Below are 144179 nucleotides of genomic sequence, written 5' to 3' on the forward strand. Positions count from 1 at the left end.
AAGCATATCCCTGCTGATGCCAACATAATGTGTCAAGAAGCACTTAACCTATATAAAGTGCTGAAGGCTTCAGGAAAGCAAGAGGAAGGAGTTTAAAGTTGGTAAGGGATACTAGCTAGCCATGTAAAGTTCCACAGTTTCAAGAATATTACGACCATGGAACAATTAGTATCAGCCAACACTGAAGCAGCATTCCTAAAAGAGTTCAAGAAACTTGTAGAAATGTTACCTTTCAGAGCAAGTCTTCAAGTGTAACAAAATAATCTTGTTCTGGATGCTGAATTGTACCAACATCCATAAGAGTGCCAAGCAGTCTCTGGGGTTCAAGGCTTGGAACAATTACTTTACTCAGGAGAAATGCCTCTAGAACATGGCCCTATAGCCCGAAAAAACCCACAAGAACCTAATTACTTTACTCTTTGCTACTGTGTGGCAATACAGCAGCTCACATGATTATGTTTTTCTCATACTCCCCAAACACTTAAAAACACAAACAAAAATGTCCTGCCCATCTTCTGGTAGGACAGCCAGAAGGTATGGATGATGACAATTTCCTCTTTGGAATGGTTTAACCAGAGCTTTATTCCCAAAGTAAAGAAATACCTCACACGCAAGGGACTGCCATTCGAGATCCCCCCCACATAACTAGCAATGCTCCCAGCTATCTCCAATCAATCTGCTTTTTCAATGATAATCTAGAAGTCATATTCTTGCCTCCTAAGCCTACATCACTGCAGAAGCCACTCAAGCAAGGCATCATCAAATGTCTCAACTTATGGTGGATTTGTGCTGCCCTTAACGTTATTCTGACTGCAACATCATAGCTTCATGGAGGGGCTTCATAATTGCAATGCTTCATAATGACAATGCTATTGTTATTCTTGCAGAAGCCGTAGATGTCCTAAAACCTGAAAGAATTATTGAATGTTGGAATCCATATCCAGATGAAATAATCAATGTTTTCAGGGGGTTTCCACTATTAATGTAGATGCCAGGAATCTTGAATATTGCAAGAGAACGCTGTGGAATGGCTTATTTGACATGATAAGAGAAGATATCATGGAACACATAGAAAACATGGACAAACCTTACAATTGAAGAAGTAAAAATCTACTGTAATCCTCTACAGATATTAATAGTGATGGTGAATATTTAGAAGAGGAATCGCCATCATTTTGGAAATTTTTAAAATTGGTGCAGTTTTTCAAAAGTGTAAAAGGATATGATTTTCAAGTACAATCCTTCTATGGTGGGGTATTAAAATTTCTCAGCCATGTGCTCCATTCCCTCACCAGAGTATTACATAAAATAAAGCCACAACAGTTAAATAGTGTTATAATTGTGTAGTACAAAGTGTTCCCAGATCGGTCTAAAGAAGCCAACCCCACAGACAGGAGTTTATTATGCATGGCAGGCAAATAGTAATTACATTAGGATAACAACTTCTTTATCTTGTCCCTTTCCTGCTGCCATCCTAGTGGGAAATGTATTTCTGTCTGGCCCCTTCTACATTGCCATATAAAATCCAGAGTATCTGATTTGAACTGGATTATATGGCTGTGTAGGCTCATATAAACCAGTTCAAAGCAGATAATGTGGATTATCTGTTTTAATAATTTGGATTATATGGCAGTGTAGAAGGGCCTCACAAACATAAATAATCTCTGAATTACTTTTGAATTACTTTTGTAAAAGAAATACCTTCCATTGGTCTACTTTGAAAATGAGTACAAATTTGAGATAAATACAAAGCAAAAGGATTTGTAACTGCTCCATATTCACTAGTGATACATATTAATGACAGAAGAACTATTGCTATAGTAATAAAAAACAACAACCCAGAACTTACCTTAAACTCCAGAGAGCCAGTCTGTGCAATAGAGGTTTGCGGCATTGATGAGTGTGTCACGTCAGAATGATAAGGATCGATTCCTTAGGTTATTCAGAACTATGTTTATGTAGTGGCTTATTTTATTTTATTGCTAAGAAAACAGTTTTTTATCCTGATACTCAGTTTCTCTTTCACAGATGATTTATTGGATATTACCAGTTCCTTCTTCTTTTGGTCATAATGGCATGTCAGAAGAGAGGATGCGACATATAACTGCAGAGTAGAATAGATAGTTACTTCATGGCAGTTTGAAAAGTAAGACATTCTAGGCTGGGTTGAGAGGAAGCAGTCTCATGCCTTCCAGGTGCTTTGGTCTATAAATATCATAATTCCTGATCACTACTCATGGTTTTTACTGGTTTACAAAAGCTATAGTTCAGCCCTTGCAGGAAGGAGCCCCCAGTAGTGCAATGAGTTAACCCCTTGTGCCAGCAGGACTAAAGACTAACAGGTCGGTGGTTTGAATCTGGTGAGAGCATGGATGAACTCCCTCTGTCAGCTCCAATTCCTCATGTGGGGGCATGAGAGAAGTCTCTCACAAGGATGGTAAAACATCAAAACATCCGGACATCCCCTGGGCAACGTCCTTGCAAACGGCCAATGATCACACAAGAAGCGGCTTGCAGTCTCCCAAATCACTCCTGACATGAAAAAAAAAACACTTGAAGGAAGCATGTAGTGGTCAGTCCCTGTGCAAGTGTGTGTGTAGAACTACATCATAAAGCTAAGCTTTTTGGGTCACAACCCTATCCATATTTTCCTCCGGAGTAAATAGCATTGATTTCAGTGGGATTTGATTCTGAGCAGACATGCAATGGATCATGCAGCTAATATATTTGACAGCACTGGTCAATTTAAAATCTTTGCTGAGTTAAATTCACGAGTTGTTTTCCTAAACAAAATGCAAGGTTCTTGGCTCAACTTTCAGAAAGAATCCATTTGTTTACAATTTTTGCTGAAAAATATTTTGTGTTCAGAAAGGTCAGTTGCTATGGGCAAACATGAATGAACATCTCAAAGGAATATGAATCAGTGCTAATGTTGTATGCCATGTGTTGACAAAGGTTTGTCATTGTCATTTATATCTCAAGGGTAAATTGGAAAGGGTGGAAAGAGAGGGAGAGGACATGATTTGTGTTTTAAGGAACATGGCTGAACTTATTAGCTCAACATGGCATGTAGTGAATAAAATCAATTGAAAGGTCGTAAGTGGAGAAGTGGTTGTGCTCTGACTTTGCTAAGGACTAACTACTTTGTCACACTAGAGAATGAATCCACTTTAAATCTGGTTTCTGCCTCCTGCAGAATTCTGGATTTTGTAGTTTAGTGAGGCTGTTAAAGGCTCCTCCCTAAACTACAAACCCCAGAGTTCTGCAGGAGGCAGCAACTGGATTTAAAGTGAATTCATTCTCTAGTGTGATGAGGTCCTAAGTGATGAATGCAAAGCTAATAGAGAATTTACTTTGAGATGGATATCCATCAGCCATAACATAGCTTCTGGATATTCTGACATATTTGCTACCATGTAACACAGCAAATGTCAGGTGTGGCCTTTCTGAAGTAGAGATTGGTGAGCATTTCAAGTTGCTTTTTGATAATACTTTCTCACATTGCAAATTTAGAATGGAAAATAATTGAGATGGAAAATCTAAAGCTGACAGATTTGTCCACCTGGACTCATAATATAGAATGTTTAGCTTTTTAAAAGTATCTCATTGGATCTCTCTATATATAATCAGTTTTGGATTCCAATTGGAAACTGAAATTTTGAAGAAAAAAAGCCCAGATTCCACATCTCCTATTGACATACATCAAGAAAACTAAACACTTTTTACTAAATACCTTTTGTGTGGTTTATTTTCAAATATCTTCAAGGAATTTGGAAATATTATCAGTAATAAAGATGTAATTAAACATTGCAAATTTCACCATGCTCAGTGGTTTTTGTATAACAATTTTAAAAGCATGCATACACAGGTGAATTTTTTAATATTGTTACTAAATCTCTCCTAGAATTTGAAATATAATATAGATTTGTGGATTAAGAACTGTACCAAAGAGTAACTGGTTAAAGAATAAGAGTTATGGTAAATTACAGTACTGTGTTGAAAGATAGCACAGTAAGTTATAGATAGGGAGACAGCAGTATATGGCAAAGGTGGCAGGCTGTTTAAGAGGCAGAGTAAAGTAGCAGGCATCTGGGACTGTTCCTTTACCTAAGGTCACCAGACTGGAGCTCCAAATAGCATCTGCCAGGTTAGGGGCTAAAGTACTGCTGAAATGAATAGTGCAACAAAAAAACCCCCCAAATATAATGACACAATTATTATTTCAATGAAAGGCAGCTCCATTTGGCACTGGATAGACAATGGACAGCTCTGGTTGGCAGGAATAAGAAAGCAGAAGGGAAGAGGTACAGCAGAGAGCTTCTTAAAGTAATTGAGCAGAATGTTGATACTATCATGCCCTGGCAGCTTATATCTGCTCATTTGCTACCTACAGTGACAGAAAATAGTAACCTTGGAATATGAATCCATATCTGAGTGGTCCCTGGTAATGTTCTGCTTGTTTTGTGATATCCCAGACTGCCTCCTTTTCATCTCAGGAGCTGTTTTGGGGCTCATCTATATGGGATTAATAGCCCATACTCATGTGCAGTTGATTCTGGTTATCCATACAATGTTCTACCATTTCTGGTGGTTATTGTGAAGTTAATGCAATGGCCCCATGTTATGAAAAGTTGAGGGATATTTCAAACTTTTCCTGAAACAATCCTGTGACTTCAGCAAAGTGTGGATAGCAGTGCCAGGTCCAGAAGGGATGGTAATTGTTGCTATCCCCTTTCCCTCTGCTCACGAGTTCAGGGAAAAGGAGACAGGTTGGACCTGTGTCACTGCCATTGTTGCTCTTAGATTACTGTAGAGCTCTATGTGAGGATAACCACCTCCATCATCCTGCTCTTGTAGGTTCCTCTGGTAATCTCAGCACAGTGTCCCTGTAATGGTCAGGACCTCACACTGATGTCTAGGAGGGAAGACATGGTCCAGTGGGACCAATGTGATGTCAGTTTGGCTATACTTTCTGAACTCTAACCTGCTGCCACAATTAGTTGGAAATTGTGTCTGTGGCTGCTTTTGGGGCTAGTCCAGTCTCGGGCCAGTGCAGATGAGGCCCGAGACTGGACTAGTTCAGTCTGGACTGTCATAGTTCAGTTTTTCAAATTGCCATCTTCTAACTGTCTCTGACTCAAACGGAGCCTTTCTGACAATAGATACAGGCCTGTTCCAGCTACCACTACTTTCGGTTTTTTAATGCTTTATTGAAGAAGAAATAAGTTTGCTCACACTACCACCAAAACTACTTCTCCTTACAAATTTTACTTAGGGTGAAAGAAAAGCAGCCTGGCTTCCTCTGAAAATCAAATTTAGTGGACTGCTTATCAACCAGTGTGAACAAAATGAAAATCCAATAGGCTGTTAGAAATTGTGGGAGTTGAAGTCCAAAACACCTGGAGGGTCGAAGTTTGTCTACACCTAGTATAGATGCTCCCTAGGACCCCTTCTACACAGCTGAATAAAATCCCACATTATCTACTTTGAACTGGAAAATATGGCAATGTGGAATCAAATAATCCCAGTTCAAATCAGATATTGTGTGATTTTCTGCCTTGATATTCTGGGTTATATAACTGTGTGGAAGGACCTTAAGTCACTTAAGAATAACCATGACCAGTATGGTTGAGATGGGAGTGAACAAGCAATTTAACTAAATAATAAAAAAAATACTATTCAGAAATAACAAGTTAACAAAAAAGACAACCACCAGAAACTTGGTGCTAAGCTACTCAACAAGAGAAAAGATTAGGAAAGGAGAGGGCCCTTCCACACAGCCCTATATCCCAGAATATCAAGGCAGAAAATCCCACATTATCTAAGTGTGAACTTGGCTAACCCAGTTCAAAGCAGATATTGTGGGATTTTCCGCCTTGATATTCTGGGATATAGCGCTGTGTAGAAGGACCCAGAGAGAGACTACAATGACACAATAATCAATAGTACTAATCCAATCTTTCAATTGTCTGTTGCTAACAGAAAAATAAAGAGAAACATGAAATTAACCATATTTCAAGAAGTTTTAGAATCTTGACAATTTCTCAGATCATAAACCACATAAAATCCTCACCTATTTCTGCCCAAATTCAGTAGGTTCAGATTTACCCAGTGAACAGCTACCATTATTTTGCATGCCTGCCATACAGCTTTAAAAGAAGAAAGAATTTTTCAGAAAAAAAGAGATAGTGACCTTAACTTAGCACCATTGACATGGATGATTTCAAAGGCATTCAAAGCCAATACATGAAGACAATTTTCTCCCATCTCCAACAGATAGTAGATGGAGTTCAGCTGTGTAGGTTGCAGATTCACTTTTCTATACTCTTTCAACATAATGATTTTATCCATGGCATTGACTCTGAGCAGGAACATTTCTATTATATGGAAACATAATGTGGAAATATCTTTGTTTCAAAGATAGTGTAGAATAGATCATTTTTGCCAGTGATATTTCTTTTTTCTTCAAAACAAGTTCTCACATTTTAAAATCACACTTCCTGTAAACCCACTTTCTTGGTAAATATGAGAGCACAACTTCAAACTGGAAGATTAGCAGCAGCAGAAGACTATATAGTTTAACCATTATCTTAATAGGAACAGACTTTCATGGGTAAACATTCATTTACATCGGTGATTTAAGTGTAAGAAAAATTTAAGCATAATTAAGAATATGTAATGATTCCTTCTGTAAATAGTAATTGATTACACTGAGGCTTATAAACTCTCCTGATTAGTGATGAATAATGCAAATATGCAAAATAAAAATAGGCAGCTATTAATGCTCAACCAAATGTATTTTTGAGGAAATGACATGCAAATTCCCACCAAATGATTTTTACTGGATGTGGGAGGGGTGGAGATCACAGCTGAAATTTTACATAACATTTACATGGTAGTAACTCCCATTAAAGTCAATGAAACATATTTGTGAGTGAACATGTACTAAAGTACACTGTAAGCACGGTTTCTTGTCTAAAACAGTATTCTATGGATTTTAATTGCAGCAAGCTTCCATTGAATAAATGAAAGGAAATGTGATTGTGAATTAAATCTGAGAGATGTTGAACAACCCCCTTCCCTAAATTATACTTTGCATAGAAAAATAAATACTAGGATGAAATATTAAAGTCAGCATAGCACAACTCAATTTAAACCTTGAAAGCGGTTGTGTCTGCAATGCATAAATGGATGCAATTAGAACTGCATAAATGTCAGTGCATTATATTGGTAATGGATTTCTGAAAGTGAATGAATAAAGCAATTTGATGTGTGAAGTACAAAAACGACAACTAAAATGGCCTGACCATTCCTTAATATATGCTTACCATCAAGCATTAGATTTGATTAACCCATACACTGAAGCCTTCCTTTTTATCCTCCACACCTTAGGAAATCAATTCCTAAATCAGATAATTTCTTTTCCTCTGCCAACCCTCTGTTCACAGACTGGTCCAATGTTAGAACATGAGGCATTTTCAGGTAGCTAACATGGCTCTGGAATTTCAATAGGGTTTAACCATCCTGTAACACCTAATCTAGTACCTACAAATGTGTACTTTTCAATTGTCCTGATTTTGTAGCCACTGTCTTGAATAATTCTCTATCATCCCAATTTTAGAAGATCAGCAGCAAATAGCAGATATTGTAGGCTATATTTCAGAGGAAGAGAAAACCATTTTTAAATAGTTTTTATTGACATATTTGAAAAATAACAGTGAAAGAGGGTGAATATTGAAAAGAAGATAGAACAGTAGGAAAAAGATAAAAAGACGCCATCCCTCCCTATTTTTTGTCTGGGAAAATCCTATAAAATTCCCAGAGCCACCATATGTGACAGGGGACATAAAATCACACATGTACACTAACTGGATCATTGATCATTGTTATGCATTTTTATGCTGGTAATTACTTTCCTTTAGCATACCAAAACATAGTAGTATATATGCAAATTTAGAAATGTGTAAGTTGCTATCTTAACAAAGAGTGTTACCAAGCATAATTCAAAGTGCTGGCTTTATTCTATAAACCAGTCGTTCTCAACCTGTGGGTCCTCAGAAGTTTTGGCCTTCAAGTCCTAGAAATCCTAACAGCTGGTAAACTGGCTGGGATTCCTGGGAGTTGCAGGCCAAAACACCTGGGGACCCACAGGTTGAAAACCACTGCCCTACACAATTCTGGCCCAGCTTACCTGTCTGAACGTGCACCACCTTGGAGGTTAAAATAAGAGAGGTCAGCTCTCAGTCCCAACTCCTTTGCAGGTGCAATTGGTGGGGACAAGAGACAGGGTCTCTCAGCAAGGCCCCTTGCCTTTGGAACTCTCTCCACAGTGAAATCAGATCCACTTCCTTCCTCCTGATCTTGAGAAAGAAATTAAAAACATGGTTGTGGAATCAAGCTTTTGGACAGTAATTCTTCAGTTAAATAAGTGAATACGGAATAGTGTAACTACGACTGGAACGGTTCCAGACTATGATTTTGATTGCATGGTTTTAATAACTGGTTTTAATTCCGAGATGTTTTTAACTTTTTGGTTTTTAATGTATATGCTTAGTTCATTTGTCTATCTATTCATGTGGCATTGAATTGCTGCCTACTTGTAAACCACTCTGAGTCTCCTTTGGGATGAGAAGGGCAGGGTATAAATGTAGTACATACATACATACATACATACATGCAGTTTTCAGCTCCTTTTCAGTTTCACACTCCTCTACTCACATTCTCACTTTGTCCTCAGTGTACCTTTTTGCAAATTGAGTTGAAAGTGCAAAAGTAGTTTGTACTCAGAAGGTGGGAGAAAAAAGGTGAGGATAAAAACATTTCGCCTTTCCCTGTAGATTCAGGCAAAAGCAAACTGGTAACCATCCCTTGCTGGTGTTGTGGGTTAAATCACTGAGCTGCTAACTTACAGACCAAAAGGTCAGCAGCTCAAATCCAGGGAGCGGGGTGAGCTCCTGCTGTTAGCCCCAGCTCCTGCCAACCTAGAAGTTCAAAAACATGCAAATAGAAGTAGATCAGCAGGTATAGCTACTGCATGAAGGTAATGGCACTCCATGCAGTGATGCTGGCCACATGACCTTGGAAGTGTCTATTGACAACACTGTCTCTTCATCTTAGAAATGAAGATGAGCATCACCCCCCAGAGTTAGACACGACTAAACTTAATGCCTTTACCTTTACTTAATCATCTTCAAGCATGGATATTCTTCCGCAAAAAGAAAGTTTGTCATCTAAGGCCCCTTCTACACTGCCATATAATCCAGATTATCAAATCAGATAATCCACATTATCTGCTTTGAATTGGATTATATGAGTCTACACTGCCATGTAATCCAGTTCAAAGCAAATAATCTGAATTTATATAGTAGTGTGGAAGGTTCTTAACCACTCTCTGGTGCTATGTCTCTTCATCTCTGAAGTGATGGTGGGCATGCAAACAGGTTGTTGAGCTGAAGATGGTATGTCACACTCTCATCCTACCCAATTTATAACAATCCTGAGAAGTAGGACAGCAGGTGACACGCTGTCTTTATGGCACTTCGAGTGTTTCATGGCTTAATATGAACTAAAATCTGTACCTCCCAAGTGTTAATCCAACCACTATTGCACCAGATTGGTCCTCTAAAATATACATTCTTAGATATATCCAGAATTTTGGCACAGTTGTTACTGGCATTTTCCGTTATTTAACTATGATTTTTAAGTGTGCTTTGTTCTTCTCTTTGTCCTCATAACAGAGGACAACAGTACTTCTGATGGATTTACCCTTGGAAAACAAATTAGGATTCCCAAATGTTTCTAGACTGAAAATCAATGTGCATAAAGCAAGAAAAATGCATGATGCAATCTTCAGAACATTTGCTCAACCAGTGAAGTCAGGAAACTAGGTCACTCTACAATTGGTAACTAAGCGAGCAATCTTCAGTATGATCAATTCCCAGTATATATTATAAGATGTAGCACTCAGTACACCGTCAACTATGTTTACTACCAGTGGTCTCAAAAGAAAGGTTCTGGCTTTCAAAAAAAGCCTGTCAGTTGTATAGTCTGATCTGGAAGATATTTTCCTAATTCTAGATATGTACCAGTAAGATTTGACTCAAGAGGAGTAACATTATAGATAAAATATATGCTACCATATAAGATACAAACTTCAGATGTTGTAGGACACTGTTTTCAAGGTTGATAAGGACTGAATAGGGTTTCCATATCTTATTATATATGCTGTCTAGGCATGCCACCAAGTGCTTCAAGGACCCAAAATGATGTGAGGAGACAGTTCAAGGGACAGAAGAGAATATGGTGTATTTTAGTGCATAACAATCAAAGAAGTGACCACTTTGGACCACCATTTGGACCACCATTTCTCTGTTTGAAAAGAAGTTTAAAGTATAAGTTGAAAAATAGGATAAAAGATTAAGATACTTTGCTCTCATGTTTTTCTTCAAAAAGAAATGTGGTTGTTAATTTCAAGCATAAGAGTAGAAAGAGAATGAGCCAAAGGATATTAGTGAGACAGAGAACATCACTTGCATCTATCGGTGAAAATTTGATGGCAAAAGATAATGGGGATAGAAATTTGATGTGAACATTGAGATGTCTGTAAACAAGCTCAAAAGTAACTGTACTTTCTCAGTTACTTGTACCAAATTCTTTTTAAAAATGGGTAACCAATTATGGATGTATCTTAATTAGATATTTTACCCCTATTCTGTGATATGATTACAACTGTTTCAGTTAAGTGAGTGCAGTTTCACCAGATGAAATAAGACTATCACAAAGCTTCTGGTGTATCGAATGCCTTCTAATGTTCTATGGGCGTAAAGAGAAATGTTTTGCTTAAAGAAATAACTTTCAGATATTTTTGAGACATAAAAGAAGAGACATATTTTTCTTACGCTGAATTACAACCGTTTTAGAGCCATTCAAATTGGCAGCCATTACCAGTTTTTCTGACACTGAAAAAGTTTGTCCTACATGGACAAAAAAATTGCCTTTCCTTTCTGTCCTGAATATTCCACCATTTAGTTTTTGTGGATTGTTCCAGTATGTAAGCTGGATATACACTGTAAGATAATGCAGTTTGAACTGCATTATATGACCAGTGTAGACCCATATAATGCAGTTCAAACCGACCATATAATGCAGATCAAACTTTTTTTATTTTCACCAAATCTATCTGATTGTATACACATGTATTATGAATCCCCTTGATTCATCTTCAGTTGACCATTCTTAATGTGTACTCTTATTCAAATTAAAGGTGACAAAGGGGTGATGCTGTAGCCCAAAGGTAGACACCATATTTTTTATATGTCATTTTAGGAAAGAATCCTGCCAGAAATCCGGCAGAGCCACTGCCAGTTAGTGTTGACAATAATAGGTCTGACTTTGTACAAGGGGGCTTTCAACTAGCAAAAAACTAAACTTATCTTTTTAGAAAGTTAAAGTGCATTTTCTCTTGAAAGCAAAATAATGTATAGTACAAAGACTAGAATAACTTTAATGTTTGTGTTGCTAATATAAGGTTCTCCTCATGCTGTCATCTACCCTGAGCAGTAGAAAATCTAATCATCCCCAAATCTCAATAATAAAACAATTTACATGAAACACTGCTGTTGTAAATAATTTCATTTTGTATGTGGCTTATTCTGGTTATTTTCTTTCTTTTGCTCTCTTCTGTGGGGCTAATTAAATTTCCCTACACTGAATCTTTTTTCTTCTCCGTATGGCCATATAAAAATAATATCAAACTGAAAGTTTAATTAAAAAGTCCAAAATGTAATAGACAAAAGGAGATGACCTTTCAGGGAAAAAAATATGTTTGAAACTTTGAAGCCAATTATGCCACATCTTTTTTCCCCATTCCAAACATATCCTCCCCCCCCCCCCCCAGTTTATTGTTTGTGATTCACTCTTTTATTTCAAGACTTGTCTCTTTGTTGCCAAGATCTATTAATGTGATAGGAATAATTATTTTAATTATGATTTAGCTTATAAAAATGTTTTAAAGGGCCAGAAAAAAATGGAATTATGACAAACAAGTTTACCTGGAGAGAAGGAATTCTGGAGAAATGGATTTCTCTGTGCACAGCCAAATAACAGTAATAAAGCAACATCATTGCTTTCTTAAATCTAGAGAGAACGGTTTTCCAGCATATTGAATCCTGGTGAGCTGACACAGCCATCATTTTATTATTGGAAGGAAAAATGGTACAGAGGTGGTAAAAGAAATGTTGGATTCTTCAATTGAAAAGGATTTATAAATAACTGAAAGAGGATAGGATTCTTCTTTCCCCATGACGCTTTTGCCCAAAGTCCTTGGGTGACCAATGGGTAGATAAAATAGCACTGATGCACTATCTGAGCAACTGCCAGAGTTGGGAGGCAATTGCCCACCTGCAGGAGCTCAGAAGTGTACATTCTTTGCCCATCTCCCTATTTTTTGTTTGCCAAAGCATTTCAGTGGCACAAAACATAATAAATAGAAAGATGGGCACGACAAGAAGGAGAAGATAGTTGTAGTGCTGCTGGGTCTCTCACTGCTTGCAGAAAAGACAATAACCTTCTTTTTAGGGGTCACTGTATGGCCAAGAATCTGAGAAAACTAAAATAGGTTCAATAAGCCACCTTCTTCATTTACTTTTTAGTTTTTCCTGAAACAGAAGCTTCACCCCACTGCTGGGACATTATTCTGCTTAAGCTTATTAAGTGCCCAGATAAGTCTGCCTAGAGATCAAGGGAAAGGGAAAGTAGAAACTTCAGTCAGTTCCATGACTTATATTGGGTTTCAGTGGAAGCGGAGGTCTGGTCCAGGTGCAAAGTTGGTAAATTTCTATTTCTCCAAGAACGGCAAGATGTGTGAACAATGAAATAGGCTTTTTTTGCCCTGTAGATTCAAAATACTCAGAGTTTGGCTTTCAGAATAATGGGAAACTGCAGCTTTTCCATGAACTGTATATTTTCTCAGAAGTTATGCACCTTCCCCCTGAAAAATGAACAACAATTGGCATAGAAAGGACTGTTATAAGGCAGTCCTTTAGTTTTATGCACAATTGTTTTTTAACACCTAGTAATAAGCAATTTAAACAACAGGAATATTGTTTAAAATCAGCAATATTGTACAACAAAACTATATGACTACATTCGTGCAACATTTTGCTGCAACATTGTTGCTATGTGACATTGCTGTTTACCATGTTAAAAACCAATCTTGCCAACTTTTACAATGGGTTTGTGCCAAACTGATCTTTAAACCACTTGGCTGATTGATCACACCAGGGCAACAGCTTTCCTTGTTCTGGAGGTGCATCTGAGGTTTATTTGGGTTAGCCCAAGCTCTCTTAGCACACAATATAGAAAGTGAAGTGCTGTTCTCTACCTAATATAACAAAGGATATGTAGCAACACAAATAGCTGCTTAACATACCTGCTCTGTAGTCACACCTCACCCACAGGAGGAAGCAGCAGTAAAGTAATCTTGCCTTCTACCTCTATTTTATCCTATGATATGGAATGCCATATCATAGGATAAAATAGAGGTAGAAGACAAGATTACTTTATGTTGTAAACTCAGACACAATAGGACAATGAGCCAAAGTCAAGAGTCTGCTAACAAAAAAGCCCAAATTCTTGAGTCCTTCAAAGTTCAGCTGGAATAACAGAAATACAAACAGCAAACAGTTAAAGGTAAGCCAGTACTGAGTTCCAAAGTACAATTAGCTGGAGTCAAGTTGGAGAAGCAAAAGAGTCAAGTCGGAAACAAATGAAAGCCAAGGTCACAATCCAGGGTCAGAAAAACCGGCATTTCGAAAAGCAGCAGAGTCAGGTTCCAAGCCAAGAAACAACAATGTTGTCTGCCACAGCAATATTCTACATTGAGATCCATTTTATCCTATGAACACAACAGTTGCTTGTTTAATGTTAATTTCTATGCTAATTTTATTTTTTCTTCGTGGTCTCTGCGAATGCACACTTGTGGAGAGACTGCGCCTGCGCGGGCTCCAACGGAAACTTCTACATTTTAAAACTTTCAAGTTTTGGCGGTAACCCCGCCCAGCCCCGGCAGGGGATAAAAGGGCGCCCCGCGCACACCGATCCAAATTCCTGTTTTTCCGCCACACGGCTCGCTTCGGAACTTCGTTGGATAGTGATTCTCAGATTTCTTCGAGTTGTTTGACTATATTATGTCAACAACTCGCTTTAAAAGATGTGTGAATTGCCCGAGGAAGATTCCTGATTCGGACAAGCACGCTCTTTGTCTTTTGTGTCTCGGCGAGGCACATATCACTTCTTCGTGTCGTCATTGTCAATCTTTGACGGCACAGTCCCGAAAGAATCGGGTCCATTGGCTTCGATACCTGCTTTACCAGCAGACGTTGGCTCCGGTACCTTCAACATCGACATCGGCGTCGACGTCGGCCGCGGTATCCAGGCCTTCAACTTCGACTTCGGGCTCGAAGTCGAAGGTAGCATCGACATCAAAATCTGTCGACCCCTCGGCGGACGCCGAGCCCCGCCAGACCAGGGCAAAGAAGGCTGCGCAAAAGAGGCCGAGAGCAGCTATGTCGACAACCTCCAAGACCTCGGTGTCGGCAGCTTCTAAGGCGGCAAAGCCTACAAAGCAGAAGGCTCCATGCACAGTCACAACCGAGACTGTACGCATCCGGCACTCTTCGGCCAGCTCTGTGGCGTCAGTGAGATCGATCAGGTCCACGAGGTCGACATCAGCGACTCCCCCATCTTCCATGGCGGTTCGCATTGCCTTTCGCCGGTCTCAAGAGGAGTCTCGGCGTGCTTCCTCTTCCTCCTCCGCCCCACCCACTCCGGGCAAGTCGGTGTCGAAGACGGCTCAACCACCGGCCAAGAAGAAGAAGACGATGCCGCCTCCATCCTCGTCTTCTTCTTCTTCCCGAAAACAGACCACCGCCTCCTCGGCCACCTCGTCGGCGAGGTCGTCGCCCGTGCGACCGGTTGCTTCTCAACCGGCCCCTCAGCCTACCCAGGAGCCGCAGCCGCCACCAGAACTGCCGTCAGAACAGCCTGAGTCCCCGGTGATCTCGGTGGACACGGTGATCGAGGCACCAACTCGACATGTGACAGCCAGACAGGAGCTTTTCCCGTCGGTCACGACTTTGACAACTGTGACGGCAAGACAGGAGACTTCTCCAGTGCTGGAGACTCTGGAAAGGGGCAGACAGACTATGAGACTGGCCTTGGCCCGTGCCACTCAGGCTTCAGCCTCAAAAGCCCCTCCAACGATCCTGGTCCAGCATTCGAGTCGGGATGTCTCTTCATCCCCTCCCCCTCAATCCCTGGTGGCTGATGACGAGGAAGAAGATGGCGAGTTGCCGGGATCGGTACACTCGGGGTCTGTGTTGTCTCTCGGGATCGAGAGATCACCCACTCACGACGCCTATGAGGCTGACCCTCCTTCTCCCACTGACAATGTCCGAGCCTTTGCAGATCAAATGGCTCGTATGGCTGATGCCTTAGGCCTTGAGGTCAAGCAGACTTCCAAGGCAGTGCAAGACCCAGTGTTTAAAAGGGTGCAAGCTGAAACCCCACCCGCTCCTCTTCTGCCCTTCCTTCCATATCTCTTCGAGGTGATCCAGGGCTCCTGGAAGACCCCTTCTTCCATCCCTCCAACCTCCAAGAAAATCGAATCCTGGTACAGGACGGACGATGAGGGATTGGAGTGGCTGAAACACCATCCCGACCCTAACTCGGTGGTCGTGAAAGCAGCCCAGAGATTCGGAAGGCAGTCGTCGGCGCCGTCCGACCGTGAGGGCAAAAGGTTCGATGCGGTGGGCAGAAAACTGTACTCCGGTGCCCTCCTGCTGGCCCGCATGGCAAATTATGGCGCTTGCATGGGCGCATACCAACAGATTCTTTGGGAGAAGGCAACACCACTCTTCCAAAGAATGTCTGAGGACGACCGTTCTGCCCTCTCCACTTTGGCTCAGGAGGCGAACTCTCTGGCGCATCACCAGATGCAAATGGCCAAGCACACGGGAGACACCGCGGGCAAGATGATTGCTCACGCTGTGGCAATCAGAAGGCATGCATGGCTCAGATCTTCGGGCCTCTCTACATCATCGAGGCAGGTGATCGAAGACCTCCCGTTCGACGCCCTGGGGCTCTTCAATGCGGGAACGGACGATAAACTGAAGTCAAATCACGACTTCAAGACCTTGGCCTCCAAGTGTGGGATCGAGAATCAAGGCCAGGCGCAGAGGACCAGATGGTTCCAGTACAAGCGCCGACACACGGTCCCGTACCGCACCATTCAATACCGTCAGCCAGCCCGCCCTCTGCACACCTCCCAGCAAACCCACCCTCAGCAACCCCAGCAGCAAAGGAGGCAACACCAGCAGCAGCAACGCTCGCGGTCCCGTCAGACCTCTGGGGGCAACCAAGCTAGGCGCCGCATTTGACGCCCTAATGGACGATACCTTTTGCTCTTTCATTACCGATGTTGTTCCCATGTCCCTCCCAATGGTACCCGCCCTCTTCCTTCCATCCGGCTCGACACCGTTCGGAGATCGCCTGACAAACTTTCTCCCTGCATGGGAAAATATCACCTCAGATGCATGGGTTTTAAAGATTGTCGATGAAGGCTATGCATTGGAGTTCGAAGAACTCCCACCAACAGGACAGATTGTCGATACCGAACCGTCCTCGGCTATCCTGGCGGAAGTCGAGACCTTGCACTAAAGGGGGCGATTTCCCCGCTCCCGGACTCTCAAAACCATCAAGCCTTCTTCTCCAGATACTTTACTGTCCCAAAGCCGGAGGGCTCCCTCCGCCCCATCCTCGACCTCAGAGACTTAAACACCTTCATCGAACCTCAAAAGTTTCGGATGGTGACGGTATCGTCCATCCTTCCGCTCCTCAGGCATGGGGACTTCTTCGCGTCCGTCGATCTTCGAGACGCTCATTTTCACCTCTCAATAAGAAAGCGTCACAGGCGCTTCCTGGCCTTCAGGGTAGCGGGTCAGACGTACAATTTCAACGTCCTTCCGTTCGGTCTCGTGACGGCACCGAGGACATTTACAAAATGCATGTCGGTGGTCGCAGCAGCCCTCAGGAGGGAAAAAATCCGCATTTTCCCATACCTAGACGACTGGTTGCTGGCAGCACGCTCCCCGGACCTTCTGCGACTCCAGATGGCAAAGACGCTTTCCCTCCTCGAAGACCTCGGCCTCCAGCTGAACGAGGAGAAGTCCCATCTCGAGCCTACCACCTGCATAAAGTTCATCGGCGCCATGTTCGATTCTCTCTCCCAGACGGCCTTCCTTCCGGAGGAGAGGTTCAGGGCTCTTCGAGCCGAGGCGCTCAAAGTACGTCGATCCCGAGTGGTCCCGGCGAAGCAGATACAAGTCCTCCTCGGGCACATGGCCTCCACGGTGATGGTGACACCATTGGCAAGGCTCCGCTTCCGTCCCCTCCAGAGATGGTTCTTGGACCACTTCAATCCCATGCGGGACAGTCCTACGAAACGCCTGCTGGTACCGAAGTCGGTAAAGGACTCTCTAAACTGGTGGATGAACCGCCAGCATGTCTGCAGGGGCGTTCCATTCCACCCAGAACCTCCAGCTGTCACTATAACGACAGACGCCTCGATGTTCGCATGGGGATGCCATACAGGAGAACTCTCGGTCCACGATCTCTGGTCTCCACAGGAGAAGCAGTGCCACATAAACTACTTGGAACTGCTGGCAATCTTCAAAGCCCTGAGGGCATTTGCTCTCCTGGTCGAGGGGAAGTCGGTCCAGATCCTCACAGACAACATGGTGGCAATGTTCTATGTGAACAAGCAGGGAGGAACGGGCTCGAGAAAACTTCTCAAGCTGTCGCTGGAGCTTTGGGACAGGTGTGTAGCCAGGTCGGTGTCGATAACAGCCTTACACCTCCCGGGGGAGGTCAACGTCGAGGCCGACGCACTCAGCAGAACCAAGGCAACATCTCACGAGTGGAGGCTGAACCCCGACGAGTTGGCCAAGATCTTCAGGGATTGGGGCCTCCCGACCGCAGACCTGTTCGCGTCGCCGCAAAACGCTCAGCTTCCTCTGTTCGGTGCTCGGCTTGCTCCGAACACGGTACCGGGGTGTCTCGGGGACGCGTTCCTCCTAGACTGGTCGCGGCATCTGCTCTACCTCTTCCCTCCCTTCCCGCTCATCCCGAGGGTGATCGAGAGAATCCAGTCGGCGCAAACGAACTGCATCTTGATCGCGCCGGAATGGCCACGACAACCGTGGTTCTCGGTCCTTCTCCAACTATCCGAGGGACGGATGAGACGCCTTCCACTTCGGCAGGATCTACTCTCCCGGGAAGACGGTCAACTTCTCCACCCCGACCTCGCTTCTCTGCATCTTTCGGCGTGGAGGATCCAGTTCTGAGGTCCCTGTGTCCAGGAGTCCTCCCGATCCTGGAGGCAGCTCATAAGCCAGCAACCAAAAAGTGTTACTCGGCGTGCCTTAACCGCTTCCAGGCCTTCCTCTCCGAGAAGGGCCTTGACGACCATCAGCCTTCGATACCGGCAGTCCTCTCGTTCCTGCTGCACCTTACCGAACGAGGCTTGTCGTTATCGTCGCTCAAGTCTCACCTGGCAGCCATCTCTTGGCAGCTTCAATGAACAGGAGAGGCCTCCTTGTTTAAGGAGAGCTCTGTGAAGACCTTTTTGCGGGGTTTCAACAACCTACACCCCCCAGTCCACTCCCCGACTCCGGGGTGGGACCTCGACCTTGTGCTAGCCCAACTCGCACAAGAACCTTTTGAGCCGATGGCATCGGTCGACCTGCGACTTTTGTCGTGGAAGGTAGCATTTCTTGTTGCTATCACCTCGGCCCGTAGGCCTTCGGAACTTGCAGCACTGCGTGTGGACGAACCATATTTTGTTGTCCACGAGGACAGAGCAGTCCTCCGTACCGACGTGAACTTCCTTCCCAAAGTTGTGTCTCCCTTCCACGTGAATGAAGACATTGTCCTTCCCTCGTTATGTCAGTCCCCCTCCACCCCGAGGGAGAAAAGACTTCATATGCTCGATGTGCGAAGGGCTTTGCTTTCTTATAGGGACAGAACCGCTCAGTCTCGAAGGACTAAGAGCGTACGCCCGAGAGAGATTGGGCCTGCCGGTCACGGCGCAACGCCTGTCCCATTGGATCACCTCGGCAATCGAGCTTTGTTACCAGCTTGCTCGACAGCAACCCCCATTGGTTGTCCGGGCTCGGTCAACCAGGGCTATGGCGGCATCGACAGCCTTCCTTAAGGGGATTCCCCTGGACGCTATTTGCAAAGCGGCCATTTGGAAGAATCCTCAGACATTTGTCTCACATTATAGACTGAATACCAGGTGTACACCTGACATGGCCTTTGGGAGGGCGATTTTGGGATCGTGTCCTTCATAGAACCCAAAGATTTTTTCTTCTGCTGGTCGATACCGAGACTTTCTTCGGTACCGTATATTGTTGTGAATGTTATTTACCATGTTTTTTACTTGAATTCAATTGCTTACCGGTGCCAGTGAATGTAATTGCACCTTTACACTTGATGCCTTACTGCCTGAGGCATAGGCAACCCTGCACTATAGCCTAATGGGGCTCACTACGGGTAGTGTTTGTGTCGATATCGACGCCTTTTTTGTCTCGCTAATGTGTTTTGCACTTGTTCACAAAGCTGTTTTTGTGTAACCACTTAATGTGCCCTCATCCCAATGAGTGTCTTCGGAAATCACCATGTGTTTAATTCAGGGGTCATGAAACAGTTCTTATTGTTCAAGAATGCCCTCATTTGTTGAGTGTCTTTCACTGTTGATTGGTCACCCTCACGTGACCGGGAGGATCACGTACTCCCATAAGTTTATTCACGGTACCCTTCTTCGGAAGTGATTGCAATCTCTTGTTTGGTAACTGTTTGCACTTAATAAAATTGTTTGGCCCTTGAATCGACTAGTCGGTTTGCATTTTTCCCGCCTCCGGGACCTGAGCTTGCTAGTCTCCACAAGTGTGCATTCGCAGAGACCACGAAGAAAAATGGTAGGTTACATACCTGTGACCATCTTTCTTCGAGTGGTGCTCTGCGAATTCACACTAACCCGCCCAGCCTCCCCTCTATGCAAACCTCCAATTTCTCGCTACCGTAGCGGCGTAGGAATTGGATCGGTGTGCGCGGGGCGCCCTTTTATCCCCTGCCGGGGCTGGGCGGGGTTACCGCCAAAACTTGAAAGTTTTAAAATGTAGAAGTTTCCGTTGGAGCTCGCGCAGGCGCAGTCTCTCCACAAGTGTGGATTCGCAGAGCACCACTCGAAGAAAGATGGTCACAGGTATGTAACCTACCAATATCTCTGCACGCTCTATCCTGAGCTCGAAAGGTAGGGATATGTTCCGATGTACTTGCTTCAGCTTGCTCAGGAGCTTTCTACACTGCAATATAATTCAGATCAAAGCAGATAATCTGGATTTTATACAGCAATGTAGAAGAGGCCTTAGATTGCTGGGGAGTAATATCTACTGCTGAAGGCTTATCTTCAGCAGTGGTTGAGCTAAGCTGGGGAGACTGCTGGGAGCTTCCAACTTCCATCTCCTCCACTGGCCCTGCCAGAAATTCCTCATCCAGAAAGAGATGGCTACGTGAAAACTGGCCACTTTTAGAAAGTAGATGTACATAGAATTAGCTGTTTGTATAATGCTTAATCTTGAGAGACCCATAGAGCCAAGGCATTGTATGAGGGATGGCTAGCAAATTACCTGTGCCTAATAATGGAGGACATTTTCCAGGTGGCCCCCAATCGCGCAGCGGGTTAAACCAGTGAGCTACAGAACCCAAAATATTGGTGGTCCGAATCCAGGGGGTGGGTTGAGCCCCTGCTGTTAATTCTAGCTTCTGCCAACCTAGCAGTTCGAAAACATGCAAATATGAGTAGATCAATAGGTACCACCTTGGTGGGAAGGTAACAGCACTCCATGCAGTCATGCTGGCCAAATGACCTTGGGGACAACATTTAGGGACAGCATCGGCTCTTTGGCTTCGAAATGGAGATGAGCACTACCCCCCCCCCGCCCCGCCGAGTTGGACACGACTACACTTAATGTCATGGAGAAATCTTTACATTTACTAATAGTGCAGGTAATTTTCCAGTTCACCATTCCACAATGTCTTGGTTTTAAGGATACCCTGAGTCATTCATTGTTGAAATGAACAATTGGGAGGGGTGATTCTCAGGGCAACACAGTATCTCCTATGATACCTGCAGGGCATGGGACATTGTCCACATTGTCTTACTCTTGGACACAGTCATCTCACCTGGCCTCATGTGGCAGGGTTGGATTTCAATGTTGATCATTGAGCATGGCTTCTTACTGTAAAATTAAAAATCAGTGCAGACTGAGTTTTGCAATTTTTAAAAGGCTCTAAGTATGATATGCTTCTACAAATAAGGAGACTACAGCATTTTGTAGGTGTCAGTTTATTCCTTCCCAAACAAAGCAGAACCTTGGAAACTTTCCATTCTTAGCCTCTGACATGAAATTACTTTCATTTCATACTCCTTTTATAGCAAGGGCATTGCATAAAGGAAGGAGATGAGGGAATTACATATTTAATATCTGTAGCTTTGAATTCCAGTTTAATAAGATCATTTCAGTTCTATTTTAATTTCCATTGTGCCAGACCTCCTGTCTCTTTGCTGCTTGAAAAAGCCTGTATGTAAAACAACCTAAGTCAAGCTCAGTCCTGTTAAGCCCTTTAGTTAAGAACTTTATAAATTATCTGACTCTCATTATGGCATTGAAAATTGTGGCTTTTTTTCCTTTTTGAAAACACATGAGTTATTATGCCAGACTGTATTATTGGCCCCAGTGGAAGGGGGGGGGGGGGGAAGGAATTAGCATGAGTTTAATTGAATGCTGGAGAAATCTAATGACACTGCGTTCTTTGATAATAGAACAATTACACTAAGGGATCAATATTTTCTTCTTCCGAAAAAGATTGATGGAATCTTTTATTACAGCATAATGTTGTCTTGGGGTTCAGTGGTTACTCAGGTGTTTTTCAAATGATAAAGAAAGCCTGATACACACACACACACACACACACACACACACCATAGAGTCTCGCTTATCCAACTTTCACTCATCCAACATTCTGTATTATCCAATGCAGTCTGCCTCCCACCCAGATCCACAACTGTTTCAATACACTGCGATGTTTTGGTGCTAAATTCATGTGTTGTTCGTTCGTTCAGTCATTTCCGACTCTTCGTGACCTCATGGACCAGCCCATGACAAAGCTCCCTGTCGGCCGACGCCACCACCAGCTCCATCGAGGTCAAGCCAATCACTTCAAGGATACCATCCATCCATCTTGGTTGGCCTCTCTTCCTTTTTCCTTCAATTTTCCCCAGCATAATTGTCTTCTCTAAGCTTTCCTGCCTTCTCATTCTGTGGCCAAAATGCTTCATCTAAATTCATAAATACAGTAACTAATTACTGCATAAAGTATTGAACTGCTTTTTCTATTGATTTGCTGTAAAACATTGTGTTTAGGTGCTTAATTTGTAAAACCATAATGTAATTTGATGTTTAATAGACTTTTCCTTAATCCCTCCTTATTAGCCAACAATTTTGCTTATCCAATGTTTTGCCAGCCCAATTATGTTGGATAAGTGAGACTCTACTGCAATGGCCCTCAAACTTTTTAAACAGAGGACCAGGTCACAGTCCCTCAAACTGTTGGAGGGCCGGATTATAATTTGAAGAAAAAAAACATGAATGAATTCCTTTGCACACTGCACATATCTTATTTGTATTGCAAAAGCAGTTAAAAACAATACAATTAAAATGAAGAACAATATTAACAAATGTAAACTTATTAGTTTTTCAATGGTTTTGGCTGATGAGGTAAGATTGTTGTTGTTGTGTGCTTTCAAGTCATTTTAGACTTTGGTTGACCCTGAGTGAGGGCTTGGTAAATGATCTTGGAGGGCTGTATATGGCCCCTGGGCCTTAGTTTGAGGACCCCTGCTCTACTGTGTATGAATCTGTGTGTGTGTGAAAGAGAGACTCTTTCTTTTGAGTTTTGTTATCTTTCAAGAAAAACATAAATTGCTTGCCAAACCAAGATATCAAAATATATTTGATTTTAGACATACTTTTTAACTGTGTGATTGTGACCTAGTTCAGCTTTTTGTTTTTTAAAAATACACATTCAGAAAACATGAGAGAGTTCATAGAAATGGATAGGCATCTCTCACCTTGTTTTCCTATTAAATCACTTTGTTTTGCCTCTGTGAATATCATAGAAATAGGAGGATGAATAATGGCAAAAAGAGCAGAAATATTTTCTGCTCATCAAATTGGATGCTCATCAAATACTAAGATGCCTGAAATTTTGTGTGTGTGTGTGATGTGTGAACACCCAAGCAATTGATTTGAAATGGGCATAATAGCATGATCCTATGCATGTGAGAATTAGTAAAAGTCTTAAGTTCAAGCTGCACCCTGAACTCATGTCTAATTTAATCTTTACATAATACAGTACAGTAGTGAGATCATAATTAATTTCTTTTTTAATGGAAAGGATACAAATTTTTCAACTCTTTTTCATAGGAAGTGAAAGATCTTACTGAAGTTAGAAAACCCTTAGCAGGTAAGATAGTGTACCTTTGTCAGGCTGGATCTATTTATTTCCCAGGATCTTATCCGAGATTATCTGTTTATTCCAGATCACCTGGCAGTGTAGATTCATATAATCCAATTCAAAGTATATTATCAGAAATCAGATCCTAGGGTATATAGGGCAGTGTAGATCCAGCCTCAGACTTCTTTCTATCCCTAGATTTTAATTCAACTGTTTTGGGCTAAATCAATTATCTGCCCCAATTAAAGGAAAGCCATTGAGTTGATGGGGCTTACATAATGTGACAGTTTCATTCAATAGCTTAATAATAGTTGAGGTTTATGCAGAGCGGGGGGCTGCATATTTCATTCATTTGTAGGTTTCCTTGCAGGCTTTAAAAGTTGGATAGAAATATTTATCAATGCAAACACATACATGTCTACTCAATAGTAAATCTATTTAGTATGGGACTGCTATCGACCCACTAACTATGTAAATTAATAGTTGGAAACATGAGTAAGATAGGATGTCAAGGGGAGAATATTTTTTCAATATCAAATATGGTAAAACACTTCAGACCTGGAGAGTTTGTTATAAATTTCACCAAGCAAGTATTTTCAAATGGAAAATATATCAAGACATAAACTTGCTTAACAACTCCACCCCCTCTCACTGTAGCGATCCCTAACACTGTTTCCCTTGGCATACTTCCTTTGCTGGAAACTACTTTGTGAACTCAGTGGAAGAATTTGCTTGAATGAGCCTTAAATCGTAATTGATTTCAATGGGAGCTAAGGTTACTTAGTACTTTCTAGGAGCCACCCCTTGGGCCTTTCATGTTATTGTTTCTCCCAGTAGAATTAAATAGCTTCATGAAAAAAGTTTTTCTGCTGTTATTATTGATGATTAAATGTTAGATATGTATGAAAAGCCAAATGTTAGATTAACACATTAGCGAGCTCTGATTTTGTGGAGATCCCCTTTCTTTTAATTTTAAAAATGTTGAATCAGCTTTTTTGCAGTAGTTACTAGCACTGCAGAATAAGGCATAAGAGCTAATAAATTTTCTGTTCAGCTTTTCCCCCTCTAGGTGAAATTTACTATAATAATCTTAGTCAAGGGAAAGTGAGTTCTGAAAAGTAAAAAAAAAAACAAAAACAACAAAACCCTCACTCTATTGCACACTGTTTGATTTTTTGGCAGGAGAAAATAATGATACAAACAAGATGTTGATGTTTAAAGGGCATTTAATGTGCTCTTTCACGGATGTCACAGCAAGATATTTTGCCTGCTTTCATCCACAAGCTTAGATGTCTCTCAATTAATTCTGATGAGCTCCGTGAGGATTTTAAAACACAACTGGGGGCATTAAATGTATCTAGGGGGAAGGCAGCTACTTTATTTGTGAAACACTCCCTGAAGGAGGGGAATCTTTTGTCTTGTCAGTCAATATAGTCGAGAAACAGAGATGGTTCATGTGTGCTGTGAAGTACAAACAAGAAGTACCAAAGCAGCACATCCAGTACCCAATATTAAAACTATTGTAGATACACACTTCACTCCACAATGATTTTGAATGCAGGGTAATTATAGTAAAATGGAAAAAATATAAGAGGGGATACATTTCAGGGCCCCAATGGATACAACAAAAAACCTTGCATGGTCAATTCTCTATTAAAATTGAGATAGGACAGCAGAAGAAGCACCACTGCTGGGGTCCCACACCATTTTTAAGTGGACACATTCAGTCCTTTTGCAAGACTTGTGGATTGAATGTCTACATTCACAGGACTTTAAAAGAGATGTGAATGCATTCACATTCTCTTTACAAGACTCACAGAGTGAATAAGTGCACTTGCAAGAATTGCAGAGAGAGGGCAAATGTCAACACACTCACACTTTCTATGTAAGCCTCACAAGTGAATGCATTTGCATACTCCCCACACTAGTACCCCCATTCACACCCCTAAGACAGCTGTGCACACCCTGAAGGAACACATATGAACCCCATCCTTTCCACACTGGCACTAATTTCCCTCTTTTCTTCCCTACCCTGCATGCACATTAAAAGCAGAAACTTCTGTTTCACCATCCCACCCTACCTTGATACCCATTTCTTTCTCTCTTCTCTCTGTCCCATGGTAGAAATGGATGCCTTTGGGGTGCACAAAAAACAAAGATCAAGAGAGGAAAATATAAAAGTGAACCAGGGGCCTTCCAGACAGGGCAGAAATCCATGAGGAAGTGAGTTGTTTTAACCCACTTCCTCCAAGTTTTGTGTTCCCACCCCATACCCAAACCCTAGGGTGGCTAGATGCCATGATAGCATCCAACCCCTGTGCAGCCTCTCATTTCCCCAAAAAACTTACCCAAGGGGCCTGCAGTGCAGGCCTATCTGCAGAGTACTCCTGGTGTGCAAAAATTACTCATCAAGAGGTAGGAGGAGGACCTTCCTCCCCCCCCCCCCCCCGCACCTCCTGATCCATCCTTTTCATGTGTCAGGAGTACTCTGCAGAAGGCCCCTTGGGTAAGTTTTTTCAAGAGAAAAGAGGGCTGGAGGTAAGTTGATGGGCAGCCTCACACGTTTTCTGGCTTTAGGTGCCCAAACAACTGGAATGACAGTGGGGATTAACCTCCCATGGGAGTCAATCTCCACAGTGCCCTCACCAGGAAGGACCCAGACCTTAAGGTCCAAATCTTTGAAAGTGTTTTATTAATGTGGAGACAATTGTCTCAGTTTTCTCTGGATTAATTTGCTTTTATCTGAGGTGTCATTTGAACACCTCAAGTACAAATGAGACAGGCCGTCCATTTTGGGCCTGTCTGGAAGGGCCCTTACATGCACAATGGGCTGCCCATTGTCTCAGCATCTTTTTTGAATTCAGCTAGAGAGCACTACAGGACAGTGTCTGCTATGGTTCTCTTGTAGAGCCATGTATGTGTGTGTGTGTGTGTGCGTGTGTGTATACACACACACTTATGTTTTTTTAATGAATCCATAGCTGATTGAATCTATGGATCCAGAGTTTGTGAGTTGGCATTGCCACCTATATCTGGTTAACAAAGTATACATTATATTTTGTCATATCAGTACAATGTCTGAGGGCACATATGATGTATCTCATGGCTTAATTTTTGGGAATTCACCATCAGCTCATGCACACCTTCCTTGCTTATACTCTTATCTCTTGTTATTCCACATTTTCATTTATTGGCATAATCAGAGAATATCAATTCTATATGTGTTATTGTACTACAAGTCCTATCAGATCCAGCCTATGATAGAAAATTCAGAGACAAGTAGTCCAACAACTTCAGAAGGTATCCACTCTTACTTTAAAGAATAGGCAGAAGTAATTATTTTGAAATATCGGAGGTGTGCTCATTTGAAAATATGTTCTTTACAATAGCACACTACGGATGAACAAACCTGCCAGCTTAATTTTATTAAGTACTTACTACAAAAGAGACAAAACTTCCAATTCCTGAGTATACTTAAGCTAACAAATATTAGAAGGTAATATTTGAAGTATGTGGTTTATCTTATAATTAAAGGGTACTACCAGATTGACCTTGACATTAGACAAGAAGGCCATCTGACATCCTTTTCTTCTGATGTCCCTAGACATTTCTCTTTGTCAGTGAACAGAAAGGTGTGCATGCGTTTACAGTATACTATGCATCCTATAATTTAGCTTGCTGTTCTGAGATATGGGAGAGAATGCTATTCTGTAGCCAGTATTGAAATAGTAGTCTGTTAGAAATACATTCAGCTTTTGCATGTGGAATGGAAATAGTACATTATTGTCCTTTGTCTCCAGCAGACAAAAAAAAATAGGTCAGTTTTTTTGGTGTTTTTGTCTTTTTTTTTATTTTATGTCACCACTGCACTTGGTCATTTACAAGTAAAAGAAAAAAAACAAAGTACTTCCCTGCACTCTGGTTTACAATGTAATTAAGACATGATACAAAAGGAGATGGAAATGTGGGATGGGTCTTCTCTTCCCTTCCTCTGGGGACAGGATCGAGGAATTTTAGGCCAGTTTGACATGAAAGAAATCTGATCATAATACATTATTTCAGTGAATATCTAGTTCCTCGTAACTGTGAGATGATGAAAGTTACATATAAACTACTTGTGTCTTCCCCAGGCCCAATTTGATTATTTTATTTTATCAAATAGATTCAATGTAACTATCTTCCACACTCCATCCAATTTTTAAACTAAGATTCTTCATCATTTTAGGAATACCTACCTTTTTCGTGGCAACTATATTTATTATTCTAGAGTCCTGTGGAAATTGTTAAATACGTCTTTCAAACTGAACCAATCTTTCTGGGAAAGCTTTATTGATTATACTGAGGAAAAGACCATTCTAAACACTCCTCATAGCTGCATTGCCTGGGGAAGCAAAATCTATTAAACTCAGATTATGAAGTTTTTGTTTTTGTTTATAGACTTTCTTAGAAAAAAAATGTCTAAGAAAGGAATGGGAATTATCCTCTTTTAAAGCAGACTCTCTCTCTTTTTTAAAAAATATGTAAGTATATCTATCTTACATATTTTTCTGTACATGTGCCTCTTTTTTTTAATACTAGTCTGAATGCATAGGACCTGTGCATCTAGGGCAAAATTAGTATTTATTTTAAAAAGAGCCACAACACCAACTTTTTTTGTGTGTCAGGAGCGACTTGAGAAACTGCAAGTCGCTTCTGGTGTGAGGAAATTGGCAGTCTGCAAGGACGTTGCCATGGGGATGCCTGGATGTTTTTGATGCTTTACCATCCTTTGTGGGAGGCTTCTCACATGTCCCCACATGGGGAGCTGGAGCTGACAGAAGGATCTCATCTGCGCTCTCCCCGGATTTGAACTTCTGACTTGTCTGTCTTTAGTCCTACCGGCACAAGGGCTTAACCCATCGCACCACTGGGGGCTTCTACAATGCCCACTAATATAAGCTCAGTCTACAGTTTGTGTGCACAACATAGAAACAAACAACCACAATCCTTTCCTCCAAGCAAGTTGTACTGGCCATCACCCTTGAGTTATCTTGCATAAATTAGAGGCTTTCCAGACTTTTGTCAGAATACTTTATGAGGTGGCAAGTAATGACTAAATCATTCCTGAATCTTCCTTGGCATTACTTATTAAAAGTGCTCAAAATTTTCCAGGAAGACAGATTACCACCTGCATAGTCAAATTTGTTGGCACCAGAACTGCCAATATTTAAACTAATTTTCATCCACATGGATGAGAAAAAAAATCCATTAGCATAAAATTTATTGAGTGTCCCCCTTAGAATCCTGCCTCATAACGTATTTGTTGGTTACACCACCAGTGTAGTAGACAGCAACTGCTCAGTCCTGTTTTAAAGAGGAGAAACTTTTGTCCCCTGTAGTGATCAATCCCCACCTTCCAGATATGACTGGAAATTCTGGAGACATTCCTGATCCCAGAGGCCAAACTGATGCCACTTGTTCATATTATTACAACATCCTAAACTTACTTTAAAACTTGCATACTCTTGAGTAATGTTGCATAGGATTCCATTGCACACTACTGAAATAATACAATTAACAATGTAGTCCAATGACTTTAAAGGGCCTCATTTCTGAGTAAGGGTTATAGAAATGATTGTCTTTTGAAAGGCCATATTATGTACTTTCCCGATTTAAATCTATATAAATAAAAATGTAATGTCCATTTGTGGGATTAACATAACTCAAAAACCACTGGGTGAATTGGTGTCAAATTTGATGTCAATTCACCCATCACTCATAAAAACACTAAAAAAAACCCATAACTCATAAAAACACTAAAAAAAAACCACAGCGGAAGAGACTTAAAAAGACAAAAAATAAAAATACATTACAATGCATGCACAAAATCAAATGTATACACTTATTCACAAATATATACACACACATATACACACAAAAAACACATATACACAGACTGGGCCACAGCAACACATGGCAGGGAACAGGTAGTATTATATAAATATTGTTGTATGAATACCTGAACCCACTGCAGTCTTCAAAACCCTTGAAGGAATTAGGCTGTTGAAGACAAACAAGGTTTCTATTTGACAGCATAGATGATAGTGGATGGAGCAAATAATATTATTTCAGGCTCCATCACTCTCCTATGAACACTCACTTCAGACTGGGCCAGAATAGCCATTTTAAGACTCATGCAATGCAAAAATATTTTTTAAAAGATTTGCAAGCCATAATAGAAGTAGGTTCCAAAGTGATTCTGAGGGGAAAGCTATTTAGACAGTAAAATGGTATTTGCTTCCTGGCTGGCTTATTTTTAGCCATTGCTTAAATGGGTTAGGATGTATCCAGAAGAGCGACATTGGTTGGTGCCAGGCAGGATGTGTTTTAGCATTTTCAAAATGAGTCTCAAATGAAATGTATGCCTCAGTAATTTGATTTGGAGGAAGTGGGGGGAATTAAGCATTGTAAATAGAGTGCTTTTAAGTATAGCATAATTAATTACATGTGCAAAAGCAATACTAAATGTGCTTGTTTAGTTATAGAAATAATCACTGCTTTAGAGTGACTGAATTTTCACATTTAAATACACCTTTTTTATTTTAATTCCAGCTTATTTGCAGTGTCATCTAGTTATCTACTTCTCTTGATTTCCTGCCAGGTGACTAGAGAATTTCAGGGCTGTGACAAGTCAGCACTACTAATGGAAAGCAGAGATCATGTACAAATGGTAATTGCATAGTTGATTAAATGTGATTTCAGTTAGGCTTGATTTATGCCCTCTGTTTTACAGGCTGTCTACATGTTGTCAAACATAGTGTCTTACAGTTCTCAAACTACCGTGTTTGCTCTTCTTTCTCTCTCTAGTTTCTCTTTAAAATGTTTAAAGGGCATAGTTAGTGATGTATGAATGAAACATAATACACCCTCCATATGCATCAACAGGGCAGATGTTCTTGCCTGCTCTGTCACCTGGAGCTGTTTCGATGTTTTCACTCTAGTGGGTTTGGGGCAGAAAGTAATGCACAAAAATAATACATACTTCTATCAAGTGCACTAAAACTGGCCATTTGGTGCATTGGTGTATGTAAAAACATGCTGCTTATATTTTCCTTGCCTCTCTTTCACTGTCATCTCTTACTTCAAAAGTTAATAGTTGCTGTGTGCCTTCAAGTATTTTCCAATTTACAGTGATCCTATGACAAGTCTTCTTGGCTAGATTTCTTCAGAGGAAGTTTGCCTTTGCTTTCTTCTGAGGCTGAGAGTGGGTTTCCATGGGTGTTCGAATCCTGAACTTTTAGTTTAATATTCACACACACCACACATGCTCTCCTCAAAATAGTACATAATATGTATAATGAATAAAGATTTATAAATACAAACATAAATGTAAATATTTTGGTAAATTTGAAGGTGTAAAACAGATCCTATCCACTTGGCTATATATTTTGATGAGACAAAGCACTTTAGCAAGGATATTGCACCTTTGCCAAAGAGGGGGAAACCTAATAGCAGTAAACTCTGTGGCAGATGTAATTTGGATCGCTAAATACATGTGATAACAAGAATACAACATAGAATTTGAATACACCACAAGAGCCATTCAATATGACCCCCTGCTATGCAAGAATACATAATGAAATTGCCTGACCAATGGCAATTCAACTTCCCTTTATAAACCTCTGGAGAAGGAAACTCCACCACATGCCGGATAATTTAAAAAATATTTTAATTAGCAACTACTGAAAAAACCCAATTGGAACCTTCTCAGTTCAGGACTTAATCTTGAGCCGCAGTGGCGCAATGGGTTAAATCCTTGTGCTGGCTGAACTGCTGAACTGAAAGTCAGTGGTTTGAATTCATGAGATGGGGTGAGCTCCTGTCTGTCAGCTCCTGCTTCCCATGTTGGGACAAGAGAGAAGCCTCCCACAAGATGGTAAAAATATCTGGCCATCCCCTGGGCAACATCCTTGCAGACAGCCAATTCTCTCACACCAGAAGTGACTTAGTTTCTCAACTCACTTCAGACATAATAAAGGACTTAATCTGCACAAGAATATTATTCACTGCACAGAAGGGACTCTCCACACCAGTGAAGTTGGTGGGGGGAGCAATTTGCCTCTCCCCCCAAATGAAGAGAATGGATGGTTCCAGTGGAACCATCTGGAAAAGGGGGCCGGGGTTGGCTGACTGTTGCAGGCAGTCTCTTCATAAGAATATTATTCACTGCACAGAAAATGCTACAGGTCAGGATTTATTCCATGCCAAATTTGTACATGACATTTTGCATTTTTGTACTTGTGCAGTACATTTTCTCCACAGGAAACATCAATTTCTGTACACAAGGGGGGGGGGATAAAATGGGGTCTCAGTGCAAGTACATAAAAATGGGCTCATGTACTGGGACATTCATCTCTTTTTCAATAACTGGCAGGTCCACTCTCATCTAAAAATATATTAATCCTTACTTTCAAAAAGATCATCTCAGGTGAGACTGTTGTTCTAGTGCTCTCAGCATTTTAATAATTTTCTGTGAAATTATTGCTACTTTTATATGTATGTATTTCTGTTTTGTAGAAATTTTCAATATGGTGTTTTTGTTGTCATTTTGTGATTATATACATACAAAGGTTCAATGCTGTTGTAATATATGTTATTATGCTTGGAATATTCTTATTATCCTAATTTATATAGATCATGAAACAAATGTTCTCTGAAAGGGGCAGCTATGTCTGAGTAATTTCTTATGAATATCTTATGAATTCATTCCTATCTAATACTGAGTCACATAGATGACAAAATTCCCTGAAATTAAAGAATTGTATTTGACAAGTTTGTCTGGAATGGACAAATCACAGCCTTGTTCTTCTTTGTTATTACAAGCATTTTCTTTCTCCCACGTTTACTATACACACTGTCACCCAGATGAAATTATTGCAAATAATGGTCTGAATTAATATGTAATATGTTACATAGTAGGAAGAGTTGTTTAGTAGCTGTGGAATGCAAGTAAGCTTATGGGGTGACAAGGAGAGATGCGGCGGAATGAAAGAAAATAAAGAATATTTGGGTAAAACATAATTAGCTTCTTAAATGTTAGAAGAAACAAACTTAATGCTTAAGGCACTGCGAATGGCCATTATTTTGACATTATTTATAATTATGAATAATATTAAGATTGTGTATACTGGTTAATTGACCTTCACAATAATGGCAAGCCATATTTTGGAATATCAGCATGGTCATTAAATGTTTCCACCTTCATCTGTGACAGTAAAATGTCACCAGCTGACATTCTGTTGATGTTAGCGAGTGCACCAGATGCATCTAGCAAGAGCCGCAGATATTTTTCCCAAGACCAGATTCCTGTTTCACATGGCAAAGAGCTACGCTCTTGTATAAAGTTGACATTTTTTGCCTTAATGTGCATTATTTACTTAAACTTGCTTATGGTGTTGCATTTGCCATTTTGATGTGTACTCATCCAATCTGAAGAGATTCTTCTGGAGCTCTTTAATCATAACCATTAATTTTAATATGCAAAATATTTTGGCATCATCAGCAATTGCTGTTCACCCCAATTCCATATCATTCATGAGCTAAATAAAAGGAACTGGTCATGACATAGCTCCATGGAGAAAATCATATCTACTGAGAGAACTGATAATTTATTTCCCATTCTCCGCTTCCTATCCTTTATCCAGTTATAGACATGATTTTCAGTCACATTGAGAGCAATGGTGCAGCCAAAAAGAGATAAAGAGTAGTCCTCATGCTCCAGAAGTTTCCCATTCCTGAAGTACATTGTATCTTGCAGGTCATTATTCATTTTAAAGCAGATAATATGGGATCAGATCCTGGGATATAAGGCCGTATGGAGGGGACCTAAGAGAGTATTCTTGTTGTTACAGGAACATTGTTATTGTTGTTCCTGCTGCTGATGCCATAAATGTAGCTTGTATTTCAATGTCATCAAGATAATGGTCATTTAATATTAGTTTAATGACTAAGCAATATTAGACAATAAGAAACTGTGTGATAGTGTGTGATAGTTCCTTCATTCTATTGACAATCAATTGGAATTCCAATTTAATAACACACAGTATATGACCCTGAGAGTTATAAAAGTTCATTTTTAATGGGAAGGATTCACTGTGCTCTTTTCATTGTTATTTTTCAAAAATGATTTTATGTTGCATTACATTAATGTTTATTCTAATATTATTTGAGTTTTTTTAAAATTATGGTATCAGAGTTTTTTAAAATAATAAACAAATCACCAACACCATTATTTATTTTAACCTTGTTTTAAGTCACCTTGGGGCCTGTGTCCAGAGAATGATAAAATATAAATTTAACGAATCCATTAAATATACCCATCTTCCTCTGTTCCTATGGAATTAGCAAGCCAACTTCAACAACAAATTACAGTTGTTATAACACTGGGTCTAGATAATTTCAGGCTGTGGTATTCCTTCTCTATCCCTGTTTCAGCTAACTTGTCAAGGCTCAATACCACACAAGACAGAAGGTGTAGCTTCTTTGGATGGAGAAACTAGGTGAAGGAAGTAGCCAATTTCAGAAATCTGCATTCTTTCATCCTACACAATTATAGTGCATTACTCTATTTTAAACTCCACCATTCCATCCTATAGCATTCTGGGTTTCACAAGTTGAGGGTGTGGGAGATTGAAAAATCTCAGTGTAAGAGCTTGAGAACCTAAAAAAACTCCAGAGTGTATCCATAAATGTTGAAGTGGAATGTAGTCCTCTATTGTATAGTGTCACAGGAGACCTGGAGGCTTAAACAGAAATTATTTGACAGCTCATTAAATGTTCCTGAATTTGCTTTTTGAAGATCCCCACAGAAACAGCTGTGTTCCATTTCTATCATGTCTTTTTGCAGCTGTTCATTTTATTTTGTTATTGTATGTATTTATTTTGATGGTATTTTTGCTTCTTTGTATTTTATTTTGCTGTACCTGTATTTTATTTTGCTATAACTTTGGATTTGGCCTCATGTTAGCCGCCCCAAGTCCCCTTTGGGGAGATGGTGGAGGGGCATGAGTCGCCTGCGGGCTGATATGGGCAGGATATAAGTGATGTAAATAAATAATTTATTATTATTAATAATTTCCTGAATCAAGAAGTTGAACCTTCCCTGAATTGTGCCAAGGTAGTATAAGGCTGGATCTACACTGCCATATAATGCAATTTGAAAGTGAAGAAGTTTGGCTTGCATTATACAGTCAGTGTAGATCCATATAATGCAGTTTAATTGCATTGAACTGTATTATATGAGTCTACTGACTATTTAATGTAGATTCAAACTGCAATATATAGCAGTGTAGATACAGCCTAATTCTCAGCTATCTGAGCTCTTTAAAAAATCAACAATTTGAGACTTGGCAGTACTTCCTCCATGTCTAAAATTATGATGAAAACCAGAGATACTTGTTCTTTTTATTTTTTACTTTAATTTCCATACCTGTTCCATAATAGCTTTTCTTTTGTCAAAAACACACATTTTCTAGTGAAAATTGAAACTCCAATTCTGAAATGCGTTGGGTCTGATTAAATAGATGTTATTCTTCTGTGCTGAAAGATATATATTCACAATAAATTAAACAATAGCTTTCTCTTTTAAAATAAATGGCTTTACATTCCCAAACACAACATTTTCAAGAGGACTGGATTAATGCAGACAATGAAATCTGCAGTTTAAACTGCTTTTTTCAGTTGAAGCTGCGGTGTCTATTAGACAAAAGGAGAATGGAGCTTGTTATGTTAATGAAAATAGTGTTGAGTTTGAAATTCATCTCCAAGTGCCTAATGATATGCTCTATTGTTGCACATCTTGTAGCTTATAAACACATTCTTTTCAAAATACATTTTCCGTGCCATAAATCTATATACAGGCAATTTGAGAGTGAGATAAGTGAACTTCAGGTCCAAAACTGATAATAGTGGGCATATTTAGGATTATTTCTGACACAAGCTCAAAATGAATAGGATGCTGCTAGGAGAAGCATATTATTTATGCATGGTTGTATACAAAAGAGTTCACTCTTTTTTCTGCAATGGGTAGATTTTTTTTGTTTGAACTGTAAAGATTGTTGGAGATAAAAAGAAAAGAATGATAACCTTTAAAAGATAGGAATCACTATTTTAGCCGCCCCAGTATGGGGTAGGATAGAATAAAATCTCATAAACTGAAGAAAGCTCATATTTCTTTTTCTGAGATAAAGTTCTATGATATTAACTTGTCTGAATCAGAACACATCTTTTTCTTCCCTTGTTCTTTTTAGTTCCATGAAAAATAAATATATATTTTTGTACAAAGACCATGTCCTTATGTTATGAAATAAATCCCATTTTGGGAGAAAGTTGGGGTATAAATTCAATAAATAAATACATTACTTATAAATAGAGAGGAGAAGAAGGCACACATTTTCTTGGTTCTTTCTTTCTTTCTTTTTTGATGGCTGCTTTTCTAAAGTAATAGTATATCACACTGAAACATTCTACAGTGCTGGCTTTGTTGAAATGAAGACTATTGTAAAAGCTGAATAGGTCATGCCTGCAAATGACAACATATCCAGAACCATTTATATCCATGGACTTCTCCAGTTTTTTTTATGAAGCATATTGTCTCAAATCAAGTTTGGTGATCTCTCCCCCATAGTTTGATTGTTGTTCTTATATAAATAGCAATAAGTCTGAATATGAGAGCTTCTACTATACTTCTACTATACACCGGAGCCCCCGGTGGCGCAGTGGGTTAAAGCACTGAGCTGCTGAGCTTGTTGATTGAAAGGTCGCAGGTTTGATTCCGGGGAGCGGCATGAGCTTCTGTTGTCAGCCCTAGCTTCTGCCAACCTAGCAGTTCAAAAACATGCAAATGTGAGTAGATCAATAGGTACGCTCCGGCGGGAAGGTAACAACATGCAGTCATGCTGGCCACATGACCTTGGACAATGCTGGCTCTTCGGCTTAGAAATGGAGATGAGCACCACACCCCAGAGTCAGACATGACTGGACTTAATGTCAGGGGACTACCTTTACCTTTACCTTACTATACTTCTTAAACAAATGGACAGGAATAATTTAAACCTCTATCTTTCTGGATTTAATTAACATGTAAGTACAAATATATGGATGATTACAATATTTCTTCTCTATGGTAATTTCCCCTGCTCTCTGAGCGAGAGCTGTTCTTCTCCTGCAATGCATTATAATTAAAGCCACATACAAATTTCGTTTCATTATCTAAAAACTAATACAAGAAAAGGGAACTGATTACTAGAAAGGGAACACTAAAATGAATATCTATTCTTCCTAGGAGTTTGATGGTGTTCACCCAGATAAGAGAGAAGAAAGGATGCCACCACTGAGGAGTCGTGCTTTTGTGTTTTTATGTAACGAGAATGGTTATAGACCAATCAATAAGGTCAATGTTGAAAGTCTCAGTGGCTGACTAAGCATAGAGCAAGTTGTTATAACATGTACACAGCCTGATCCCTGAGGTGTAAGTCCTACATAGAGCACAGTGTAATATAAGGTTAAGGCATAGCTATCCATATTCAAAAAGGAAAGTAGCTGGAATGTTCTGTGTCTTTTTAGTACATTGTAAGTTTACTTCATTTCACTCCTAAATTATAGGATGCTTTCTGCTGACTAGTCTAGTTTGCCTTTCTTATTCGCAGTTTATGGTCCTTATATTTCACCATATCTTTTTTTGCTTGCTTTGTTTACTGAAAATCCAATATACCATTGAGAATTTTTTTTAAAAAAAAATCAAAACAGTGTCTGTGATTAAAGTGATCATTTTGATGTGCTGGTTTAAGATTTTTTTGATGATAGGATAAAAGTTTGTTGGTACAAAACTCTATTCTCCATGGACATTCTCTTCTAAGAGTTGAACTCCACAAACATAATAATAAACAAGTGGAAAAATAACGGCAGTAATAACTTCTGACATTTTATCCTGTAGGTCTCATACTCAAGGGTTCTAAAGTGATTTACAAACGAGAGGACTGATTCTGCAATAACCAGTGTTCTATGCATGGACTTTTTATAGCTAAGTGCATTGGGAGCTCAACAACTTCCTCTTATTAATTATATTTATGATGCCAAAAGTCTAAAAAGTTTCTCTTCTGAATTAAGATCTAGTTATTTTTTATTGTGCTTGTTTGAATTACAGAATGAAATATTATAATGAGACTTGAAAATCTTCACTTTAATTAGGGGATTTGCAGCGACAACATGTGAGTTCCAAAATGCCTAAGAGCTGTATTAATTGTTAGCCATGTAGAATAAGGAACAATATTTCCTTAAATATTCCAAGAGTTCAATTTTACACTGGGATGACATTTTCCTGAGTTCTCATCTCAGGCCAGATCCAGACAGGCTCTTGTTCCAGAAGCATCCACGTTAAAAAAGTTGATGTTTCTGGGGGCCTATCCATACCCACCCCAGAAAGCACATGCTTTCTGGGGTGGGTGTCCAGACGTTGTCTCAAGATCTGCCCGAGAGAATGTCCGGAGGCCCTACCCCCCCTCCAAACAAGCCCCCAGACCCTTTTGAAAAGTAAAAAAAGAAGTTACCAGACCTGCAGTATACCCTCAGAGCAGCTATCCTGGCACGTACAAATGAGGAGGAAAATTGCTCCCCCTCCACGCTCTCCTGGTGCCTCATTTGTAGGCACCTAGAGAACGGCTCTGAGGGTATACTGCAAGCCTGCAAAAGGGTCTGGGGGCTTGCGGGGAAAGAGGGTGGGTATTCCCACAGTTTATCGGGCTTATTTATCCTGGTAAACTGTGGGAATGGTGTCTGGACTGTAGTCCAGATACCAGAAATAGTGGGTTTATCCCGCATTATCCAAGAAGGTGCGGAATAAATCCACTATCAAATTAATTCACTTCCTACCAGGGTTTTCCTGGTTTGTAACTTGGGACTGTCCAGAATGTTGTCTGGACAGCCCCTCCTTTATTAGATGAGTTCCCACAATAAAGGTGATGTCTGGACAAACCCTCAGTGACATAAACAAATGATCATTTTCTCATTGATGGCCAACCATGGAGTAAAAAGACCAAACACAACAATTGGATTTGAATGAGGCCCACTTTACTTAGCCTATGTCCTAGTTATTTTATTCTAAGCTGAAAGGATCAAGGGGAACAGCCAGAAATGCATCTAGTTGAGGCCAGGTTCTACCTCAAGGCAACCCACACAGCCCTTCCTGAACAAAGCACTCTGAAGGCAGTTCAAATATTTTGGCTGCTCTTCAGTCAGCCACATACTGGAAAAAAACATGGGACAAAATTCCTACTCTGTCCCGAAACGATCAGATGAACTTACTCTGCATTGGTGGCAGAAGGGTGGACCATATTCAGAAACTGGAGAGGCATGTGAGGGGGTGGTCACTTTAAATACCCTGCAGACTTGGCACCTAAATGTGTGACTTCATGGTCCTTATCATTGGAGATCATCATATTGGTTTCCTCCTATGCAGTGTCTTTGCCTTCCTGTTTGGCCATTTTCCTAAGAGACAATCTTTGAGGTATCCTTCTAATGCTGTTTGCATGTGTTATATATATCTTGTAACTTTCTCTTACTTATCAGATTGATGTGAGCATTCATGCCTTTCTGTTCCTCATCCACATTTTTGATTGCATATAGTGAACCTGAAAAGGAATTAAGTTTAATAATATAATGATTGGATCTGTGACCAAAAACAGTAATGAAATGGACAAAACTATGACTGATGGAGCATTTATGTGGAGGAACTGACTAGTCCATCAAATCCATTTCCACGAGTGTCCTCTCTTTATCACTTTGAAATGAATTATGCACTGTTTGTATGAAGTCTTTTAAAAATGAAATGTAAATCCCCCAGTTGTTTTATTTTTGTGCTATTTTCGCTTTTAAATTTCTTTAAAACTATGTTCATGTTTTTATGCATTTTATCTATATCTATACATGTAGTTTTATTATTCTATCTATTTATATCTCACCTCTTCCTCTGTTCAAGAGTCAGGGCATCTAACAACACAAAAAATAGTTAAAAATTCATTTCTTGCCCTTCTCTATTTTTTTAAATGTAGAAATGTTTTTAAAGTAACTTATTCCTAAGTAACAATGCATGTTAATGAAATCAATAGACTTGTGCATTTTGGCTCAAATTCGATCTGTTTCTGCTGACTGAATTTTGGGAGCCCCCCGGATCTGTTTTTGCATGCCTTCTGAAAACAGGCAGATAGCCGAATAGCTGTTTTGGTCCGCAGCTGAAAAATGCAGCTGAATGTGGCCCATTGGTGGCAATGGGGGGGAGGGGCATTCTGGGCTTCCATTTCCTGTCATTGTAAGGCTATTGGGATGAAAATGACCACACTTGGAGTACATATGTACCACTGTTAGCTCACCAGGTTTCATAACATTTGGGTAATCCAGTGATTTTTTTTAGGAATTTCTTTTCTTTAGAAATAAAATCTCTAAAAATTCCCCAAAAGTTATCCCCCCACCACTGGTCCCACCCTGTAACTTCTCCAGGAGCAGCAGCAGAGCACAATTTCTTCCTGCTAAATGTGAAAGATGCACTTCTACATCACACAGCCCAATGCCCAACTATTATACTTCCTTCTTTACTAATTAAAAACAACAGCAAGCAACTTTTGCCAAAGCCTTTGCATTCCTTGTTTGCACTTTCCCAATTCCCAGTCCCACTAAATAAAAAGGAAAAGGAAAATAAATAAAAATTAAAAAATCAATGTTAGAGAGAGGCCAGGCCAAGCCAAGCCAAAAAATAAAGCTAAGAGCGAGCAGCAAGGCAATTGGATTGACACATCTCTCTAGAGCCAGGATGCAACTGAGAGCAATGGAGACGCTTACCCCATTAAATAGACACAGCTTGCATAAGCCACGTCATGGTGTTCTTCCATTCTGCCACATGATGCTGAATAGGAGAGGAGGAGCCATGATCGGTTACCATGTTTTATTCTGTCCTGTTTGGACAGAAGAAAACATGGCAACTGAGTCTTTACTGTTAAGGCCATCTGAACAAATGGATTGGACAAAGGGAATTGACCAAACCAAATCTGTGCAGAAGCCTAGTAATCACAACATGATTTATCAAAGGTAGGCCTTGGTTACTATGCTTGTGTTTCAAAATAAGAAAGTGTGCTCACTGAATTTTTTTTTAATTTTGTTAATAATTTGTATCCATTGACTTCATTAAGCTATAAGGGGCTGTACCGAGAGAGAAGCAGAAAGAAGAAATTGACTTAAAAGACAGTACAGAATATGTACAATGACTAAATGTACACATTCTCTAATTAGAATCTTGACTATGTGACCAGAACTGAAAATCAGAGGAAGAATTTAATTCATTTACTGCTGAAATCATTGTTATAAAAATTCAGTTGCTTTTATCAGATCTGTAATGAACCTTGAATAAATTATTTTCAATTATTCTTATAGGATGAGTGCTGACGAAATGATCTGAATATTTCATTATTCTGGAAATAAAGCTAACTTTCCCACTTGCTTCCAGATTACTAATAAGTGATTTTGTACTTTATACTGAACATTCTACATTACAAGGTTGAATTCTGTTGTTTTTAATTGTAAATTCTATTTTACTAGGGTCGTGATCCCCCCCCCCCTTTGTGGTCTGTGCCACACATTTGGCCTCTGCTGGGAAATGAGACTGAATGTGCATTATTATTTATTCCCTGTTTCATCCATGAGAATCAAAATATAAGTGCATGAGACAATGCTGTTGTTGAAAGTCATCTTCGTGTCACAAATCATTTTTAAAAATGAGGGAAATAGTTGTGACTCACATTTTCTGTGGTTCTGTTTATTATATATTACATCAACTTTCTGTTTAGCTGTGCATGACACTTAATGGATTTATCCACTTGAGTGCAGAATAATATAGTATATTGTATAAGAAAATACAATAAATGATGGAGATAGCTAAGGCAGGGGCTCTAGTCTGTGCAGACCCTTAATACCTTTTGGACAGATAGGTTGACTGATGCATATAATGTCATGTATGAATAATGTTTGCCCAAAAGTACTGCCACAGTGGCTTCCAATTAAAACTTTAAAATAATGTAAAAAGTTTTTTTAAAAAATAATAATACCATGAATAGTAAAAGTTGAAACAGTAGAGAATCTTCCAAGCAGTATATGGAGCTAATAGATTTTTAAATACCAAAAAGACATTTCAAACAAAAATTGTGTAATCATAAAACTAGGGACCCTTCTACACTTCCAAATAAAATCCAGATTATTTGCTTTGAATTGGATTATATGGCAGTGTAGACTCATGCTTATGCTTATGTAAGGCTGCCCTGAGTCCCTTGTGGGGAGAAGGGCGGGATAGAAATGTATGTAATAATTAAATAAATAATATAATATAATCCTGTTCAATGTGGATTATCTGCTTTGATAATCTGGATTGTACGGCACTGTAGAAGGGGCCTAGGTAAAAAGGGGATCGTATAACTGCCTTAGTTCATGAGTTGATATACTACCATAACCAAACCTTAGAAAAGGTACCTTTTTTAAACTACAGTTTCCCAAATTCCCTTACCAGGTATCCCATTTTCCAAGATCTAGTCTATCCCATGTTTCCACCAGTAAGACCACATTACTGGTTTAAAAAATATGGAAAGCTTTCCAAAGGAATCTTACTATGGCCCAGGTTCGAACCCGGGGAGAGGCGGATGAGCTCCCTCTATTACCTCCAGCTCCTCATGTGGGGACATGAGAGAAGCCTCCCACAAGGATGATAAAACATCAAAAATCATCCAGGCGTCTCCTGGGCAACGTCCTTGCAGACAGCCAATTCTCTCACAACAGGAGTGGTTGCTCCTGACACGACAAAAAAAAAAACAACTTATGCAGAGCTTTATAATTAAGCAAAAAACCTTCAATTATGCCTAAATTGACATTTTACATAGTTGATATCAGAACAGTATCCTATGATTAAGAAAGTGAAGGGCAAAAAGCAGTATGGGCATCACTTTTCACTAGCTACAGTTTCTGAACACTCTTCCAGAGCAGCCTCATTTACATCATAGAATAATACAGTTGGAAGAGATCACAAGAGCCACCCAGTCAAATCAACATTTCAGTAATCAGAGAAAAAATAAGGTCCAGCTCATATTGATGAGGTCTCCCTTTTTTAGAAAGAATAACAACTGGCACATCCGTTGAGGCTCCAGTTGGATGTACACTATCCTATATCCCAGGATCTGAGCCCAGATTATCTGCTTTCAACTGGATTATATGAATCTACACTGTCAAATGATCTCAAATAAGCACATAATCTGGGATCAGATTCTGGGATGTAGGGCAGTGTAAATCCAGCCACAGTAATGACATTTCACAATTGCTACTTGACCCCGTAGGAACAAAGAAGGTCTACAGACACATCCAACTTGCAAATGTTACCTTACACCCTGTTAGATTTTTTTTCCTCATAAACTGATGTACAACTTTGCACAACATGACACTGTACAAGATGCCTTTATATGTATTGTTGCAGTTCATCCAAGCAGTTATTTTCAGGAATGTAGCTAGCTATGTAATTTTAAATTTATATGTTATAGCCACTGATGTAAGATCTTAGTCTATATTTTTCAGACTGAATTCTAGGCATGGATAGAGTCATGTCGGATTACTCATTACTCATAATAACTTTGTTAAAGTTACCTTTTTGAAGTAATTTCGAAGAATTTAAAAACCCAGAAGTCCCTTTGCCCTTCCGAAGCTTTTTCTGCCATTTTTCTTCCGACTCAGGAAATGAGTCAGAAATTATTCAGCATATTTTCAGCCCTCTAGCCTGCTGGGAAGCTCCTTGCCTCCCCTCACAGCCAATCAGAGGAGAAGTTTTGGGAAGGGGAGGCCGCCATTGCTGTATTTAAAGGGGAGCACATGGCTCAGAGGCTCATTCGGAGCTTGGAGGGGAGAAAGGAGAAGGGGGAAAGGGCAAAGGGAAAGAGAAAATAAACAAAGACCAAGGGAAGGGAGGTTGGAAGAAGAGTATGGTGGGCAAGCAAGCAAGCAGAAAGGAAGAAGGGCTGGCAGAAGGGCTGCTTGGCTGCCTGCTTGTTTCTTTTTTTCTCTTTGTTTGTTTGCTGTGAGTTGTCTAAGAAGACACTAGAAATCCCATAGTTTACTTGTTGCCTAGTGCCTAAACTTCCCTAATGGGAAATCTGCTCAAAAGCCCCATAAACCTCTCAGGGCTGGTTCTTTTTTTTTTTTTTTTGTTTCTTTGCCGTGAGTTGCCTAAGAAGACACTGGAAATCCTATAGTTTCTTTCCTGTCTAGTGCCTATACTTCCCTAACTGAGGAAATCTGCTCAAAAGCCCCATAAACCTCTCAGGGCTGGTTCGTTTTTTCTTTGTTTCTTTGAGTTGCCTAAGGAATTTTTTTTTTTTAAAAAAAACCCATAGATCCTCTGAACATTTTGAAATTTGGTATGCTGACAGAGGAGGATGTTTTCTACCACAGTGGCAAGTTTTCTCAGGATTGGTCTAAAAATGAGGGAGAGAGAATCCCCTCAAGTTTGCCCAGTGCCATTTGCTGTTTTTCGCGTATTGCGCAATTGCGTCCGCCATTCACGAAGTTATTTGGAAATTTCAGAAATTTCGGAAAATTCTGAATTTTTTTTGGGGGGGGGGAATTTGGAATTCAATTTCCAATCGAACCACCAGCACCCCCTACATCCGAAATGAGTTTTGAACCATATTTTTTTGTATCAACCATTCCATCCAGAGCAGACTGTGCCCTCAGTCTGAGATTAGAGGTATTGCAAATCACCTTTTCCCAATGAGCACTTTTAAATGTCATCATATTTTGTTGCCAACCTTTCTTCATTAGTAGGAATAACATCCTTCAAAAATCTGAGACAACTTTGCTGACTTGATAGCAAATTGTTTCTATTATCACCACCACAGAATATGCGAACATTCCCTGAGATAAATTGACAGCTTTAATATGGCCTTCTAAAACTTAGTGAGAAAACATACTGTAAATTTTTGTTCAAAAAAGTTCCCAAATGTAAAAAGATTTAACCAAAACATTTTAATGAAATTTGTCATTAAAATGCACACAATTATCTTTTGAATCAGAGAAACTGAATATATGAAGATTAGGGGCACAAAGTTTTCATTTCTTTGTAATTCTTCCTGATGGGCTTTCACAGGTAACTGGAAACCCATTTTTCAGCTAGGAAATCAATAGTGGAAATCAATTGTGTTATTTCCCCCAGTCTAAATCAGTTCAAGTGCAGTTGGCTCACTGACTGAGTCAGTTGACCAAATTATTCAATGGAAAGAATAGAACCTTTTTTTTATTCATGCTGTTCTGTTCCTGAACATCCAAATGTATGCATTAACACCATAATAACAGGACAATGAAAAACTATAGAGAGATATTCCACTTTAAAAAAAAGTTCAAAATTACAGTTTTCAAATATTAAATATACAACAAAATTAGAGGAACAAGGGAATTATGGGAGTTTTGAACTATAACTAAAAATCCTGGCATAGTTAGACAGAACAGAAATTGGTCATATAAAGAGTTATCAGATGGGAAAAAACTCTTTTTTTTTTACTAGCTAAAGGAAGAACTCAATTAAAAGGACATTATGTTTCCAACACTGTGTTTCCAACAGGGCTGGGCTTTAGTACAGCTGGTAAATCACCAGCAATGATAAGATCTACCAACCAAAAGGTTGCCATTTCAAAGTCCTGGGTTGGCATGAGCACCTTGTTGTCAGCCTAGCTTGCTGTTTACCTAAGCAGTTCTAAAACCTCTTGAGCTGTAAGTAGAGAAATTAGGTACCACTAAAACAAGTGGGGGAGGTATTTTATGACACCATAAAGAAAAATATCAGAAAATGCCCGGCAACAAAAAGGAAGGAGGAAGTATGGATAGCTCTTCGTCATAGAGGATGGAGTGACACCACCCCCTGTGGCTGGATTCGAGCACAACTTCCAAAGCACCAAAAAAGGTGGATGTCAATACAATATACCACCTTTCTCTTCTGTCTGTCTGTCTGTCTTTATTTATTTATTTATTTATTTGCTACATTTGTATACCGCTCCTCTCAGCCCATAGGTGACTCAAGGCGGTTTTTGCCCTCTCTATCCAAAAATGGCATTGAATGTTTGCCATTTATGTGTATTGTGATCTGCCCTGAGTCTGGGGAGATAGGGCACGATATAAATAAAGTGTTGTTGTTGTTGTTGTTGTTATTATTATTATTATATAGATAATTTTTTGAACCTGGAATTGGTGGTGGTGGAGGAGGAATAGGAGGAAGACAAGGACAACAATCACAGGCAAAGGAATCAGGGGTAACATTCTATTACACTGCAACTTTAAATCAGCTTTAAATGTCTTTCAGTGTATTAGTTGCATTCTCTGCATTCCAGTGATGAATTCTTGGAACTGTCATTTGGAGAGTTGCTGAGAATTTCCTGTAAGTTGGATTCCTAATGATTGCTAGAGAACTGCTATGCTCAGCATTTACAGGGTGGAGGGAATTATTGCTAAGCTTCTTTAAATCTCTTTGGCAAATATACAGCAATATTTTGAAAACAAACTTATGTATTTATTTCAGCACACCTTTCAGTAAAATGATCACTGGCACCCTGTTCTGTATTGATATTGTCATAAACTGGACTTGTGACATCGTAAATATTGGAATTCTCATTTACAGCTACTATACTAGTGCAACAATAAAAATACTCCTCAAAACTTTCTTTGATGCCAGACACCACCAAATGAAGTACTTCTGAGGTGCTGGGGGAGTGGGGTAGTCAGTCATCTCTGAGCAATGAGCTGCTTTGCAAGAAGTAGGTGCAAATTGTTGTTGTTGTTGTTGTTGTTGTTACCCCACATTTCTCTCCATATGAAGACTCAAAGTGGCTCACAACTGAAAGCATTGTAATATAACTTAAAATATATAATATATAAGTATTAAGACACTATTACTCATCATTAAAAGCACATAAAACCATAGCAGCTCTTGACTATTTTTTAAAAAAATTCTTAAAAGGTTTTAAACTGCCATCTGAAGGACAGCAGGAAGAGGTCCATTCTGGCTTTCCTGGGCAGAGAGTTCTAGAGATGAGGGGCAGCCACCAAAAAGGCCTGCTCTCCCATTCCCACCAACTGAGCTTGAGGTGGAGGTGAAACCAAGAGAAGAGGTTCTTCTGAAGATTTCAGGACCCGGGCAAGTTCATACAAGGGTATATGATCAGCCAAATAGCCTGGACCTAAACCATCTAGGGCTTTAAAGGTCATAACCAGCACTTTAATTGTGCCCAGAAACAAACTGGCAACCAGCGGAGCTGCTGCAATGGGGGGGGGGGGGGGGGTTGTCCACGCGCTGTAGCCAGCCCCAGTGAGCAATCTGGCTGCAGCTCTTTGGACCAGTTGAAATTTCTGAGCACTGTTCAGAGGCAGTCCCACATAGAGCATGTTACAGTAATCCAGACGGGATGTAACTAAGGTATGTACCACCATGACCAGATCTGGCTTTCCAAGAAATGGGTGCAGTTGGTGCACAAGTTTTAAATGTGCAGGGGCCCTCCTGGCTACCACCAATACCTGGGCCTCCAGGTTCAATGCTGAGTCCAGGAGGACCCCCAAATTGTGAACTTGTGTCTTCAAGGGGAGTGTAACCTCATCCAGCACACACTGAATCCCTGATCTGCCTTCTGACTGACCAGGAGTACCTCTGTCATGTCTGGATTAAGTTTCAATTTGTTTGCCCTCATCTAATCCATTATTGACAATAGGCATTAGTTTAGGATTAGGACAGCTTCCTTGGCATTCTGTGGAAATACCTTGCAAAAGGCAATGTGGATCTTGTTGTAAAGTGCATTATTGCCCAGAGAAGGCCGAGTGTTTCTTCACTTACTGTCCAATTTCCCAGCACTCGGAAATCTTACCATTGGTGAGGCTGTTTGGCATCAAATGTAAGGTTTTAGGGGTCACTACTGGAATGCAATCAATACATTGAAAGACATTTAAAGCTGGGTTGCTGTGAGTTTTTTGGGCTGTATGGCCATGTTCCAGAAGCATTCTCTCCTGATGTTTCACCTGCATCCATGGCAGGCATCCTCAGAGGTTTGTCTGATGCCATAGATGCAGGAAAAACATTTATTTATTTATTTATTTGAACTTATATGCCACCACTCCCCTGGGGCTCAGAGCGGCTTACAAGAACAGGCTAAAATCGAACACAATTTAAAACAATTTAAAAACAGCAATATCAGAGATCAAAGACCCGTCGAAACAGATATGTCTTACACGCCCTGTGGAAAGCTGATAAGTCCCGCAAGGCACGGACTTCAGGTGGCAGAGTATTCCAGAGTGATGGTGCCACTGCTGTAAAGGCTCTGTGTCTGGTTGCTGTTAGACGCAAGGTCTTGACACTGGGAATTTCCAATAGATCTTGGTCCTCAGTATTAGGAGAGAATGCTACTGGAACATGGCCACACTGCCTGAAAAACGCACAGCAACCCAGTGATTATGGCTATGAAAGCCTTTGGCAACACATTTAATGTTGGTTTAAATCTGCAGTATTAAATTAAATTTACTTCAAAGCATGTTTAATGTTGAATTTGCAGTTCTGATGTGAAAACTGGCAGCAATATATGATGTGCTATATAGAATCATAGAATTACTGAGTTGGAAGAGACCTTATGGGCCATCCAATGCAAACCCCTGGACAATCGCATTCAAAGCACCCTCAACAGATGGCCATCTAGCCTCTGCTTAAAAGCCTCCAAAAAAGGGAGCTTCCACCACACTCCGGGGCAGAGAGTTCCACAGCTAAACAGCTCTCACAATCAGGAAGTTCTTTCTAATGTTCAGATGGAATCTCCTTTCCTGTAGTTTGAAGCCATTATTCCACATCCTAGTTTCCAGGGCAGCAGAAAACAAGCTTGCTCCCTCCTCCCTATGACTTCCCCTCATATATTTGTATATTGCCATCATATCGCCTATAATATAATAAATGATTGAAAAGAGATGCAGTCATAAAACTCCTGTTGTTGCAGAAGTGACTCTAATAGTTCTGGGTAATGAACCATTTATCTAAAAACGCAGTTGTAGTGTCAATAATAATAGCAACAACAACAACTTTATTCTAATATCTTGCCACCATCTCCCCAAAGGGACTTAGGATGGCTTACATGGAAAACAAGTTCTACAAAAGAGGGGAGGGGGGTTGTGAGGGGGTTTCAGAGGGGTCACCAAAGACCATAAGAAAACACAGTACTCTCCATCAGTCATGGGGGTTCTGTGTGGGAAGTTTGGCTCAATTCTATTGTTGGTGGGGTTCGGAATGCTCTGTAATTGTAGTTGAGCTATAAATCCCAGCAACTACAACTCCCATATGTCAAGGTCTATTTCCTCCAAACTCCACCAGTATTCAAATTTGGTTATATTGAGTATTCATGCCAAGTTTGGTCCAGATCCATCATTGAGTCCATAGTTTTCTCGGGATGTAGGTGAACTACAACTCCAAAACTCAAGGTCAAGGTCCACCAAATCCTTCCAGTATTTTCTGTTGGTCATGGGAGTTCTGTGTGCCAAGATTGGCCCAATTCCATCATTGGTGGAGTTCAGAATGTTCTCTGATTATAGGTTAACTACAGGCCCGTAGCCAGGATTTTGTTTCGGGGGGGGGGGGGGCTGAGTTTGGTTTGGGGGGCTGAGTCTGAGTGAAAGAGGGTCTACCCTAACAAACCTTTTGTATCATTACCCCAATACCCCCATGCATATGAGATATATTGAGCATGGTGATCAGATCATGATATGAATAAACATAACAGTTTAAATAATGTACCAGTAAGGCCTTCTCGTGGACCACCATGAAAATTGGGGGGGGGGCTGAAGCCCCCCAAGGCCCCCCCCCCCCGGCTACATGCCTGGTTAATAGGCTTGGGTGGTTTCGTTCGTTAATTTCATAATTCGTTATTAATTCGTATTTAAATTAGCTTACGATCCAATATTGAGCCATGCAGGAATAGTGTGAGGAGTAAATTAGATTCGAAACAATTTTTTCAATTTATTTCGTAATTATTTCATAATTATTTCGTAATTATTTCGTAATTATTTTCGCATGCCTGGTGCAAGTTTTATAGTTGTTGTTTGTTTTATCACACCAACAGTCAACAACAGAGGGAGAGGGAAGCTTCAGAAGTTCCCCCTATCCCATTTGGAGGTTTTTTTAGCATATTGCGCAATCGCGTCCGCCATTAACAAATCGATTCGTAATTATACGAAATTTCGTAAATTTTGAAATTTTTAAAAGGAAAATTTCGGAATTCTTTAAAAAAAAAAGAAACGCAATGGACCCCTAAAAACGAAACGAGTTTAGAAACAAATTTTTCCGTTGTTACCCAAGCCTACTGGTTAACTATAAACCTCAGCAAACTACAACTCCCAAATGACAAAATCAACCCCCCCCCCCCCCACACACACACACACCTCAACCCCATCAGTATTCAAATTTGGGAATATTGGGTATTTGTGCCAAATTTGGTCCGGCGAATGAAAATGCAACCTGCGTACCCAATTCTTACATTACAATTCATAACAGTAACAAAATTACAGTTATGACGTAGGAACAAAATAATTTTATGGTTGAGGGTCACCACAACATGAGGATCTGTATTAAGAGGTTACGGCATTAGGAAGGTTGAAAAACACTGCTCTAAATCATAGCTCATTTATTAAAGGTTTGGATGGTGGCTATGAATGCACAAATCAACAGATATAAACCTAAAAATTCAATGTTTTTGCTTGCTATTCTCTCCCTACTCAACCTGCTAAATAAGAAGAGAGCTAAAGAATCAATTAATTAAGAAAGCATCTTGTTGAATAAGCATTATTTACGCAGAATCTCCACTTCACTTTTTTCAGATAATAGATGACTCTCAGTTATACGAAAGGCATTTTTAGCTGTCCGCTGGTAGAAGCAAATGACATTTATAGGTCTCCACTAAGAAGCTGTCTAAGGCAGAAAGCAAATGACAAGGCAGTAATATGACAGATCCAAAAGCTCCTCCAAGACTATATTATCAATCATCGAGGTGTGAGAAGGAGGCAAAATTCCATCCTTGCAATCATAAAGGTCTAAAATCTGATGGCACTGGTCTCTGTCTAAATCTGATTATTAATCCATTCTAATCAAATGATTTAACACAAAATTACACTGCTCTTGCAGAGAATAAAATCTACTCCATTGTCTCTCTATATTATAGTAAATACATACTGTAACATGTAGGGAGGTGGTATGTTGAAGTTTAGAGAAGAGAAGACTGAGGGTGAATCTACACTTCAGAATTAATAGAATTTGACCTGACTTTAAATGCCATGGTTCAGTGCCATGGGATCCTGGTTTTTGTAGTTTGGTGAGGTATTCTCCATGCCAGATCAGCCCTGGGATAAGTGGTCAGTGCAGAGCCACCCATAGATTCACAGTAAAATACACATCACTTTTGAAAATTTTATTTCCTCATATTAAAATGAGAATTAATTGGTAACTGAAGTTACCAATGATGTTACCTCTATCTGCCTTATAATAGGAATTTTCCTGCCTGTAATATTCAATGTATATTCCAAGGAATTGATCCTGGATGTTGGGTGTCAGGCATGTAGCCGGGGGGAGGGGGGCTTGAGGGGCTTCAGCCCCCCCCCCCCCCGAAATTCTTATGTTGGTCCGCGAGAAGGCCTTACTGGTGCATTATTTAAACTGTTATGTTTATTCATATCATGATCTGATCACCATACTCAATATATCCCATATGCATGGGGGTATTGGGGCAACGATACAAAAGCTTTGCTAAGGTAGACCCTCTTTCACTCAGACTCAGCCCCCCCCCGAAACAAACTCAGCCCCCCCCCCCGAATCGAAATCCTGGCTACGGACCAAACTTAGCACACAGATTCTACATAGCCAACTTTAAAATACTGGTATGTTTTGGGAAAAATCCCAAATCATCATGGGAGTTGGAAGTTTATCCACTACCTTATGCATTTTATAATGGGACTATTCATGACATCCAAAAACAAACAATGATTACTTCTAATAAATAGTGTTAGAAAATCCCAGTCATAGCTGGGTACCTAAGGTAGTATATATATAGAAGGGGCATGATATGGAAACTGAAGTATGTTTAGAAGATGTGACAAATAGTTAAATTGTCAAATAATTATTGGTATGATATAGAATTTTGTAATAGCTGTTTTCAGCTATGGAAGGAAGACAATTACATTTCAAGGACATTGCCATTTCCTTCAAGCAGAGCTATTTTCCATTAACAAATACTTGCAATAGTTCCTCAGTATGGAGCTACCATGGGAGAACATCTTACCAATTGAATGTTTGCCTTGTGGGCAGCTCTTATAGGCAGGATGCCAAAGGTGTCAACCTCAAAAGTGCCTTCTCAAATGTCATCTTCAATAAATGATTGTGTTAGTAAACACAGTTTTTAAAAAATAATAATAGAAACTCGCTTACACAAAATTGTTTTTGTCATCTTAATTAATTTCTTCCCATGTTCTTGTAAATCAATCCATATCACAAATAATTGATTGGGGACTGAAGCAGAAATGAACACTCCAGGCACTTGCTAAAAGGGAATTAATTCTTAATTAAGTTGGCTTTCTTTGGATTTTCATCTTTAGGGAAAATCTAGTTGCTGCTAAGCATTTGAGATATCTTCAGCTGCTTTAATATAGAAAAAGCTTTTATAAAAGAGTTGAGGCACTTTGCATGCTAAGTAGGTCAGGAAGGGGTATCTCAAAGTGATGACTGAAACAAAAAATCAAGTTGACTTTAAAAGGTTATGTTACATTACATACATTATGTTTCCTGCTAATATAAAGATACATTTTAAAGATAGTTTTTCTTTAGATTTTACTGAACTATAATAATGACTTTCTCTCATCACAGTCTTTTTCTTATTATGGAAACTGAACTGGGCTCTTGCATAATTTAAATCAGTGGTCATATGCCTATTCCTTTGACTGTTATATGATAAAACTAAGATGTACCTGGATTACTACAGTTTTGGTGTATATATACTCTCTAACCATGTGCCAGCTCATTTAGCTCAACTATTTCTGTATAGGAATGGTTTGAACAGAGTAAAAAATTGACTATACAATATTAAAAAGTTAATCTGTCAAAATCAATTTGTCATTATATATTGCTTATGGATGTCTTTCCCTGTTAATACACTAAACATTCAGATAAATGTGTTATGTGCTTGACTACAGTTTGCCAATTAATGTTTTCAGAGTTTATTGTAATAGCTGATTCGACTACATTGAATGTGAAGGAGAATTTAGAGATGATTTTTTGTTGTACAAGAACCTATTCTTGTTCCTTTCATATTATTTCTGCATTTGGCCCTGAATTTTCTGTTATATCCAGAAACATTTATTACTTTATTAACTGTCTGAGGTATACCTGTTACACATGTAGTGTGCCAAAAATCTCTTTGCTGGTGGTGGACTGAAATCTCCCGAAGAATTTTAGATCAGTATCTCTGAATGCTTGTTTACCCTACCAAAATAATTCAATTCAGATCAGTCACAGTGCCTGGCAGGCATGTAGCCGGGGGGGGGGGGGGGGGGGGGGGGCTTGGGGGCTTCAGCTCCCCCCCCCCCCCCAAATTCTCATGGTGGTCCACGAAAAGGCCTTACTGGTACATTATTTAAACTGTTATGTTTATTCATATCATGATCTGATCACCATGCTCAATATATCTCATATGCATGGGGGTATTAGGGTAATGATACAAAAGGTTTGCTAGGGAAGACCCTCTTTCACTCAGACTCAGCCCCCCCCCCCCAATCAAACTCACCCCCTCCCCCCCGAATCAAAATCCTGGCTACAGGCCTGATGCCTGTACAGGCCTGGTGCCTGGTACACTGAGCACTTAATGTGGATCGGAGCCAGCTCAAAAATGCATTAAGTGATGTAGGGCTTGAATTTGTTCAGGACTATGAATTAGGCCCCTTCCACACAGCTTTATAAAATCCACATTGAACTGGATTATATGGCAGTGTGGACTGAGGTCCCTTCCACACAGCTGTATAAAATCCCACATTATCTGCTTTGAACTAGGTTATATGGCAGTGTGGACTCAGATAACCCAGTTCAAAACAGCTATTGTGGATTATCTGTCTTGATATTCTGGGCTATATGACTGTGTGGAAAAGGCCCTTGGAAGCCTTAATCCAGGATAAGATAAATTCGGGGACATACCCAAATAGTCTGTAATGTGCATTAACACATCTATATATAAACCACATCACATGGCAAAACCAATTTAAAGGATGGGAATTTCAGCAATTTGCACATGAGCATACCATCAGGGAAATTTTGAGCAAGCAAATCCCCCACAGCTGTGAATTTGTGGATCCTGTGGATCCTGGAACAGAGTAAGAACAAAAATGCACTACCCAAGCCTTGATCTGGTTTCTGAGCTTGACATGTGATCAGGATCATGTTTGAATCACTTCCTCCTCTGACACTTTTGTCCCACATTAAGTGGTCATTGTAGATGTGCCCCAGTTTCATCTTGCTAACACCACACCCTGTAATATGCCATACTGAATTTGTATAGCCCTACACACCCATCCAAGTTCAAACCAGCACCATTTGTATTTGTCCTCTAAAGTTCTACCTTCCAAGCAATCAGTTTCCCAGCAGAGCTTGCTTGGATGTAAGAATGATCAGAGCCTCATAATTAATCTCATGGCTGGCCACTAGGACTGTGCAAAATCCGGATGCGGTTCATAAGTTGTAATTGACTTGATAAATCCGAATTTATGACCCCTCGTTTTGAAGCCAGTGCCTCACACCCCCCCCCCCCCCCACACACACACACACAAACAAATTAAAACAGCCATCTACAAAAATGTTGTAAGAAGTTTGTAACTTTTTGTAAGTCGCTGTGATTCAGCTTATTCTTTAGTGCATGCAAACTCTACTAGGTGGTACAGGCAAACTTGATATGTCACATGCTCTCCTCAGCCTATCAGGGATGAGGGAGAGAGGAAGGGAGGAGGCTCTCCTGACATTTCCTTTAAATCCAGGAGCCACATCGCCTTGATTGTCATTGTGAGTGAGCTGGAAGAGAGCTGGAGACCTAGGGTAGTAAGCGAGAGACTCAGTCACGAGCGACTAACTAGAAGCTGAATTTGTCCACCATGTTTTGTGCAAGTGACTTCCACATTGGGGCTTTGCTAAGAAGTTATTTGTCCAGGAATGCAATGGTAGTGGTGGACCTGAGCAGAAAGAATCTCAGAGTTCTCACCAGGTCCCCCCCCCCCCCCCCGCTTCTCATTGCAAAAGTAAAGGAGAAAGGAAGGTAATGGTAAATTCCATCATTCAAGGCTTAGAGAGCTAGGTATATTTCAACTGCAGCAGAGACAATTAAGAGAGGATATGACAGCCATGTTTATGAAAGAATATCATATTGAAGGTGAAGCCAGCATATTTTCTCCTTTTCTAGAGACCAGGACACAAAGCAATGGATTCAAATCACAGGAAAAGAGATTCCACCTAAGTATTAGGAAGCATTTCCTGATAGTAAGAGCTATTGGACAGCTGAAAATGCTGCCATAAAGTTTGAAAGGGTCTCCTTCTCTTGAGGTTTTTAAAATAGAGACTGGATGGCTGTCTGTCAAGGTTGCTTTGATTGTATATTCTCGCGTAGCAGGAGGTTGGACTGAATGGCTCTTATTGTCTCTTCCAACTCTATGTTCTGTGATTCTAGGAACTGCTTATGGTTGAGGAGATTTTTGTATGCAGGCACAGGTTTGCCACCCAAGGCCTCTGAGAAGGAAGTGCCATTATCCAGGATGGACTGTCAATCACTGATAATACATTTGAGTTCTTTCAGCTGAGAGCTGTATGTGACAATATGTAATGATCTGTCATTTTCTCTCCTAGGTTTGCTCTATGGTAAATTATTCCTGGTACCTGTCTGGATCTATCAATTCATCTCCCCCCCTCCCCCCCCGCCATTTCATACCACGGGTATTGTAGTTTGAAAAATGTCTACTGCAAATCCTTAAGTTGTGAGTTTCTGTCCAAATGCCTAATGTTTTTCAGTCATAGATCCTTGTCACTATGTGAGGTAAGGGATCTTAATTTTACAGACAGCATGCTGGACTGTAGCCCATGAGCTTACTTACAATTTCTTTGTGTGTTTACTGGATTCTTAAAACATTTATTTCTGCATAAATAAATTTAGTGGGGCTCATATGTTCAAGGTAAGCATATGAAGGATTGCCATGAGAAATTCTTACTTATTCTTCATCAAACATGTGCTATTTTTGGCCTCACTAAAAATCCATGACTTCCATTAGTTGAATCTCACAGGTTGTAGCATCCCTCCCCCTTAAAATGGTCCAAAACATCTAGAGGGCTGAAGTTTGCCCACGGCTGGTGTACATGTACTCAAAGATAGACATATTCAAGAGAAGTCCTATACATATTCAATGGAATTTCATCAACATGGTTCATGCTATCACATGGTATCAGAAAACAGAATTCAGTTCCAGAAACCATTTCCACAAATTCACATAGAAAGAGTGAAAGTCTACCATAACTTTTTCCAGATGTTTAATGCACAGGTGGACATCATATAATTACTCATAGAAGTGTTCATTTTTTTCACAATTTATTTATTTATTTGGGGTTCTTGTACCCCGCCCTTCTCACCCCGAAGGGGACCCAGGGCGGCTTACAGCTGCAAGGCGCACTTAGACGCCTGCTACACAAACAATCATCACAAAAAAAAAATATAACAGTACAAATTCCCACAATTCAACATTATCCACTAAAATCAGTAAAATGATAAAATCAGTAAAAACAATACAAACCTGGAACTTCCTCCTACCCATCAGTGTACAATTAACTCAAAGATCTGTTTTGGTTCCATTTCGACAATCCTGCCGATCTCACACATCTGATTGTCTTATTTGGTTGTCATTGTCTAATTGCCTGGTTGCCCAAAGGCCTGGTTCCACAGCCATGTCTTCACCCTCCTCCTGAAGGAGAGGAGGGTTGGTGCTGTTCTGATTTCCCCCGGGAGTGAATTCCACAGGTGGGGGGCCACCACTGAGAAGGCTCTGCTTCTCGTCCCCACCAGCCTCACTTGTGAGAGTGGTGGGGTCGAGAGCAGGGCCTCCCCAGATGATCTCAAACTCCGAGGTGGGACGTAGAGGGAGATACGTTCGGACAGATACACTGGACCAGAACCGTATAGGGTTTTGTAGGTTAAGACCAGCACCTTGAATTGTGCTCGGAATTGAACCGGCAGCCAGTGGAGCTGGCACAACAGGGGGGTGGTATGCTCCCTGTATGTCGCTCCGGTGAGCAATCTGGCTGCCGCACGCTGGACTAGTTGGAGTTTCCGAACAGTCTTCAAGGGCAACCCCACGTAGAGCGCGTTGCAGTAGTCTATCCGGGATGTAACAAGAGCGTGGACCACCGTGGCCAGATCAGACTTCCCAAGGTACGGGCGCAACTGGTGCACAAGTTTTAATTGCGCAAAAGCTCTCCCGGCCACCGCCGAGACCTGGGGTTCCAGGCTCAGCGGCGAGTCCAGGATCACTCCCAAGCTGCGAACCTGCGTCTTCAGGGGGAGTGTAACCCCATCCAGCACAGGCTGTAACCCTATACCCTGTTCGGCCTTCCGACTGACCAGTAGGACCTCTGTCTTGTCTGGATTCAATTTCAATTTGTTAGCTCTCATCCAGTCCGACACAGCAGCTAGACACCGATTCAAGGTCTGGACAGCCTCCTTGGTGACAGGCGGAAAGGAGTGACAGATCTGGACATCATCTGCATAGAGATAACACCGCAGTCCGAAACTCCGAATGATCTCCCCCAGCGGCTTCATGTAGATGTTAAACAACATTGGGGACAGAATAGATCCCTGAGGGACTCCACACGACAATGGTTGTGGAGCCGAACAGGTGTCACCCAGTAACACCTTCTGGGACCGTCCCTCAAGAAATGACCGGAGCCACTGCAAAGCAGTACCCCCAAGTCCCATTTCTGTGAGTCGTCCCAGAAGGATACCGTGATCGACGGTATCGAAGGCCGCTGAGAGGTCCAGGAGAACTAACAGGGACACACTCCCCCTGTCCAGTTCCCTGCGCAGATCATCTACCAAGGCGACCAAGGCTGTTTCCGTTCCATGTCCCGGTCTAAAGCCAGACTGTGCCGGATCAAGATAATCAGTGTCTACCAGAAATCCCTGGAGTTGAGCTGCCACCACACGTTCCAGGACTTTGCCCAAATAGGGGAGATTGGAAACTGGCCGATAGTTGTCTAATTGAGTGGGGTCCAGTGATGGTTTTTTCAACAGCGGTTTGATAATAGCCTGTTTTAGGCTCGCTGGAATCTTGCCCTCCTGTAAGGAGGCATTAACCACCACCTTCACCCACTCCGCCAAACCCCCTCTGGCTTCTTTTATAAGCCAGGATGGACAGGGGTCTAGGATGCATGTGGTAGGCCGCACCTCTCCAAGGATCCTGTCCACATCCTCAAGCTGAACTAATTGAAAAGAATCCAACAAAACTTGACAAGCAGATGCTCTCGTTACATTCTCAGAGACTGCAGGTAAAGTGGTGTCAAACCCCGACCGAATCCGCCCAATTTTATCTACGAAAAATCGAGCAAACGCTTCACAGCGAGCTCCAGAGCTGTCAGGGATCTCGCTTTTCGGCGGATTTAACAGACCCCTGACAACTCGAAAGAGCTCAGCTGGACGATTCTTCGCAGATGCAATATTAGCAGCGAAAGATGTTTTTTGTGCTGCCTCTATTGCCACACCGTAGGACCTTAAGAAGGTATTCAGATGTGTTTGGGTTGATTTAGTCGGGTTACTGCGCCACACGCGCTCTAGCCACCTCTTCTTTCGCTTCATTGCTGCCAGCTCCTCAGTAAACCAAGAAGCTGGGTTAGCTCGGTTACTCGAGAGGGGGCGTTCTGGAGCGATTGTGTCGATTGCCCTAGTCATCTCGGTGTTCCAGTGAGAGACCAAGGCATCGACAGGGTCGCCAGCCAGGGAGGTGGGAAATTCCCCAAGAGCCGTCAGGAAACCACTAGGATCCATAAGTCTCCTGGGGCGGACCATTCTAATGGGTCCACCACCCCTGCGGAGGTTGGGAGGAGCAGTCAGTCTAAACCTAATCAGGTGGTGATCGGTCCATGACAAAGGAGCGATGGTTAGCTCCTCCACCCCGATACTATCACCCCATCCCTGCGAAAAGACCAAATCCAGTGTGTGCCCAGCGATATGGGTGGGACCAGATACTAGTTGGGACAGGCCCATGGTTGTCATGGTGGCCATAAAGTCCTGAGCTGCACCTGACAGAGCAGTCTCGGCATGAACATTGAAATCCCCCAGGACTATAAGCCGCTGGGAGCTCAACGCCATGTCCGAGACCACTCCTGCTAGCTCAGGAAGGGAGACTGTCGTGCAGCGGGGTGGTCGGTACACTAACAGAATCCCTATCCTGTCCCAGTCACCTAACCTGAAGCCGGCACACTCAAATGTAGATGATTGTGGGATGGGGCACCTGATTAGGGGAATACAAACCTTATAGACCACTGCCACTCCTCCTCCCTGCCCTCCGGGCCTTGGCTGGTGCTGGACAGAGTAACCTGGCGGGCAAAGCTGGGAGAGGTTCACACCTCCCCCCTCATCCAGCCAGGTCTCCGTTATACATGCCAGGTCGGCCTGTTCCTCCTGAATTAGATCTCGAATAATGGAGGACTTCCCATTTACCGACCTGGCATTGAACAGCACCACCCTTAGCCCAGAAGGACCACCATCCTGACATCTCAGTTGTATCTTGTCGGGAGGATTTTTTTTTGGAATCGCCAATATATTCCTATTATTTTCAGGCCGAATTGATTGTGAAGTTGTAATATGGGTAATCTTTGGGATTGCCAATGTTCTATTGTAAATTTTGGGCCGGATTTGTTTTTGTCTTACATTCTTAGAGCATTTTAGGTTTGCCAAATTATTGCTGAAAATTTTGGATCGGATTGAGTAGTTTGTTCTCCCTTTCCCGTATCTTCCTCTACCTGTCACCACCTCTATAGCAGCCCCCACACCCATAGAACCATCCGTCCCAGGGGAGTTCCCTCTCACTTCCTCACTTGCGGTATCAGATGTTAATGCATAATAATCATAACAGATATTGTTGTGGTTATAAAACTCTACACCCCTAGGGTCCGCCCCATCCTTGCTTCCAGTAAAGTGCATTTGAGTAGTATTAACAGAGAAGACTATCAGCGTTACCAAAAATGACAACTGCGATGACATCAGGCGATTTTGAAATTCACAGTGCTGTAGTAAAGCGCTACAGTGCTATAATACCACACCTCACAGCAGCAGCTGTCATCATATATCATATCAATGGGGAAAAAAGCACAGAATTCTGGGAAATGCAGTTTGGGAAGGCAAGGAACCCTATGCCAGAGAATTCAAAAGGCCCTGCCCTAAACTACATTTCCCAGAATTATTGCTTGCATCAGAAAGCCCCAGTTAGGATAGGGGAGGGCTATTTTCCCTCCATAGCAGCAGCCAGTCCCTGAAGATTCCCCAATTATAGTAATAATGCACAATTATTATAATGAAAAAGTAATTCATTTTAATTATTCTCATTATAGAAACAAAATTTCCACTAACTATATTTTAGAAACACTTTAGAAATGAAATGCCAGTGCTCCAAATTTTGTAATGATCTTTGAAATTATTTTTTGATCTTACATGCCTATAAATACACTCGCACTTTTGAAACTGAAAAGTTGCATGATTCCCACCTCTGCTTTCAAAAATTAATGGCTATTTGCCCTTATGTGATGATTCAGTTTTTGTACAAAATCCTCAGGCCTTTATTTGCCCAACTGGCAAGTGTTTGGGTTTTGTTTGCAAATTCCAATACTCTAATTTGCAACTAGAATGTGTGTTCTAGTTGATAATGAGGAATTGTTCCCAGGATAGGGTAAGCCGTTGCCATCAGTTACTGAGCAGGGAAAGTGAATCTGTCATTTTCTAGCTGGCAAGATATTAGTGGGATTATTTCAGCTAGCAAGGCTAGCATTAATGACAAGGAAAAAGAAACATGAAATTTACCTATAATCTCTCTTGTCTACCTAGCTAGCAGCGGGGATTTGAAATTTGACAGGAGATCAAAGGACTGTCAACACTGTCCTATTCCACATTTGGCAGAACTATCAATTCAGCTACCACCTTGCAAGCCAAGTGATAGATATGAGTCTTCTATTCAGGGCTTAGCAGACATGCATTAGTTTATATTTCAGGGCAAGCAATGAAGGCCAGGTGTATATTTATGCAAATGGTCTTACTGCAAGGTCCATCCTAGTTGAAGTGGGTTCCATTGTAAAATCACTGCAGCAGTGACAAGTTGAAAACTATGTCATTATTTTGTTTTTGATCCTTTTTTAAAATGAATGAACATATACGATTATCAGTTTTCTGGTCCTGAGGATAAGCTGAATGCCCAACAAAAATTAAAACAAAATACCACTCTGATTGATGCAGTCACATAGTTGCTCCTAGAAGTTAACATGTTGTGACAAAAGGGTGAAAGCATCTAGAGGCATTTTCACAAGTTTCAGAAGTGCATTTTATTTTCCCTCATTAGTAAATCAAATGAAAGTGCAACATTGACCAGCCCAAACATTTTGTTAAGAAGTAGCACTCCCCATTTCTGTAGCACATCTGAACATGTAAGTGAAAAGTCAAAGCTAGCATTGAAAAGTAAGAACTGAAAACAAGGGTTTAGCTACTTCTGAAACATATGGCCTCATTTTGTACAAGCTGGCTACTTCAAATATTGCTGCTGGTGTGATCTTCCACCACACTCCGTGGCAAAGAGTTCTACTGTTGAATAGCTCTTACAGTCAAGAAGTTATCCCTAAAGTTCAGGTGGAATCTGTTTTCCTGTAATTTGAACCCATTGCACTGAGTCGTAGTTTCTAGGGCAGCAGAAAACAAGTCTGCTCCCTCTTCCTTATGCCATCCTTTCACATTTGTTCCGAAACAAACAAAAATCAAAGAAAGGTTGGAAAGAGAAACAACTAAATTGCACCATGTTCAAACATTCCAGTCCATTCATTGACTGGTTGGATCATGGCTTGATGCCACTCTACATTTATTAATATCTGGGTCTCATCATTAGTTAAATGTGTAATGAAAGGATTCTAATTAAAAATTGCCTTTCTTCTAAGGAAATGCTTTGAGATAAACAGAATGTGTTACTATAACACCTCAACAATACCTGGCTGACAAATCTTGCTCATCTCTTTGAAAGTGCATGGCAGTGTCACAATCCACAATGATGGAACTATTAGAATAACTGTTGATATTGTATTTCATCAATTGATTTAACTCCATGGAAATTCATGCTGAAATAAATCTGGTCATCTACATGCAGGTGCTCATTCAAAATTTCTGTTCATAAGATTTTAGATAAAAAGACAATAATAATAATAATAATAATAATAATAATAATAATCCTTTATTTGTACCCCGCTACCATCTTCCGAAGGACTCGGTGCGTCTTACAAGAGGCCGAGCCCACATACAACAGTAAAAACAACACAGCAATACAGCAAAATAACTCAAAAACAAGGCAATAACATTAACAACACACAATGACGCAATTAAAATCTATGGCAGGGCCAAATGTAACAATTAAAATTAAAAAGTGCTGGGCATGACCAGGTGAGGTGTTTGGAGGGGGATGGATATGCAGATATCCTGGATCTCTGATAAAGTGCGTTGGGGACATAATGCTTGGAGTTTCCTTATTCTAGAAAGGCACACTGGAACAACCACGTTTTCAAGCTCCTCCTAAAAATTTCCAGCGATGGGGCCTGCCTGATGTCCTTATGGAGAGAGTTCCAGAGTCGAGGGGCCACCACCGAGAAAGCCCTATCCCTCGTCCCCACCAATCGGACTTGTGATGCAGGTGGGATCGTGACTAAAAGAGCTTTATGCTAGCCCATAAATATCAGAATCCAAACCACTGTAAAAGTTCTTCCAACGTCCTTTACATTATCATATGTGTGTTAGAAAGAAGGCGAGGATGGGGGAAGAGAGGGGAGAGATCCCTTTGGTACTCCACAAACCAATTATTTAGGGGGGGGGGACTAATTCAGCCCTGAAACAAGATTTAGTGGGCCCTAAGTATCTGCTGAGGTTTGATTCCAGGACCACACCCCACCACCCTGGTGGATATCTAAATCCGCGGACGTTGAAGTCTGGTTATAGACAATGGAGTAGTAATGCTGTGTCCCTTATAAAATGGCAAAATCAAGGTTTGCTTTTTGGAATATTTTCAAGTCATAGATAGTTGAATACATGGAACCATAATCTCTGGATACAGAGTGCCAACAGTATATTGAATTACTTTAATTAATCATGCAAATAAAGTTAACTATATTTACTTAGTTGATATACTGATGGAATTACAGTTGCTTATTCTCAAGTAAAGCTATGCAAAATTGAAGGTTTTGTTTTGTTTTGCTTTCACTTTGATGAAAGAAATTTCTGTGCCTTCCCTAGAAGCATATTAGACAATCCATCCCTCCTGGTAGAGGTCATTTAACCTTTCATTAAAATACATTTTTACATCTTTTAAAGTGGTAATGAGACAGCAATAATTATTTTGTTGAAAGATGAACAGATATCTCCATCTTACATTAGTGGAAGTTAGAGCCCCATTAGTAGATAATTATGTAGAACACAATATATGAATAAAGCTCTTATGGCAATGAAAAACATACACACCAACCTTGGTTTATTAGCAAATGGCATTAAATGTTTACGGTCTTTAGTAGGTGAGCTCCAATGTCTCATTGAAATTATTAATGATATGTTTAACAGCCAAACAGCATGTATCCCTATTGCTTTGTTGGTAAATACTTGTCAGTAAAATTAAAATTAGCCAGGAAAGTACACTTTTTTTTAAGATGAAGGCAGATGTTCAGAGAAAATAAATAATATTATATCTTGTTATACACAGCACAAAAACGGGTCAATTGGTTATGACAAGGTGTACTGATGTTTTTAAAGAAGGATTTTATAATCTGATAAATAACCATACCTGACCCACTCTCAGATGACCTCACCGTCATCTTTCACAGTCTTGCTGCATCACAACATGACTCCAGTGCAGTGGTTCCCATCCTTTGGTCCTCCAGTTGTTTTGGGATTCAACTCCCAGAAATTCCAGTCATCTTACTAGCTATTAGGAATTGTGGTAGATAAATTCTAAAACACCTGGAGAACTATTGCTCAAGTGAAAGGTTGGTCAAAGAAAAAAGAAGGGAGACTTTCTTGATTTTTCTCATAAGCTTCCCAAGCAACAGAAATGGAAGAAAAGGCCACTGTTGGAGATGGGAATGTCAAACATTGTTTTTATCTGAAATAACTTTTTCTGGTAAATCAGAGCTCAGAGCGATCCATTATGTATATAATATTTATTGCAGTTCTATGGAATAACATGGAACATAAATCCAAAATAACAGATATCTAAGCTTAGATATCTCAAAACAGAATGATTTCTCCTATCCATGTAAAGAACAGATCCTACTGGCAGATGAGGGATAAACACAGATTTTGTCTCTTTCTGCATTTTATAATAACCATTGGGTCTCACAACCATTTGAGGGACTGTGCAAAGAGCTGCTAAGGGAACGGGCAAAAAGTGGTAGGGGTTGTCCTTTTGGTTGAATTTCAGTTGAGGGATGACTCTATGGGTAGCAACAAAAATGAGATAATGGGATCACTGCAGTTTCGTGGTAACTGAAGAATCTTTAAAGAAGTGCAGTGTGATAAATAAAGCAATTTGCTAATATTTATGGTTTTAACTTGTTCTTAACTTTTATATTGTATGTTTGTACTTGCTATAAGCCACTTGGGGCACTTGACTGGGGAAAAGTGGGGTACAAATGTCATAAATAAGTAAATAAATAAAGAAACCTCTCTAACCCATATACACAAAATCTAGCTTCTTCTAACTATATGATTCACATTGCCAGGTATTTCTAAGATGTGTCTCTCCACACCATCTGCTCATCAGTTTCTTGCTGCCAAATGTTCAATTCCCTGCAGCTTTCCAACATGAGGAAGCAGAATCTCTTTCCTATAGAGCTTGGCATGCATATGAGAATTAATCTGTCTTTTTAAACACAAACTTCAACAGTTAGACAAGATACAAATGTGAAGGCATACATCTGCAAAATGGGCCTAGATTTTTTTATCATGGTGAATTCTCATTTGCTATTTAAACTTATAATCACTGAAAATGTTTTTTATTATTAAAATCATTTCCATACTCAGTGAATTTGTTTAACATTTACCAAGTGTAGAGCCTGTTCAGGGCAATTTGTATGATAAGATGGATAAAAACAGATGATAAATGTCTGCATGTAGATGGTACACTAGAATTCATTCCTCACTGATCTAACACAGTGTTCAGCCACAATATCTGTTAACATAAAAAGGAGTAGTGAAGAGGAAGATACAGTTGGTGTTCCACTTATGAAATAAGCTATGTCAGATGTGGTTTTCAAAGGGAACAAAAGAAACCTGTTTTAAAATAGTTGTTGAGAAAAGTCTTCCCAAGTAAATGGAAGACTAAGATTTTAAAAACATATTCAGTGTTTGAAAATGTTACTTTTATAACATGAAGTTTCCTAAATCAGCCAGCTAGCATGAGTAGTAGTTTTATTTGTCTGTCTACACTATAGATCATGCAACCTAATACATTTTTCACTTGAATTTCTCAGGACTGTAGCCCATCTCAACAATTTATTTACAAGACCAAGGCATGGTTTCCTATTAATTGAATAGAGTCATCATTTCCTTCTCATAGTAAAAGAGCTGTGTCTCTTTGATGAAGGAGCGTCCATATTTTTACCATATTTTCAATGGTCTCAGGATTAATCCCTGACATCTCCAGTTAAAAAAATTAAGCAGCAAGTGAAAAGAAAGACCTAGCTAGTAGGCTTGGTTGATTAAAAAAATGGTTCGAAACCCATTTCAGATGTAGGGGGCGCTGGTGGTTCGGATCTAAAGTCAATTCCGATTTTCAATGAAAAAAAGTTAAAAACTTTTCAAAACATCTGAGACTTCTGAATCTTTTGTTAATGGTTTAACAGTATTATTACCTTTTTCACTGGGTGGTCTTTACTTTGAAAGTAGTTGTTTTACTCCAGCAAGGGGGGGGGGGGGAGCAAAGGGAGGAAATTCATCCACTCTGGTTTAAAACAGTTTAAAATGGCTTCTCTGGCATAACTCAGCTATCCCAGGCAGAAGGAGCGGGGAGAGGGAGAGAGAGAGAGGAAATTCCCCACTCCATTTTAAAATGCTTGCCACTGATCCCAGGCAGAAGGAGGGGGAAGAGGGGGGGGGAGAGGAAATTCCCCACTTAATTTTAAAATGCTTGCCCAGACTCCAGATGGTCACCCAACCTCAATAATAATAATAATAATAATAATAACAACAACAACAGCAGCAACAACAACAACAACAACAAACCTCCTTCTGCCTTCATGCAGGGAACACACAATCAAAGCACCCCTGACAGATGGCCATCCATTCTTAATAATAATAATAATAATAATAATAATAATAATAATAATAATATAATAGTTTTAACCTCCTGGATCAGGAAGTTTAGGCAGGCAGGAAGGCAGGCAGGTCTCTGTGAGTGCTGCACCTGCTGTGTCCTCATTGCCCAGTGCAGGCCAGAGTGAGGAATGAGGCCAAAGGTGACCTTCGGGAGCAGCAAACCCCAGCTGGGCCCAGAAAGGACAGAAGAAGCATGAGGAAGGAGGCGGGAAGCAGCAGAGGGCACACTCGCCAACCGCTTCACTCAGTCAGAGGCTTCCCAATGCTGGGAGAGAGGTGCCCTGGTGTTGGCAAGCCCACAGGGGAAAGAGGGCTGAGAGCGCACACCCAGGGGCCGGTGACCGGCAGGAGGAGAGAGAGAGGAAATTCATCCGCTTGAGCTGAGGCCAGGGACCAGAAGTGGGTAAATGCCAACTCACTTACTGATTCGTAAGAGAAATGGTAGAAAAAGCTTTGGAAGGTCAAAGGGACTTCCGGTTTGCTTAAAAACGTTGAAATCGCTTCAAAAAGCAAATATTTCCGAAGATTCTGAGGATTCCGATGGAACTTAACCATGTCTACTAGATAGAAAATGTCTAGATAGCACCAGGCAATGATGTATTTATGAGCTATAAGATGGACTAATAGAGTGATTTGTTTTAAGCTTCTTGTGTTCCTTCTATGAAAGCAGTGGGAATTGGCTTCCTAAAAATATTTTTAAAAATATTTTATTTATATCAATCTTTTTTCAAATGTGCAATCTTAGGGAGCATATACCAAAGTTATGATAGTGTTAAAAAGTCAATTATTAAATAGGTAAAGCACAATCAAACAATCAAATAGGTAAAGCACAATCTTAGTAAAACTCCTTTTAGATGTACAAAACTATTTAATAACTACAGAGAGGTAAAGTTCTCATTTTCAATCCTTTGTGATGGTTCACTTAAGTACTGTTTTAGAAAGCTATAGCAGTGGGCACACCTGGACAATAGTCTTGCTCAGAGCTAGAGAAGACTCGGGGTTAAAGATTTTTTTTAAAACTCTGGAAAGGTATCCTGGACAGCTTTGACAGTAAGGACAAAAGGTTGTTAGAAGGGCCGGTGCTGGAGTTGGAGACCAGCAGCTCCCAGCAGTTCTCCCAGCCTACCTTTGTGAGTGCAGGAGAAGAACGTTAAACAGAAACTACCACTTCCCAGCAAGACAAGCAAGCAGAGGCCAGTACATCAGGGCAGGCTGATGAAAGGTTAAGTGATCCATCCTTTATGAAATTCAGATGTGAATGTGCTGCAAATCACAGGTCTGCCCGAGTACCAGAGAAACAGCCTCTTCACAAGCATCACCTGTTAACATAGAATAAAAGGTTGTCAATTTTTTTAAAAAAACAAACAGTTAGAGCAATCTGAATAATGTAACAAAAATCACTTTGTCATGGAGGTTTTAATAAAAGATTTTAATTATAAACTAGATATTAACTTGACATCAAAATCATTTCATTGTTGGAACCAGTCAGGTCTATAGAGGGAAGGAATTCACAACTAGGTTCCATCACAGAAAAGGCCCTCTCCTATATTCCCCCACAATATTTTTCCTATAGTGATGTGGCACAGAGAATGGTCCATCCAATAGATCTCGGTTCTCAGGCAAATCCACAGAGAGATACACTCTTTTAAGTATCAAGTTCATCTTGGGCTTTAAATATTTTTAACAGCAACCTGAATTCAAAATGAAAATGTATTGGCAGTCAGTGCATTTTTTTCAACACAGGTATTACATGGTTGATTAAAATTGCAGAGATAGGAAATATGGATAGACTAACTTTCCTGATCTTAAAAAATGAGGGAAATTCAATGAAAGAGACTGATTGGACCCGAATTATGGAATACCTGAACCAAAACAATAGGAAGATATGGATATGAAGAGAAGGAGGAAATAATGCATTAAAGGAAGGAGAGAGAAAAAACAAAAGAAAGAAGGAAAAGGCACAAACCTTAATGAAGATACTTGGAAGTCAAGAAAAGCTTCAACTTATTTTTAATTTTTAATTATTATTTTTTGCTTTTCTCTTTCTTTTTTCTTTCTTCCCTTTTTTCTACCACAGTTAAAACTGCACTTTTCTTCTTTTCTTCAGTTTAAAGATCATTACTATTTCCTTTTATCTTATTATTTAATAAAGATTTTTTTAAAAGAGCGGTATTACGTGATACCGTAATGGATTTCCAGTGATCAAACTAGCTGTTCCATTTTGAACAACCTGCAGTTTCCAAGTCTTCTATATAGCTGAGAAGTTTAAACACAAAAGAGTGATTAGAGATCTTCAGATAAAGGATGGGATATAGTAGAAGAGAGTCTTTGAAATTATAGGAACAAACATCACATCTGCATCTATGCTGTGCAGGTCAGATGCTTTATTTCTGGTTTTTTTTTCTTGTTTGAGAATAGATAACCTGCCTTTCTGTCTCAAGGACTTCTCATTATAGAACATTGGTGCACTCAGCTAATAATGGTTTGTCTTAAATTATGCCTTCAATACCCTAGTCTTTTGTACGATAGCAAAATAGCGTGTTCTTAAGGATCTCCACACTAGCATATTTATGTATGATATTCCAATATTTTTTCAGCAAAACTGTTTTCTTTAAATTGTTCCAAAAGGAGGGGGAAGATGATGAAATTATGTCCTTTACAACAATAGCTTTTTCATAAAATATGAGCATTTATTAAATACTACATCAAAAATAGTGAAACATGCTTGCCATGTATATGAGAATTATGTCAAATATATATGCAATATTTCTTACAGTGCCTGCTTATTAAAATCATATATTCTGAGGAGAATTGCTACACAGGCCTAAGCTATTTATATATCAATATGAAAGACTGTGCATGTTAAGTGATTTTGAAAGTTTCTTTCCCATGATGTTTACCAAATACTGTCATTCTTATTTAGAAGAGAGATGGCTGTATTAAGGGTTTGGATGGAAAAAAATATTCATGGTAATTCATATCCAGATATGTTATATTAGCTGTGTTGGCATTCCCTTGGTCACTTTGTCTGTCCTTTTCTTTTGATGCCTGTTTTTTTCTAAATGATGAATGGTAGTTTTATGTTACTACATTGCAAGAAAGTTAGGGAGTGGAGGAAATTTTCATGGGGAACAGAATACATATTTGGCAAAATGCTCCCATTCCCTTCCCATAAATATACCTTATTCTTTCAGAGGAGCCCCTGGTGATGCAGTGGGTTAAACCCCTGAGCTGCTGAGCTTGTTGACCGAAAGGTCACAGGTTCGAATCCAGGGAGAGGTGTGAGCTTCTGCTGTTAGGCCCAGCTTCTGCCAACCTAGCAGTTCAAAAACATGCAAATGTGAGTAGATCAATAGGTGCTGCCTTGGTGGGAAGGTAACAGCGCTCCATGCAGTCATGCCAGCCACATTACCTTGGAGGTGTCTATGGACAATGTCAGCTATTTGGCTTAGAAATGGAGACGAGCACCAATCCCCAGAGTCAGACACAACTGGACTTAATGTCAGAGGACAACCTTAACCTTAACCTTCAGAGGTTCAGCTCCACCATAACTGCTGTACAGTTTAGAGATAGTGCAGAAGGAGCAACAGCAAAATTGAGAAGAGATTAAGGACCTCTTCACACGGGTTTCTTTTCAACGGCAGCAATTGGGTTTTGCAAGTTCAGTCACAGAGACCTACAACTCCTATCACACCCATCACAAGTACTCCATGAACAAACTGGAAAAAAGTCCTGCCACTGCCAAAAAGAAGCTGGCGGTGCAGACAGAAGGCTAATGAGGCTTTTTTTTTTTTTTGCCTGATGGGATAGGGGGCAGCTGGGATGGTACAGGGTGCTGGGTGACAGGCAGGCTTATGGTCTTAGAGGTTGCTCTAAATGAAATAGGGCCATATCCCTGATTCTGTATCCTGTTTTACAAAAACACACCATTTTGCCAATCAAAGGCATTGGAAGCTAGGCGTGGCAGCTTAGCTTCTGATGACTATGTATATGAATATTTGCCTGCTTCTGTTTGGAGAAGTGTGGATCGGGCATGTGCTACATGTGGGCATCACCATCCATTAGTGACAGGGTTTCAGAGTGGAGCATGTGACTAGGGGGAGAACCTCAGTTGGGAGGGGAGGGAGAATGGACAAGGATGAGTGAGTGGGAACAAGCAAAGCATTGGCTGTGGGGGCATCACATACCTCTCCTCCTCCTCCTCCTCTTCCTCCATCACAGTTGCCTTGCCCTGCAGGTTTGCCTTGGCTTTATCTGTGAATTGGTGTATGTGTGTGTGTGGTGGGGGGCTCTCACTCACTGGAGGCAAGCAGCCAAAGTCCCCCTGGGGCTCCAGGACCAGGCCAGCCATCCATGCAGTGGGGAATGAGGCAGGAAGCAAGGCACTTTCTTGGTTCTCCTTTTCCCCATGTGATAAGGGGAAGCCATGATGGAGAGGGGCATGGGATGACAGGTCCCCACACCCCCTGCATGGGTGCCACCAGGACACAACGAGACAACTCAATTCTGGCAGCAAGTGTGACGAGGTCCTTAGAATTCATAACCATTTTAATCTAGATCAGTATCCATCAGTTGCAGTAGACTTAAGTCTACAAAAGCTTATGCTGCCAACTTCTTTCTCTTACTTCATTGCAAAGGTGCTACAAGAAGTCTTTGCATACTGACAATGGATTTATCATTCTTGCAACAGCTGCTCTCATGATGAAACAAATTTGTCTCCCATTCCTAAAAGTTCTATCTCCACCATGAAAACCTTGAAACAGATGAATGCAATGGGTAAAAGAAATTGTGATTTTAGGAACTCATTTACACACTCCTACAAAGCCTGCAAATTTCAGCCAGTCTATGTATTGATTTATGCATTTACAATGTTTTAGACTGTCCAAAAGAATAAAAATCCTCTCTGAGTGGCATCAGAAATAAAATAAAAATAAAACAGCAAATCCTTAATGAAAGCCCATAATAATAATAAAATATCTCTTTCAATAAATGCCAAAATCTAATAAACAGCTGCAGACAAGCAACCCACGGTCCAATAAAATGGAACTCAAGGGAGGAAAGTTTTCTAAAGAACAATTCAGCTTAACCTTCATTCTGACTCATGGATCTTCATATGCAAGAACAGCTTTATTGTATTCTTTTTGTTGTTGACATATAGATATAGTTTATAAGAGGCAGAACATGCAGGATAAAACAGTTACAATATTCACCATTATTATAATGGTGATAGAGAAGATGGAGATTATGGTGACTGTGATGGTGGTGGTCACTACTTTTGCTCAGAATTTACACTAACAGACTCTATATTTACTACAGAATTCCCATGTATGCCAAAGAATGCATGGAACATTAGAACTGAGTCTTTCATGAACCATTGAAAGGGTGGTAACAAGTAACTTCTGAGCAGACCTCAGGATTGCTAGACTGAGAACTGGGGTGAACTTCTGAACCTATAACGATTATGTATTTTGTGGTTAATATGTTAAAATAGGTAAAAAAGTTGAAGCTCAACTCAACACTGTGAAAACATAACAGATGTTCTGTTATTGCCATTTTAATCTCTCTCTCTCTCTCTCTCTCACACACACACACACACACACACATATGAATAAATAAAAAGATTGTTCTGCCAAACTAGCAGTTCTAAAACATGTAAATGTGAGTAGATCAATAAGTACTGCTCCGGCGGGAAGGTAACGGCACTCCATGCAGTCATGCCACCCACATGACCTAAAAGTGTCTATGGACAACACTGGCTCTTCGGTTTAGAAATGGAGATGGGCACTAACTCCCGATGTCAGACATGACTGGACTTAATGTCAGGGAAAATCTTTATCTTTTACTGGAAGTGAATCTGTATCTTGCATAGATTAAAGTAGAGAGAAGAGGTCTAACTGTTGAATTATTTTTGTGTAGGTTGATGGTTCAATAAATGCTAGAATCCAATAAGTTTTAAATAATTTGCAATCAGATTTTTTTAAAAAAACTAAGTAAGTTTTCAAGCATTCTGAGGTGTGGGGAGGACCTCTGGGAGTTAGACTATATGTGAGAGGTGTGTTCGCCTCTTGCATGCTGAATAACAATAAAAAGTGCCCACTCTAGTGATCTTAAAATATTAGGATAGGTCAGCTTAATATATACAGCAAAACACAGAGTTTTGAAATGGCAGAAATAGACAAAATATTTCAGCCAAAATGTCACAATCTTAGTAAAACTTTGATAATCACTCTGAATTACTGCAACTATGGTGATTCCTCAGATATCCACCTATTTAAGAAGAGGCACAATACCCACATTTAATATATCTGTGGCAAGATGAATAAGCATTCTGTAACTTTTATCCTACTTCAAAACCAAGTTCAGAGTTGCCCTGCAGTAATGATAAGACAGTAGACAGCTTACCTGTAGTTTGCACTTTTTGATCTTTTTGTCTTTCCCTATCAAAGTTGCCATATGAGTTTTATTGCAAAAAAGAAAGAAAACTTTGCTCGATTTGTTTAGCTTCCCTTCCAAAGGATATGAGCCATTTTCTTACAAAACACCAGCTTTTATAGATGTATGTTTAAAAGTAAAAAATGTATGAAATATTTTGACAAAGAGATGAGTGAAATGTTTTGACAGGAGATTAAACTTTGTGCAGATTCAGAAGTCAAAGTATATGCAGCCAGCTTCACCCTATCAGCTATGATTATAGCAGAGCCAACATGAGTTGAACATGCACAAAAGTACAGATTTAAGGCAATGAGGCAATTTCTGGTGGCACATTGACATAGGGTTTGCAACCACAGCCAAATATTCATTTGATATTTATAGCCAAACATCCATGCATTCACTTCAAATGTAAGAGCATACTGGAAATGGGGATAGAAAAATGGTGAAGTCATATATGGTCTATGGAATACATGACCCCACCACAGGCAGAGGGATTTTTCCTGATTTTTTGCCAGCTTTCTCTACAATAATTAAAATGGATTTACCAGATTATATTTGTGGAATAAACTGGTGGTGCAGTGGGTTAAACATCTGAGCTGCTGAAATTGCTGACCAAAAGATAGCGGTTTGAATCCTTGGAGCAGGGCGAGCTCCTGCTGTTAGCCCCAGCTTCTGCCAAACTAGCAGTTCAAAAACATGCATAAGTGAGGAGATCAATAGATACTGCTTCTGTGAGAAGGTAATGGCTCTCCATGCAGTTATGCTGGCCACATGATTTTGAAGGTGTCTATGGACAACACCTGCTCCATGGCTTAGAAATGGAGATGAGCACTACACCCAGATTCGGAGCTGACTAGACTTAATGTCAGGGGAAACCTTTACCTTTTTATAGTTATAGGGCTCTTCTACACTGACACAAAATGTGGAGTGCCATTCGAGGTCAGAGTAGAAGTGCCCTATAACTCCCATTGTTGCTTCTCTCAAGCCTCCTTCATTTATTTATTTACTTATTTCAGATACATTTATTGAACTTTTGTCAAGTTACCCAGGTCAATTTACAGACTTTAAAAATGTAAAGAAACAGAACAGGGCATTAAAAATCTCTACAGACCGACCTATGGTCAGGATTTCATGAACAGAATTGTAAAGTATTGCCTGTGTCCTTACAAAATTCATAAAGTCACATTTTTTGTTAATGGAATTAATGCTACCCTATGCTTTACATGTTATGTCTAATTATACTTCTAGTCAGCTTCATTTTCCATTTCTGTTTTTTTTTCTCTTTCCACCTCTCCATTATATCTCCTTGTTTTCAGGTTTATACTATAATGCAATGTACTCTGAATAAATCAAGCCCCCAAGTGTTTGTCCTTCAGTTTACCTAAAATGCATTGCTATCTGTTTGCTTCCAGAGAGATAATCTTTTTAATCTGTTGTAACAATAACAGCAAAGAGACTTTTGAGAACTTAGAAACTCAACTTTTTAATTCTCTAGGCTTTCATGGACCACAGCATGAAGGATAAAGGTGGGCTATCCATTTTGAACAAAAGCACACTTTTTACTAAACTTCTGATACACTGATCCAAATTACATCAAATCCGGCAGCAGAAAGTGGCATGATAGAGTGCTCTTACAAGTGATTGTCTGCTAAACATATCTTAAAACTAACTGCAATCACTATTTATTTTAATTTCTTTTTTTACTGCAGGGATTTGAGTTTCTTTCTTTATGGGACAATGGCATGGTAATATCAGAAGGAATATGTGTGAGTTTATAGGGAGACAATATTTTTCTGCCTTGTTTTGGGATAGGTGTGAACCTGTTATTCCATAACATTCATGGAGAGACCCCAAGGATTTCGATATTGTGCTTACAGGCCTAAGCTCAGATAAGTTCTTAAAGAGTAGTGGTAGCCAGATGATTATTTAAGCTCCTATCTTAAAGGCTAAACTCTTGGAAACTGGCAGGGACGTAACTTTCATACATAAGGATTTAAATAAGGGAAGCCACATTTTGCCTGAAGTGAGGTTTGGGGTATTTTCTGACCCCCATAGAGAATTCAAAAGAATTGTGGAATATGTGCATGCTCTGTACCCAAAATAGTAGTTTTATGTGCTGAATTACTTGCATGCAAGCCATATGCTAAGAGTTAGAAAATGAAATAAAAGTGAAATAAAATCAGAAAAATTAAAAATTGAACTGGCAGTGGGACAAATAATTTCATAGCACCCTTTCTCTTTCCCACTAGGAAATTTTTATTTTTTTCCAGAAAGGAATTACACTTCTGCCTTTCTGTGTTATGGTTCACTAAAAAATGGCGTAGGACATTTTTATATCAATGTATTATGCTGAGAGGGACAAATAATAGCTCAGTGGCAAGCATTATTAGATTTGTTATCGCAATTTTTGTCTTAGCCAGCTTTTGTTTGCTCATGCAAAGTGGGTGAATCTGAATTTGGCAAGTGGCTAAAAATTGACCAGTATCTGGCCACTTGGAGTGCTTCTGGTGTTGCCGCAAAAAGGTCCTCCATTGTGCATGTAGCAGGGCTCAGGTTGCATTGCAGCAGGTGGTCAGTGGAGCCCCCGGTGGTGAAGTCGGTTAAACCCCTGTGCCGGCGGGAGTGAAGACCGACAGGTCGCAGGTTCGAATCTGGGGAGAGGCGGATGAGCTCCCTCTATCAGCTCCAGCTCCTCATATGGGAACATGAGAGAAGCCTCCCACAAGGATGATAAAAAATCAAAAATCATCCGGGCATCCCCTGGGCAACATCTTTGCAGTCGGCCAGTTCTCTCACAACAGGACACTCCTGACACGACAAAAAAAAATTGGTCAGTGATTTGCTCTTCTCCACGCTTGCATGTCATGGATTCCACTTTGTAGCCCCATTTCTTAAGATTGGCTCTGCATCTTGTGGTGCCAGAGCGCAGTCTATCCAGTGCCTTCCAAGTCACCCAGTCTTCTGTGTGCCCAGGGGGGAGTCTCTCATTTCGTATCAGCCATTGGTTGAGGTTCTGGGTTTGAGCCTGCCACTTTTGAACTCTTGCTTGCTGTGGTGTTCCAAAGAGTGTCTCTGTAGATCTTAGGAAACAATTTCTTGATTTAAGTTGTTGATGTGCTGGCTGATACCCAAACAAGGGATGAGCTGGAGAGTGTATGGGGTAGTGGAAGGGGGTAGTGTTGCTGAGGGGGAGCTGTGCACAGGGCAATGGATTTGCCCCACTGCCCCTCTCTTTTCTGGCCAAAGGCAGATGAAGTGTGATGTTTTGCCTATTCTTTGTGATAAGACCAAAAGTCAATCTGGAGAATAGGTCTATAATTCTTAAGTACGTGCACAAAAAATAGTCATTTTCTTTAAAAAAAAAAAAAAAAAGCAAGGAAATTGTGACAAACCTATTCCTCCAACTTCTCATGTTGACCTGAATATGTGACAAAAATCCAATAGAATTTTTGTAGTTTTCTGATGGCCTAGCCCTGTAGTAGAACTTGCATAATTCTAAGGCTTTTAATCCCAGTGCCTTGTTGAAAAATATTGTCTGTAGCACGAGGCTGAAAAATTACACTTAAGAAGAATTAATATATGGCATGTCGAAGCCATCCATGAATGAGTCTCACTACAATAATGCCCTTGGTTCTTATAGCAATTTTCCTAACCACTAAACAACCATATTCTCTAGCACGTATAACCAGTACAATTGCATCATTAAGCAATTGCTTTCTGGCTTGTAGTTAAGTCAAAGCACTTACTAATTATGTTCTACCCTCTGTCCTTTCAGCCTAACTGCAGTGAAAAAAGGTTCACTGATTACCTGTATGGTTCAACTAGATAAAGTATGGTAGCTCCGCTTTGCTCAGATCAGTGTTTTCATGTTAGAGTTCACAGACTTTTTAAATGTCAATATTCTTATACCATCTTGGAGAAAGATGTAAAATAGATAGGATACACACAAACACACACATGTATAGACACTCATATAGATAGATAACACTGTTGCAAACTTACAGAGACTACTCATGTCAAAAGCCATGAATATAGTTCACCACAATGAAACTACTCTTTACTATGGCTGTATCTACTATCTATACTGTAGAACTAATGCAGTTTGACAACTATGCAACCACCATGACTCACTGCTATGGAATTATGGGAGTTGTAGTGTTACAAGTCTTTAGCCTTATGTGCAAAATAGTGCTGGTGCCTCACCAAACCATAACTTCCAGGTTTCCATAACATTAAATAATGGTGTCAAGCTGCATTAATTCTACTGTGTAGATGTGTCCTAAGTGGTTTTATCTTGTGACATGAAGATTATAATTTTCCAACTTTGAGAGAGTAAAAAAAAATCCAGGAGAAGTAGGCTTTGAGTTAAGTACCAGCAGGGGAGCATGAAATATGTTGGTTCTTCATTCTGATCTCTCATTTAAGTAATTACTAACTTGGTTATGTTAATGCTTAAATTTGAACATAAGACATTCAATTAAACTAAAACTAATTCAATTATTTCTTCTTTTTTATTAGATAATGCTAATTTCATTCTAAGTTAATTGATTTTAATAGCTAGATTTTTTTGTCACAGTACCACCTCTACCACCACAGTTTCCCTTCCTCTCTGTAGCATCCTTAAGTGGCATATGAGAGATAACTAATAGGTTCCAGCAAAGTAAGGAGCATTAGAGCTCGTAATTTTTGATTTGCAAAAACAAAAATCCAACCAAAGAAGAAATTGTATCTGAAGAAATAATTGTAGACACTTTGAAAATTGATCGAACATACAGACATATTTTGGATACAAATGCCTTCCTTTTTGCATTGTTGTTGACCATGATTTTGTGCCATAGTAATATCTTGTAGACTACAGATAATTTGTTAACAGTGATTTTCACTGAATTTATATTTTTATAAGGAATTATAAGCTTAGCCTATGAAGCAGTCACAGCTTTATGAGAGTATCCGACTGATTAGGCTGCAGAAAATATGCTGAGCTATAACAATATATATATATATGTGAAATACTAATTGAGGGCATAAAGTTTATGTTTAGTCATTTTCTGGTTGCAACAACAAAACATAGTATGCAAGCATATATTGCTACAAATACACATTTAAACCTACTTCCAGTCTGATTTTGCGTCAAAAATTATAATATAAATTGTACTGGGTTTACAAACACACACCATTGATTTAACTTTACAACAGATTTATAAAATGTAATTGTAAAGATGGCTCAAATCAATCAGCTTCTATACTCAAATAATACCTACTTGCATCTGTTTGGCAAATGACACTGCAGGAAGATGTATTTGTTTTATCGCCTTCAGGGCCAGAGGCCAGAGGTTGTTGTGTGTAGTGCTATATATGGAGAAGTTGACCATAATAGGGACAGTGCCACAGGCAATTCCCTTCATACCTTTGTATTTTCGCTTCATGGCCATGTCTCATGTCCCCAGTGCACTGTGAGTTTTTTCTGGATGCTTTTCAAATGGGTACGGGTTTTCCCCTCTTTCCATTTTATTTCTCCTACCCCATATCTGGGGAACATTGACAATTGGCTAAGGTCAGTGCTTATAAAGAGGCTGTCACTATCAAGTAGTGTGAGATAGGGGAGAATATATTGTTTTTGTGTACACCTTGGCAAATATATGATGAAATTGCCTGGAATTGCCTCTTTAGGTCCTGAGATCCAAGGTATGGAAAAGAACTCTACCACTGAGACTGACCTGAAGGTCTGCTCTCACCTATAGTCAATGCCAGGTCTACCAATAATCCCAGCAGTATAGGGTTTTGGTTTTTTTTTAAAAAAAAATCATTGTCATATTTCCAGTTTTAGTAGAGAAATAAGGCTTTTTCATTGCTTGGCTAACAACTGTCTTCTTTGGGTGATTCTAGGCATGACAGTAATGCATGCTCAAACCAGGTTTTTAAAATATGCTTTGGAATGCATTTTTATCCCCGCCCCCCCCCCCAAAAAAAACCCTGGGGTTTCCTGGGGGGGTGTTCCCATGCCATCTGGGATAACATGGGGCCACCCTGAAGCCTCCCAAAAGAAGCCCTTAAAAGAAAGAAAAACTTACCTGGCTGCCATTCAGTTACTGCTGGAGTCCTCCTGGTGTGTAGAAATGATGCACCAGGAGGTCTCCAGCAGCATCTTAATGGCAGCTGAGTAAGTTTTTCTTTCTTATAAGGGCTTCTTTTAGGGTTTGGGGGGAGGGAGTGGGTGGCCTCTTGGTTTTACGGGCTCCTTGAGCCTGAAAAACCAACATTGTTATGTGGATTGGGCCCGGGGATCGCATGATGCACAAAGGGCCCACACCTGATAAAGCCCAGATTTTACCTAAGATTTGGGTCTTACCAGGTATCTAATTTGAGACAAAGCATGGATTATAAAGAAAAACCTATTTCTTTTGGCTGCCTCAGGTAAAAGCCTTTCTGGCCCCACATTTTTAGACCTGTCTGGAGGGGCACTTTGAGAGCAATCTGTAGTGTTCTGGTTGGATGCTGTGTAAACAGGACACTGAATTGGATAAGTGTTCAATGTGATCCAGCAATATGTTCTTACATCCCCAATGGCTCAAAGAAAAACTAAAGACTTCTAGCACTCAGGATAACAATTCATATTTCTACTCACAAAGCCTGCATTGATGAACATTGATCTCTTTCCTCAGCCCCAGCCTCAGCCGAGAAACAGTGGTCAGGTCATCACCCAGCCATTGAACATCTTTGATAGAAATTGCTCTGATCCAGGTAAAAAAAAAGACTGAGCATGTATAGTGAAGAAGTTTTAAAAGTTTTTAATGCAGATTGAAGATTTAGATAGCTGAACTGGTTCACTATTCTTTTAATCTTAAGATAAAAATATTAAACCAAAGGAGACATCTTATTTCCCTTTCACTTCAAATAAACAAAATTTATATTTGGTTCAATTAAAAGAGGGATAGATCTTCAGAATGACTCTTCTTCTAATGTTCGGTTTGTTCCTCTCTTTATTAAAAGTGAAGAAAATGTTTCTTTTGTTCTGAGAACTTCCTTTTCTCTGTAGTGGGATCAAAGGAGTTTTTTATCTTCAGCTTTTTTTCCTCAAGTTTGTAGTCTCTAATGGTTATAACTTCTAGATTTCTCTCCTGGTATCTACTTATTATTCATACAATTTCCTATAGTGCATAATTTCTTTGAAAGATCACAACGTCTCCAAATAACAAAATGTAGCTAAACAAATGAAGCATATGAAGAAGAACTGTGGGCAATGATTTTTCTGAATAGTCTAAGAGCTTGATCCTAAGAATCCCCTGCTGTTTCTGAATAGTTTAACAGCTTGTACTTCACTCTGTTGCAGTGTGTGTGTGTGTGTGTGTGTTTTAATTACCCCTATAGTGGTCTTGGGAAAATCTGTCAGTGTCACCTCCTCCTCGATGTAGATTTGTAAAAGCTCAAGTCCATCCTTTCCTGGAAAAAAATGAAGAAATATGAACAAACATGAGAGGTTCTTCATCTTTTACATCTGTGTTGGCAGAAAGATGGAAATATTTGACCCGCTTCGAGTCTCCTGTGGAGAAAAAAGTGAGGTATAAATAAACATAGTAATAATGATAATCTTCATCATCATCACCACCACCACCACCACCATCCTGCAGAAGACAGGATAAGAATTCAAAACGACCAAAATAGGTTAGAGAGCTGGGCCAAAACTAACAAAATGAGTTTCAACAAGGAGAAATGTACTGTACTACATTTTGGCAATAAAAATCAAATGCACAGATATAGGATGGATGACACCTGGCTTCAAAACTTCATATGTGAAAGGGATCTAAGAGTCTTAGCAGACCACAAGCTGAATATGAATCAGCAGTATGATGTGGCAGCTAGAAACACCAAAGCAACTCTAGGCTGTTTTAAGCATAAATTTTAAACTCGCGTAATGTGCTTTAATCTCTGTCCTGTATATTTAATATGCATTTTATAGAAATACCTTTTAATATGTATCTTTTATAGAACCACATTTTAATACATGTGTGTTTTTTTTTTTTTTTTGGAATTTTTGCAATGTTTGTGTGTTTGACTATGCTGTCACTTGTCCACGAGGAGAGATGGGTAAGAAACAAATTTATTATTATTATTACTATTATTATTATTATTATTATTATTATTATTATTATTATAAAACACATGCACATATAAAAACATCAGTTCAGCTCAGTCTAGCTGCAATCCTCTATTTGCGGTGGGTGACTTACTGGCATCATGGCCGGGCTGTAAACATTGCAATAAAATAAATGCCAGCTGTAGTAATGGAGAGAGGGCATGGGATAAAGGGAAAGATATGTGACTACTATGTAGGACAACTAGGGGTTAAATATTATCAAAGGCTTGATTGAAGAGCCACATCTTCAAGCCCCTATGAAAGGAGGACAGTTTGGGGGCCTGTCTAATCTCCCTGTGGAGGGAGTTCCAAAGCCAGGAGGCCATCACTGAGAAAGCCCTCTCCCTTGTCTCCACCAACCATGCTTGTGACGGTGGCGGAAACGATTCCACCTAAACATTAGAAAAAGAACTTCCTGTTGGGAAGATCTGTTCAACGGTGGAATATTCAGTCTCAGAGTGTATGACCATCTGTCTGCAATGCTTTGATTTTGTGTTTGTGCCTGGGAGGCTGTTGAACTGGTTAGTGTCTGAGGTTTCTTTCAGTTCAATGATACCACTTTTCTGTGATTTTATACACATCCTTTACGCCAAAACACAGACAGTTATTTGTTTTAACCTGCCACCAATGTAAAATAAATGTCCACTTTGCTAGTAAAAGAAATGGATTATAAAGGAGAAAAGACTAAAAACAGAGATGTCTTATTAAATACATTAAATCACAATAATGATTCACAAAGGTAGTTCAGGGATGTGTTAATTACTGTACCTTTCCGAAAGAACTTTACAGCAGAAAAGGCAAGGAGGTGTGATAAAGGTCACTGGCACTGGCAGACTCAAAGATTAAATGGTGAGGCATATTGCTCTGTTCCAAAAATACCTTTATTCTTCAGTGTTGCTAAAATATAACATTCCCAGAAATGTGAAATATGAAACTATTTACAGATTCAGTAAATTCCTGCCAAGAATAACAGTGAATGCTATATTAATAGAAGCTTATAGAGATGTTCAAGAAATGCTCCACACAGAAAACTTTACTGAAAGCAAACAGAGATCCATAACTTTGAATAAAACTACATCAAGGCTTGAGAGTATAGCCTTATCTTTTTCTCTCTCTGCCCCTATTGAGGAACAACAGAGCTGAAAACATTTGACATTCCAAAGGTGTGTGTATGGTTTGTTTGTTTGTTTTTTCATCAAAACCAAGGCTGGATCTAGGTCCCTACTACATTGTTATATAAAATCTGGATTACCTGTTTTGAACTGGATTATATCAGCCTACATTGCCAGATAATCTGGGATAAGATCCTGAGGTATAGGGCAGTGTAGATCCAGTCTAAGTTAAGTGTAAAAAAAAAAGTCAAGGCTCAATAAGGCTTAGGATAAAATTTAGAAGTGTCACATTGAATAGAATGAGTAATAATAATTGGGGGGAAAAAAGGAAAAGAAATTCTCAATGTGAGGAGCTCAGGGGTTAACAGTGGCATAGAATTCTATCAAAGGACATGAGCCGTGAATGCACAAAGCAAGTAATAGGTAAGAAATGGACATGAACAGGATCAGGCACAACTAAGGATGTAAACAAATGTAAAGGTTATTATTGGATAGAATTTATGTGGTATTTTCTATTCAGGTGAAGAACAGGAAGACTCAGGACACTTCCTGACATAGCTAAAACCTGTGCAGAAGCAGGTTAAAATAAGATGCTTCTGCATGGGTTCCAGTCTCCACCCCCAACCCCAAACCCGGGCTTTCCCTGGGAGGGGGTGGCTACATGTCAGTCTGAGTCAAATCAGAATGGCGTGAAGCCACCCTGCCCCTCCCCCACTTCTGAGAAGGGAGTCTTCTCTTCTTTATAGCATGCTGGTAAGACACAGTACCATGGGTGGCCATCAGGCAACCACCAGGCTATGATTGTAGTTCACTCACAATCATGGGATGACCTCCTTGGGACTCCATTTTGCTAGCATGTGAAAACAGAACACGGGGAAAATATCCATGTCATGAGGTTGTAAATCACATCCTCAACATGAAACAAAAAGAAAGGGTAGGAATTAGCAATAAGAACCTCTTCAGATTGGCTTGTCTTCAGTAGTGGTGGTGGTTTGGTCATGGAGCCTGATGTCTCCCATCACACCCTGGAAAAGTACTTCCAGGGTGGCGCCATGGCTAAACGGGGGTAAAAAACAATCATGGCTGGGCATCGCCAATTTCAACGCAATTCAGGTGATCTGTGGTGATTTGAGAGGCATGTGTGACAAGGTAGTAAGACAGTTAAAGAGGAGGAGTTGGGATTGGGGGAGGGATAAAATTATTATATTTATATAATAAACATGAAAGTATGTATGTATGTACTATATATGTATGTGGTTGAGTATGCATGTATGCATGTGACAATGTATTTCTCTGCCAGGGCTCTGACTTCCACAGACCACTGTGACCCCCACAAATGCCAAACCTGGACCAAACTTGGCACACAGACCTCCCTAGTGAGGTTTTGGAGAGGATGGTCATGGAGGATGAAATTCGCAGTACCTTCCTTGGTTTCCACAGACCCGTGCGACTCCCATGAATGACGGACCTGGACCAAACTTGGCACAGAGACCCTCCATGACCCACTTTACATCCTGGTAAAGTGGGTCATGGAGGATCGACACCAGGTGATGGAATTTGAAGTGCCTTCACCCACATCCAGAGACTACTGCTAACCCCATTAGCCATGGATCTGGACCAAACTTGAGACACGGACCCCCCCCATGACCCACTTTACATCTGGTAAAGTGGGTCATGTGGATGAGATTTGTCATCATTTCATCCTCATCCACAGACCACTGAAACCCTCAAAATGATGAACCTGAACCAAACTTGGATCGCAGACACACACACACACACAACCCACTTTATGCCCTAGTGAGGTTTGGGGGAGGATGGACTATGCACAATGCAGTATTTTCATGCACTATTGCTAATCCCATCAGTCATGGATCTGCACCAATTAAAAAAAACCCAAAAATGCCTTTTTCTAATAACCCAGGTATCATTGGGTTATACATAATAAAGTGAAAATATGTATGTATGTGTTTGGCGGGGGCTCCCACTTTCAGACAGACTTCCACTTCCACAAACAGCTATAATACCCACCGCTGAAAAGACAGACACCAAAGGCACTCCCTCCAGTGCTATAGAGAGCACCGTGGGCAAGAGCCCTGCCAATATCCTCCACAAACACAATACTGCCCACCACCCAAGTGGATGCTTTCACACAGGGACAATTTCATCCTAGATTTTATGTGGTTCCTTCACCACAGACATCTCAATGTTTCTCACTCTCCTATAACCCTTTCCTACTCTTTTCTATGGCAAACAGAGATGAACTGATCAGCAACTGAACATACTGGAGGGGTTTGGAGGACAGACACAACATGATGGAAGTTGTCATTCACCGTGCAAGACAGACCACTGCGACCACCATCAACAATTGTCTTGGACCATGTTTGGCACACAGACCAATGAAAAATACTGGAGAGGCGTGGGGGGAATTGACCTTGGTTTATAGGAGTTGGAGTTCACCTACGTCCAGAGAGCACTGTGAACCCAAACAATGGATCTGGACCAAATTTGGGCATAATTGATATGCCCAAATTTGAATATTGAAGGGGTTTGGGAGGGATTGACCTTGATTTCTGGGAGTTGTAGTTCACCAACATCCAGAGAAACTGTGACCCTCACCAATGATGAAACTGGGTCAAACTTGGCACACAGAAACACCATAGCCCACTGAACCTACTGGATAGGTTTCAAGGGATTGACCCATCATGGTGGGAGTTGTAGTTCAACCTGAAGTCAGAGAGCACACTGAACCCCACCGATGATGCATCTAGAGCAAACCTGCCACGCATGCCTAACTTTAAGTACTGATGGAGTTTGAGGGGGTTAACCTGGCATGATGTGACTTGTAGTTCACTCACAATGGTACACATTTCCTAAAATGAAAAAAAAAAAGACTTATTGAATTAACCTGGACATTGCTGGGTATCCAAGCTAGTAAATACTAAAATGGATTATGTAGAAGAAATCTGTGTGATTTTACACTGATTTCCATGTAAAACAAATCAAAATATCTTGAACATAATTATTGCTGATTCATGGGCTGACATCAGCTAATAACTCACTGTTTTCATTATAAATACCTATTTTGATGCCAGCTTTGGATATGAGAGAGAAGATATAGCATAAGTCTCCCTTAACTATTTTTCATGCCTTTTTATTACTTTTTCCGTGTACAGTTTTATCAAATGTTAGAAAAACCGTTCCAGAAAACAACCATGTCAAGAAAATAACACTGGACTCAGCATTTGCTAAAGGCATAAAAATTTTAAATGGGCAGTATGAAATAGCAGCAGAGTAACTTGGGTTCACATAAGAGCTCTGAAATATTTTTATGCAGTGACTCCACAGCCACATGTTTGGAAGTTAAAGACATGAAAGAGGCTTATAGAGAGCTAAATATGTTGTTGCAGGAAAAATGAGAACAAAATGCTTTGCTATTTTTCTTACCCTTTTCAGTTTTTATAGGGCATTGGGACATGAGAGAAATATTGTTTTAAATGCACACTTGGTCACCAGTTATTACCTTCCTGATATATTGTATTTGACTCAATATATCAAATATAATAAATATATAAAAAAAACCCAGTAAGGTCACCTTATCCTCAGAAGACATGCACACTGTCGATTTCTGAAACTGTAGAAAGTAGTGAACTCTATTTTGACTGGGAGGAGGCCCCTATGCACACACCTCACTCATCTTCTGCCACACAGTGTGTGGGAAACTGACTTACTCCCAACTTTCATCCCATTGCTTCTTCAGTAGATGCTTTCATGGTAGGTTAGCTTCTCACCCAAACAAATTACAGAATCACATCAGAGGGCTAGAAGATGCTCAGAAACATTTCCAGTGATGGTGACTACATGAAACTTAACCCATGGACAAACAATCCTCAGATGGAGTGAAGAGTCTTACTGTAGGAAATTACTGGTTTCTTAGATCTACAGAGACACTCGCTGGAACACCCCAGTAAGCAACAGTCTAAAAGTGGCAGGCCCAAACCCAGCACCTCAATCCAGATGAGAGACTCCCCCCTGGGCACACAGAAGACTGGACGACTTGGAAGGCGCTGAAAAGACTGTGCTCTGGCACCACGAGATGCAGAGCCAATCTTAAGAAATGGGGCTACAGGGTGGAATCCTCGGCATGCGAGTGTGGAGAAGAACAAACCACTGACCACCTGCTGCAATGCACCCTGAGCCCTGCCACATGCACAATGGAGGACCTTCTTGTGGCAACACCAGAGGCACTCCAAGTGGTTGGTCAAAGGACATTTAACCAACTACCAAATTTACAAAATCTGTGTTTTTTTTTTCTTTTTCTTTTTAATCTGTGTGTTTGTTTTGCTCTGTTAGAATTGTAATACAGTGGTATGGCTGCTGATGACACGATAAATAAATACTGGGATTCAATACAAAAAGGAATATCATATCTCCTCAAAGTATACCTTGCTTTATAAAAATGAGCAACCATGTCCTGATGATGACACTTTTAATAAATACTAATCTTATAAAGGCAGTTACAAGCTACAAGCATCTGACTTACAAACAACTCATAGTTGAGAATGGGGGTGAGACAACAGGAAGTGAGAGAACTCTACGCTCAGAAGGGAAATTCACTCCTGGAAGAGTTATCATGGAGAAAGGAGTCTCCACTGATGCTTTATCACCAATCTTTGTTTCCACAACAAGCCACATTTTTTTTCAAAATCCCATTATCACAGAGGGGTGAAATCTTCTGAACAAGGGCACAGACAGCAAAACAAACACCACAGGGGTGTTAACCTTTCCCAATGCTATATCTAACTTATACATCTGGCTATATTAATACTTTAAAAATGTGCCTGTTCTGACTCACACACAAATTCAACACAAGAACAAAACTACAGAACCTATCATGTTCATAACTTGGGGACTGCCTGCACTGCACTTCTTTGTATTCAGAATCTGCTTCCATTAAGTCAGTGATAAGTAGATTCTAACAGGTTTCAGGTCAACAGATAAATAGAAAATGGGAGTGGCTTGATTTCCTCATTTTCCATCTTATATCAAGGGAAAGGCATTAACATTTCTTCCCATAGTGTCAAAACATCTCCACCCACACCCCCACAACCTCACACCCAAAGGACAGGAAATTCACTGCAGCATTTAAAAATGGCATTTTTGGAAAGTCATACAGATTTACACAGAATTACACAACTATCTATACCAACGTAGGTCTGCCTCTGAGCATGTATCATTTTGTACAACTTTTTGAGAAAGAGGAACAAGACAGTGAGTAAGTCTGTTTTTGACATTCTGTCAGATACAAGCTTACTTAGTTTTGGAAATAAGCCCACTTGAGGTAGTAAAGCTTTATTTAAGATAACCAAGGCAAGTAGACTATATCACAGTTATTGTCAGGATTGAGGAGTATCTTACAAGCGTAATATCTTTATAGGTAACACTATTTAAATAATACATGTGTTTTTATCACATTTATCAGAATGCAGCATAGGTTACACTTTTTCTGTCTTTCCCTTCACTGGGCTGTTAATCAAAGCACCTTTTGTTCACCTGATACTAAGCATCCCAGGAGAACAACCTTGAAATCATTCTGCTCCCACAACAGGCTCATAAATCTGCCTAAACAACAATAAGCTTTTCTAGCTCATTGGAACTTGCAGAAATACGCTGTACAAGGCAATTGCAACATGGTAAAACATATCAATACTGTTATGCATATCTAATATTTAGAATGAAAAGCATTTGGGTGATCAGATAATATAGATATCATACAGTAGCGGTATGCGTCTAAAATAGCAATATTGTATCCTGATAGAAACATGGCAGGATGTAACCTTAAGATCCTGACAGCAGGGATTGATGGATTAAACATCAGGAATTAATAAATAAAGATGCATTACATACTATAATTTTGTAGTCTTGCTTGATAGAAAAGCCAAGGCATGCAACAAACGTCACCATGAATCCTCTTTCATCCTTTAATCCAGTGTTTCTCAAACTCTGTGCCTCCAGGTGTTTTGGACTTCAGCTCCCAGAAATCCCAGCCAGCTTATCAGATGTTAGGAATTGTGGGAGCTGAAGTCCCAAACATCTGGAGGAACACAGTTTGAGAAACTCTACTCTAATCTAAGGAACCTCAAAAATAATGGCCCTGTGCTTCCACATAGAGCTTAAATGCACAACAAAGCAGATTCAAGAAACCCACTTTGTCATGGGTTTAAGTCCCCAAGCCTGAAAAAACAATGGGTTTTTGACATTGGTATCCCCATACCCTCTTGGTAATGTCCAGGAGGACATAGAGACACTGACATGCCCCCCCAAAACCCCCTTAAAATAAGAAGAAATTTATTGGTGCCATTCAGCCTCTCCAGCAGGCTTCTTGGTGTATAAAAATGATGTGCCAGGAGGTGGGGGGCTCAGGAGCAATTTGCCCTACACCTGCTGGCACATCATTCTTATTTTAAGTATTTTTGAGGGAGGGTTGCAGGTGAGTGTCCTCTTTGTTTCTCCAGGCTCATGGAGCTTGAAGAAGTGAATTCGGTTGTGTGGACTGACCCCTTGGTAGTCCCTCCACTACCCAGGAGTCGGTCCCCACAGGCAGTCTGGGTCGAATGGAGTATTTAATTAATTCAGGACAAAGCAGAGTTTTCCTGCTTTTTCCCAAATTAATCCTTTTACCTGAGGCATCATTTGGTAAATGTTTAGGGTTCACATTTGGAAAGGCCCTGGAAAGGCCCTGAGTCAGTGCTTCCCTTTTTTTCTTGACCTCCCTGTTTACTCAGTTTTTCTGATTCCTTCGCATCCTTTTTATCCCTGCCAAAGTTTCTCCTTTCTTATGCGCCTGCCTCTACCACTCTTTCTTGATTATTTCCTCCTCCTCTTCTTCTTTGTCTTCCTCTCTTCTTCCACCTCCTCCTTCTTCTCTTCCTCCCTCTTCTTGTGGATCTTGCTCCCTGAATGCTCTGGACTTTGAGTCTGTGCTCCCCGTCTTTGCTTGATCTGGCTCCCTACTAGAAATCAAGGAGAGGGTGGCAAGAGAGGAGCAGCCTTAATAGGGATGAAGTGAATTAGAAGGGGTGAAAAGGAATAGGGGAAATAAAGTATGTGGGCATGTCAAGACCCTTGGAGTTCAGGGAGTGAGATGCATAATCAAAAAAATCAGCCCAGAAAGAGGGGTGGGGAAAGAGGTATGTATGTATATGAAGATGAAATTGTAAAGGCCGACAATGGTCCCTTCACTCTTTCACAATTATTCAGGGAATTCTTGAATTCACTGTATTTCTTATCATATAGTGGCTCCCCCTATTTGTCCCCAAATTCCTTGTTTTAAGAGACACCTCAGGAGAGAATGGGTCAAATGAGATTCCCAGCACTGACACAATTCAGGAGCAGAGTTGTGTAAACACCAGGGCATAATGCAGTGCTGGTTGTAGTCAACAAAATGGAGTGACCTTGAAGGGCTGTGACATACATTGAGAAACAGAAATATCCATAAAGGCAGTGGGCTATTATCACATCCACTATTGGTCATCAATATGCTTCATACTCGTATTTTCACTATATTTGCTCCATTTTTTCTTTTCTAAAGAAAACTCATAAACTGTAATTGAGTCATACTAATTAAGATAGATAAACACTTGATTTAAAAGACCACACAAACCTGCTTCTATCTATGGCCACAAGTATTGGTTTCATGTCATGAGGTTGCTGTGACTAAAGGCAAGACTGTCTATGGAAGAAATATAAATTTATATAAATGACATTTTTATTAATTCAGAAGGGCAGTAAATAATTTTGTTATTGAGAAGTATGTATTTTTCCACAGCAAGAAGAAAGTTTAATTGTACTTCTGTCTCTGAAAAAGTCTATAACTCTGAGACACAGATGTGAGAACATTGGCTATTTTACAGATTAAGAATGTCCTCAGCTACCCACATTTTCTTGATTTTTTTTTTTGGCTTTTCATCAAGTTAAGAACCAGAATCCAGCATGGAGTCCTTGAGCGATGGAAAATATGTGCCTGGCCTTTAGGAAAGCACTCTAATCTACCTGTATAATAACCTACTGCGAGGAACAGGGCTTTTAGGGAAATGTCACAGTGTTGTTGTAGTTGTTCCACTACTGAGATGAGTTATTTGCAGCTCTGTGTGGGTGCTATAGTTCACCTTGCACTGGGGTCATTGGCCACTTATCACCACAGGAGTCACTTTGTGTGATGGTAAAAGCAGTTTGGCCAAATTAATGTTTGCAAGGGCTTTCAGGAGAAAACACAGCAAAAGAATATCCCTTCTGCCTTTCTTTGCTCAATGGATTTAAATGCACTGCCTAGTTGTTTTATAGGACTCCAGGACTTTGCCATAAAACCTTAATTTGATTCCTGGACAGAGCTGCATTGGAGAAGAAGGGCACAATAAACATTATTGGAAGAAAAAATATTTCAAACTGTTGGAAAACCAGAATGAGTATACTTGTTTTGCTTGTTTTTTCAAAAGTTGTCCATATTAGTTGGGAAGTCTGGAAAAAAATGAATGATACCACGCACTATTGTGCATAGGTATCATTCAGTTCAGAAGACATATTTTGGTGCATGGGCGACACACCTCCTGCCGGCAGAATAAAGATGACACATACACTGGTTTGGCATATAAAGTGGCCACAACTAATTGATTACAGAAACAAGAGTTGGTGCCATGCATGGCTCCTGGATCAAAGATTGGGCAGCTCGCTGCTGGCTGATACCGCTTACCATGCCAGGGTGCTGCTGGAACAATACCAGGCAAACAATTATCCTGCACCCCTGGTACTACCAGATGCTCCCCTCCTTCCGATTAAGGAGGAAGATAACCAAGCCCGATCCAGGGCCCATGCTATATGCCAGCCTGGAAGTTGTGACATAAAACTAAAAACATGACAAACTGTAACATGAAACAAAAAATAACAATATTGCTGGTTAAGTGGGATGGATCACCAAACTAGGCTTGGTGTCTGCACCAGACTCAGGCAGTCTTAAGAAGGCTGTCTGTTTAACATGGCAACCAGCTCCAACCAATGGGAGGGTTGGCCAGCTGGCCCAGTGATTTCCCATCACACAGGGACTTCTGGGAGAGAGAAGCCCCTGTAGATGCCATGGTCTGGCAGAGAGTGCCCAGTGTCACAATGGTCCTGCTTGGTAAGTCAGACAGGGCATTTAGAAAATAATGATTTTTCTGTTGTATTGAAAACTAAGATTCTTCACCTCATGCATATATTTGGGAACCAAATGGCCACACTGAATGGAACACATCACAAAATATGCCACATTTTGTTGTTAAGTACCATCAAGTCAACTCTGACCATTTATTTTATTTTCAGTTATATCCACCCTCTTTTCCTGAATGTAACTGAAAGCAGTTTATGGCAACTCTTAGGAAGGTTTTTTTTACAGCAGTGGGGAGCGGGGCAGGGGGAGAGGGAGATTTGTTAAGAGAGCTTAACCCATTGCCTTCCCCGGAGGCTGAGAGCATGCACCCAAGGTCATTTAGTGGGACCCCAGACTAAGAGAGGATTCAGATCCTAGACTCATGAAGTCTTACTCCAAACCTTGAACCACGACACTGCACTACCACCGAGTTTTTGATATATGGGTTCCTATGTATGATTATTCATATCCCATGAACATACAAATACTCATGTATACAGTCAAACACATGTATGTAAACAAATGTAAGACTTGAATAAAGAACTGAGCAGCACTATATTGAAGTAGAATCTTGATCACACAATGACATTGCAAAATTGAAATTGATTTAATTAAATAATTTCTTCTTTAGACATTCCTCAAAAAGGCCAATTTTAATGAAGTGTTAAACACCTTTGACTTGTAGAATCCATATTAATGATAGTGTACCAGAGATTCTGATTTTTTATGCTTAACTAACATAAAAGACATATATACACACACAATACTTCTCTTGATTTTCATTTCTCTAGTAATGCATCTTTGCCTGAGGTACTAAACAGAAATGTACATTTTAATGTTTCATTATTAACATCTGTCCCCTAGCTAAGATGCTTTTAAAATGGATTAAATGTTTTGTTTCCCGATAGTTGCATAAAAGTAAGCCTTTCATTTCAGTAAAATCTCATCTTGTCTATTCCTAATTTTAATTCAGTTTTTTTTTCTCTCAGCACCCATCCCCAGAAATGGGGATTGAAGCAGATGCTTCTCTTCCCCTGCTCATTCCTCACAAGGGACAAGATGACTTAGGGATTCAGAGAAAACAGGGTAAACCCAAGAGAATGGTATATGGATTTACCTATTATAACTATGCACAAAGTTGACCAAATATTTAAGTCAAGGGAAAGTTTTGGGACCAACATTATGGATGTTGATATGACCAGTGGATAAGTTGTTCCTGATCACAGCCAACTCAAGAGATTTCTGGATGAAACAGATTATCTAGATCCATTTCATTCTGGTTTCAGGCCTGGCTTAGCTATGGAACAGAGACACCTTTAGTTGATGATCTATGCAGAGAACTAGACAGGAGGAGTGTGTCCCTATTGGTTCTCCTAGATCTCTCAGTGACTTTCAGTACCATAGACCATGGTATCCTTTTAGGTTGTCTCATTGGGATGGGACTGGGAGGGATGGGACTGGGAGGCATTGTTTTGCAGTGGCTCCAGTCCTTCCTGAAGGGCTATACCCAGAAGATGGTGCTGTGAGACTTCTGTTCAAATATCTGGCCATTGACCTGTGGGTTTCCTCAGAGTTCTATTTTATCCTCCATGCTGTTTAACATATACATGAAACCACTGGAAGGGGTCATCCAGAGTTTTGGAGTATAGTGCCACCTATATGTAAATGACACCCAACTCTCCTGTTCCTTTCCACCTAATGCCAAGGAACCTGTCCTGACCCTATACCAGTGCCTGCCATCAGTAATGGGATGGATGAGGCAAATAAATCAAAACTTAATCCAGACATAACAGAGATACTCCTGGTCAACTGGAAGGCAGATCAGGGAATAGGGATTCAGCCTGTGTTGGATGGGGTTACACTCCCCCTAAAGACACAGGTTCAAAGTTTGGGCATCCTCCTGGACTTGGCACCAAACCTGGTGACCCAGGTGTCGGTGGTTGCTTCTGCACAATTAAAACTTGTGCACCAAATATGCCCATCCTTGAGAAGCCAGATCTGGCCACAGTGGAGCATGCCTTAGTTAAATCCCATCTGGGTTACTGTAATATGCTCTACGTTGGGCTGCCTCTGAAGAGTGCTTGAAAACTTCAGCTGTTCCAAAGAGCTGCAGCCAGGTTGCTAACTGGGGCTGGCTACAGGGAGCAGATAACCCATCCTGTTGCACCAGGTCCACTGGCTGCTGGCCTGTTTCTATGCACAATTCAAAGTGCTGGTTATGACCTTTAAAGCCCTAGATTGTTTAGATCCAGGCTATTTGGCTGACTGTGTCTCCTTGCAAGAAGCTGCATGGGCATGAGATCTTCAGGAGAGGCCCTTTTCTCGGTCTTACCTCCATCTCATACCCGGTTGGTGGGAATGAGAGAGTGGGCCTTCTTGGTGGCTGTCCCTCAACTCTGGAATTCCCTACCCAGGAAAGTCAGAACAGCTCCCTCTCTGGTGTCCTTCTGGTGGTAGGCCGAAAGCCTTTTTTTTCAGGCAGGCTTTTAAAGAAGAACGTTTTTAAGATCATGTCAATTGCTGTGATTTTATATGTTTTTTATGGATTTCTTCTGATTTGTTTTTAATACTAATGATGTTTAATGTTGTTTTAATATCTATATATTTGTATATTTTAAATTGTATGCTGATGTTTTTATATTAAGCCTCTCTGTAGCGATAAAATGGGGTAATAATAATAATAATATTCCTGTGCTGTCAAAAAGATTAGAAGCAGTCAGGAAAGTACAGTGGATTGGTGTTTTATTTAGATTCTCCTCAGACAAACTGAGCTCATCTTTGACACTTAACTCAGATTCACAGTACAGTACATTGATCCATGCATTAAGTGGCCCAGATTTTTGGGATTGATTTTTTTACTAGAAATTCTAGATTTACACATGAGTATATACAGTAAAATGCTATGATAAGCCATACAAGATTGCACCTTTAGCTCTTTTGTTTTAACTTTTTTTGTAGCTATTTAGAGAGAAAGGCAGGATGCAAATAAAATCAATTAGTTTATATGTGTATGTGCTATTTGGAATACTAATATTTATCACACATAACTGTCCTTTATTAAAATCCAGAAACACTACATTGTCAAAATATTCAGTATTCCCTGTCAAAGAAGTATATGAAATACGTCACACACTATTTTTTTTATCTTCAGCATATTGCCCAGACTTGTTTCATGGCATCAGCTAAGAAGCAAGCATGTGACACACCAGTCAAACCTTTGACCGCCAGCGTACCACAATATGCTGTAAATCTTTTTTGTCTGTCTCTCCTACATGTTGAAGAAGTCCATTTTCCCTTTGTTCTCATGAGCTTTGTAATGCAAAACAGCTTTTTGCTATTCCATTCAATTCACCTGTTTTGTTTTGTTTTTTTTAAAAAAAATCTCTTTTGAATAAATTTCCTTTTGTCTATGGCAGGAATCTACTTCACTTTGAAGAAGAAGGTAAGGAATAGAAGGAAGTGGACATTGATTTTGTTAAGTTTTCTAATTTTGACTTGTTTTTTCAAGATGAATTGGAATTGTAGTTAAATCTTTTTGTGCAACCAATAAGCTATATTGTTTTTGTTCTGTCAAAACACTGGATAATATATGTACCACATAGTGCCACCCAGGGTGCTAGAAAGGTCTGAGTAGGTTCAGGAATGAATACAATATAGACTCAGTTTCCCTACAGGAAATAGGCTTCTTGAGTAGAGCATAATGTTACTTGACACTGTAATCTTGTGAAATGTGTATGTCTTAAGATTTATAACAGGTTGTGCACTAGATCACAGATTATGACTGTATCGTATCCAAAATCCATAATTTTGGACTCATAATTTTGTCTTCAACATGCATGAGGTTGACACACACACACACACACACACACACACACATATATATATATGTCAACCTCATGCATGTTGAGGACAAAATTATGAGTCCAAAATTATGGATTTTGACACCACCTGTGAATAAGTTGGGAGTCATTCCACAGGGAGGAGAAAGCATCAAGGACAATAAAGGGAGCCAGTCACCCCTGGTCACTGCTACTATTTCCTCATCCAGGCATTTGAAAAGGCTAGAAGTTGCCCCATGGTGGAGAACGTAGAGGGGATTGGTGCTTCCTTTAGGTTTTCCTGGGATAGACTACACCCTCACATTTCACCATTTTAATCAGAGAAGGGATTTTTCCATTTTTAAATAAGAGTTAGGGTCCAGTACTCACATTGACCTATAGACAAGTTGGCCCAGCTTTTTTGGATTGACTTTTTTTTTACTCTGAGTTCTCCTGTTCTTTCCCTACTACATTCTTTTGAAGTGGGGTGGGGGATGATAATCAGTTCTCTACTTCATAATGAATCTGAAGCAATCACACATTCATCACTGTACTGTGGAAAGGCTACTGACCTCTGATGTCCCTTTATGTATCTAGTAGGCCTGGGTAACAACACAAAAATTTGTTTCTAAAATCGATTTGTAATTGGGGTGTTTTTTTGTTTCGATATTTAAAATAATTACAAAATTTTCCCAAAAAAAAGTTTCGGTATTTACGAAATTTTGTAAATATTTACGAATCGATTCGTTAAGATGGCGGACCCCCCGCGCATGCGCAAATCACTTCTGAAGCTTCGTTATTGGTGCGGGGGTCGATTCATCAAGGTTAAAACGAATCGATTCGTTAATATGGCGAACGCGATTTGCGCATGCGCAAAACGACTTCCGAAACTTCGTTATTAAATACGAATCGATTCACTATTAAAATAATAATGAATCGATTCGTTAAAATGCGATTTTAACGATTGCGCAATGCTAAATGCTCTATAAACAAAATATAAACAATGCTAAATGCTCTATAAACAAAATGCTCTATAAACAGCACAAACCAACAGAAGAGTCTTTTCTTTTTTTAGAATATTTTTTGTATTTTTTTAAGAATAAAACACAGGTATTTTTAAAAAATATTCAGAAATGGAAAATTAACCAAAAACTGGCCCTGATGTAGAGCTAACACAGCCAAAAGACAGGGCAATCGAGAGCACAAACCAACAGAAGAGTCTTTTCTTTTTTTAGAATATTTTTTGTATTTTTTTAAGAATAAAACACAGGTATTTTTAAAAAATATTCAGAAATGGAAAATTAACCAAAAACTGGCCCTGATGTAGAGCTAACACAGCCAAAAGACAGGGCAATCGAGAGCACAAACCAACAGAAGAGTCTTTTCTTTTTTAAGAATATTTTTTGTATTTTTTAAAGAATAAAACACAGGTATTTTTAAAAAATATTCAGAAATGGAAAATTAACCAAAAACTGGCCCTGATGTAGAGCTAACACAGGCAGGAGACAGGGCAATCGAGAGCACAAACCAACAGAAGAGTCTTTTCTTTTTTTAGAATATTTTTTGTATTTTTTAAGAATAAAACACAGGTATTTTTAAAAAATATTCAGAAATGGAAAATGAACCAAAAACTGGCCCTGATGTAGAGCTAACACAGCCAAAAGACAGGGCAATCGAGAGCACAAACCAACAGAAGAGTCTTTTCTTTTTTAAGAATATTTTTTGTATTTTTTTAAGAATAAAACACGGGTATTTTTAAAAAATATTCAAAAATGGAAAATGAACCAAAAACTGGCCCTGATGTGAAGCAATCACAGGCAGGAGACAGGGCAAATGAGAGCACACAGGAACAGAAGTTTCTTTTCTTTTTTTAGAATATTTTTTGTATTTTTTTAAGAATAAAACACAGGTATTTTTAAAAAATATTCAAAAATGGAAAATTAACCAAAAACTGGCCCTGATGTAGACCTAACACAGCCAAAAGACAGGGCAATCGACAGCACACACAGAAGAGTCTTTTCCAACGAAGCCAACCCAATGCAAGTCTTTTTCCTACCCAAGCCAAGCCAAGCCAACCAAAAGCAAGCACAAGCAGCCCTCCCGGACCTCTCTCCTCCCTCGCCTCCACGCAACAAATGAGCTCCGCGGCCACGCGGAGCCGCTTTTAAAGGCCTTGCCGGCCAATCAGACACTGCCACGGTGCACTGCTTGCTTGCTGATTGGCTCCAGCCTCCCAGGGCACCAGCAGCATCCTCCATCCCATTTCTGAAATGGGCGGAAGCTCGTTAAAAGTATGGGGGATGCCGTTTCGTTATTTTTAAACCCTTCCGGGTTTGAAAATGTGTTTTGTAATCGTTTCGTAATTAATAAAAATAACGAATAATTAACGAATTACAAAATTAACGAATGAAACCGCCCAGGCCTAGTATCTAGGAATGTTCTTGTCATTTTTTTTAAAAAAGATGATTTAAAACAGATGCTATCTCTGTCCTTTACTGGCAAACAGTAATTCATCCTATCTTTTGAAAGGCTTTACACTTCAACATACCTAAATTCCTCAAATGTCATTGAATAATGCTCACATGGTTTCACTTGAATGTAAAATTCAGAGGGCATTTTTGTGTAAAACTATTTTTTTTCTCACACATATGGAATCTCAAGCAAACTGGGATCTTATTGATTTCAATGGAAGCTGGGCAGATATACTGCTCTCAGGTTGATTTTAGTAATATATATCTTTCACATTATCTGAATTGCAACTTTAATTTTACTTTCTATTTTTCATACTTTGTAAAAGATTTGAACTCTCCTGAAATATCCAAATCGGGAAGAGGAGGGGATAGTGAAGGAGCTGACCTTGTGCATGTCTGTGACATTTCAGTGTTACACCTCTGATTGTATGATCAATAGGATAATTCACTGCTTGGTAAGCTTTTGCAAATCGAAAGTGTATTTTGTATTCACTTTATCTTTCAAAGTTACCATACTAAGAAACTCTTTTGCCTTTGTATTTTAACTTCCTCTTTTTTTAAAAAAAGCCCCTTTTGATCAAATATATGATAATTTGTGTAAGATAAAACAGAAAAGATACCATAAAGGTACCTAATCTGAATGCAAATGATTTTTTTTTAACTTAGAGGGCTTATCTTTTTATTACTATCTGAAAAAGCAGGACAGCTTGGTCAGAGCCAGAGGCTAAATCAAAAATAACTTGTCAATCCACTGATAAAATAGCTTTTTTGGAATATATTCTTTGCCCTGCACCCAAGAAATGAGATCTGAATCATATAGTGCACAAGTCAATCTGCTCAGGATTTTGTTTTTACAAGAGGCATTAGAAGACTTCAAGGATACTGTCTCATCTGAAACATGCTCTTTCATTTGGAAAAGCTATGGCACAGGGTAAGTGTTATTGGTCAAAAGAAAGATTACAAGAAATTAGATCTGAAACAGCTAGGAGTTTATTTTAAGCACTCTGCATCCTACAATCCACAATTCCTTCTTCTTTTTCTTTTTAATTCCAAGGGTTTATTCTCTTGAAAGGATTATTTAAGGAGCATGCATCATGTTGTGCTTCCAAAGTTTAAGCCTGTGCAAGAAGTAAACTGTGTCTAGTTACTTTCCCTACCAAGATTTTAGAAAAAAACTAAACATTCTTAAGGTTGTATTTAATGATAGCAAAAATGTACAACAGGATCTGTTCTGCCCTCACACTATCTTAACTATTTGGAAGATGAACTGGCTGTGCAGGGAACAGATTGGAGACTATATGGTTGAATCAAAAAGAATTATTTTTTTAAAATAATTTTTATTAGTTAAGAATGAAAAAGTCAAATATTTTCAATATATAAAAAGAGGGACATAGGGTATAGTGGGAGTAGGGCAATACTACCACAAATATAGAACAGAAGAGAAGAGAAAGAAAAAAAAACAAAGACAAAGACAAAAAAGGTACATACTAGGGATCCAGGGAAGGAAAGAAGGGTAATGGGGAAAAATAAGAATTTGACTTCCAATCTTCTCCACAGTGGTGTGCATTGCCCTTACTTGTTTCTTTATATTACTGCTATCCCCTCTTCAATCATTTCTATTAGGTAGCGATTTCTTTCTTTAATAATAATGTAGTCTTTTATTGGTGTTCAATCCATTAGGTTTTTAAAAAAATAAATAAATGTTACTTCATTACTTGGGTTAGTTTGTCCATATTCATTATATAAGATCTAATAAGTATCTAATTAGTATTTCTAGCTATTTGTAGTATTTTCAGATAAAGCAACTATTGAGTGACAGACTGAAGATATACACAGTGTGTCATAGTCATTTGAGCAAACTTTGTTGAACCAGAATGTAATTGTATCAAATATTTGAACAAAAGTATAACATCGAAAGCAACATATTATTTTCTTTTCTTATGACTCTGCTTCCCTTCTCTTCACATTTCACATGATAGGATTGTATGTGTTTGTGATACATATCGCATGAAGTGAAGGCAGTATACAGCATTTGTTAGGATTCTGAATATAAATTTAGTTCCTCTGTCAATTATGAGAACAAACAAAAGGCAAATATTCATGAAATCATCCCTAATTTTCATTGACTTGCACAGAAGAAAGGTAGGGGACTACTTTCAACTCAGTTCTCATCACTGTAACCTGAGCTTGTCAAAACATACTAAGATATTTTTAGGGCAAGAGAGAGTTCCTAGCTTTTCAATGCATTTTCTGTTTCTATATAAGACTCAAACTATTGTACAGTCTTGCATAATGAAGACTTGTTTATATATTCCTTGGGCTCTATTCTTGTCAGAGGCAGAAAGGACTGCTTCAACATACACAGACTGAATAAATATACAGTACAGTGTTTCTATCTTACACTATCATCCATCCTCTCATTACTAAAGAGCACAAAAATTCATAAAGAACACATCACTGCATTCATAACGTAGAATTATGATTGCACATAGCTGCATTTTGCAAGGCTGTACACACAAAGCAACACAGTTCCTCAAATAGGAGAAAATGAATTAGAGCAGCTAATCAATAGGTCAGGAAAAGGCTAGCATTGATATATCTGTTTAGGGGCCAAGTGTCTACAGTAGATGTCAAGTGTAATAATAGATTATAATATCACCCTCAAGGCATATTTTAATTATAGATTTTAGCAGTGTTGTTCACACTGTTGTGACAAGTGTTTTACTATTACCATTAAAATGTGTATGCATGTGTAACTAACTGAATGAATTAGAATTCTTTCCATGCAAAAACTGAGTCTTGTCAGACAAATACCCAAGAATAATGTATACAGTGTAGCTGAAAGGGCAAGATTTTCTTTGTCATTTATAAATGTAAGATGTCTGCCAAAGAGGAGAGTGATCAAAAAAGTCAAAACACAATAGCAGATAGATATATCATGGGAAAGATATCAATGAGATGTCCAATATCCAAGGTCTAAACAGTCATGATAACATGGCTGTATAGAACCTTTCCCTTTCCCTATCCACGGTTCATAAATTTCTTCTCATCCTGGTGCATGGTTTACAGGCAACACAATACTTTATTAGATCATTAATTGTGCTGCCCAGCATTAAAATAACTTGTTAAAATAAACAACTTATTGCTACTTCTCATTTTCCCATTTAATTCCAGAAAATGTGTCATCTTTTAAACACAAACAGTACAATATACCCCCCTCATTAATAATGTTATCATACATGTGTGTTGTCCATCCCTCAAGGAGCATAATGGAAGCAACCTCTGGTCCAAAAAGAAAATTATCCATTCAAAAATGGCTCAGGCTGTAAGGAAAAACTTTGCAGCACGGGATGAAATGATAGGGGTAACACTAATTGGCAGAAACAGTAGAGTCTTTTTTGCTTCCTCTTTTTTTATAAATCTTTATTAGAATTTTACAAAATAGATATACAGTGGGGGGGGTACTGGATAGTATAGCGTGATGAGTAGGGGGAGGGTAGGGGGGATGGGATATAGGGTTGGGAAGGAAAGGGGGTAAGGTGGGGAGTGGTTACAAAAAATGTGTTTCCTCTTTTTTAACTAAAGAGACGAGGAAGTATTTAGAAAAAACATTCAAGGACAGAAGGGCAATGAGTACTGACTTTTTAATAATATCTGAAAAGAGATTCAGCAAATGAAACTCTAGCAAGAATATTAATCAGGTTTGTCCTTATGCTTGTTCTTTTAAGCAAATTCATTATGCAGGAAAAGGGTTTAGCATAAGAAAACAGAAGCTTTGAAATACCTGGGCTAAGTACAACAGAGGAAAATGAAACTAATAGGACCACTTTGAAGACCCTGAAAGAAGATAATTAAAAATGGCCTCTGAGAATGCAAACGTCTGACAATGAATACTTATGGTAACACATGGAGAGGCTGTGCACATTGTTACTGTCTAATGCATTATCTCATCACCTTTTCAGCTGGATGCTCACTTTGAAATTTAAATGCTTGTAAAAATAATAGAATTGATGCATCTGTAGGCAACAATTAGGTCATTACAGGGTTAGTGTAGCCCTACATCTGTATTACTGAACTGGTTTGTATGTAAACTGTTCAAAAGTGTAATGAATTCTAGAACCTGAGATCAACCATTTTCAAATTGCCAAACAAATACATTTTTCCCAAACAAAACAAATCCCAAATTGACAAGATTCTCATTTGCCCCAGATCCTATTTACTATTTCTTAATATTTGGAAAACTCTTTTTCATCTTGGATTTGAATATTTATAGGTGTTTTCTTGAATCTTACTCTCTGGGACAACCACTGGCCCTACTGCCATGGGGCAAATCTCAAGTTTGCCACTGTTCTTTCAACATTATTTGTGACTTAAATTGATAGGGTGCAGAGATGGAAGAACATCCTTTCAAGTTTTGCAAAGAGAGCAGTAAGATAATCAAAAAAGCATTTTCTCCCCAAATAGAAGCAGAACCACCAACTGCCTAGAGAACTAGCATGTTGTAGTTACTTGAACACTGGGGCCTACAAGTCTGGAGATTGTGGTTTTAATTTTTGCTCAGCCATTGGAAAATCAATTGGGCAATTCATGTTTTCTCAGCCTCAGAGAAAGACAAAGTTAACCCCCCCCCCCAACAAACTTTCCCAAGAAACCTCTTTGATAGATTTGCCTTACAGTCAGAAACAAATTGAAAGTAGAGACATTCTTTTTCACTAAATTTCTTCTTGAAGGTAGCAACAAGTAATTTCAGTAAATTTCTTCGCACTGAGAAAAATCTTCAAAAATCATTTAGTGGGGGGAAAATCTCACATTACTGTTTTGTGCAGAACTTGGCAAAACTGTACAGATGGTACAAGGACTAGCAGAAATAAGAATTAAACAGAGATAGTTGTTGTCGTGTGCCTTCAAATAGTGATGAAAACAATATTTGGAATATTATTCAGAAAAGATTAAAAAGCTTGTTATTCAAAGGATGAGGAACTATGATGAGAAGAATCCTGAACTGATACTAATCTTCACAGTTTGGGAAGTATTCTGTACAAAATTCACAAATGATTGCTTTGTTCAGAGCATTTTTTCTGCTGAAGATCATTTTCTGCATCAAAAATAATATTTCAACACAGAAATGTTATTTCCATGCACATAAAATGATGTATTTTTGTTTATTTTGTGAAATGTTTGATTTGCAGAGAAAACAGCAGTTGCACAGAAATCAATATTTTTGCATTAAAACATTATTTTTATATTTAGAAAGTCTGGTTTCAATACAGAAAATGCTGTAGCTGGGAATTTGATCGGCATATGTACACATAGTTGATTTACATAGAAAATAGCATTTTCTGCACAGAAAATGTGCACAAAATAATATTTTCAATGCAGAAAGAGCTGTTTCTTTGATAAAATTGCATATAGATGAATGACAAAACATTTTTTTTTTCAGGCCAAGGGGCACATTTGCAGATTCGGCAAATGTAGTTTCACAGATATCATTATATTAGACTAACTGTTAACTTAATTAACACAAAATAAAAGTGCTTGAAGATAAAAGCAAGGTATAAGATAAGTAGATAAAATAGGATTTCTGAAATTTTTCAGAGGGTGTAAATTTTCAACTTCCCATTAACTATGTTGGCTATGTTTAGAGTTGCCGTTCAGCAAACTCTATCCTATCAGAGTCAGAGTGATGTCATAGTTTGTGTGCTGAAATGGAACACTGAAGACAAGGGTTAACATTGCTACTTGGCCATGGAAATTGATGGGTGACTCTGGCAAAATCTCACTGTCTTGGCATCAGAGGGAGAACAACCTCCCCTTTGCCAAGAAAAACCTTTGATAAATTTGCCTGATGGTCACAAGTCAGAAATGAATTGAAGACACAAAAGAGCAATAGGAGCAACAACAACCAGAACAGCAATCTCTATCTCAGATTAAATGTTTTACATGAAGTGCTTTGAATATATATCAGTTGTCTCTGTTCAGTGTACTATTAAATCACAAAACATATCTGTATCTGACTAATTTCAGAGCAAATAGAACTCATATTCAAGAATTAAAGGCAGTTTCATTAAGCAATCATGCCCCGTATGTCATAGGTTTGGAAGCAAACATTTTCTTTTGGAAAGTTGCTTTTCCCTCAATATATTTATTTTCTGTGTTATATTGAATATGATTTAACAGAATGCATCTAATTTCAGCTCTTGTCTCTCTTGGTTTTTTTTTTTTCATATTCTTATAAGATGGTCATAATTATAAGACTTAAAAATTGTCACCTAATCATTTTCTTGCAAAATGAAAACCTCAAAGTAATGGCTGGTCAGTGTTTTATGATTGTTCTTGTGCTGTGTTTGCAAATATCTTCAATTTAGGCTCTTCAGCTCCATCTTCTGGTGCAATAATATCTTTGAAACTAGGGTTACTTTGGAAGAGGTAAAGTAATTTTACAATAACGTTGTTGATAAATAGGGAAATGAATTTTGCTTAAAAAGCACTATTAATTGAAAGACTGACCCTTAACATAATCTTTAATATAATTGTCATTTATTTTTCGATACTTATGGCATGCCATAATTCATTTAAAATATTTTAAATTGTTAGAAAAAAACGATATTTTTATTCCTACAGTTCAAGTTAAATACAAGGAAGTGTATGGCATACAGACAACTAATATGCATTTGGTAGTTAAATCTGGGATAGATATGGCCTAAAGAGTAGAGAGCATAGTGTAGTGGAGGCAATAGCATATAAAAATGCTGCTCATTTTTGGTTGGAGACTATTGTTAAACATGGTTTAATTTCCCTTACTATTTTCAGTTCTGTAGATGGGGAAGTTGTTAACTTTAGAACATGCCTAAATTATTTTTATGTTGACATTATCATTGGGTTGTTGTAGGTTTTTTCAGGCTATACGGCCATGTTCTAGAGGCATTCTCTCCTGACGTTTCACCTGCATCTATGGCAAGTATAAGGATGTTTGCTATAGATGCAGGCGAAACGTCAGGAGAGAATGCCTCTAGAACATGGCCATATAGCCCGAAAAAACCTACAACAACCCAGTGATTATGGCCATCAAAGCCTTCGACAAGACATTATCGTTGTTAACCATTTAGCTAACTACACTGACTATTTAATGCAGCTTCAAAATGACTTGAAATTGCAGTGGCTACAAAAGGCACACTGCCAATGTACTCTGGAGTGTGGATTAAAGAGGCTACAGCACATTAAAGAAAGCCAGAAGAATGTCTGAGATACTCCCTTTACTGCACTGCAGCAGATGCTCACATATATACCAGACTGCAAGATGAAATTGGCTCCACAAAATTCAAAGGGCACTGTAGACTCCTATCCTTGCGGAAACACTTTGTAGAGTTTGGAACACAGGAGGAGGGGCTGCCAAAAATGCCCCAAGAGCGTGACTGACTAGCATGGGCCTAATTGACCCCGCGGGAGGGGTAATTGATTATCTCCACTCCTTTTCACTTTCCGTTATTTTTTAAACCTCCTATGTCTCTAACAGAAATGGGGGCAGGTGGGGTCACAAACCTGTGCCAGACCTGCTAACTTAATCACTAACACAGCAAAAATGGTTCCTCTCAAACTGGTTTCAAACTGACCTGTCATCAATGTTGATGTACCCTAAAAGTCCAAAACACATTAAATTTGCTCATGACCATAGTAGCCTACTGAACATTGCCTATTGCAAAATATTAAAAAAGTTCTAGGAATGGAATTTTGTGAAAACTCTCACATTGTTAGAAATGCAAAATGTTTAGACTTGGTTCAAAGACAGATCTCCTGAATGCCTGAAAACATGATACTTGGAGGCAAATGTAGTGTTTTTAAAATGTGAAAGTAAAAGAATTAGGAAAACATAGGGTACATCTACATGGATACCAGTAACTGCTATGGCTTAATACTAAGAAATCCCGAGATTGCATTTTACAACATCTTTTCTCTTCTCTTCCAAAGAAAGCTGGTATCTCACTAAAAATTTTTCATAATTCTATAGAATTGAGCCATGACAGTTGAAGTTTTGTCAAACTGAATTCATTTTACACTGTAGATCACAGCTTCTTAGAAACATAGAGTTGGAAGAGACCTTGTGGGCCATCTAGCTCAACCCCCTGCCAAGAAGCAGGAAAATTGCATTCAAAGCACCCCGGACAGATGGCTATCCATCCTCTGTTTAAAAGCCTCCAAAGAAGGAGCCTCCACCACACTCTGGGGCAGAGAGTTCCACTGCTAAACAGCTTTGGACAAGTCTACATAGGGACCACCAAACGCAGCGCCCAAACAAGAATCCAGGAACATGAAAGGCACTGCAGACTACTCCAACCAGAGAAATCAGCCATAGCAGAGCACCTGATGAACCAACCTGGACACAGCATTTTATTTGAGAACACAAAAATGCTGGACCACTCTCACAACCACCATGTCAGACTACACAGAGAAGCCATTGAAATCCACAAACATGTGGACAATTTCAACAGAAAGGAAGAAACCATGAAAATGAACAAAATCTGGCTACCAGTATTAAAAAAAATTCTAAAATTAAAACAGCAGAGAGAAAAACAGGCAGGGACATCTAAGCACCTTTCATTAAGAGTTTGCTCCAGGCACAGTCAGCCCATTGTATGCTAATCAAGGTGGTCAGTTGAAAAGATTCACACCTAGCCCAACTTACAAAAGCCTTTTGTCTCACCCTGGTCAGTCCACAGATATATAAACCCCTTTTTTCCCAGCTCCAGCAGACCTCTGAGGAAGCCTGCCATAGATGCAGGCGAAACGTCAGGAGAAATGCCTCTAGAACATGGCCATATAGCCCGAAAAAACCCACAAGAACTGAGAATCTCCTTTCCTGTAGTTTGAAACCATTGTTCTGTATGCCCTAGTCTCCAGGGCAGCAGAAAACAAGCTTGCTCTCTCCTCCCTATGACTTACCTCCACATATTTATACATGGTCATCATGTCTCTTCTCCTCCTTCTCTTCTGAAGGCTAAACATTTATTTATTTATTTATTTATTTATTTATTTATTTAGAGTGCTTCTACCCCGCCCTTCTCAACCCCCTAGGGGGGACTCAAGGCGGCTTACAAAAGGCACAATTCGATGCCCAACAATTCACAAAATACAATATACAAATTACAATATAGCCCAACTCTTTAAGCCATTCCTCATAGGGCTTGTTCTTCAGACTCTTGATCATTTTAGTCACCCTCCTCTGAACACTTTCCAGCTTGTCAACATCTCCCTTCAATTACAAATTGTACACAGTGTGATTCTAGGTGTTGTCTGACAAAGGCAGAATAGAGGGGTAGCATGACTTCCCTGGATCTAGACATTAGATTCCTATTTAAGCAGGTCGAAATTTCAAAAAAAAAAAAATTATGTAGAGAAAGCAGGCAAAATTACCAAAGTAATATAAACAGTTTTTGGTGTGAAGATTTTTTCAATTTTTCACCTTGTGCAATGCCAGAAATTTGGGGACCAGGATTGTTATTTGGGCACACATGTCCTCACTTTGCACCCTGATAGTTACATTCCTCCTATACTATCAAGGTTTCACTGTAATAATCATATGATGTTCTATGAAAAACATAATGAACACATCAGCATGCAACTCTAGATTTACAATGCAACTTTCTTTTTGTAATTCTGGCTCATTTTCATTTCTGTCAACCTCTGAGAATTGGCACCTGAATCGATTGATTGTGTGATAGCATGGTGGCAGTAGAGTCATGCTGTCTTTCCGTCAATAAATGCTGTCTTTTTGAGAGCTACTTTCCTTTAGCTATGGCACAGTCATTGCTCAAGCAGTTTTTGAAAACCATTCTCATTCCCATGAGGGTGCCCTCACTTACTCCTTTTCTATTTAAAGAGAAAATTGGATTCTGATGCCCTTCAGTTTTAGTGAGGCAAAATGCTTGCCCTAATCTCACTGTCATGCCCCTTGTAAATGGTACATGATGGTTCAAATTAGACTGTGTGTTTCAAGGTTTTGTTCCTCCAGTGGTGATACCTATCAGGACCACTTCTATTAAAACCGCAGGCACTGCAGCATTGAAAACAAAGATGGTTATTACCTCCCTTTCATATAACCCTACACCAGCCCAGAATGATACTAGACTTTCCATTTCTTTCCTCTTATGTATCAAAATACACCACAGGCAAAGATTCATGATTTTTTGATGCACTAGCAGAGCCCACTACAAGCCAAAGACATTTTGTTCCCTTGATTGACAAGAAATGCTATGTCTATACAAAGGGAAGCAACCAATTTAAAGTGATTCGTTCTTGGCTTGGTTATACAAGCAGAAATTTCGATGCTACTTCTTGACAGTAATTCAGAGCTAGAGCACACCTTCTCACAATTCAGAGATGAAATGTACAAGGCACTGTGTGTATGCATGACGCTGTAATGATCATGTGGAATATTGGTGCATGAGACACCTCTCGCACTGTGTTGCTTTGCTGATGACTGCTCTTCCGCCTGTACATTGTATTTATTTACTCTGTAGCTGCTGTCTGTGCTCCACTGTGATGTATATATAATCTGGTAGTCTCTCAGATTTAATGAGAGCCCAGATGGTAAACAGGAGAGACTGACTTGTTCTTTCAGATACACAATTCAAGTTCAGCACAGGCCCATGTTCCAGTTCTGCAGATATTTTCCCTGTTAACTGGCAGGTAGAACAAAGAGGAGAGTTTCACAAGGCTTTTCATTACTCCACTGAAAACCAGTCTTGTTATAGAAAGAAAAAGGCTAGGTCACATTCCTATACCTAAGAGATGCACAAATCTATTTTCTTTCCAGATTCACAGAAAAGTAATTCTTCACTAATTTCCAGATTCATAGGGTGTAACAAGTAATGTTTGAAATCTTCTCTTTTTAAACTTTTAGTTGATTGTGAAAAGTTTAATAAAAATCAGGACTGAGAGCAATGGGTTAGATTACAGGAAAGGGTCCTGCCTGATGGTCAGAGTGGGACCTGGGGCAATTTATTGCCAAGGTCTGTTGAACAGCTATAGAAGGGCTGGGCCAACAGAGAAGCATACAGTAAGTCCTGGGAAGTGGGTAAAGTGCAAAACAGGACTCTAACTAATGGCCAGAGTAGGACCTAGGGCTATTCATTTCCCAGGCCAGCGAAGAGCTGAATACCTTTTTTAAAAAGATGTTTGTTTGATGATCAAAAAAGAGTAAAGATTTATTCTGCACAGAATTCATACATGGTTGTTATTATATTGGCAGAAACTAGATAAAAGAGGCTTTAAGGATACTTTTAAGAAGAATGAATAAAATGTCATGTTAAAGCCATCCATTATTGAGCAGCGGTGGGAGTAAGCTCTAGCTCATAGATTGACAGACCAACACCCTTCTTAATGCAGGATATCCTGCTAAAGAATACCTAGCAGGTAGCTCTTCGGTTTCCTTCTGCAGAGGTCCAGTGAATGCCACAGAGGGATGTGGCAGTCTGTCTATTGCATTTATTTGCCATTTTATCTGATTTTTGCATTTCCCTATGGATTAAAGCATATGTTTAAATATTTAAAGTTTTTGCTGTTTCCATCTTTGAATCGTTTTGTGTACACTTTATTCTGAAATATGCCAAAATATCCACATTCCATACTCTTTCTTCTTTCCAATCCTGTTTTGAAATGTCTCTCTTCTCCAGCCCCTCCCTCACTTCAGGAAATACACTTTCATTTAGAAGCAAAGTATTTTTTTTTTTATCAGAGGCCATAGTATACGGACAGGAAGATAAAACCTCATTAATGTTATGTCAAACTCATTTTGTCAGGTTAAAATATTAAATTATTAATATTTAGCTCTCATTAATCCAAGGAGAAAGAGGAGGAGATTTTAAGGTCTAGGTAGGATATATTTAACTATATATTTTATTGAAAGAAATATCTTACAGATATTCTGCATTTGCATTTGTAAACATTTGGACGAACATTTAAGTCCATGGGGTCTTCATTCAGTAGCTAATATATGAAAAAAAATCATATAGCTGTACTGAGATTGTTGTGCAAAATACACCAGCATTGTTGAATTACTTTTTAAAAGTGGAAAGCTTCCTTAAAATATTTGGAATTTCAGAGAGAGAAAAAACATGTTTTATTTTAGAAAAACTGCAAAATCTGTGGACTGAAACATTAAGTAATCTCTATGATTACATTTGTTCAAAGCCATTCACTGTAATTTGAGAGCTATATCTACACACAAAAAAAGTTATGTCAGTGTATTATGTCCAGGTGAAAGCTGCTGAATTTATTAAAAACATAGAATACCATGAATAGCCATGGTTTAAATTTGTGAAAATCACACACAAGCTTGTGCCACATAACAAAACTTTTTCCCAACAATGCTCCCAGTTTCATGAAGAACATGGTGGTAGAACAGCAGTGAATTAGCAAACCACTTGTGTTGAATGAAGAATAAAGCACAGCTGCTTGATTCTCAAACTATCCCAACATCATGCTCTATAGTGAGCCAATTAGTATGTTGATGGCGAACAATGTTAATCCATTAAAAAGCGAGTCAGTTCTTTGATGGAGAACCCCTCCAGCACTGTGAACCTAATGCACTTTCCAGTAGTTTAGACAGTTTTAGTGGCATCAGATGCCAGCAATAGATCAATGTATAATCAGCTTCTCTTAAATTATATAAGGACAAAATTCATGGTTGCTGAACCAAATTTCCATTTATGTTTCATTCCTAATTAGATCCCTAGATCAGTGTTCTCTCTCTATCTATCTATATCTATATCTATATCTATATATCAGCACATTTTCCAATGATTATAATTTCAAGTTGTCACATCTTGCTTTATTTGATAATGCTTACTCTGTAAGATATCTAATTTGGAATACATTGAAACAAGACATTTCTGAGGAAAGACTTTGGATTTTTTCAGACAGGCCACCAAAATGGAAAAGAATTGCCATGTCCTAGCGGTGGTTGTGCAGGGGGCATGGGGATGTGTCACCCCATATCCCATTCTGTCGCAACTTCCCCCATCTCATCTCTTGGGGGGAAGCCATTTCTCCTTATGGAAAGATGGGGGGACATTTCCACTATGTGTGGCAGAAGATCCCAAGCTGATGTTCACATTTTGAGCATATATTAGAGAGGAGACACCCCTTTGTGCATTTTGTCCATTTGTTTCTGGATGAAACATTGAAATAAAAAGTGGGAATATTGTTGTTGTTGTTGTTGTTGTTGTTAAAACTCTTCTTAAGTTCAAATAGAAATTAAATATGTGATGCCCTTGACCACATTTTCCCATGGTGCCATCTGTATATTATACCCAAAAAGCCGACTTTGTAATCCAATCTTTAACCTCATTCAGATCTTCAGCCATAATGTGGTCTAAACGGCAATTCTTATTTAAAGCAGTTTAAGGGCTAAAGAAGTGGTTGGGGTGCAAATAATAATAAACATTATGTGCTGAGATAGTGGCTGATATGAGATGAGTATGAGGTTTTGTTTTTTGTTTTTTTTTGTCCATGTAGACATGGACTTGTTTTGCATAACATTGATATTTTGCACAATATAGTTATCTGAATACTAGACAACCTGCCTTGTTAATCTTCATCTGATTCCTTCCACTGTGCTGACAAATGCAAACCATAAACAGATTCACATGTTGTTCAAAAATGAATTAAATCCACACAGGGAATGGAATCTGCTTCCCTTTTGTCACCTTGTATATGCGAAAATTCTGAAGAGAAGAGCCTCTTCTACTCATGTAAGCTCCATACAAACTAGAAATATTATTTCCTGGGGTTCTTGCTTACATGAACACCCTTCACTGGGAATACAAAGAATATTTAATAATGCTCTCCTTATTATGAAAAAGCATATGCCAATACCTCCGATCCCATGGGAAAAAGTGAATTCTCGTAAGAATTTTCAAGTCTATGTCAAAAAGATTGGTAAGAGGGTAAATGAGCCAGTTGTAAGAGGATGAGTGGGTTTAAGTTTCTGGATGAAACATTGAAATAAAAAGTGGGAATATTGTTGTTGTTGTCGTTGTTGTTAAAACTCTTCTTAAGTTCAAATAGAAATTAAATATGTGATGCCCTTGACCACATTTTCCCATGGTTCCATCTGTATATTATAATCTTAATTCTTATGTTTTGAAGCCTGGGTGATTTTCATCATCGCTCCTGAATGTTGAGATGTGGACTCTAATCAAACAGACAGGGGGGAAAGGAAAGTTTGGAGAGCTAATACTTATGTCATCCCTTTAATGTATCAATAAAACAATTTTCTGTGCTCTATATGCTTTAAGTAACCTTAAAGTAACATCACTCATATCAGGGAATAATCAAAATGTTGCTTCTAGGTCATTTTATTAGCTTATGTCATTAAAAAAGACCTAATGAAATACACATCAGGTGTTTAAACACCGTACTAGAACAGCTCATAAAAATCCTTGATCAAGCTTTCATGAAGCAGGCCAATGTCTTCAACTGTACCACTTGGCTTGTTTTTAATCCACAAACATAATTTTTTCTCATGCTGTCCTATCAACTATTCAGAATAGCAAGCACTTTCAGTATTTTTGAAATGGGACATCCTGCTATGCTATATATCCACATTTATTTATTTTGTTTAGGCCTATTTAGATATTATCTGTATGATAATACTACTTAAGGTTGATGTATGCAAATTTTAAGCAATGTCTCCCTGCAAAAAACAATGAAATGTGAAGACAGATATACAGAACAGCTTCAACTTCCTTTTGAGGATAACTTCCATTGCATTGGCCCAGAGATGCCTGAGATAAAACCTTAGCAAAAATTTCATGCAATTTGCTAAGAAAAGAACTATTGAGAGCGGGGGGGGGGGGGGGGGACCTAGAGTGAAAATGAACTGTTTACTATTTTCCAGTGGCTGAGCTATTTGTTTAAAACTTGGCTATTGGAATGACCATATGAGCTTCAATGAATAAAATTACATGGAAAAAGCCCTTTTGCATTTTTTCTATCAGGTACATCCAGGTTGTTTCTCTTTCACCAGAGACAGTTACCTAATCCTTTAGTTATAGATTTTCCTGCCAAATTCTTTCAGTACACTCTTTCCCTTAATCCCCTGTTATTTGTTCTCCCCAAAGACCAACAACCAAGATCAAATAAAGCTTTTTTTAATACTCTTCACTGCTCAGCTGGTGACTTAGAAAGGATAGCTGTGGAGCTTATGTCACATTAACCTCAACCAAAACCTCACAGAGAAGGGATTACATCTTGAAGACATGCTTTAATATTCTAAACCTGTTCCAATATAGCCAAGTGCTACTGTTGTGATTGTGTTCTGTCATCAAATTCATGAGGCATACATAAGAAGTAAACTCCCTTGTTTAATAAACTGCCAGATGTTAGGAGGGAGAAGCAACAAAGAGGAGTAATGGGATTTTCAGCAACTGGCCTGAGAAGGATTTGGGCAAGGTAGAACTTCAGATATGTTTGACAATTGGCTTCATTGTACTGTTCTGTCATCCACATGATTGAGTCCTTTTCAGATGTTCAGAGACGAGGAAGTGGAACTATATATGCTGCCTCCACTTCCAATTTCCACATATTCAGCTGGAGGCTGGAATAAAGCCTGCCTGTTTATGACTCCCTTTGGGTGGGCTCTCTTGCAATTTCTCAATAATTGTTTGGGCCCGGTAATAGGAAAAGTATAAGCAGTCAAATTCCCCATTCCATCTCTTCACAGAATATAAAGTTAAGTTTGCCTTTACCAGTTTTCCTAGCAGGCATCATTTATCTCTTTCCTTACAGTAGGCCTGTTGAAGTTTGTTTCCATGGATATAAAACTCCATGGATGCCAAGTCCCATTATATGCAATGACAGAATAAAATGGTGTCCCATATTTGAAATGGCAAATTTAAGGTGAGATTTTTGGATATTTAGAAATGTTACCAAGCAATGTATAGTTGAATCCAAAACAGTTGGTACCAACTGTAAACCGTTCCGAGTTGCCTGCAGGCTGAGAGGGATGGTATATAAATGTAGTAAATAAATAAATAGATACATAAAATCCAATCCATGTGCACAGAGCTTCGAAAAGTAGCACACCCAAACAGGTTTTCCAATTTTTTAAGTCATGCAAGGATACATTCATTTTCTTACCTGTTTTGCTTCATGGCATGAAAAGGTGGTGAAAGTTTCCCATCTCACCATACAGAGCATCATTTTTTCTGCCTTCTAATTACTTTGCACAGCACAAAAAGTCCTTGTGTTTTAAGTCATTCGTATTTTATGATCAAATGGCTATTGATGCAATGTACAGTAGCCATGCTGATTAGGGGAATTCTAGCCAATGTAGTCCCTAAAAAGAAAGGAAAGGGCAAAAACAGTATCAATTCTAGGAGGAGGGATTTTTAAAATATAATAACATTACAACCTTCTTTCAATTAATGATTTACTTCCCGAGTGATCATTTTAGGCACTCACATTTTATACTGTCAATGTATCCTCTCCATTGATTTTGTCAGCATGTCTCTTGGTGACTATTCTATTTCATCTACTTCTCACCATCAGCCACACTCAGTAGTTTTGTCCTCCATGAAGTTATTTTATGAATAATTAAATTTGAGTGAAAATATTGCTCTGATGATTATGGAAATATACCCAACATAACCTTTGGCATTATGATTGCTCCAGTTGTTGACATCCACAATCAGAGCTTGGAAAATATCATCTCCTTCACAACACGTCACTGAAGGGATAGGCTTAGCCTCTCCCATTGCAACCAGTTGCACAATCTTTTTGTGAAATATTTCCAAAATCTGTCAGAGCCCACTGCAGTAGAGTGGTTTTGGATACTAAAGTTACTGTATTATAAGGGCATAATACTTTTACAGATATCAACACATCAAACCTAGCCTTCAAAACTGCAAGGCATTTGAAGATGTTAAACTAATATTTGGTATGACATTTAATACTTTCTCTGTAACCACCGATCCATGCCTACCAGCAGTATTTCCGTGTTTGCCACCTAAAGTCCCTGGTTATTCATGGCTCAAGGTTTATATGCCTTACCAGACGCAGTATTAAATGTACAGATCAAATTATCTAGGAGGTTATTATCAGGCTTTATTGTTTTTCTTGATTATTATTTCAGGAATATCACACAGATAATGACTCCATCAACCCAAACCAGCATACACTATCAACCTTGAATAAAAGAAGGATCAGAGACTGTTTGGAGAGAGCTATTTTGCATTCTTCTGAGAACTGGCTTTCATTCTGGTTTGTTTCAAATGTGCCCCATTAAAACATATGCACATTACATAAATTTCTTACTAAAAAGGATGGGTGAGGGCTATGTGCTAAAAATGGAACAGCAGGCCCGAACATTTGGATGTACTCTTTCACTACTGCCTGCAGACACAGATGAATTATTTTCCCTTCATTACATTCCCCTTCCAGACAAATACGATGTGCTCATATAAGTAACTATCAAGGATAAAGAGCCATGTGATTCTTAGGAACCACTTATCAATGTTGACCTTTCTCTCTCTGGGGTTTTTCCCCTTCAGTATTTTTCTTTTTCCTTTCCTCTACTGAATTTTTAATGAATGATATATTGCCATGTTTTAAGAAATAAAATCTGTGTCTTAGAAAACATCACTGGAAGGCATGCAGTTGAGCATATATAGCTCAACTGCCTGTTGTTGGCTGTACAGTAGCTCTATTGAAATAGGAAAAATATGATTTGTTGGAACACTACATATTGCACAGTATAAGTCATCCAGATATTTTTTCTTATTGAGTGGTGCATAAATATGATGCAAAAATGTGTATGCAACAATAAGATATATCTGAAACTTGTTATGCATATTACAAGATTACCTCAGGATTTTTTTTAAAAAAAGAATTAATTTTGATCAGCCTCTATGAAATCATTAATATCTTTCCTTCCTTTAGTGAACTTCTTTGTCCTGCAGCCTAAATGGTTTCAGTTCTAAATAGAATAGACACATTAAATCAGCTATTCTTATCTATGCATTCACTTAGGGCAGTGGTTCTCAACCTGTTTTTGGCCTTCAACTCCCAGAAATCCTAACAGCTGGTACACTGGCTGGGATTTCTGGGAGTTGTAGGCCAAAAACATCTGGGGACCCCAGGTTGAGAACCAATGACTTAGGGTTTAAGTGAATACATTTAACATTTGAGTGAACGTGTCTACTATATCTGGGACTAAGCAACAGGATGCCTCCCCCTATACCTAATGTTGTTATGCAATTCAGAACTTGAATCTTAAACTGAAAAAGAGTGAAAAACATTCTTTCAAAAAGATCTGGGAGAAATATACCTGTTTAGGAGAGACATTTTTGTTCTGTTATGTCAGGATATTTTTTCTTGCTTGTGGTATAATATGCATTCATTACATAACATTATATTGTCTACACTGTTATTTAAATAGTTATCAAGGACAGAATGCCCCAGAATAAGGCACAGTGTTTCTCAAGATGTCTAGGAAGTGGGCTGTAAGAACCTCTGAAGAGAAAAAATGTACAAAAACATTTCACTGCTTTGAATCCACTCCATCTATTTCATTTTGCACTTAAAAGAGACACAATATAGACAAGGTGAAAACTTTTATTAAGTTGGAGTGATCTCAGATTCCCAACCATTGTCACAATAATTCTTTTAATCTCTCATGCTACCAGTATGAGAGTTTCCATACATTTTCAAAAGTTGGAAAGTAGTCTGGGAGTAATAATTCTAGACTGCACAAGAAACAGGTACAAAGGCATCAACATTTTCCTTTGACATATTTTGGCTTTTGAAACTGATCATTTTTATGTGTGTGTGTGTTTCTCATGGGTTTGCTGTTCTATCACAGGAATAACAAGACAAAACACAAGATATGGGATGAAATAAGAGGTACTTTATTAATTCTTACCTATTAATTGAGGGGGGGGGGTTGTGATGAGCAAAACTAAAGGAGGAGTAACCTGGTGCGGGAAGAGTTGAAGAGGTAAGTAATCCCTGGTCAGCTGGGTCATTACTGGAAGGTTGACAAAAGGATGCAAGCCCCCAAGCCACATAACCCTTGGTCAGGGTAATGACCCAGAAACCAGCCCCAAGGACAGGACTTGTTTTCCAATCCCCAAGATCACATGATACACAGGAAAACTTCCAAAACACCATATCTAAAAGAATGCCAGAAGTTGCTCACTTATATCTCCACAACATGTACCTGGAAGTCCTGTTTATGACACCACCCTTTGCCAAATGCCAAGTTCCCCAGGACAGTGTATGGTGGCCAAAATAAACCTTTCATGATGGAGTAAAAATTCCTACCCAACCCCAAAGTGACCAGAAGACTTACACCGTGAAATAACATGGTAGAGTGGCTCAATGATCTCCAAAGAGAAGGGAAAGGTGGTGGAGCTGCCATAGCTAACTACCCAATCTCTTCTCCCTCTTCCCTATGCTAGCAAATTTCCCTTTGAGAGAGCTGCACAAAATTCTTCCTCAACTACTTAGTATTCAATTCTAGGGAACTATAGGCTCTACCCTGAATCAAAAGACTGAACATCTCTAGCTGAGAATTTGGAGAACTACAAGTACATCAAACTACAAAGTAGAAATCCTTGGAATAGAGGCCACGATAGTTATAGTGGCATCAAATGTAAAAATACTCATTGTGTTATATAAATGGGAAAATAGTTGGCAAGTGGGTTTCTGTAATAATATTTTATCCATCTTTTAAAATCTCCCATCTTATTTATCTCAAACAGTTTGGCTGAAGCACTGCATTGGTTAACTGAGGGCTCATAAAAGCTATTTACTTAGATTATACAGTTTTATATTGTTAGCAGTTTGATTCCATACCTCTGATATTTGGGTTTAAGATGATTAGTTTAAATGTATTTTTGTCTCTTCTTAACATGTAATTAAATAAATCAACATACATTCTCCTCCTACTCAACTAATTTTTGAAGCAAGGTAACATAAGAAGGCATCTAAATATATTTCCTCAGCCTCTCCTCCTGCTTTTTAATGTTATTTATTTCTGAAGCATAATTCTCATACACTGTTTCTAACATGGTGCTTTCTGTTTAGCAGCTTATAATCTCTGTCTTAATAAAACCCCAGGGACATTCAGAAATCCACCCCTTTATTTTTGATTGTTGAAACCATGGAGAATCGTAAATGTGGTTCAAGATATTAGTTGCAGCATCAATATGTTTTGCCAGATAAAGGAAGATTAGAGGTATTCAGTCAAGGTAACATATAGCTATGTTCAAACCATATTCTTCATGTTTTCAGTGACTATGTGGAAGACCAGGTTCATTCTCTCTGCTCTTGCCACCAATGTTGGCATCGTGGTCTCAATATAAAGATGTCAGCATCAGGTGGCACAGGTGGTATTTATTTATTTATTTACGATATTTCTACCTCACTTTTCTCAAACCCAAAGGTGACTCAAGGCAGTATGTTGGCATCATAGGTGCAGCCAGCAAATATAGTTCCTATCCTGGCTTTCGTTTGATCCAATTCCTACTAGAAATGGCTATAGACAACAAAAAATGATGCAAGATTTTGCAATCCATAGAAACATGTAGTTTTCAAATACAAACTATGTAATGTCCGAAATATTTTTTGTTCATGTGAATATCTTTTGGAGACAGACCTTTATGGAAGACAGTAAGACCTTTGCTTCAAGAATGGCTAGTCTACAGTTTGTAGGGTTCATGACATGCTGCCAAAATCTACATGATGAGCTTCAAATGTTACAACAAAGACTGTTAGTATTAGTTTGGTGTAGGGAGCAAATCAGTGGCAGTGATTAGTATGATGAATCTTTACACGTAGCAATAAGAATAAAAAAGTATCAAATATTTCCTTTTACAATCTTCTTTTACAGGTTGCAATACCGGCTTTTCTCTTTATCATGTGAAATAATTTGGAACATATAAATATTTTTCCCTGTTTTCACAAAAGGTAGGCATTTTCTGGCATTCTTAAGAAAAGGTTTTATGTTTGCAAGTGTGATTATTTTACAAGAGCCTTTCTGTGTAAACTATTATAGTTGTTGCCTTGTTGCACATTTCTAATAGCTCAGTGTTCAGATCTGCTTGTCCATGTCGACCATTATTATAGAACACATAATATTTTAAAGCTCTCTCTTTCACTCATCTTCTTTTACATTGATATCTAGTAGGGATAAACTACTTAGCAAACATAAATTTTATGACTTCATGTTATTGTAATTTTGCAAGGCCTATAGCTAGAGCCATACTCAAACAATCCATCTAAAAATGACAATTGCTCCATCCACTACGCAAAACCAGAAAGTGTGTGTGTGTATATATATATATAAATTCCTTATATAAACCTAATTGTTTTCTTTCTGAATTTTATTTCTATTACAGTTTGTGGTAGAGTATATTATTTTTATGCAGAAATATAACATTGAAACAGCTGAAGCTAATTCCCCAAAGACCAATAGAATTTCATGATCATTAACAATCAACAATAACCATCAACAGTAAACATTTAATGAGCATACAAAGATCTGAACATTAGAAGACTGAATAAATACATAGTGAACAGAGTACTAAAGTTAGTACTGCCCATTTAAAGAGACACATTACTTCTATGCAAGACTCTAAACAATAAGTACTGATAATCTTTTAATTACAGTGGAGCAGCTTAAAAATGGTTCATCCCACTTATCATATGTTGGAGATGTTTGCTGGGAACATAGAATACAAGGGTCTCCTGACAAGTATCAACTAGTTTCATTTCTCAAGATAAGCAAATTGGTCTAATTTAATATTTTGCAAATTTTGTATCAGAACCTATAAGATCTAAAGTTTAATTAATATTTCACCATGTCCTTGTAAGCGGTGGCCCTTGGCTATCAAACTCCCTCCCTAGTGAAATTAGAGCAGCCCCTCCCTCCTGATATTCAGGAACAAAGTAAAAACGTGGTTATATGACCAAGCTTTCAGACAGCAAAGCTCATAGTGCAATAAGATAATAAGAAATAGTGAACAGACCAATGAAAAGGTCTACGACCTGAATTAGCATGGCGTGATTTTAAATCGTGTTGTTTATCAATGAATTTTAATACAAATGTTATTATATTATCGATGTGTGAGTTTATATGCTTTATGTCTAAATGTTCTTTTATGTTTATGTTTGAATATGGTTGGGTTAATTTATAGCTTTTATGTTATTCTCTTGCTATTATCTTTTGGTTTTCACATGTATTTAATTTTGCCTTTATAATGTTGGAAATTGCTTTGAGTTTCCTTAGGGGGAGAAAAGTGGTATATACTAGGGCTGGGCGGTTTCGTTTCGTTAATTCGTAATTCATTAATAATTCGTTATTTTTTTTTATTACAAAATGATAACGAATCATTCTGGAGCAATTTTTTTAAAAAAGAATTTTTAAACACGTTTTGTAAATGCTTCGTATTTCGTTATTGTATTCGTTTCATTATTGTTCTGAGGTCGTTTCGTTATTATTTCCGCATGTCTGGGGCAAGTTTTTTCTTTAATTAGTGAAAAAAATTATAATATCACACCAACAGTCAACAACAGAGGGAGAGGGAAGCTTCAGAAGTTTTTGGAGGTTTTTTAGCGTATTTCGCGGTCGTGTCCGCCATTAACTAATCAATTCGTTATTGTTTCGGAAATCGATTCGTTAATGTTTTGAATTTTTTTTCACATTTACGAAATTTCGTAAATATCGAACTTTTTAAAAGGAAAATTTTGTAATTATTTTAAATAACGAAACGCAAAAACCTCCAAAAAACGAATCGATTTTAGAAAACAAATTTTTCCGTTGTTACCCAGGCCTAGTATATACATGTAGTAAATAAATAAATAAATAAATAATCAATAAGTGGTTATATTACTTCCATAAAGGCTTTTTGTAGCTGATGCGTATAAAGCAAACAGAAAGAGAAAGGGAGGAGAGAAAGAATGTTAGATCTTCCTTTCTGTAGATTATTTTTTTTCCAAACAGATCTGCCCTATGGACCCGAGGATGTTTTTTCTGAAGCAATATTTTTGTATCTTAAAGAAACAAAAAAACATTTTATTGCTTGGAGGTACATTTAGTATAATATTAATTCATTTGGGACCAGTGTTTATGAGTCAGAAATTAAGATCCTAAATGTGAATTAAATTACTTAAATTAAATAAAAAATTAATTGGGTATCCTTGAGCCAAAATGGACTATCACTCTGAAAATTAGGGTATGAATCCTTACTCATTCATGGAAACCCACTCGGTGGCATTGGATAAGTCAAACTCTCAGCCTCAGAGGAAGACAAAAGCAAACCTCTTCTGAAAGAAATTTGCCAAGAACCCCATTATAAGTTTACATTATGACCTCATCACATTGAAGGTGAGTTGTATCTTCTCCTCACTTCTCTGTGCTGCTGGCACATATGACGCAGAGCTCCTTTCAGTGGGGTTCCATGGGACTCCATCCTGACAGCATGACAGCAGCCCAGACTACACTTGACTCATCATAGAAGGATCTAAAGAGGAAGTGGAGTAAGTGGGGGACAGTGAAGAAACGGCATGCGAAAGGATTACTCCCCACAACCCATGACGGTAAGAAAACATAGCATGACACTGTCCCATGGTTTCCCCCGATGTCCCCCACTGTCTCTGCCTCAATGTGATTAGACCCTTAGGGTTACTGTAACTTATAAATGACTTGAAGGCATACATAAACCTCAGAGCAAGAAAGTTCAGGATTATAGAACAGGTCTCAGTATACTTCTAACTTTTTCGTTGTTGTCTAAATGAGTTCTGTATTATTGGAATTGAATAAAATTATATACATAACTATTTTTGCATAATCTTTGTTGGTTGAAATGTGACTTCAACTATAATTAGAACTGAAAACACTTTTGTGTGAAATAAAGTCAATGCCAAATATTACCATTAACAACTGCTCATCAAGTTCACAACTACATTCCAATTCACATTCCCTCCAAAGCTTTCAAAGAACAATTGCTAATTTACATAGCAATTTATATTGGTTTTATTCTTTCCTTGGTTATGATAAACTTATCCTGATAAAAATGGGATACAGATCTCGTCTCCCTATTAAAACTCAAGAGAGCTGCAGTAAAATGAAACGTTCTTTTAAAGGTTTCAATAAAGCAATGGTCTGATTTCAGGACTTAATTTAATCAGTTCTGTAAGGTTGTCAACTTTAATTTAAAAGAGAAGTAAAAAAGTTTGTCTTTAACAGCTCTTTTTTCTACTAGAGCTTTGAAGATGTTGTATAGCAGGTCAAACTAGTCCTTCCACTGGTCTCATGTCTTTCTTTCTGGCAGGATTTGAACCATCCCATCACCTTCTGTTCTACATATCCTTTTCAACTATAGAGATCAGGGATTTAAACAATGACCTTAACTGCACAAAACAAATGCTATAGTACAAAAGTATTATCCTTCAAAAATTCTAAAAGTTTTTTTGGAGGAGGCTAAATCACACAAACATACAATGTTAGTTCTCAGGAACAGCCAAGAGATGTACTCATAATCTGAAAGCCTACTCCACAAAGTATTCAAGTGATTCATCCAAAGGAGAAGGGAGTATCTACAGATATTCATAAGTGATGTTTATCTGGTGTAGAACCGGGCTCTGGTATAGAAAAGTTGTAAGAGTTGTCATACAGTCCATTCTTTCTTGTAGCTTGCCATAAAGAAGGATTACTTAAGAAGTATAATTTTCAAAGTTGCAGATGTTTGGATTGGATGTATTAGAGGTCCCTTCACAATCTAGCATTCTGGAATAGAGGGTATTACTTTACAGTTGAGTACTTTCAACATGAAAAGGTAGCTTCAGTTGAATGATAACTTATATAGATATAGTATTCCTATTCCAGTGAATGTTCCATTGTATAACCAATCCTCTCTGTATTCTTCTGTCTGGACAATGGCACCGCATGGCATGGTGAGTAATCTGAAATTTGGGTATGAAGGAGAGAACAGCATGGATTGGCCAGGCAGCTGGAGCTTTCCAATGTTTCTTGAACACACTGCAGAGATTTGCTTTTTAAAAAAACAAAACATGAAATTATAACTCCTAAGTGCATACATATTTGGCGGAATGTTCACAATTTATATTTATCAAATTTATCAGGAAAGAAGAATCGTTCTTCCTATCACCACTGTGAAGAAAGGAGTTATTTTTAATCTCTGCAGAGTTATGTGAACACCAAGACAACTGTTTGCTGCCCACCTGCCTTTCTTCTAGCAGTAAGTTTTCATATCTTGACAGGTCTGTAAGTAATATCCTCTAGAAGCAATTGACCTGGGAGGCACATGGGAACAAAGAAATACTACAAACACAGCTATACGCAGAGTTATTGCATTGCCACTTCCTACATTATTGATAGTGTTCCATTTTGTCTGGCTGAAAGTGTCTTCACAATGTGTTACATGTTTGCTTGCTAGTAACAGTCAGGAATATCCAGAACTAAGCAGCTGTATAGCGAAAGAAAGAAAAATATATGGATCAAGACTACATGCATATGATTAAAGTATTTGAGCCTTTTCCAAATCCTGAAGCTGTTCAATGTTAATGTTGAATAGGTATTTTATAACATATTATGTATCCCTGAGCTGTTTATCCCATTGAAAATAATGGGGTTTGCTATTATCCATGGTTTTATGTATGCAAATGAAGTCAAGGAACATATTCCCCATGTGTGTGTAGGAGGGGGAAACTATCAGTGATTAAAAAGTCAAACATCAGTATTTCTCCAAAATTTTATTCTAAGGAATTCTCACAGAATACAAGGTCACTTTCTTACTGCATTTTATCTTCACAATAAATCTGTGAAGTGGGTTAGGTCAAGAGATTTTGAATGGTTCAAGGTAATGCATTGAGCTTCATGGCTATCTGAGGGTTTGAACGCACTCCAAAAGCTGTTGTCTCTAATTTATGGCAAGCCTCTTACAGTATTTTCTTGGCAATTTTTTTCTGAGTTGGATTGCCAGTGTCATCCTCTTAGGCTGAGAGACTGTGACTTGCCCAAAGTAAAGCGGTAGGTTTCTATAGCAGAGCAGCGATTTGAACCCTGTCTTCAATTGCTGGCTCTCTTCTCAAACCTACATGTCAATTTAAGCAATCATTTAAGGCTCAATTCAGATTTAAGGGCCAAAATATGAATCACCTGCCTACAGAAGTCTATGGAAGGAAAATAATTTTACATTGCCTGATATTTTTAGTGTATTCTCTTTGTGACTTGCAAGCCCATTAGTTTCAGTTTCATATCATAAACACTACATGTATAAGAGCCCTCATTCCTTTAAAAATTCTGTACAAGCAAATCTATTTGAGAGAAGTGCACAAATATGATTTAGAAGATCGGAAAAAGATGTAGAAACTGTATAATTAAATCCCCTTTGAAGAGATAAAGCGGGAAGACGATCCTATTGTTTATTATGAGACTGGAAATCTTAAATATAAGGATAAGGGAAGAGAAAGAAATTACTGGATTAAAGATCAGTGACCAAGAACTAAAAATTAGGGCTCATGCAGACGATATAGTCTGTATCCTAACTAACTTACTACAAAGTATTAAAAAAACTATTGGTTACAATTCAAAGATATGGTGATGTATCAGGATTTATCATAAATAAGGAGGAATCTAAATTTTTAGTAAAAAATATAGATGCTAAAAGTCATAAGAAATTGGAGGCCACAGCAGACTGTGAGGTGATAATGAAAGTAAAATATCTAGGAATATGGATCTCAAACAGAAATATCAATTTATTCCAGGATAATTATGTTAGGACATGGGAAGACATAAAAAAGATCTCACCAGATGGCAAACAATCCCATTAACATGGATGGGCAGAATTGCAGTAATAAAAATGATGGTACTCGCCAAAATGCTATTCCTGTTTCAAATTATACCTATTATTAAAGGAAAAAAAATCTTTGAGAAATGGAAAAGAGAGATTACTAACTTTATTTGGGCTGGAAAAAGAGTAAGGATAGCATACCAAAATTTAATTGATGATAAAGGAAGAGGAGGGCTGAACTTACCTGATTTAAGGATCTATTATGAGGCTGCAGCAATGTCCTGGATCAAAGAATGGATAAATCTAGAAAACAAGACCCTACTAGATTTGGAAGCATTTGGATTACGATTCGGCAGGCACCAGGCCCGTAGCCAGGATTTTGTTTCGGGGGGGGGGGGGCTGAATTTTTTTCAGGGGGGGTTTCGGGGGGGCTGAGTTTCGGGGGGGGGCTGAGTCTGAGTGAAAGAGGGTCTAGCCTAGCAAACCTTTTGTATCATTACCCCAATACCCCCATGCATATGGGATATATTGAGTATGGTGATCAGATCATGATATGAATAAACATAACAGTTTAAATAATGCACCAATAAGGCCTTTTCGTGAACCACCATGAAAATTTGGGGGGGGGGGGTGAAGCCCCCTGAGCCCCCCCCCCCCCCCCCCCCGGCTACATGCCTGGCTGGCACGCATACGTGTGGTATAATGGAGATAAATTAAATAAAGATTTTAATAAACATATAATTAGATGGGGACTATTGGATATTTGGAAAAAATACAGAAAAGGTATGGAACCAAAAAAAAAAAAACCCTTTGGCTGAGGCCATTAGAAGCAGTAACAAGACCAACCTTAAGGGTAGAAACAAGAACATATAAAGAATACCTTATTAGAGAAAATGAAAAGTGGAAATAAAAAGGGCAGGAAGAAGTGGAGATTAATGATTGGTTTCGATATCACCAATTGCATGAAAGAACTAAACTAAAGAATCAGAATTGGAAAAAATATGGAAAAGGGGGAATAAAGGGTTAATCTCTAGATTATATAAATATGTATTAAGCTATAACATGGAGGACAACAGAGTCAAGACAGTAATGTTATCCTGGGCCAAGGATCTAGGTAGACCAATAGAATTGGACAACTGGGAATACCTATGAAATAAAGAATTCAAATTTACATTATCGGGTTCAATTAGGGATAATCAATATGAAATGTTTTATAGGTGTTATATCACTCCAGCAACATTAGCTAAAATAGACAAATCAGAATAAGGTATTTGCTGGAGGTGCAGGAAACAGAAAGGGACATTCCTCCATATGTGGTGGACCTGTGTGACCATACAGGAATTTTGGGATAAGGTAATTAAGGAGACAAATAAAATGTTACATAACAAGATTTTAAAAAGCCCAGGATTGTGTCTGCTTGGTCTACAGGGAGAAAACAATAATCAAAAGGACCAAGAAATATATCAATATAGCTTTGCAGCAGCAAGATTAACCATAGCCAAAGACTGGAAAGGGGGAAAAGGTCTAACCAAAAAGGATTGGAGGGAAAGAATGCGAGGATATATGCTAATGGCCAAGACTAACTTATAACAGGAGGAATAAAAGCAATGAGGACTTTTTAGAAAAATGGAAGTTAGCCATGGCATATCTGAATGAGAATCAGTAATATAGAGGAGCTCCATTCGGAATTTTAGGTTTACCATGAATAAGGATATATAAATAGGCTTAAAGGCTTTGTAGTGTTTTAGTGTTGGAAGTCATGGTGAAAGGTGCACGGGCGTGGGGAAGAGGTTTTATTTTGTGTGGGATAGGGGTTTTGGGATGAGTGTATGGTCTGCTGGGTGTAAAATGCCATGTGCTGATTTTATGAATGTTATGGGAAAAAAATGAATAGAAAGGTTTGACTGAAAGTAGTGGAAAACAGGCAGAAAACAGGCAGTCTATATGTATTAAGTTAAGTAACTGATAATAATTTGTACTCAATGTCAAAATTAACTGATTGATTGACTAAGGTAGATGGGCATGTACACATCAAAAATATTGTAACCTGATTATATCTGTCACGATTTGCTTTTCTGTTATGTACCATAACCAAAATAAACAGTTCTATTTAAGAAGAAGAGATAAAGCGGGTATAAATAAATATAACAACAACAACAACAACAACAACAACAACAACAATAATAATCATTTTTGTGACAAGAGTGACTTGAGAAACTGCAAGTCGCTTCTGGTGTGAGAGAACTGGCTATCTGCAAGGACATTGTCCAGCGGACACTCAGATGTTTAGCCATCCTATGTGAGGCTTATCTCATATCCCTGTATGAGAAGCTGGAGCAGACAGAGGCGAGCTCACCCCGCTCCTCAGTTTTGAACCGCTGACCTTTTAATCAGCAGTCCTGCTGGCACAAGGGTTTAACCCATTGTGCCACTGGGGGCTCATTGTTGTTGTTAAAATGTTACCAGGAAAAGCATGTGTTTATTCTCCTGTATGATTTTTAACATCTTTGTATAATTTAGATGCCAGTTAAGTTTCAAAAGTATGTATAACATCTTTTCTGCTTTGGAGTAAGCACAAAATGGTATCAGTGCTTATGGATTTTTTATTTTGTTGCACAGGACATCAGTGGCACAGCGGGTTAAACCACTAAGCTGCGGAAGTTGCTAACCGAAAGGTCGGCATTTAAAATCCACGGGACGAGATGAGCTCTCGTTGTTTGCCCCAGTTTCTGCCCACCTAGCAGTTTGAAAACATGCAACTGTGAGTAGATCAATAAGTCTACAGTGCTCCATGCAGTCATGGTGTTGAAAGTCATGGGAAGGTAACTGCGCTCCATGGTGGCCACAGGACCTAGGAGGTGTCTACAGACAATGCCAGCTCTTTGGCTTAGAAATGGAGATTAGCACCACCTCCCAGAGTCAGACTTCACTAGACTTAATGTCAAGAGGAAATCTTTAGCTTTAACACAGCTACTCCTGAATGTTGTTTTCCTGGATTTCAAAATACTGAATTCAATCACAATAAGGGGAATTTTTAAATAGCTCTCTGTTGAGATCTCCAAATATCCTACTGATGTAAAGTAAGAGGTTCTTTCTAAATTATTGCAAAGTTACTTAAACAGGCTTCAAAATCTAGTTGGCACAGATTCAGATAGCATAATCCAAGTTCAATTGACTGTTTGAAATCTTTGTCAACTGATCTGTACTCTAAGTCAAGATTAAAATATATTAATAGTCAGACTTAGGAGAGCAATTTAATTCTTCATTAATTTCCCTCTCCATGAAACCAATAAGTAATTTTAGCAATTGTCTTTTCACTTTGAGAAAAGTAACATCATATTCTGCACATCATTATTTGCACAGAAAATGCTGTTTTCTACACAAAGAGCAATGTAGACTCATCATCATCATCATCATCATCACAACAACAACTATTATTATTATTATACTGGGTGCCGCGCCACAAGATCTCAGCCAGCATTTAGAAACAACAAACAAACATTGACAAAATCACGATCTGTTAACTGCAAAAGGCCACCTTACTTGGATCTGCATGCATAATTCAAAAATACATCACAAGGTCCTAGACACTTGGGAAGTGTTTGACTTGTGATTTTGTGATACAAAATCCAGCATATAGATCTTGTTTGCTGTGACATACTGTGGGTTTTGTGTCAGTAAAATAATAATAACTATTTTTATACCCTGCCTCCATCTTCCCGAAGGGACTCGGGGCGACTTACAAAGGGACAAGCCCGAAAAATGCAAACATGACACAATAAAATAAAATAAAAACAACAAAACAAGATAAAATCAACACATCACAATAACAGAACATAACATCATAAAAACAATTCCATGGCTAAATGCTGAGTTTGGAGGGCTCAGAATTTGCACAATAGTTTCTGGATAGGGCAAAGGGAAGGTGCAAAATTCAATACAGGTAGGGCTGGCAGAGTAATGTCCTTTGGCACTTAAAATGTCAGGATTATAGGGCAGAGGACCATACTAAAGTGCAGGAACTTTGCCAACAGAATATTTTTGTACAGAATATGTCTCAAACTGCAAACATTCTTGTCAGTCCAAGATTCTTCTTGTCAGGACTCCCTAATACTTGACTTTCAACTATTGCCCAAATATTGTCAAATTGTCTTTCCATCCTTAGATTTGTGAACATTTGGAGAATTGAACATCAAAAATTAGAGATGAAACTGCTTTGTTGTATTGTATTTTCAGGGGGGAAAGAGAATTCTTATTATGAATTTGGAAGAAAACCATAATATTTGGACTGAAAAATTAATCATTATTTCCTCATATAAAAACCCTTAGGATGCTCCATCTTGTTTTAAGAGTTAATCCTAGAAAATTCAAGGGGAATTCTAAGAATATAAAATAATATAATGACCCCATTACTCACTATCATTTAAATGCCTTCTTTCATGGGACCTGTGGATGAAGCTTTAAAACAGGAGCGTCCATTTCACCTCAGCTGTAGAACACCAGCCAGTCAGATATAGTTTGGATTGCTGTCAGCTCTATTTAGTGCTAATTAAATTTATGAACAGCGGGAGAATTCTATCACACCTATCTTGCACATACCAAGATACAGTGAACTCTCCCATATTCATAAGGGATATGTTCCAAAACCCTTTGTAGATACCTGAAATCACAAATAACAATAAACTCTATGTTTTGAGAATGCTTGGGCTGGAAACATACCATAGAATTGCACTGAAGGCCCATAAACACTACCAGGAAAAAAAACTTTTTGGAGTGTGAGTAAGTTAAACTTTGAATATCAAATCCATGGATTTGGGGAGGGGGGGGGGGTCATACTATATATCAAATGAAGAATTCTTGTATTTCAGAGGACTGACAGTTTTATCTCGCAGCCATAGGTTTTCAGCTTTCTTATAGAGTACTTTGATTCAGCCTTTTTTTTTTCCTAATAGGATGCAAGCATTGGCTACAATCCAGAGGAAATCAGGAAAAATCATCACACTTCTGTGTTGTGATTCAATTGAGGGGTTAGGGTGCAGTAAGGTTACACAAAGTAACAACCCTTCCATTTCTGTATAACACATAGCCATCTGTTTTCATTTGTCAGAAAGCAACTCTACCATACAATTTCCATATTCCTGTGTTTTGAAAATCTGTTATATATACACTTAACAGCTTCTTGTTCTAGTCAAGTCAACAAAACAAAACCATTTCATATTTCAAATGATACTAGCCCCCTAAGGTTACAAATAGATTTTCCTGCCTGCATTTGAATGGGGAGAGATGGTGGTCCAAATAAAAGCTTTGTCTTGCCTTTTTCACATTTCACTTGCGTAAAAGTGTTGCATGCATAGAGAAGGACCATAAATGTTTGTAGAATTATTTGGAGTCCATATTTTAGGGGATGGTCCATGTTCTGATAGCATTTCTAAATGGAATTTATAGAAAGTAAAGCCCTCATAAATATTTGTTCAAAATTCAAATTTTAGAAAGTAGAGAGAGAAGACCTACAAAAATCTTTTCAACTTTTGCTTCCATGTTAACATCCGGGAAGGGCAGAAGAAGAAGGAAAAGTGTAGGATTGAATCACTGACAGATCTACATACGTCTTGGGTACACAGTAGGATTTGATTTTGATAAAACTCATGATTTTAACATCTTCCCACTAACACTTGGATATAGAGATATGATGTAGAGAGAGGAGGAGAGCTTGAGTTAGGATTTAGGAGAATTAGTATGCTGTTTTCTGTTTAATCGCTCTAATCTTCTTTAATCCTTAATCCTTTCTCCTCTTCCTTGTCTGTGATTTCTTTCCCCTTTGCGTTTTTTTGTTATGGTATTCTCATTGTTATCGTCAGGATCCCTATATCTCTTCCTTAATATTTGCCTTTAATTTTACCCCTACTTTTAGTTTTTCCTGATCCTTTCTCTGTATTATTTTTTCTTTGCTTCTTTACATGTTTGCACTTCTCTTTGCCCCAGGCCTTGTGTATTTTGTGCTCATTTTAATAGGCAGAAATACATTGAATGACTTCCTACAGTTTTCTCAATATCTTTTCATATAAGTACATTGTGTTTCTCTTTGTTTTGGGTGTTTTGGTTTGTTGTGCTGTGTTCTCTGTATGAATTAATTTAATGCAGGCCCACTTTAGTATGATCATCACTGATCTATTGTGCTTCATATCCATGACTGATATTTATCAGATCGAATTTTGTTTATGGTGCTCCATTAGTATATGCAGCCTCCAAATGCCATCTGTAAGGTCCCCAGTTCACTCTGCCATCTTCAATCTTTTTGAAGGATAATTATGCATCTGTCACAGTTTTGTCCTAAAACAAGAGTTTTCTGCCTCCTGGACTTTATATAGAGCAAAATAAAAAAATATTTTTTTAAAAAAACAACTATTTTCTCCAGAAAAAGTAGATTTGAAATATGGGTCTTATAGTAGGGAATTAATTCTCCAAGGCTGATTTTCATGACTTAATATGTTAGTCAACACACGTATATATACTGATAATCATCATTTTGAGAGCAGCTTTTGCAAAAATGTTTTCAGAGGAAGCAGAGAGTCACCAAAGTGCCCTTTCATTTAGTCCCCCAACACTAACCTACATGGATTTTCCTTTTTTGCAGCATATAGCACAGCAAACTTTGGACAGGATTGGCAGGTAAAAAGGCAGGTTCATATGAGGTGGCCAGTCTTTCAGTGTATCCATGCTTTACTGGGAAACTATCCATTTTGCTTTCACCTACTTTGAATTTTGTTAATTCTGCTACAAAATGAAGCAAAATAGGCTGAAATAAAATTATCACCCCTCTGATTTCTTTTTTTGAAAGCTTGAACTACAACAACCCAAGCTTGAACTTGTTTTTAAGCATAATTCTTAGGTCCTTACACCTATATTTCTGCAATAATCTTGTCTGGACATAATTCTTCAATGTGTGAGATTCTATTTAAACACCTCCTCCCTCTAAAAGGAGGTGAAGGGGCACAACAGTAAATTCTCTTCTGCATTAAATAGCTGAGAAAGAAAAAAAAAAGAAAAAAAAGACTAACATAGATGCCTATGTATGTATACATCTAAAAATTTAGTTAGAAATTGACCAAAATATATGGGTTTACTTACTTGTAAGTAATAGTAATAAACAATAAACTTTATTTATACCCCGCCACCATCTCCCAGAGGGAGTCAGGATGGCTTACAAAACATTCAAATGGCTGTCTTGGCTAAGGTGGTCCATGCCTTGTTTACATCTAGATTGGATTACTGCAACACACAGGCTACCAATAAGTTTCTGGTCCCAAATCAAAGTACAGGTTATTACCTATAAAGCCCTGAACAGTTCAGGCTCTACTTATCTTCATGAATGCATCTCCCCCTACAAACTGGCACAGGCTCTAAGATTGGCCAGGGAGGCACTTCTCTTGCTTCCACCACAATCACAAGCACATTTTTATGATGTTTTTACTCTTCTGGTTTTAATAGTTTTAATTATATTGTTTATATGTTATTGTTTTTTAAATGTGTTTTAGCTTGTAATCCTTGTTTATGCTGTGCTTGGTCCCCACGTAAGCCGCCCTGAGTCTCTTCAGGGAGGTGGTGGTGGGATATAAAAATAGTTGTTGTTATTATTATTATTATTACTACTACTACTACTACTACTACTCTCCCCAACACAGCATCGGATCTGCCTTTTTTTGAATGCTTAGGTGGCCAGAACTGGTTGTCCCCTGAGGCAGCACTAATACTTTCTCCATTCCATGGAATGGCCCTCAACTTATCAATGGGTCATATGGGTCATATAAAAGTCCATGTTTTTTTTGCCCCCAAGCCATCTTCCTACACATAAGGTTAATGTATACATGAGTATATAGGGTTAGTGTTAACCCCTGAAGGACAAATGATAGGCATATGTAAATATATTTTGACAAAACATTTTTCAAAGTTACTGGATATATATCTATTTCAAAAATATGCTTCTTTTTCCACCATCTATAATTCTTAAAATAGAGTTGAGGAGCGGGGGAAGACTGCTTCCCATTGTTCAGACCATATGTTACAAGTGACAAAATGAGCACTGAATAGGATGTTTGTTTTTTTGTGGTTTAGCTTTATTCTGCTTTGCATCCATTTGAATTCCAAGTAAAGAATATATTTCTGCTACAAACCCTGATTCCTAGTTTTGAAATCCTATTTTTTAAAACCTCCACACTCATTTCACTGGCTTTGAGAAGACATTAAGACAGCCTGTCGCTTACTAGAAATAAAATATTGACACTGACAATCCTAGTTTAAGCAGATGTTCTGCAGATGCAGAGGAAGATATAGAATTTGCTCTAAACAAGCAGCCTGAAAATTACTCTCTCACAGATGAATAAGCATCAATGCAAAACATACTGTCACAAGCCTTGTATTTTGTATAGTGCATAATGAAAAACCATCTGTCCATTGTATTAATTTGCTAGGAAGCTAGTCTAGCATACCAGAGGTTTGAAAATCTAATGCACACACAATTTCTTTGAAAAGTGCTTCATTCTTCCTGCAAACATCAGACTAAAACTTTGTCATAGACCTCAACTAACCCTAGCCACAGTGATAACAATGAGATTGGCACTTTATTTATTTCTTTTTTAAAAAAAAAATCAGTTTTTCTCCTCCACTACTTGGTGAGAAAACAAGAAAAAAGGTTTGATTGAAACCACTTTGGTATATCCATTTTACTCCTTTTTCTGCATTACTTTTCTGGACTTAAATAATGCATGAGGCTTGTCTCAAAACATACAAAGAAAACCACCACAGTGGTATTTATGTGGAATTTGAAATAGGCTTTAGTGCAAACTGACAGGAACATGGATATTTACTATTATCTGAGACTGCATTTTTCAGTTAAACAGATGGCTATTGCATTAAATTCCAACAGAGTTACATTCCTTCTATTGGTCAACCTGGAAGACTTGGCTCTCAAAGGAAATGAAAAAACAATATGGAATGAACATTTATTCTATATTTTAATCAATTTTCTTTAGACAAATTAATCCAAATCCTATATACAAATGTGCAAATAAACTAATTAACAAAAAAAAGTTAAAATACTTTTTCTAGAATGAAAGATAACATATTACTTCTACAGCGGAACCTCAACTTATGAGCATCCCTACATGCAAGCTTTTCAACTTACAAGCCATTGTTCATTCGATTTTTTGAATCGACATACAAGCCAGATCAGAGTTTGAACCCCTTCCAAGATGGTGCTGCGACGTGAGACTGATGTGGGGCCAAGCTTGCAGGGAGGGAGGGAGGGAGGGAGGAGAGAGGAAGAGAGGTGCTATGGCATGGGTGACTGGAGGCCTCCTTTCTCTCGGTCTCTGCTTCTGAAGGGTGGACAATGGTGGGGAGGCCAAAAGGGAGCTGCTCAGGGGGAGAGGGAGTAAGTTCTGAAGCCCCTGAAGCCTGCAAGATCTTGGTAAATGGGTTCAATTTGTTCTGTGACCAAGCTCTGGAACAGATTAATAGCATTTCAGCGCATTTGAATGGGGACATTTATTTTGACATATATTTTGACTTACGAATAAGATTACAGAACAAATTAAATTCATACATCAAGGCATCACTGGACTATATTTTATACATAAGAAAACATTAATCTACATTATGTCATCTAAGGGATTTTCATTCTATCTGATGGTTATAGTCTCTTGGTAGTCCTTCCCCTTTAAATAAAAAAATGATACATCTTTTTCCACATAGTCCAAAAAAAAAAAACAACAAAAAAAAAAAACAGTGATGGAGATTTGGCTCCATCTTTGCTAGAGAAACACAATGAATGTGCCCCAGTCTTTCTTAAAGTTAGTTAGAGGTCTCTCCTTAATTAATATATAAAGTGTATCCATTTCTGCAAGTTCATTTATTTTCATAAGCAAATCATCTTGTGTCAGAATATTGAGTTTTTCTACTTTTGAGCATAGATCATTCCTGCTTCTATTGTCATATATTCCACATTTTCTATCGAGTTGATCATCTAACATTCCAAGTATAAAGAGTTTAGATTTCATTTCAAATCTATCTTCATCCATTTCTTCTAAAACCATATGTATTTGTGTCCAGTATTTCTGGGCCCTTTTACACAACCAGCACATGTGATAAAAGGTGCCCACCTTTTCACCACATTTCCAACAATCAATAGAACTATTTTTATACATCTTAGCAATCCTTTCTAGTGCCAGATACCACCTGACACAATAAAGGATTGCTTCTTTTGTAGAAATTTTCTATAATTTACTTAATGTAAATTTCAAACTCTATGTCCAGACTCTTTCTCATTGTTCCATTTGTATTAGTTTACTAAAATTTTTCCCACTTGACCATACATTCTTTCACCTGTTCTTCCTCCACTTAAAATTTTAACAACAATTTATACAATTTAGCTATTAAGTGGTAATCTACAGAGTCTAGAACAATTTCAAGTTCAGGTTTATCAATTACAAATCCAAATAAGTTTTTGTCCATTTTAAATTGTCCTAAAATTGATTGTCAGTAAACCATTGTATTGGGAAGCCTTCAGAAAGTAATTATTCTATATTTATTTGATGTAGTCTATGTTTCTATGATTGGCTACCTACTGTGGTGAAAAAGAAGTTCACTGTGTTGGGTAAAAGCCCCTCCCCTGCTCAGAACATGGACCAATAGTGCTTTCCTGTGGCCTGCTTTTAGTATACTGTTACATTTGGATGTTGTTACCAAATTTAGAAAACAATGATAATATAAGTTCTCATGGTTTGATTTGCAATTTGCAAGTTTCAAAAGTTGAACGATGTTTGTTTGAGCATTGTTTAGCTTTTGAAACTTGCAAATTGTACATAAAGCCCTGTGACTGAAAGGCTGCATCTTTTATTTGGTTTAGTTTGGTTTCCTCCACTTTCACATTGTTAAAAATATCTGTCTCTTCTCCATTACAAATATGATTTTTAATTATTTATTTGATGATATCAGAACATGAATTTTGATAAATTTTTTGATCCAAATCACAATGACGCATAACTCTTACCCCTCATTTTAGTAGCATATCTACTAGGAGCAAAAAAAGACTATTCAGCAATCAAAAACCTTCTTGATTTACTATGGTTTTCTATAGGTGAGTAGATAGTGAATGGTATATGGCATGTGTTCTGTATCTCAAAAGCTAGAGCTGACAGGGGAAACCTGGTGCCATTTTTAGAATCAGCAGGTCAAATATACCGAGAAACATTTGATGCACCAATATGTCTGTTGGCCAGTATGATTGTCCGAAGGCAAAATCCACTATATTCATAACAATTAAGAAAATTAAATATAAAATGCACTGAAGAACAGAGCTGGGGAGTACAGATGGAAAGAATGATTCAAAATGTAAAACATTGTAAAAGGTTTAAAAAGGGGAAAAAGCTGTTTCCTTAATATTGGGAAACCTTGATCAGAAGAGTCCTGGATTGCCAGGAGTTTGGCATATTTTGCAAATGGTTTGTTTCTGTGGTGGAAAAAAAAAGCATTTTCCACAAAGAAAATGTCATTTTCTGGATTGAGAGGGGTGGTATATAAATATAGTAAATAAATAAATAAATAAATAAATAAATAAATAAATAAATAAATATTGTTTTATGCAGAATAAATCCACCAGAACAGCATTTCTCACGGGTTTGTGATGCAAATTGTTGGGAAAGTATACCAGGACTTTTTTTGCTCTCTCCTTCCCCCTCTCTTCCCCTCAGACTGAATTAATACCCTGCACAATTTATTTATTTTTATTTAAGGATGTTACCCATATAAAGCAGTTTATGTCTTTCTATCTGACATAGTTTAATCAACAATGTGGCACTGTCAACAGATAACAAACTACCTGGACTGTTGCTCTGCACTACCAGCAATTTTCTTAATAATTAGGAACTGTCTCGGTGTTCTCTGTCATAAAGTTGTCAAGGCCTATAATTGCATCCATATAATAGTACCAGTTCAATATTGGTTCCATAAAATGTCAAGACTCCTGTTCATCATGATTTTCATACTGTGTTAAAGAGCCATTTATTGCCTATTTACAGTTGGTAAAGTATACCTCATTTGAATCTAATCTATCATGTAAAGCATACTTTCAGCCTCACAAATAGATATGGAGCCCAGATTAAAGAAAACTGATTTGTCAACATACATTTCAAATTATTTAGAACACAATAGAAGGAGAAGGCAAGCTTGTTGTCTGTTGCTCTAGAGACTAGGACATGAAACAATAGATTCAAGCTGCAGAAAAATATGAGCTAGACAATGCTACTGTTAGGTGGATTGAGAAGTGGTTAACTAGCCAACCCAAAGGGTGCTTACCAGTGGCTCTTCTTCATCCTGGAAAGAAGTTACTAGGGGTTCTGTTCTGGGCTCAGTGCTATTCAAGATCTTTCTCAATGGAGGATAATGGAATAGGGGGCACATTTATCCCAATATAAATTGGGAGGGATAACCAATATCTCAGAGGACAGGATCAGAATCCAAAATTACTTTAACAAATTGGAGAGCTGGACCCAAACTAACAAAATAAACTAAATCGGTGGAAATATACAGCACTACATTTAGGCACATAAAATGAAATCCATAGATATAGAATGTCATTTTATGTCTTAGGTACTCAATAGGCTATCTTTAAAAAAGTACATGTTTCTTCCCGTGTTTCGGTCACCACCCCGGGCTTTCCCTCGGGGAAATGGTTGACCCATGATAGCATCCAGTCACCCACCAGCTCCCTCCAAAACTTACCAGAGGGGCCTGCAGACAACACAGGCCTCTCTGCACAGTCTCCCTGACACTTGTAAATGAAGTGTCAGGAGATGGGGAGGGGGATAGGGGACAGACAAAGGACAACATTTGCTCTAGTCCTTATTTTCAGAGTCTACTAAAGAATTTTCCAGCAATGTCCACCCTCTATGGCACTTCTGTTAATGTGCACATAGTAGGCTGTGTTTCACTCTTGCCATTAAAACAGGATACTCTTTCTGCCTTCTTGATCTTTAGGAGAGCTCATATTGACAAATGACACCATTTTTAGTTCTTTCTGCCAATAGTTGTTGCTTTCCTGAGGCCCCCTGCCAATAATAGTGACTGCTTCTTAAAGGGAACAATTAATGAATGTTTCTGAATGACCTTTTAACAAGTACAAAAGTGAGCCAAAGAAGTGAACACTTTCCATGTTGTATAATTAAAAGAAAACACTTGACACTTTGTAGGCCAGCTAGATGGTATGCTTTTCTGTGGTGTGGGCCTTCTGTTTCATGTCGGAACAGCATTTTGTTTGTGTGTGTGTGTGTGTGGGGGGGGGGGCATACTCACATGGGCTCCTTCACCACTGAAACATACACAATTCCAATGCTGATATAAAATACAGAATATTCCAGACACAGCTGTGAGCAGTAAAACTACAGCTAGCTGGTTTGTGTGCACATGAGTGCATATTTATGCACATATACATTTATCTTGCTAATTGCAAGTCATTTCTACTGAAATTCCTGATAATTACTCTTGTGAAAGATATGTTATGAATATAGTGGCTTTTGCCTTCGGACAATCATACTGGCCAACAGATATATTGGTGCATCAAATGTTTCTCTAGGTATATTTGACCTGCTGATTCTAAAAATGGCACCAGGTTTCCCCTGTCAGCTCTAGCTTTTGAGATACAGAACACATGCCATATACCATTCACCATCTACTCACCCATAGAAAACCATAATAACCATATCTAAGAAACTAGAGCTGATGCAGTCTATCCTATTCGGTTGACTGAGGACTGAAAAAAGTGGGGTAGATTAGGAGAAAAGCAGAAATCAAAGAGAACATGAGAATATTTCTATAAGTCCCCAAGTAAGTGTCTTATTTTGGGACATGATTTTCATGAAGTTATGTTTTTTTCCATTTCTGAGCTATATGGGAACATTTCAGAAAGAAGGAAAAGGTGCAGTGCACATTTCCAATTCTATATTGGCGGTAAATATGAGGTTCCAATGATATACTCTTCCAGTTATTCTACTTTTTATCTGTCTTCTCTAACAGCATTTATTGAAAATGATGAATCATTAATTTATTTTATAACAAATATAATCTTGGAAGTTTTGTGATATATCAAATAGGCTAAACAGAGGTTGTTTGATAGAATTAATACAGTTAGGGAATAAGGCTTCCATAGATCAGTCACTCCAAATGAGACATTTCTTGGTAGTATATAAAAAAAAAGAGAAGAGAAAGTGGAGAGAAACATTATATACTCAAAGAAATAAGGAGGTCTGAAAAATTAGTTTCCATGGAGAAAAAAGTGTTGTTTCAATTAAATTATATTCTGCCTGACCTTGATATAATCATAAATCTTATTCAGTCAAATAGAAAAGAGATTTGCAAAAAGAAATTCTAAATGAGGTACAGCAATTTCTATTCTTGACAGGTTCTCAGCTTTCAGTAGCCTTTAATACTAAAGAGCGGGGTTACATGGTTGTAATAGGCATTTACAATATCCGATATTCACTAAAAAGTTATAAAACTAATATTGGCAGTAATCCATACTGTGCATGAGATAATAATGAATTTTAACCATTTGTGGTGCTTGTATATCAAGGCTTCTGAGTTTTGGAAAGTTATGGTTAGCTATCAGTATACTGCCAGAGAAGTGGAAGGGACTCATCAGACCAAGATAGGTGATGAGTACATTGTGCAATTGGAAACTATTTATATGAGTAGTCGAATCATGGGGAGGGTGAGCAAACTGGCAGTGGGATACATAAAGCATCATGAGAAAAGGACTGCCAACAAAGCTGGTGGTCCAGCTGCAATACCAGTTTGCCTACTTGTGTGATAGCTTCTGAGCATAGAATGTTCCCATCATCTGCCTTGGTGCAATGAGTTCCTTCCACTTCTGTGCATCAAGGTAGCAAGATTCTGAGAATCTGTTTCCCCTCTCTCTTACCCTTCCATAACTGGCTGCTTTCCTTTTATTTTCCTATTTCATATTTATATCAGGCTCTCTTTTGTTTTTCAAATGATGGAATTGCACAATTCTGATAAATATAAAAATTAAAAATTACATAACAGCAATAGTGCAGTTAAGTGGGGTACAATACAATCACAGCTTAACAAATTGGTACTATGTATGTAGGCATCCACTATCAATGATAGTACAGCTGTGCGATAAAATCCCAAAATCTTAAACTATTATATTGCATTGGCATACACTCCTTGATTACTAATAATGGAAAATGTACATGTCATATGCATCTATGCATAAGCTCCCACTATTCCGGTAATTATGTTGTGGTAATGGGCAGGGGTTAACAAGAACATGGATGATGAAGTCCCATCTTCATTCATGTGCATACTAAATACACGTTTGAAGGCAGGACAGCCTTTCTGTTTTTAATAAGAAAAGCAAATACAGACCAGTCCTATTATTGTGCAGCAGATATGAGCGAACCTCCTTTTGGGGATGTAAACATGGTTACTGTTCTTGACTCTATCAGAAAAAAGTCCATCCCACCATGATTGCTGTCATTTATCAATGGGGCAGGAAAGGATGAGGGAATAATTTCAAATCATGGAGAACTGGCTCCTCTGAGCTTTAGGGATGAGGAAAGCATGGTTGCACTCCTAGTTTGCCTCTCCGTGATGACATCAGCAGGGACCCTTCCTATGGCTAGACATCTGTCAGGAGGTAAGAGGACAGAGAATTTTCATGCAAATCTATGCAGCAATGTGTGGCTTTGCCATGACATGTTATGCAAGGGGAGCTGAAGCACTACTAGGTCTCTCTCCCCACATTCTATGAAGAAGCATGCTTAACAATGATCAGTGTTAGAGCATATGTTTTGCTCATTTAACTTTTTTTTTCTTAGGAAGGCATGAGAAGAGATAAGAGGATACAAACTGTGGATGATGGCATCTTTCATTACAATGTTGACAAGCTTGAGTGAGAACAAGAAATGCAAAAATTTAGGAAGAAGTTGGTGTACTTGTTTTTATTAGTAAAGAAAGTATAAAAATCCTATAAATAAATTGTGAGATGTGTGGAACTGTGGATCTTTGACAGTCAGCACTTAGTAGGAATGGTGCCCTGCTACTGCTCCTATCAGTAACCGGAAAAATTATAGGGTAGGACTGGAGCAGGGGGAATACCTTTTTTGTTTTGTTTTGTTTTGTTTCTTTTGTTTTTTTTAAAAAGGAGCTCTTATTTCTAAAAAAATTTAAGAATTTCCTAAAAATTAGGGGATGGCCCAAATGCTAGGAAACTTGGGGGGGGGGGGGGCTGACAGTGGTAAATATGTCCTCCAAGTGTGGCCATTTTCATCCCAATATCCCTAAGAATGACAGGAAGGGGAGCCCAGGAAGCCCCCCCCCCCCCCCCCCGGTTGCCACCATGGGCCGGATCTTAGCAGATAAAAAATGGATCTTTCAGATTCCAAATTAAAAAACAGGTTTTTGCCTGCATGAATTCAGGAAACTCCTGAAAAACAGATTGGGGGGGGGGGGCACCAAATTTGGGACACCAAAAACTGAACGCAGTTTAACCAAATTGAACATAACTAATAGTTGTGTAACTATGTTATTAATTTCCTTCAGTTCTAAACTTACATCTTCCTAGATTTTTCTGTTTTATTAACTCTCCCCTGAAGAGCTTTCCACTTCAATGATATTTAACATTTTTAAATCAACTTGTTAAAATGTGAAGTATTATTAATATGCATAGCCCTTTGTATAGGGTTAGGGTCAGCATTATTCAGGAAATGCTTTTTTCCACACTGACAGGAAAAATCCTACTAAACATATTAGTAACTTATTAAGTCAACTAACTGATTATTTTTAAACCTTGATTCTGTTCAACGGTCTTTTTGAAACATCAGGGTTACATGACATGTAGGGCAGGTCTACTTGGGCAAGAGAACTGGGACTCACCATGATTAACTTCTAGCTGACCCATGTCTTGTGGGTTTGGTGATTAAACTAGCTTTTGGTTTAAATGGGCAATGTTAAGGATACTCTGGAGTTTGCTGGACCAGTTTGCCATCCAGACAAGATATCACTACCTCCAATCTTTCCTTCTTCTTATCAGCATGAAAAAGGAGGTGAATTGTGCCAATATTGCTGCTGCAAGGCAAACATAGAGCCCCCTTCTTCCTAGATACACAGGTGCCATGATGGTCAAGTGCTTGAACAGAGGTTTGTTTCTGGTTGGGTGTAGCAATGGTGACATGGAGACTGAGGTGATGGTGCAGTGGGGACAATGTGTTCTTAGCCTGCCTGGAGCATGTTGGTGCTTTGGGGTTTTTTGGGTGCTTCTGGGCCGGGATAGAGTATGTATGTGAATTCAGTAGCTAGTGTGGACTCACTCTCCAATTATTTTGGAGAGAAACTGGAGAGTGATGGCAAAAAGAGAAGTAAAATCTATTTTCATTCGCCTTTATCCAAAGCCAGATAGTTGAATCCAACCATTATTTGTTTATGTGTGTGGACACCTAAAGCAAATGGACACTACAATGATCTGGCACAGTAACATTAATTAGTTTTGAAGTATTCATCTCACATAATCTATCCTCCACTACTCCATTACTGGTATCATCGAAAATGTGGCAGCTTGCCATTAATCAAGAGGATATACTGCTAATAGCTGAATGAGGAAAGGGTAAAATGAGGGCTAGTTATTCTTGTGTTGGAATGACACTAAATAGCTTTGCTTTCCCCCTAGAATTTAACATTGCCCGGAGCCTATTACTGATTCTCATGTGTGTTCTTGAGAAGGTAACAATTATTTCCAAGTGGTCAAAAGATGCAGAACCCTTTTTAAAAAGAAAAAATAATTAATGAGCAGAAATTTGATAAGGGGAAAAAACAGCATTATTAGTGCACTGTGAATAATTGCCTCAAGTGACTTATCTCAGCTTCTTTAATTACAGAGCTGTACAGATACCTTCACTTCGTGCTCATGTTATTAAAAAAAAACCTCTTTGTACAAATATTTAAATTTCTAGTAATTGGATGCCTTGACATTTATTAGAATGAAAATGTAGAGTTAGAAAAGGGTCTAATAATGTATTAAATACAGTTTGACAGTACTGACAATGTTGGCACCAGTTCCATTTTCCAAATATTTTAGAGAAGTTTGCAAAGAAATAGTTTCAGTCAAATTGGTCATCTGAAATACTCTACAAGAAATCTGTATCCAGTTCTTTTAGGGGATGAGTCCTTCTTTTTGTCCTAACACTTGAAATAAAAGTTCACATCAGAGTGCCATATTATGTGGTCTCTGATTTGATAGTTAAACAGTTGGCTCACACATGTTAAAGATGTTAATGAGATTTAGCATGGATGCAGAACCCATGGGTATAGAGGGTCAAGCATTTCCAATTTTAGTATATGTGCTGCCGAAGCAAGCATTTACAATGAGCCTGTATCCACATGTTTTGTATCCAGAGATTCCACCAACCATGGCTCAAAAATATTCCCAAAAATCCAAATAGTGAACCGTGTTTTTGTTGTTTTGTTGTTTGAAGAGCTAATGTCCTAGCTATACCTCATTGTAGCCTCCCACAGATTATCAGGCTCTCTCTAACACTCGTTGAGTTGTTCAGCATTTTATACATACCATTTTACTACAACATCCATGAAAATCAATGAGCATTCATGGATTTTGGTTTCCATGGGGGATAGAAGGGCTGGAACCAAACCCCACTGCATAAGATTTTAGCTGTTGTTTGCATCTGCCAGAAAATCATAGAATCATAGAATCATAGAATCAAAGAGTTGGAAGAGACCTCATGGGTCATCCAGTCCAACCCCCTGCCAAGAAGCAGGAATATTGCATTCAAATCACCCCTGACAGATGGCCATCCAGCCTCTGTTTAAAAGCTTCCAAAGAAGGAGCCTCCACCACACTCCGGGGCAGAGAGTTCCACTGCTGAATGGCTCTCACAGTCAGGAAGTTCTTCCTCATGTTCAGATGGAATCTCCTCTCTTGTAGTTTGAAGCCATTGTTCCGTGTCCTAGTCTCCAGAGAAGCAGAAAACAAGCTTGCTCCCTCCTCCCTGTGGCACTGGATAAATTGTTGAGGAGCATAAAATCCTGTCAGGGATTTCTAAGCTAAGTTGTTTGCCCAAGTCATTTTCTTGGCTTTCTTGTAAGCATGAATTGATGTATCTGTCTGTTTCTGGTCTATGGCACTTTCACACACTCTCTGAACAATTTATATTATTAGTGATTCTTTTATGTATAGAAATGCCTGATTAAAATACATTTTCCCACAAAATGTACTCTCTTTTTTTGCTTACTGATTTATTCATTTTATTTATTTGACAACATTTTAATTTCATTTTTCATTTTTAAAAGCTTGAAACTGGTATACAGTTTATATAAATACAATAAAACTAGTCATTCAAAATAATATAAAATAATAAAACCAACATAATTTTATTCCGTAGTTATGATGTCATAAGTCTCCCTGATCACACTATAACTTTGGGCTCATGCAAGCAGTTGGCCTGGATCTGAGATGGAACCAGCCCAAACTGTTTACATTGCCATCCCGTATTCCCTGGGCTCTTAGGTCATGGAATGGACTCAGTGTCCCCCTACTGTTCTTATTGTAATGGTTGCTACTGAGCACAACATGACTGGTGTCCATTGCTTGTAACCTGGAGTGACATTGGCCAGAGCATAAGGGTGATCAGAGAAAGGAAGAGAAAAGGAGGCAGGTGATTATTTCTCTCCTCCCTGCCTTCTCCCATCTTTCTCTGATGTCCTGGCCATCACTCCATGTGATGAGCTATAAACACTAGCCATGTCATGGCTGGTGGGTTCTCTATGATGAG

This window comes from Anolis sagrei, chromosome 5 (genome assembly GCF_037176765.1).
Source record: "Anolis sagrei isolate rAnoSag1 chromosome 5, rAnoSag1.mat, whole genome shotgun sequence".
NCBI classification, from domain to species: Eukaryota; Metazoa; Chordata; class Lepidosauria; order Squamata; family Dactyloidae; genus Anolis; species Anolis sagrei.